The sequence below is a fragment of the Panthera uncia genome, chromosome C2 (assembly GCF_023721935.1).
Source record: "Panthera uncia isolate 11264 chromosome C2, Puncia_PCG_1.0, whole genome shotgun sequence".
In the NCBI taxonomy this organism is placed as follows: Eukaryota; Metazoa; Chordata; class Mammalia; order Carnivora; family Felidae; genus Panthera; species Panthera uncia.
Genome location: NC_064810.1, coordinates 143,426,966 through 143,559,391, shown reverse-complemented (window position 1 = coordinate 143,559,391; position 132,426 = coordinate 143,426,966). Strand labels below are relative to the sequence as shown.

At 43.8% G+C, this 132,426-nt stretch overlaps 2 protein-coding genes, 1 long non-coding RNA gene and 1 pseudogene across 4 annotated transcripts in view; 1 reads left to right on the top strand and 3 right to left on the bottom strand.

The window, feature by feature from the left end:
• The window catches only part of GADL1 (glutamate decarboxylase like 1), a 167,491-nt gene extending 162,699 nt beyond the window's left edge, over positions 1-4,792 (top strand). The window contains exon 15 of the mRNA XM_049629225.1: positions 1,939-4,792. Coding sequence (XP_049485182.1) covers positions 1,939-2,112 — 174 coding nt within the window. The 3' untranslated portion in view covers positions 2,113-4,792. The remainder of the gene's footprint in view (positions 1-1,938) is intronic.
• A 6,642-nt stretch (positions 4,793-11,434) lies between these two features.
• LOC125921387 (ferritin light chain-like) lies at positions 11,435-13,754 on the bottom strand (annotated as a pseudogene).
• A 21,369-nt stretch (positions 13,755-35,123) lies between these two features.
• Positions 35,124-126,455, bottom strand: TGFBR2 (transforming growth factor beta receptor 2). Of its 2 annotated transcripts, XM_049628933.1 has the most exons (8): positions 125,650-126,455; positions 88,506-88,674; positions 83,105-83,295; positions 67,849-67,959; positions 54,436-55,235; positions 52,600-52,741; positions 40,803-40,930; positions 35,124-37,795 (listed from the first exon to the last, which is right to left on the bottom strand). In XM_049628933.1, exons 1-8 carry the CDS (start codon positions 125,741-125,743, stop codon positions 37,616-37,618), a joined length of 1,815 nt encoding a protein of 604 aa, XP_049484890.1. In that variant the 5' UTR covers positions 125,744-126,455; the 3' UTR covers positions 35,124-37,615. The 2 variants fall into 2 exon arrangements, with proteins under 2 accessions (XP_049484890.1, XP_049484889.1); XM_049628932.1 differs by lacking the exon at positions 67,849-67,959 and having other exon boundaries at positions 125,650-126,449.
• On the bottom strand, positions 108,033-125,643 carry LOC125921389 (uncharacterized). The gene is made up of 2 exons (XR_007457404.1): positions 120,341-125,643; positions 108,033-114,260 (listed from the first exon to the last, which is right to left on the bottom strand). It is a non-coding gene; the product is annotated as an uncharacterized LOC125921389 (long non-coding RNA).
• Positions 126,456-132,426: the final 5,971 nt, after the last annotated feature.

The following is a 132,426-nucleotide window of genomic DNA, read 5'->3' as shown; positions in this document are numbered from 1 at the left end:
AACCCTGCTTTCCTAATCTCTAAAGAGCTCAGATAAAATTTGTGACATACTTCCAGCAATCTGTAGAACTTGATCGTTCATATTTTTTCACTAACTTGACCTCTGACTTCATCTTCTTTTTCTATATTTTTTTCTTTCATGCTCATAGATTTTCTTTTCGTGTCTCATTATACGGTGAGAGAACACCAATACTTTGCTAGAATGGCAATGTGGTTGTGCTTAATGGATGTTTGTTTTTGCTGTCGTAGGCTTAGAGTAGTCCACGTTATGCAAGATTTAGGTTCTAAAATTAGCACATACGGGGGAAAAGTACTTAGTTAAAATTATCCTTACACACCCCTGGAAGGCTCTGTGGGTGAGTCTAACACATCCTGCCAATAGAGGTCTAAAACCCCCAATTTTTCCATAAGCTTTGCAATAGCTCAAGATGACGTTGAATGTTAGATAAAGTAGTTTGGCTTGTTTTCAGGGGGATATCTGACAAAACATAGGTATGTTTAAAAAGACTAGAATGGTGTGGGATGGTCATACCCTGAAATAGGCTTGCGGGAACAGAGAATTTTGCCCCTAACCTAAGGAATTTCAAAGCACATCATGCTTGGTGTTATTTATGTATGCTTTCTTCCCTTCTGAATTAAGTAAGTCTCATCTTTCTGAGGAGATGAGAACATAAACTCATTATATTTTCATCATATGTTCATGTAGACGCACTCAAATTTTGAAACAGTTAAAAGGAAAACGGAAAACCTTTGCTTGCCTTTCCAAGCCAGGAAGAGTGCGCTCTTTTAAATTGTTTGACTTGGTATTTCAAAGAGCAGCTTTGCTCTTTTAAAAGTTTATAACCTAGTTCTTGGGTGGTCACACTACCAATATGAAAATGGGCTGATTTTTCCATTTGGTTCTTAAATTGGACTAATTTCTTCAAACATTAAACTTTTAGAAAAATTTGTACAGTTGGATTATCAGGTCCCATTTTCCCTGTGTTACCTGGAAATCTTTAAAATAGGGGCTTCCTGTTTTATTCCTGCCTTTACACCTCTTAATAAAAGAGTGTTTATGTTTCACGCATACTATTAATAAACTAATATTAGTCTTCAAAGCAGAACCGTGCATAATATCTGTATTCATGTTTTCCTTTGTAGACTATCAATGCAAGACTGTTATTGTGTGTGTGTGTGTGTGTGTGTGTGTGTGTGTGTGTGTGTTTTCCCATCCAAGGCTAATTTTCTTTATTTAAGATGCCTGAACTGGAGGGGCATTTGGGTGGCTCAGTCAGTTAAGCATCCCAAACTTGATTTCGGCTCAGGTCATGATCTCAGGGTTTGTGAGTTTGAACCCCTCATCAGGCTCCACACTGACTGTCTGTAGCCTGCTTGGGATTCTTTCTGTCTCCTCCTCCCCCCTCACTCTCTCTCTCTCTCTCTCTCTCAAACTTAAATAAAACTTAAAAAAATAAAAACGTGCCTGAACTGGAAGAGTTTTTAGTTCAGACAAAGTTGGGAATGTGACATTTGATACAGACATTTGAGTCTGTGCTCTCTGGGGACACTGGGTTGTTTTGAAAGAGACAGCAGTGCCTAATGATTTAGGGTTCAGAGTGTGGGCTTAGGTGAGGCTACCTTCTCTTTCACTGACTTTTTCTGAACATGGGACCTCAGACTGTCTGATCACCTTGTACCTCAATTTCCTCATCCAAAAATGGGGATATCTGTATCTCCCTCATGAAGTCACTGTGAAGGTTAAATGAATTAACTGATCTAAAGCCATTGGATCAGCCTTCATATGCTGTAAGTTCTCAGTAGATCATTATGAACGTTGACCTTGTTGTGCGCAAGGGAACGGGGTCCACAGTGGATGCCAGTGAGTATCAGATGCCTGGTTGGAATGCAGCAGGAATGCGCTCTGTCTTTCACCGCCTCCCTCCTCTCGCCCGTGCAGGTGGCCCCAACCATTAAGGAGCGGATGATGAAGAAGGGAAGCCTGATGCTGGGCTACCAGCCCCACCGGGGGAAGGTCAACTTCTTCCGCCAGGTGGTGATCAGCCCTCAAGTGAGCCGGGAGGACATGGACTTCCTCCTGGACGAGATAGACCTACTGGGGAGAGACATGTAGCTGTGGCTTTTGGTTCCCCAGAGGCACGGGTCCTGTCCTGGGGAGGCTTTCAGATCCAGGGCATCTGGGGACACGGAGACTGTGGCCCTTCTGGTGAGAAATAGGAAAGGTGGCCTGGTCTGGCCTGTCAAAGCAGAAATGCTAAGCAAATAGTGTTAAGGACTCTTTAGCTGCCTGGGCACTAGTGTTGCTAGAAAGGAGGAAGTGAAAAAATGGATTTGCTCAAAAGTTGTCTTTAGGACACAGCCTCGAAGAGAGTTTATTTAGTAAGTACCACACAGGGAAGGCCTGGGTTCTAAGCTTCGATTGCCCTTTTCAAGAACATGTAAATTAATAGTTGAAAGCAGTGGTTCTCGAATTGGTGGTCCCTCCACTGGCAGCATCAACATTGCCATGGAACTTGTTAGAAATACAGGTTCTCAGCCCCGCCCAGACCTACCGAATCAGACCCTTTATATTTCAAGTGCGACTCAACATTCTATATTTGAAGTAGCTTTCCAGGTGATTCTGAGGCAAGGCAAAATCTGAAACCAGTGGCTTAGCGCAACCTTGTGAAGACTGAATAATAACTCCGATGTTTTGCCAGCAAAGAGATAGCTAATATTTCAGCAACCCCTGAGTCAGTTTGAAAATACGGCCATGGCATCTGTAGCACAAGTGTTTAGGGGCATCAGAAGTATATATATTTTTGAACAGAGGAACTGTTTAAGATGTTTACAAAGATGTATCTTTTATGCAGCTGAATGTTTATTCTCAAAAGTTAAAATTAACCGTTATCTATTCTAAATTACTTAAATTAGAGATAAGGATAAGGACACTTTGTAGCATGGCCTTTTTAATGAAAGCAATGGTACTAATTCACTTCCCAAAGCGCTTGTGCCATTAGCTTGGAGTAGACATTAGATACAGATGTCTCCAGCTATGTATCTCTCTCGGCGTGAGGGGCCCATTTCTTATCTTATTCTCTGCATATAGGAAATAACCAGAATGAAGTCCAGGGTTATACAACATTCCCTTTATCAAGCTTTAAAACGTCAGTGTAGACTATTAAGTGGTTTATATTAGGCAGAGAATCTGGGAATTGGAGGCCTTTTCAGTGCAGACACCTCCTCTGTTCCTCTTGGGAGCGAGTGATTGTAATTCTGTCTCTGATCCTGGTCCTGGGTTTCTAGGAGAATTCTATTTGACTAAGAAATAAACAGAATTCAGAGGTGTGGGTGCGGAGTTCCACAGGTAAGGTTGTGAATCTGATTAGAACTCTGATTTGGGAGGCAAAAAAGATTGAAGAGTATTAGACTTCGCATATTCAATAAGCTTCCATTCGATATCGTCAACTGTGTTGATTACATTTTGAAGAGTAAAAAGCAGATGTGTACTATTGCTCTATTCCATGTTTTCGCTTCAGGGTGTGTGCTTTCTCAATATCTCCATCAGTCAAAGAATATTTTAATCTTTCTCTGAATCACTTTATTCTCTGGTGATAACTATTTGTGTGTGTGTGTGTGTGTGTGTGTGTGTGTGTGCGCGCGCGCGCGCGCATGTGTGTTTTACATATCTTGTTGCTTCTTTGTTTTAATGTCTACATAAAATGTTCCCGAAATTGATATTTGCAATAACTCAGGTCTCATGAAATAAAAAGCAACATTAGCGCCCACTGAATGTTACCGACTTTTCTATTCCTGTCATCTCCTCTTTACTGGGTTTTCTCAATGCATTTTAGAAGTGAATTGAGTTCCGCTGGGATTTTAGCTAAATGATTGAATGAGTCGGTTGGAAGCTGTCTGTTTTTTAGCCAACACCTTGAGTAAAATGGAAAAAGCAGTTATGGCAAAGTGGGGATTTGCCTCTTGTTTTGTCTTCTATCGGGAACCCGATAGCCATGGCTCAGCTCCCGTTGGACCTTTTCTTGAGAGATGATAGTTCCTTGATCAATGAAAAGAATAACTGTTACCAGATACTTTAAAAAGTCCATTCTTTGATCCTTCACATATTCAGATGCACCACCCCCAATCATGTATTTGACTGAATGGTCAAGAATAATTTTCTAACAAAAGGTTAATTGTAATTCATTCACTCCTTGAACATATAGATGGTGTGCCTAGTACATCCTGGGCAACTATCTAGGTGCCAGGGATATGCAGTGAATGAGACAAAGTGCCCGCTCCTCTGAGGCTTTCAGTCTAGTTGAGGCAGACAGCAAGTAAATATGTGACAAATCAGGTGGTAATAAGAATTTTGAAGAAAAATTAAGGAGAATAGAGGGGAAGAGTATGGAGAGGAGAGAAGCGTGTGCTATTGGAGAAAAGTTGGTTGGGGTAGGGCCTCTCTAATAAGGTGACATTTGAGGGGAGACTAAGGAAGTGAGGGAGGGGACCATCTGGGTGTCTGGGGGAAGGGTATTCTAGATTGAGGATATGGTCAGTGAAAGGCCTGAGGAGCAATATTCTTAGTATGTTCAAGGACCACTGTGGAGGTAAGCGAGGCTGAAGCAGAGGGAATCATGGAGTGAGTGGTAGATGATTGCATCACAGAAGTATCTGGGAGTCAGTACACTGGGCCCTGTGGGTGGGGACTTAGATTCAGGCAGAAATAACATTGGACAATCTGAACAGGGTATTGATGTGATTCAACTTCTATTTTAGAAGGGTCACTTTTTTTTTAATTTGAGAGAGAGAGAGATGGGGAGGGAAGGGCAGAGGGAGAGTGAGAGAGAGACAGAATCTTAAGCAGGCTCCACTGTCAGCAGGAAGCCTGATCCGGGTCTTGAGCCCATGACCCTGAGATCATGAACTGAGCTGAAATCAAGAGTCAGAGATTCAACCAACTGAGCCACCCTAGGTGCCCCTAGAAGGATCACTTTGATTACCGTTTGGAGAATAGGATGTCTGTGGTCAGGCGTGGATTCGGGGAGACCAAACAGGAGGCAACCGCAAGAGTTCAAACAAATGATGATCGTTTATACTAGTCGCAATGAGGGAAGTGACGAAAAGGGGTCTGACCCTGGAGGCATTTGCAGGTAGAATCGATAAGGTTGGCTGATGGAGTGGAGTATTCCAGGAGAAATGGGGGATTCAGGAGAGTTTCATACACTTTTAGTCTGGGCAACTATAAGAAAGGAATTGCCATCTGCTGAGAGAAGGACTCTGAGGAGAGTAGTTTAACCTGTTTGGGGTCATGTAAAATTTGAGGTGTCTATGCCAGACAAGCAGATCTGATGTAAGGAATTACTTTTGAGTCTCAATTTCAGGGGGGAAGTTGGGGCTAAAGCTACAAGTTTGAGAACCACCAGCATAGGGATGTTAATTCAAATTATGGGACTGGGTGAGATCATCTAAAGGTCTAGATCAGAGATATAAAAGGAGAGGCAGGGCAAGGACTGAGCCCTGGGACTTGAGCACAAGATGGAGAGGACCAGCGATGAAGACTGAAAAGGAGCAGCCAGTGAGGTAGAGGAAGAACCAAGAGAGTGGTCACCCCCAGGCCAAGTAAAGAAACATTTTGGGGGGAGGAGGGAATGCCCCACCATATCAAATGCTGGGGATGGGTCGAGTGAAAACAGATTTCCTTTAGAATTGGCAATCTATTCATTATTACCGGCCATTGTTAAAATGTCTCACTGAAATTTTATTTGCTAAAAATAAGCATTTAAAGTATAATTTTCAGTATTTCCTTTAGCAGTTAGTAGACTTGATTCAGTTGGTTGAAAACTGTTCAACTGGTTGGCATAGACACTTTAAAATTCCTGTTTGGGCTTTTGACATTTAACAATAGTTCTTTATTAAAAAAAGATCTGGTAACATAAAGGGATTTGAACTTCAAGAAGTATCTCGTTGCTCACTGGATCAAAGAGGATGAGATTTAGTAGCATGCACATGAAACCCCAATTAACTGTGGTTTCATTGGAGGGGTTTATTTTTCTCTATTCAAAGGAGGTTCCAACATAGATAACCTGGAGTTGGTATCTTACCTTGGGTTACCCAGTAAGAAGACACAGATAAGGATTTGAGAGCAAGAAGCCTGATCACTTGGTGAGCCCAGGAAGCACTGTTTGGGAGCCAGTAGAGTGAAGAAGGAAACCAGTATAGTGAATGTTAGTGAGCAAATTAATGCTGTGATGACTGTCCATGACCTCTGGGAAAGAGTGTAGAACGTACCTCAGAGGTGTTCCATCCGAAGGGCAAAGAAGATGGGGTATTTAATGCATTGGGGAATTAATTGAATGAGAGCTGATCCCAGGAGTATTAGCTCCCTGACCATCCTGATCATACTTCCATGGCCCTAAGAGGTTTTCAAGCAGAGAATACAGGTGCTTACCACCCAAGCCTTGAGCGGGACTGGTGAATGTTGGGGAGACTTGGGAGGGGTGCTGACGGCTGGATGGTACCTCCACCCTAGTGTCAGGGACCCCAGATCCTTCCATATTTTCACTCTGCCACCCTTAGAGATGGATTCATTCATCAAGTTTTACTCATGGGTGTAATTTGTGCACTGTGGTTCCAGCCATCTTCTCCAACTTTCAAGTTGGAGCAGCAAGAAGCAGAAAGAAACTTTCCCAGGAGCTGCCCACCCCCCGCCCCTCTTCATGTGACACACTTTCTCTTCGGGAAAGAATGGGAAATACAGTATTTTTCGTCTGCTTGTTTTTGTGGGTGTTTTAAAGCTCTACCTATGTTGATGCCCACAACCATATAAGTAGTTCTGTTAGTAGTGAAGAAAAATACGAGGACGGGTACTGACAGGCAACTTGTGGGTTTTGCCACTGTGACACATGCAGTGGCACCAGTTCTGAAAGCATTATTTTTCCAGAGAGCTCGGACATAAACCTAGGTTGATAAGGTTTGATTCCATTTTAACTGGAATCTGGTCTGGTTGGTCCAAGCTAAGCAGAGTCAGCCTTGCCCTGCTCACATTTACCTAATCCAACCGGAAATAGATTGATACAACTTGAAATGTCCTAATCCCCTTAACTCAATTAGAGCCAATTTTGAACTGGGAAAAAAAAATTTTTTTTTTTTAGATTCAATTTAACCTCTTCAGGACCAGTTTTATTTCTCTTAATCTAAACCGGTCTGAACTCACCTAATATAATCAGAGCTGGCCTGATTCCAGTTTGAAGCAATTTTATGTCTCTCTACCTTGATCACATTCCATTTGAGCTAGCTTGATCTTGTGGGAATTCATTCCAGCAAATTAGAAATGGTTTGATTTTGTTTTGATTTGTTTGAGATTTATTTTACATGGTTTAGTTCAAGAAAAATTGGATTACACTTGCTTAATCCAACGGGATGCATTAAAAAAGCCCCCTTTTCAGGAAGCCCCTGGCTTTAGGGAACCCATTCAAATAGCAGCATTACAGTAAGGGACACCTGACCAGCTCTTCAGAGAAAAATAATCTCACAGCACAAAGGACAACCCCAGGTTCAATTGGAATCACACATGGGGAAAAATGAGACCTCTCCATCTCTATTCTATTTTCCACTCCCTTCTTTCCTGGCATGAGACTGGTTACGTGAAGCACCCTGACCCTGAAAATGAAGGCCCATGTGGGGACAGGTGTAGGTAGAGTGCCGTAGCTAAACATTAGAAAAAATGTCTTCACTTTCTGTAGCTATATGGAGAGGAAAGAGTCATTGTGGACCAATCCTAGCAATCTGACTATGCCTGGCATCCCACAGTTACTTGGCGAACAAAAGCACCGAGAACCAGCTTGGTCTCAGAGGGCAATAATTATCTCATACTGTCATGGCACCTTTCTCAAATTAGATTAGGAATTTTTATTTTTTTTTTTTTTAGATTAGGAATTTTCCTGTCTCCTTTTTGCCTTTGAAGTTGGAAGGCAGCAGTAGAGAGGGTCTTTTGACTTGAAATATTAAGAAATGTTTAGGGGCTTCTGAGTGGCCCAGTTGGTCGAGTGTCCGACTTTGGCTCAGGTTGTGATCTCGTGGTTCGTGAGCTTGAGCCCCGCATCAGGCTCTGTGCTGATAGCTCGGAGCCTGGAGCCTGCTTCAGATTCTGTGTCTCCCTCTCTCTGTCCCTCTCCCACTCACGCTCTGTCTCTCAAAAATGAATAAATGTTAAAAAAAAATCAAAAATAAGAAATGTTTATAGGGACCAGAGTGGAGGTGAAAATAAATATTTTCTGAGTATTTGGTCATTGCTTTGTTTCTCGGACCTTTTTGAGTTCCTGGACCACTGTGCTAATGCTTACTCGACACCTCCACTAGGGTGTCTCACTCAAACTCAGCAAGCCCAAAACTGACTCATGATTTCCTACCCCAACCCTACATTCATCTTCAAACCTGTTTTTTCGTCTGTGTTTCCATTTCAGTGAATGACACAACTTCCTATCTAGTGTAGCAAACCAAAATGTACAATTCAGGCTTGATACCTTGGGGGTCTCTCTCTCCTCCGCTGTCCAATGACTTAGCAAGCCTTCTTGGGTTTCCCTCCAAGACATGTCCCCGATCCATCCGTTTATCCAAGATGTCCAAATTCCAGACATCTTTCACCTCTCCTCCGGACTATAGCAATAACCTCCTTGGTGTATCCGTGCATTGGTTCCGGGCTCTGTCTAATGTACTTAACCAAACTGCAACTAGATTAGAACACGAAACTGGTCCTATCTCTCACTTTCTGTCTGGTCTTAGGGTTGACAACTACCAACTCTGCCAGAGACCTTTAGAAAACCTGTTGATCAAGCAAAGCTAAGTTTATTGGCTCTGTCGAGTACAGGGAACACTGCCTTGCAAGAGTCTTAGTGGTATCTCAGAAGGGAGAAGTTGGAGGATGGTATTTATAAGCTTCAGGTCTGTGCTCCGATGGCTCTTCCAAGGCAGACTGATTGGGATACAGTTAATCATGGGATCATATAGGCTTGGTGGGCACAGCAAGGTGAGATACTTGATGTAAGTCTTGATAAATACACTGTTGTGTGATAAGCAAGCTGTTTCTGCAGGGAGCACTCTTTTGTCCTGATGGGAGAGATGGCTCAAATGTTTGTCTGGATAAATTAGTTGGCAGGGTTTCCTAAAGCAAACAGGGAAGTTATTCTCTGATTTACAACCTTAACTTTCTGAGCGAGAATCTCCTGAAACGAACATTTAAATCATGCTGACGATAGTCATCTTGGTTCTCGGTCCTGGTGGTTAAGCTACACGGAAGCAAGTGATTTCAGTTCTCGGGATAAAGATCAAGTTCTGGCAGCGGCTGCCAAGGCTGCTGTTCCTCCCTTCTCCTAACTGAATTTCTGCACACAGTTCAGATCTCAGCTTGATTCTCAGTTTCTTAGAATAACGTCTCTCCCTGCCCGAAAGGGGATCTGCATCAATATAAATAATTTTCTTTTTTTTAATTTTTAATGTTTATTTGAGAGAGAGAGAGAAAGAGGAAGATAGATCATGAGTTGGGGAGGAGCAGAGAGAGACAGAGAAACAGAATCCAAATCAGGCTCCAGGCTCTGAGCTGTCAGCACAGAGCCCGATGCAGGGCTCAAACTCATGAACTGAGAGATCATGACCTGAGCTGAAGTCAGACACCCAAACAACTGAGCCACCTAGGCTCCCCTTCTCTATAATTTTCTTAAACTGAATGTATCACTATTTGTAATCATGTATTTCTGTATACTTTAAAAATTAGACTATGATATACAGAAGGGGATTGGGACATAGTAATTGCTCAATAAATAATTGTGGCAGTAAGGAAGGTTGGCAGGTAAGTGCAATAATATGCTTTCAGAGATAACTTTTTTATTTAGGGGATGTTTGGATACCTAAGTGTAAAACAATTAACCTATGCCTTAGAGAAAACTCTTAAGTCACCCGTTAATCTTAAAACATATTGCTTTGAGGGACACCTGGGTGGCTCAGTTGAACGTCCTGCTTTGGCTCAGGTCATGATCTCGAGGTTTGTGAGTTTGGCCCCACATCGGGCTCCCTGCTGTCAGCACAGAGCCCGCTTTACATCCTCTGTCCTCCTCTCTCTTTTCCTCCTCCCCCGCTTGCGTGCACACTCTCTCTCAAAAATAAACATTTTAAAAGATTTAAAAATTAAACAAACCCACATGCTATGAATTGAAATGTCAGTGTGTTACTGACACACACAGCGTGTAACCGAAATGTGTTAGCGTATGTGCTCCTCCAGAAAAGGAGCCAAGTTTCCTCTTAAAAATAAACTTAGGCTTGACTTATCTCAGAAAAACTTTCGTATTGGAATAAGAATAGTTTTGATTTCTAGATATTTTCTCACAAGAGTGAGAGACTAAAGCCACATCTACCTTAAGGCATCACAAGTTATGGTTTGGTTAATATTTCCCTAACGCTGCCTAATACCAGCTCACGTTAGCAATATTCTGCAATTCTGCCCGATTGCCGAGAACAATGTAGGATACAAAGAGTTACCAACTGTCCCTCAAGTGAATGGTGAGTCCCGAACAATTTTTATTCTGTTATCTGGATGGAGGCTTTAAGGTTTCTTGGGCTACATCGTATTCTGCTGGAGACCAAAGGGCCAGAAGGATGTTACACCATTCTGGAAACACAGCTGTTCTCTCTGCAAGGGGGGGCGTCTCTTGCTGTGGGTAGGCTGAGTGAGGAAGAAGATGAGCGATGGGGGTTGAGCTTTGGGGGACACTTTATTACCTCCTCCTCTCCCTGCTTTGAGAATAGGACCCTATTATCACAGTGGGGAACCCATGCAAGTACAAAAATATACCTTTCATATCATACCTAAATCAACATGTGAGTTGGGGTTTTAGGTGAATGATTAGGTCAAGTGTTCAAAAACCCAAACATGTGTTTCCCTAAGGTCTCTCAGACTTGGGTCCACTAGAGAGGAATCTTCTTATCCTGAGACCTACAGCCACAACTGAGTGTTTACTGCCTGTTGCCCTGGAACCTGTGGACCAATTCTGGTATTTCTCATATCCTTAGGGAAGAAAGACACACCCAACCTGCAGGGCTTCCAGGGAGGTTGTGCACACATGTTATAGACACTTGCTGGTCTACCAGGCGAGAGCATTCAGGTTCCTCTTATTCTTGTGTGAAAATTGTAAAAATTCTTCAGTATCTGTAAGGTCTGGATGCCCATTATAGTTGTAGCCACATAGTAAAGTCTAGGTAGGGGCGCCTGGGGGGCTCAGTGGGTTAAGTGTCTGACTCCTGATTTTGGCTCCGGTCATGATCTCAAGAACCGTGAGATCAGGCTCTGCACTGATTGCACAAGAGCCTGCTTGGGATTCCTTCTCTCCCTCTCTCTCTGCCCCTCCCCTGTTCGTGCCTGCTTGCTTTCTCTCTCTCTCTCTCTCTCTCCCTCAAAAATGGATAAACTTAAAAAAAATAAAAATAAAGTCTAGGTGGGAATTTCTGCATCACATCTCCTAATGGGAGCAATCAAGGACGAAGAGCTAGATGATCCTGGAGACTACCCATAAGACCATGTGTGTGTGTGTGTGTGTGTGTGTGTGTGTGTGTGTGTGTGGTTATAGACCAGGGCTCAGTTTTAGGTTGAAGGCATGTGGTTATTTATAGGGCTCGGACTGGCTTGACCAGGATGCTGGTCAGCTGCTGTCAGCAGGTCTGGGTTGTCTAAATCCACAAAGGGAATAGGATATTTTTAACTGGAATGCAGTGATTTAGCAGAATCCCCATGCTCTACACCTTGGGGAAAGCATGGATTGAATCCCGGAGAGGTCAAGCCTAAATAACAAAATCCAGATACCAACGACGGGGAGTAAGGTAGACTTAACAGAGCCTGACAGAGCTGTGAAAGCCTGACTTCTAAATGAGATCAAATTGGTACCAACGTTCCTGACTGAATACTAGCTGATGTTTGAATTGCACCCTTCCAAGTCAGTGGTTCCGCATATGTGATGTGTGTGCAGATCACACTACCCTGAAGGGCCAAAGTCAGGGTGCACTATTATGAATGAAGGCATTTGTGGAAGATTAACGCAAGTCTTTGATTTTGAGTAGATGCTTAAATGGTTGTTGTTACCAGGGAAATTTGAAGAGGGGCTAGTTTGGCAGACAAGTGGGTGAATCTGATTTTTGATACGTAGCTTGCAATAACAGGGATGTATTACAATTCAGAAAATGGAAACAAGCTAACAATCATAAATTGCCATTATTTATGAAAACTGAAGAAAAACTGGGTTACCAGCCCCTGTGTCAACCCACCTTCTAAAAAGTGCCTGGTAATTAGAGACCAAGGACTGGCATTTGTGCTGCTGTGGCCGATCTCAAATTCCATGCTGAGTGTTGTGTAATGCTGCTTGCTGTAGTGATCATTGAATGGCTTCACATCTTGGGCCTCATCCTATCTAAATGGATTGCCTTTGGCTCTTATTTTCAAAAGAAGAAAAGATCCAATGAATATTCATCGAAGATTTTGCTGAATTGAGAACAGGAGCTGTGTGTTTGGATGACTTTGGACTCCATTGTGAGTTTGATTGAGTGCTAATGACTTTCCCTAATTTGAAGAGTAATTATCCCTGAAATCTCTTGTCTGTCTTTTCTGTCTAAAATAACCATTAAATCCCGAAGATAAAACAAATACTCAGCAACGGTTACTCTCAATGATAGGAGTCAAGTGTATTCTAGACTTAGTTAGATTCCATATCAATTTCCTTCTTGGTGAAAAGTCGACCCCGGTGAGTTTCGGTGCTGAAGTGCAGCATCAGGTTCACCTGGTTCAAGGAACCAGATGTACTCGTCCATAAGGAACAACCAAACAACTGAACAAAACACAACTGAACAAAACATGCGAGAGGGAGACAGAATCCAAGCAGGCTCTGCACTGTTAGTGCAGAGACCGATGTGGGGCTTGAGCTCATGAACCACAAGATCATGACCTGAGCCGAGATCAAGAGTCAGATGCTTAACTGACTGAGCCACCTAGGTGCCTGGAAAGTGAGCCTTTTGAAGAGATACTTGTCCAGCCCAGCCTGGGGGCCAGCCAACCTACAGCGGTTAATCACATGGTTGCCATCTTCTTGATGAGTTTCACCTCCTCATCTAAGAAGTGGTTCTCCAGGAAGTCCCAGAGATGCAGGTCTTTGTGGGCAGAACCCAGGGCAGGCAGATCCAAAAGGCAGGCAAAAGATCCAGTCCAGATTCTTCTCCAGGACCATGGTGACCTCCATGGCATCCAAAGTGTTATGCCACTTATTCTGGGACAGCTTCTGCATGTCCTGAAAGAGAGGGTACAGCAGCCGTGCTGGTTTTGCATCTTTAAGACCCCAGGCCCTCATGCTTCTTTTCTCCAAACTCAAGGAAGAGGCTAATACCCTCCTGATCCACATCATGGCAGATGAAATAGAAGGCCAGAGAGAGGTAGGTGTAGAAAGCTTTCAGATGGAGGCTGACCAAGCAGTTGATAGGGATGGTCTCCACCTCAGTGGATTAATTCTGAGCAATCTGGGAATTCACGGTTGATTGGCAATAAGGAGCTAAGCTCAAAAACTGGTGTTGGCTGGTCTGGAGGGTAGAGGATGGCTCAGAAGATGGTCCCCGGAGATTGTGACTAGAAAAGAGGCTAGAGAATGGTAGGACATTGCTAGAAGGGGTGTCCCTGGGTCTGTTCTGTCCAAACACCATGGAAACAAGAGGCAGATCCATGGGACCACTGGGCACACTGCCCATACAGAGATTTTTTTTTTTACAGTATGGTACTGTAAATGTATTTTCTCTTCCTTATGATTTTCTTTTTTTTTTTAACTTATTTTTAATGTGTATTTTTGAGATAGAGACAGAGATAGAGTGTGAATGGGGGAAGGGTAGAAAGAGAGGGAAACACAGAATCCGAAGCAGACTCCAAGCTCTGAGCTGTCGGCACAGAACCCAATGTGGGGCTCAAACTCAAAAACTGTGAGATCATGACCTGAGCCGAAGTTGGATGCTTACCCGACTGAGCCACCCAGGTGCCCCTTCCTTATGACTTTCTTAACATTTTCTTTTCTCCACCTCACTTTTTTGTAAGAATACAGTCTATAATGCATATACAAAGAGTGTATTAATTGTTATGGGTAAGGCTTCTGATCCGCAGTAGGCTCTTATTAGCTAGGTTTCAGGGGATTCAGACGTTATAGGGGGACTTTTGACTGCGGGGTTTGGCAGGTCTAATCCCTGTGTTGTTCAAGGGTCAAGCATATTGAATAGGCAAGAGCTGCAGAGATTCAAAATTCTGGAGATCCACAAAGGTTTTGTCTCCCTTGAATATTTTAACAGAGTACCGATCAGCATGTGTCTGTGAAGAAATGACCTGTGGCTGGAAGCAGGACCCTCTTAAGGGACTGGAGGAAACAGTAACCCGTGCTTTGACAGGGCCTGGAATAGTAATGCCTCCTCCCATCAGCCACACTGGAAAACCTTACGACTCACAGGACACTGAGTAAAATACTCAGAAGGGCCTTGCCTCAATGATGAAACAAAATTAGTCCTACATTCAGACATCCGGATTGTTTCCTGCTTTCTTTGTTGTCTTTTTAACATTTTTAACCTTTAACCTACCAGGCTTCTCCACTACGAAGTTACTCTTTTCTTCCTTTTCATATACTATTCTTTAAAAGGGAGTTACTTAATCCAAGGCACTCTCAAATGGATGAGAATTAACTCTGATTTCTGGAAAAAGGCGTGTCAAAGAATTTGTAGATACATGTTAAAGACACCCGCGGTAATTACTAAATATTTGGGGGGGGGGGGAAGATATGTTAAGGCTATGTAAATATCTTAAATATCTTTCTCCTTAAAGTTTTACCCACAGGTTTGATCATTCATTAGAGCATATTGCCTTATGGGAATTATTACTTTGGTGTTCTAACAGTGATCTTCTATTTCCCTCACGCCTTCTATATTTACTAAGTGGGATTATTTTGTAAGAAAGTCTTGTCTCTTTTCCTCCTTACATATTTATTTAGTCACTTACTTATGTCAGCATGGACTCACAGATACTCATTTTCTCTCAGTCATAATCTAGCACCATTGCTATTTGTTTTGGTGCTCGGATTGTTCCAGTTTAGACCATTGGGAGCTTTTACAGGTTGGTTCCTATGTCCTTTTGACATGTTCCCATCTCTTTTTCTTAAGCACTTTATTCCCTTCAGCACAACCAGATGCTCTAGGCTTATCTTTCATTGCTCATATCTAGAGATAGCCGTTTCTCCATGAAGTCCTGGCTCCTTTCTTTGGAAAATGGTAGAAGCCAATGTGTAGACGCCAAGGGTGCTGGTTGTAATTGGGCTGTCATTGCACCTAGGCCATCTCAGAAGACAGAGCTAGGAAATATATGCATGTACCCACCCTAACCCAAGTACACACACACGCACACACACACACACACACACACACACACAATTTATATATATTACCTATACACACATGCATAATGCATATGCATACGTGTGTGTGTGTGTGTGTGTGTGTGTGTGTGTGTATAAACATGAATTCACACTGTTATCACCAATTCTAATCCAACACTGCAGGGTTCTTTCTAGCATTCCCTGACGTGCTTATTTATAACCTATATCTCTAACAGTAAGACATCTGGCTCTCTTTATTTATAATATATTTACTTATTTGTTCAACTGTACGCTACACATAAATTAATCTCAAGATTGCTAACCTGCATTATTGTGCCCCTGAGAGAAACAAACGTACCAACTGGAGTATGGTATTTGTGGACTGTTTTCTTTTTTTCTTTAGCTTTACAGTATCCAGCCAAAAAATTATTCTTCAAAGTCACTTAAGTTAGCTCCTTTTTTTCTCCATCTCCTTCTGTGAGGTTATGTTGCATAGTTGCAAGACTGTTAGATTTATTTGTCATAGTCGACATTCCCTTCTCGTTGCTGCAAAAAAAAAAATCTCTCTTTGCCCAAACTTTCGATAGACACTCTGAGCCCCTCAAGTAGGCTTTGACTTTGGACTTAGGTTTACAGAGAATTCCCCAACTTGATAGCTGACCAAGTTCTTCATCCCCTACCTTTGATATCTAAGTCTTGATCTGCTGTTAGCAAGAATTTTGTTAGGTCAGGAGGCAAGAATCATGCTACCCTTGATGTCTGCACTTAGTAATTTTCTGTCCACTGACCCCCTCACTCTGCTCATTGGCTATAAATCCATAGCTACCTTTTAATTCAAAGTTGAACCTAATATTTCCCTTTTTGAAATATTCTTATTGCCATAGTCTTGAATAAAGTCTTCCTTACCATTTTAACAAGGATCAGAATAATTTTTTATTTATTGTTATCCTGACATCCTACTTGAGTTTAAAATTTGCATATTGTAAATTTCTCCCTTTGTAGTTTACTTTTCTATGGGTTTTGAAAAAATAAATATAGTCAAATATCTGAAACTATAATAGAATTCCACCACCCTAAAAATTTATTTGTGTAGTCCCCTTCTTATCAGTTCCTCTACCTGCAAATTTCAGCAACCAGTAATCTCATATTATTCCCTTTTCCATAATGTTGTATAAATGGAATTATATGAATGTTGCATTTAGAGTCTAGCAACTTTTATCTGGCAAAATGCACTGAAGATTCACTCATGTTGCTATGTTAACCAATAGTTCATGCATTTTTATTGCTGAGTAGTAGTCCTTGGTATGCATATACCATGGTTTGTTAACCCGTTTATCTGTTGAAAGATCTCTGGGTTATTTCCAGTTTGGGGAAATTATGAATAAAGCCTCTATAAATATTGTGTACAGGTTTTTGTGTGAACATAAATTTTCCATTTACTTGAGTAAATGCTTACAAGGGGATTGCTGGGTAATATGCTAAGTATATGTTTAACTTTACAAGAAACTCTTAAATTATTTTCCAAAGTGACTATGCCATTTCACATTCCACTAGCAATGTGTACAACTTTGTGTTCTCAATAGTCTTACTAGCACTTAGTGATATCAGTTTTGTATTTGTGTAAATGAGGAGAAAAATATTTCCCCTACCCTCTTATGTTCAGTACTGGAACCTGTGAATTAAACTGAAAAGAGATTAGCAGGAGAAAGGTTTATTTTGCATGCATGTGGAGGCTTCATAGAAAAGAAGTAGTTTGACCCAGAGGTCTATAGACAATTTTAACAAAGGGTGATAAAGTGTGGAGAAGAGATTAGACAAAGGAAAAGGAAGTTTGGACTTCCTGGGGAGGGAAGGGTAAATGGCTGGAAGGCGACTACAAAATGTACAGTAAATAAGGATTATTCAGTGAATTTTGTTACACAGACTCAAATCTTTTCAGTTGATATATTTCCTTTACAAAAGGGAAAATTATGCCCTTCTTCTGGCAGAAAGTAAAAGGTCGGAGAATTCCCCCTATGTTTATTTCTTAATTACCTTCAGCTCAAAATTACCCTTATGCCAAAGTGGCATATTTTGGGGTGGCATATTTTGATCCCTTCAGTTAGCTATTTCAATGCTTATATAGTGATGTCTCTTTGAGGTTTTAATTTACATTTCCCTAATGACTGATAATGTTGAGCTTTTTTATATGCTTATATATCATCCATCTATTCTATTTGGTGAATTTCCGATTCAGTTTTTTGCCCAGTTTTTAGAGTGTTTTGTAGTTGTTGTTGTTTTGTTTTCTTATTGTTGAGCGTTAAGTATTCTTTACATGTTCTGAATACAAGTTGTCTCTCATAAATATGATTTAAAATTATTTTCTCCATACTCTCAGTTTATCTTTTCATTTTCTTACCAATAACTTTCAGAAAACAAAAGTTTAAATTCTGACCAACTGCAATTTGTCCATTTTTCCTCTATGGGTCATGCCTTTGGCATCACGTCTAAAGAAATTCAGTGTCAAACTTAAAGTCACACAGATCTTTTCTCCTAGAACTTTTATAATTTTACTTTTACATTTATGATCCATTTTGAGTTAATTTTTCTATAACCTGTGTGGTATATATTGAAGTTTATTTATGTTGCATAACGACATCCAGTCTTTCTAATACCATTTGTTGAAAGGACTATCTTTTCTCCATTGAATTGCCTTGGTACGTTTGTTAGGGCAAACACGAATATAAATAAATAAATTCTCCCTCATACCAAAAGGGGAAGAGAACTTGTTGCTCTCCTTTCCCTTTAGCCTTTCCTTTAGAAAATATGAAATTATAAATGCTCTGTTTTCTTTGAAATGCATTTTAGTCCTTTTAAAAGCTAAATGAGCCTCTTGCCAGTTTTATGTTCCAGAGATTTCTTTCTTGAGAAGCATGGGCTATCTCTTTGAAATGCAAAGATCAAGAAGGATGACCTTGTCTCCCTGCCTCTGTGGGAGTTTCAGCTTCAGTGCTTGACTTCAAGTTGTACATTTCTGTTTGTCACAGAGATATGAGAAGTTTTATTTTTCCTTTTTGATAAAGACAATTAACATGTATGTAACGAATTGTATCTGCTTTGCTATATAAAGAGATGTGATTTCTTTCTGTCTTTATAATCTCTTTAGATGTGTCTTCCACTCTGAGTTAATGCTTATTCAATAATAAAACTGTTTTTTTTTTTTTCCCTCTTCTACCTTTGTGGATAGGTTTGTACGGGCTGGCAAGAGATTTTATTTATATTATTAGATTTCCCCGCCAATTATCAAGAATCAGTTGCCTATATTTGTGTAGTCTATTTCTGGGCTGTTTATTCTGATGACGATAGCTTTATAGTATGTCATCAAAATAGATAGTCTACCCTTCAACCTAGTTTGTTTTCACAATTGTTTGGGTTGTCCTGGTTCCTTTGCATTTCTATATAAATTTTAGAATCTTCTTGCTGATGTTTACTGAAAAGGGGAGGGGGGGCACTAGGATTTTGATTGGATTGTGTGGAATCTACAGATCAAATTGGGGAGTACTGATGTCTTAATGATACTGAGTCTGCCGATTCATGATCCCAGTATAGCGCTCCAATTATTTTTGTCTTGTAAGGAGCAAATGTTGGTATTTCAAGATATACCTCTTTGGCATATTGATCATTTTTAGCTGGTTATTTTTAAGCAACTGTAGACACAAGCGAAGCTCTGGGAACCAAATAGAAGTTACATTTTTTTATAAGAGACATTTACATGGATAAGGGAAATCTTCACTTGTAAGGGTGTCTCCCTCTGTACCAGGAAGAGGGGGATGACTCTAAATCTAGAAACCCTGATCTGTGGGAAAGGCAAGGACTTAATCTGCACAGTATCCTTACCTGTGTTTACTGTGCTTCTCTTGGTGACCTCTCATAACTGACTTCCCACCCCCAACATCGTCATCTTTTGTCTTTAGCTGGAGATGGTATTTAAGGTGATTGTCTCAGTCATTTTGAGGGGTTATTCAGTTTTCCTGGGTCTTTCCTGTGAATACAGGAGATATCAATGTTGTTAAACTTGTTTGATTTTCCCGTTAGTCTGTTTTGTGTCCATTTGATTCTTAGACCAGCTAGAGGAATGTTGAAGGACAGAGTAAAATGTTTTCCTCCTCACCAGTCTTTTGTATTCCTTTTATCAATTTATTATAGTTTTTAGCATACAGATCCTGCACGTATCTTGTTAGCATTTAAACTGGTAGACCTTTTCTCACCTTGGGGGAGGGGGTCATAATTACGCTAATTTCTCCTTAATCTATTTCTCACTAGTTATGCTCAGTCTGTATATTTTCTGATGAATTTCATACTTTAAATTATTTTACTTCTTTTAATTAATTTTGATATCATTTCTTTTCTAATAAAAATAGATCAATACTGTCTACTCAGCCTTTTGTAATTGGAAAAAAATTGGAACAAAAAAACCCCAAAACCCAGGGTATTTGAGCAAGGTAAATGAAAAGATTGCGGTATATTTATGTGTATTAAACGATAAACTGAAGCATATTAAAATTTTGAAGTTTATTTGAACAAGTATCATTTTGAACTGGGCGGCCCCAAATAAAAAGTAGTTAGGAGTGCTCTACCAACGAGGGCTAGAGGTAAGATTTTTATAGAGAAGACACAGAAGCAGAAAAGGGAATTATTTGATTGGCTACAGCTTAAGTGATTGCATTATTTAGGAAACACTGGTTTGCTGTTTATGATTGGTTGTTCTTTTTAACCTTGAGGCATTTATAGGAATTAACTCTGGGTTAAGTTTTGGTTTGCCTACTAGACTACAAAGGCATTTCAGCCACCTCAATCTGATGGCATCTTTGTTTGATTAATTTAACATGTGATAAACACTACACGATTGATATGTATCCACATAGATGGATTTCAAAAACATAATCTTAAGTAAAGAAAATAAGGAAGTAGAACAACACATATACAGTTCCACTTCTGGAAATTAAAAATTATACACAGAAGATAACACTCGATTACAGGTACATGCATAAATGGGAAAGATCCACATTTAAGCCGTAATAGAGGGGGACCTGGGAAGATCGGTAGGAACAGGGATTAGGAACTAAGGACAGCTACCAAGATTGTGGTGACGTTTATAGTATTTTGTTTCTTTTTCAAATGAAAGGCTAAATTCTGAATGAAATTCAGAACAAGTGCATTTATGAAGTCTGGATATATGGTACAGGCCTGGGTATATGCTGAATTATTAATATTTTCCTAATAAAAAAATGAATGAGAACAAAAACAGCATGAAGAAAACACCACCAACAACAAATAATAAGCCATAATGTTAACGAAAATTCTGGGAATTGAGAAGTATTAACACTAATTAGAAGTAACATTATCTATAGCAGCCTTGCACTGAAACTTGGATAATGGAGCAAAATAGTACAGAAGTAGTTTCTATTACAAGGACAAATATACTGGATCCTGATGGAAATAACACAAATCAATCATAAATGAGTTTCTTGCCCTCACCTCCACATTAAATGATCTTGGGGTATCTCTTGAGCAATTAGAAAAAATATAATCTTTCCGGAGCACCTGCGTGGCTAGCAGTTAAGCGTCTGACTCTTGGTTTCGGCTCAGGTCATGATCTCATAGTTTGTGAGTTTGAGCCCCACATCAGGCTCTTTGCTGACAGCCTGTTTGGGATTCTCTGTCTCCCTGTCTTTCTGTCCCTTCCCCCACTTGTGCTCTCTCTCTCTCTCTCTCTCTCTCTCTCTCTCTCTCTCTCAAATAAATAAACATTAAAAAAAATTCTAAGGGAAAATATAAATATTCTTCCCTCAAGCCCACACCATACACCTAAATACATTCTAAAGAAAGTAAATAATTACTAAAAGATAATGTCACAGAAAATCTTTAAGAAAATAGCGTTGGTTCTTTGTTGGCTTTTTGGAAAGATGGTTTGCTTTCTAAATATGAAGGCAGGAGAATTCATAAGGAAATAGAGTGAATGATTTAACTCTATACAAATTTTAAAATTTGTATATATTAAATACACATTAGCAAAATCAAGAGGGAAATAAAAGCTGGAAAAGGACGGCAAATACTATAATTTTTAAAATCATTTAGGTGTAATAGATAAATATGTAAAGGGCATGACAGATAATTTTCTCTTTTTTTTTTTTTTTTTTTGGATTTGTCCCTTAGTTTTTTTGTTTGTTTTGTTTTGTTTTTAATTTACATCCAAGTTAGTTAGCATATAGTGCAACAGAGATTTCAGGAGTAGATTCCTTAATGCCCCTTACCCATTTGGCCCATCCCCCCTCCCATAATACCTCCAGTAACCCTCTGTTTGTTCTCCACATTTAAGAGTCTCTCATGTTTTGTTTCCCTCCCCACGACAGATAATTGTCAATGATAAAAGTATAATCTCTAAACAGACATATGAAAAAAATTCAACCTTTTATCAATAAAAGAAATGCAAATATCAATGATGATGTATAATCACAGAATATTAAATTAACAAAAAATGATAATATGTAAAGCTGGTGAATGTGCTGTTAAACACATGTTCTTGAGTACTGTTGGTGGGAATATAGACAGACACAATTACTCTGGGAAATATTTTCGACAGAGATGACAAGACCCATGAAAATATTCATAACTTCTTGTAATCTATTTTATTTTTATTAAAATTTTTTTTAACATTTATTTATTTTTGAGAGAGACAGAGCATGAGCAGGGGAGGGGGAGAAAGAGAGAGAAATACAGAATCTGAAGCAGGCTCCAGGTTCTGAACTATTTGTTAGCACAGAGCCTGATGCGGGGCTTGAATTCACGAACCACAAGACCATGAACTGAGCAGAAGTCAGACGCTCAACCGACTGAGCTACCCAGGTGCCCCAGTTCTTATAAACTATTTTAAAGAAATGGAAAATATACGAATGCTAACTTATATAAAGATATTCATTGTACCAATATTCATAATGCTGAAAAATGGCAATGCAAGAATGGGAAATTCATGAGTACAGGTAGATGTGAAAGACACACAAAAAAATTTAAAACAGGGTAAAAGTATGTTTTCCATGATTCTTTTCCACTTCACATTAGGTCCTGCATAGCGGTCTACATAACATGATTCTCCTCTGACTGTAATGTACTCAATCACTTCTATAATATTGACTGTTAAATTTTGAATGTCCAATGTTTGAATTTAAACTGAGGATTAGCCTTTTAAGAAATCACATTTAGTATCAATTACTGAAGATTTATAACTTGTGAATGATTTAATGTCTTTACACAGTGCTAGAGTATGAATGATTTAGTTTCCTAACACAGTATCTTTATTGTTAATACATTACTTGTCTCCTAAAACAAAACCGCAAGGTATTGCCTGCATTAACAGCTTTTTCCTGTCCTGTGTGTGCCAACAGCAATGATATTCCTTCCAGTAATCATGACTCAGCATAGTCCACCGGGAAGCTAGAGTGAGGAGGCATTCTAACCAAACCAGTTGTGTTCCAGAAGTAGGGTCTTATCTAATATCCCAACCAGGAAAAGCGGAAGAAAGTATATTGCTTCCCGAGTTTGGAAGATTCTCAGCGGATTCCATTCAGTCCCAAACAAGTTCAGGTGTGGAGGCTGAGCAGCTGGGATTTCAGCTAACTACCACCACCATTATCTTTCTAGGCATCCAGTGCCTTCCACTCCAACCTGAAGGGCTCCTGAGTGCCCTGGGAGTTGTAGTCTGCACTTGACTTTAAAATACTTTAGTACGTACATTCGAGATACATATATTACGTAAAATAACTTGAACATATATTCCTAGGATGGATGGCTGCTCCAATCTCAATAAGTATTACAAGGATGATTAATTCATATGTAATTAAATGTCACACTTCACAGACTGACTACAAGCATTTCCCCTACCGTTATTTCACGAGAGCAGAGGTTTTGTTAGTTATCATAATGGATGTACAAATGAGTGTTCGTTGGTGAAATGGTGGTGTTCAAGATGTGTGAATAGACTAAAAATATTCTGAAGCTTTTCCCTGTCTTCCTGTAAACAAAAATCCAACTGGCTCAGAAGTCTAGCTCCTTCAGACTGTTATTTGAAGTAGGCTTCTAACAGTGTTCAGGTATTGATTTTGAAAATTCTGGTTGTTGGGTATCATTATAAAGGTGCTACACTCCCCCCCGCCCCAACACACACCTCTGGAATGTTGCCAAGTATGGCGACAGCACTAAGAAGAGAGATCTGGGACTTTTTTTTTGAGGCCATGGAGCAGTTTGTGACTCCTTTTGTGCTGAGACTTGCTTTCATTAAAATCTGCTGGTAAGATTGTTGGGGAAACCTGTAGCCTCAATAAGCTGTTAACCATCAGAAGCTACTGATAGCCAACAGAGTCTGGTAATTATGGCTGGCAAAATTACTCAGGTTAAGTCGCAACAAATGAGGCCTAGGAAAAGGCTCTTGGGGGCCCTGGGGCCACTCCTTGTTGACATTCAGAGGCCAATAGACTGCTATGAATAGGAGCTTCTCACCAGATTCTTAATGTGAAAGACTATTGATATAATTCCTTGGCACAGAAGGCATGAAGTACTCACTAGAGTAGACCCTAGAGGTTCTAGAATTTCTGACTCTGTATCCATGCTGTTCCATAGGCGGACAAAATGTCACACTAATGGGGACTGGGTGTCTTTAAATCATTCAGTCTCTCAACTTCAGTCTGTGTGGTTCCTCCAAGATCTCTAGCACACTGGTCCCAGGCCCGGACATCTATTCTCCTCATTGTTCTTTTGTCTCCCCTAGACTGGGGAATTTTGACTACACTTGGTGGTATAATGACAAGAAGTTTTGTTCTGCTGATACCTGTCTTCCTCTTTGCTTTGAGTCCACCGTAAGCTTTTGAAATTTGAAATTGCCTTTTCTTCTCTTCAGCTTTAATAATCATACCCTGAAATCATGCTTCACTATATCATGCCCCATGATCTAGCGTGAATGGGATGGGCATACAAAGAAATATCATGAATAAGAAACTTAATGGTATGTGTATGTATGTGTGTATATATGTATATATGGATAAGGTTTGGGAGATACCTCCCAACATATGTAAATATAGATAGATCTCCATATATATATATATATATTTTTTTTCTTCTCCCAAACTTTATCCAAAACCTCTGGAGTCAGATTGATTTAGAAATCTAGACTTTTGGGCAATTTTAGAAAGATAATAAGATGAATGTTATGTAACACCCTAAAGCATAGTACAGGTGACAGTCCCAAAATCAAACATTAATATTTCTGCCACACAACATAAATATTTACCCTAAATGGGATAAATAATGACTGTAAGTCAGGTTTAGAAACCAAATGAGTTAGGAAATTTACTCATATGTTTCAGAGGTTTCGGATTTGAAATGGCAAATAAGGGATTATGGACCTGTATGGTCTCATCCCAACAGTAAATACCAGATCCAACATTTTGTTTTCTTTTTGGTATTTCTTCTATGCTATCAGCCATGAAAGAGGCTGTTCTCCCTCAGACCCAGGAGGTTTAGGAAATGGTTGAACACAGACTCAAGAAAACTATCAGATGGAAGTTTGAGTCCCTTTATTATACTGGAGGATATACAATGCATATAAATAAGGCTGATATATTCTTCTGTGTCAAGATGTGAACATCCACTCTTCTTATGGAAAAATAATCAATTGGTTCTTCACTTTGTGTGTTTTTTTTTCTTTCTTCTTCTTTGCTTTCTCTGAAGCATCAGAAGAATGGAATGCAAATATTTTCTTCTCCAGGGAAAGTTTGAAGATTACATGAACTAGTTATTTGGTTGCTAATGATTCAGACTCCCAAGCTGATAGGCCATCCAAATCTAGTAACAAATGGGCAGGAGCGGAGCTTGGATACAGGAAACATGGAGGATAGAGAAGTCCTAGCTCCTGAAGGAATGACAGTTGTGTTAGTCTCTGGAGCTGAGGACCGGAACCTGAGGATATGGTAGGTTTTAAGGGAGTAGCCCAGGTGTGCCAGGAAGCAAATCTAGACCCATGGCACTCAAGCTCTCCCAAGAAAAATGCCAAGTCCCCAGCAAGGCAAGGGACCAGAGGAAAGACAGACCTGAACAAACCCAGCAAATAGGATAATGGGCATCTTAGAAGTAAGTCAGGCTTCACTGATAACTGGGAACCAGGACTATCCAACCCCTTGCTCCTTGTTCTTATTGCAGGAAGCCTGAAACAATGGTAAAACTCCAGGAGTTAGCAGGGAGAATAGCCCCCCCCCCCCCCCAATAAGGGCTGGATTTCCTGCCAGTCCAGCAGGATAGGGGCTCAGAATCAAAGTTAGGTTTCTTATTTATAGAAAAATAAGACACAGGACATGTCTGGCACACCCAAGTTTGTAATCTTGAGATTTATAGCCACTACAGTTGAATTAGGAGATTAACTTTTACTACTACATAGCATGTTTAGTTATAATGGGAACTGATGCCTCTTAAAAATAAGATTCCGGAATGTCCTTCTGGCTTATTTAATTCTGGGGAAAAGTTTCCCCACACATAACACATACACAGGCACATAAACACTACATGAAGAAAACAACTCTAAAAATATGGAGAAGACTAGGAAGTCTATTGGAATGGAAACTTTTCTCTCTTTTCCCCCTAATTTTATGTAATATGGTTCTTTTGTGATATAAAGGAAAGGAAATATTTTTGAATATACAAATATTAATGTGAGTCTATTAAGATAAATAAAGGAAAGTACTTCATAAACTCTGAGAATTTTAAGAGGAATCTTAGAGATAATGTAGTTCCACTTTACAGATGAGAGACTGAGACCCACATACAGTAAAGTACCTGTGGTAGTTTTCAGGCATTGCCTAAAATTGTCACTTCTCACATTGAGAGGTTTGAGACCCTCCCCTTGCTTTGATTTCGAGTTACTTGCAACTGCTTGGTTCAAGAGTATGGGAGAAGTGATGTTATAAGATTTCCAAGAAGATGCCATAAATGTCCATGCAGTTTCTGCCTGGTTCTCTTGGCCCATTCACCCTACAGGGAGCTGGCTGCCGTGTAAGAACACTAGTGCCCTGATACCCCCAGGTGGAAAGGCCACCTGGTGTAGGTGTGCTAGATGATGGTCCCAGCTGAGCTCCCAGCCAATAACCAGCTTTAACTGCCAAGTGAGGTATCTTAGCCATCCAGCTCAACTGAGCCATCAGATGATTCTAATGAGTCATGAGTCTAATGGGATCTAATGATCTAATGATCCCATGAGTCAACATGGGAGTTCAATGGCAGAAGAGACCCCAAGGGAGCTCTGTCCAGCCCCAGCTTTCCTCAAGTTTCTGATCCACAAAATTTAAGTAAAATGGTTGATTTAAGCCATTAGGTCTTACAGTCACTTGCTATGCTAGAATAATTACTAGAATACCCAAGGTCATGGAGGTAAGGGACTAAGAAATAGGCTAGAACCTGACTTGTCATTCTCATCCTTTCTGATTTCAAAGGAATGAGATGGGGCATTGGAACAAGGCAACTGAATATTTTCAATTGTCACAGTTTATTTCTAAGTTTGGCACTGGTGTGAAATTCCATAATATTGTTGGAGAACCATGAATCGCTCCCTACGTGGTAGCAGGGGCTGTTAAACACAGGCTGGCATCCAAGGGAGGTATAGTGGGTGGGGAAAGGGTTGCCAACTTCACCTCATTCTCATACTTCTGGAGGACAAAATTCCTAACTGCTAGAAAAATGATAGGTGTATAAAAAGGATATGAAGTCACTGAGATAAACAGTAATCCTTAAGTGATATTTTAATTACCGTACAGTATAAACATACCGTGTGTGTGTGTGTGTGTGTGTGTGTGTGTGCGCACACACGGCATATGTGTGTGTGTGTTAAGATAGAAAATGAAACAAATGAAATTTGTGAATCTGTCAGGGTCATCTTTAGGAATGCTTCAAGTGACCAAAGGGAGAGTGTTGGACTTGAGATCTTCTCATCTTGGCAAGAATTGATATCAGAGGAATTGGCTAATGCTCTGTATTGGGTTGAATGATGATCTCCCCCCACCCCGCCCCCTGCAAATGTATCCATGTCCTGATCCCCAGAACCTGTGAATGTGACCTTATTTGGAAAAAGGGTCTTTGCAGATGGAATTTAGTTAAGAGTCACGAGATGAGATCATCCTGGATTACCTAGGTGGGCTGTAACTCAAATGAAAACAATACTTACAAGACACACACAGAGAAGCAAATAAAAAGGTAATGTGAAGACTGAGGCCCACTTGAGTGTCGTGGCCAAAAGCCAAGAACTGCCATGAAATGCCTGGGGCCAATGGGATCTGGACACATCAAGCAGTAGTCCTAACTATTCCCTAGAGACTTCAGAGGGAACGAGGTCCTGCTGACACCTCGATTGTGGACTTCTAGACTCCAGAACTGTGGAAGAATACATTTCTGTTGGTTCAGATTGTGCTCATTTGTTACAGCAGCCCTAGGGAACTAACACAAGCTCCTTGAGAGAGAGTTCTAAGGGAATTGAAGGAGAAAGTCCACCCTGTCAGGGATAGCCATGGTGGCTGGAGCATTTCATACATGGCAGATAAGGGACAGCACTCAGGCTCTTGCTAAGCAGGTCTCTGCAAAATCTAGGCATTTTTGGCCTCAGGCTATTTCACTCCAACAGCCATTACCAATTAGGACCTCCTGAGCGTGTGCTGTTTATTTGAATGTCTGTGTCTTCTGTCGGATTGTGAACTTCCAAAGGCCAAGAGGCTTATTTTCTTCCTTCAGTGAAAATTATTGAACAACTGTTATGTGCTCCACTCTGTGCTAGATGCTGGTATAAAACGCTGAGTAGCAACAGATAGTTTTTGCTTTCAAGCTGCAAGCAGACCTTGGGTGGTACACTATTCTGCATTCAACTAACGTATGTTGAATGAAGGAAATAAATATGGACAAAACAGCTTGCCGGAGCGGATGGTTTGCACTTGGGAGAGACTGGGTGTAAACTGTAAACTTGCATAAGATACTTATTTCCATTTCCTTAACTGCAAAATGGAAAAAAATAATTCCCCCCTTCCAGGATTGCTGGCATGATGATCGTATACATATATAATGTTATTAACAAAAGAGAATCTAATGTTCCAGCAAAATCTCAGTGTATCTCTCCATGTCCAAAAAAGGCAATAAATTCCTTCTTGCATCAATACTATCCAGTACTTTTCCCATGCATTTTTACTTATCATGTCATTTGATTTGTCTCCAGCTTTCTAATGTGGGCAGGACAGGGAAGAGTCTCAGGTGAGTCTCAAGAGCAAGAGACCAAAGTCATGGAGAAACAGGGCGGTGGCTGGTGAAGCCAGACTGGACCCCAGGCTTTCTTGCCTCCCAGAGCCCTGTATTTACCACCACAGCCATGCCAGGCTGAGTGAAAATCTCTTCAACCATATGGGGTGGTCTGCTCATAGTTACAGATGTAAATAGGGCTCATCTTCCTCAAGAGTCCATTTTGCCCCCAAATTTGGGGCACAGCATGTCTGGGAAATATTATGACAGAGCTTCATTTTAAAGCAGAATGCAAAAAAAAAAAAAAAGATCATCATCCTAACAACCAGTTCTTATGTGCACCAGGCTCTGTTCTTTTTTTATTATGATTAAATATAATTTATTGTCAAATTGGTTTCCATACAACACCCAGTGCTCATCCCAACAGGTGCCCTCCTCAATGCCCATCACCCACTTTCCCCTCTCCCCCACCCCCCATCAGCCGTCGGCTTGTTCTCAGTATTTAAGAGTCTCTTGTGGTTTGTCTCCCTCCCTCTCTGTAACTCTTTTTTTCCCCCTTCCCCTACCCCCTGGTCTTCTGTTAAGTTTCTCAGGATCCACATATGAGTGAAAACATGGTATCTGTCTTTCTCTGCCTGACTTATTTCACTTAGCATAACACTCTCCAGTTCTATCCACGTTGCTGCAAATGGCCGGATTTCATTCTTTCTCATTGCCAAGTAGTATTCCATTGTATATATAAACCACATATTCTTTATCCATTTGTCAGTTGATGGACATTTAGGCTCTTTCCATAATTTGGCTATTGTTGAAAGTGCTGCTGTAAACATTGAGGTACAAGTGCCCCTATGCATCAGCATTCCTGTATCCCTTGGGTAGATTCCTAGCGGTGCTATTGCTGGGTCATAGGGCAGATCTATTTTCAATTTTTTTGAGGAACCTCCACACTGTTTTCCAGAGAGGCTGCACCAGTTTGCATTCCCACCAACAGTGCAAGAGGGTTCCCGTTTCTCCACATCCTCGCCAGCATCTATAGTCTCCTGATTTGTTCATTTTAGCCACTCTGACTGGTGTGAGGTGGTATCTCAGTGTGGTTTTGATTTGTATTTCCCTGATGAGGAGCGATGTTGAGCATGTTTTCATGTGCCTGTTGACCATCTGGATGTCTTCTTTAGAGAAGTGTTTATTCATGTCTTCTGCCCATTTCTTCACTGGATTATTTGTTTTTCAGGTGTGGAGTTTGGTGAGTTCTTTATAGATTTTGAATACTAGCCCTTTATCTGATATGTCATTTGCAAATATCTTTTCCCATTCCATCGGTTACCTTTTAGTTTTGTTGATTGTTTCCTTTGCAGTGCAGAAGCTTTCTATCTTGATGAGGTCCCAATAGTTTATTTTTGCTTTTAATTCCCTTGCTTTGGAGATGTGTCAAGTAAGAAACTGCTGAGGCTGAGGTCAGAGAGGTCTTTTCCTGCTTTCTCCTCTAGGGTTTTGATGGTTTCCTGTCTCACATTCAGGTCCTTCATCCATTTTGAGTTTATCTTTGTGAATCGTGTAAGAAAGTGGTCTAATTTCATCCTTCTGCATGTTGCTGTCCAGTTCTCCCAGCACCATTTGTTAAAGAGACTGTCTTTTTTCCATTGGATATTCTTTCCTGCTTCGTCAAGGATTAGTTGGCCATACATTTGTGGATCCACTTCTGGAGTCTCTCTTCTATTCCATTGGTCTATGTGTCTGTTTTTGTGCCAATACCATACTGTCTTGATGATTACAGCTTTGTAGTAGAGGCTAAAGTCTGGGATTGTGATGCCTCCCACTTTGGTTTCCTTCTTCAATATTACTTTGGCTATTGGGGGTCTTTTGTGGTTCCATACAAATTTTAGGATTGCTTGTTCTAGCTTTGAGAAGAATGCTGGTGCAATTTTGAGTGGGATTGCATTGAATGTGTAGATTGCTTTGGGTAGTATTGACATTTTAACAATATTTATTCTTCCAACCCATGAGCACAGAATGTTTTTCCACTTCTTTGTATCTTCTTCAATTTCCTTCATAAGCTTTCTATAGTTTTCAGCATACAGATATTTAACATCTTGGTTAGGTTTATTCCTACATATTTTATGATTCTTGGTGCAATTGTGAATGGGATCAGTTTCTTTATTTCTCTTTCTGTTGCTTCATTATTGGTGTATAAGAATGCAACCGATTTCTGTACATTAATTTTGTATCCTGCAACTTTGCTGCATTCATGTATCATTCTAGCAGACTTTTGTTGAAGTCTGTCAGGTTTTCCATGTAGAGTATCATGTCAGCTGCAAAAAGTGAAAGTTTGACTTCACCTTTGCTAATTTTGATGCCTTTGATTTCCTTTTGTTGTCTGATTGCTGATGCTAGGACTTCCAACACTATGTTAAACAACAGTGGTGAGAGAGGACATCCCTGTCGTGTTCCTGATCTCAGGGGGGAAAGCTCTCAGTTTTTCCTCATTGAGGATGATATTAGCTGTGGGCTTTTCATAAATGGCTTTTATGATGCTTAAGTATGTTCCTTCTATCCCGACTTTCTCGAGGGTTTTTATTAAGAAAGGATGCTGTATTTTGTCAAATGCTTTTTCTGCATCTATTGAAAGGATATGGTTCTTTTCTTTCATTCATGTGATGTATCACATTGATTGATTTGTGAATATTGAACCAGCCCTGCAACACCAGGCTCTGTTCTAACCACTTTTAAAACAGGAGCGCTACTCTCACGGCAACCCTTACTGCTCTCCCAGGAAGGTCCTATCGTCAACCCCATTTTACATGGAAAGAAGCCGAAGGAATACAGTGGTTAAGAGGCTGGCACCAAGTTGTGTAGGTGGTTGGTGGCAGAGTTAGGATTTGAACCAAGGGAGTCTGGCTCTCGAGGGCCCAATTTTAATGATTTTGTTATGAATACTTAGACAAAACATGAAAATTCAAAGGCATTTTATCTTTTTTTGATGACCCAATGGCATCAGGGCTATAGTCATTCTGTCATTTGCTATTGTGGGCATGGGTGGAGAGAAGGCTCTGAGGACATTTTCAGAAGCTGTGTACTTCACAGGCTGCATACAGAAGAGATTTTTAAGGACCATTTTGTGTGTGTGTGTGCGTGCGCACGTGCACTCATGTGCATAGAGTGAAAGAGAGCAAGCATTTCAGTGTGTACAATTTCAGCTTAATTAGAATAGGAAGACTCTTAAGGTATTTTTAAATGCAGCAAAGATCTGGAGGTGTGCTAGAATCAAATTGCACTGTGCGAGGCTGACTGGCAGGCCATGTATTATGGGAAAGTTCACAATCTTGTCTTTATCAGCATGGTTTGCAAAACAGGCCCGAAAAGCCACGGCCCCAAACCCATCATCTGGAGCTATAATTATTCAAGTTTAAAAAAAAAAAAAGGAATTGGAAATGTGATTAGCAATGATTAGAAGGCCTATTTCAGGAAGAAAATGAACAGAATGAGAGACACCAACGGCGGTGAGTTTGGTGAAAAAGGACGGACGCACTGGTTTAAATGAAGTTTCCTGTCACCTAGGGGAGGGATTTCCCTCAGGACCGTGCCGTTAGCGAGTGTCGTTTGCAAAGAGGGCTTACAACAAAGCCCCCACCCCAAAACAGAAGCTCGTGGGCTCTGAGAGTGCCTGCATCCAAAAGCTGGGGACTGGAACAAGAGACCATGGGTCTGCTGAGGGCGCTTGGGGACTTTTGGCCAACCAGGAAAGCGCCTGACCTTGCAGTAACAAGAACTGAAATAACCCCAGCAAAACGGAGCCTGCGAAGGGGGTCAGAAGACCTTGGCTCCTGTTTTGGCCGAAGCTCTTGGACTGGAGCCCAGAGTCCATGTGACTTTGAGGAATGGCTTTCTCTCCCTTGGCTCCCTTATGGCCAACCCCTTGCCCTCCAAACTGCACCTTACTCTTCCATAGTTTAGGCTAACAAATCAGACCTTGGAGCGTGCCAGAGGCTCCCCCTTTCTCTTTTACGCCACCTCTCTTTCGTGTTCGAGATGGGAGGATGGGCTCTGGAATCTCATTGCTTCAGTTCGAATCCTGGCCTAAGGATCGCTAACTGTGGAACTCTCCGGAATACTTCATTCTCTGCCTCAGTTTCTTCATCGCTAACATGGAGGTAAGGCTCCCTCGCAGGTTTGGGGCGAAGATTAAAGCAGATAAAGAAGGTAGAAGAGAGAACAGGGTTTGGTGCTTCTGAGTACTCAATACATGTTAGTGATTAATATGGATTGATATTTGTGAAACGCGAGGCTTAAAGTGTTAATTTTTTCCGCTGACTGTATGTTAAGAACAGTATAGGGGCTCCTGGGGGTCTTAGTTGGTGAAGCGTCTGACTCTTGCTTTCGGCTCAGGTCGTGATCTCACGGTTTGTCATCCGGCTACGCGCTGACAGCGCGGAGCCTGCTTGGGATTCTCTCTCTCCCCCTTTCTCTGCCCCTCCCTGCCTGCTCTTGTCTTTCAACATAAACTTAAAATTTTTTTTTTTAATTAAATAAGAACAGGCCCACTAAAACCACATTTTTAAGGGTTGTCACAATCTAGAATCATCTGAAGTACCAGTGTCCGTGCCACACATTAGGCAAGACTGTCCACACATATTCATTCATCTTCCAGTTCTCATCAAGGCTTTAGATGACATTTATCATGTGGGTGGAGAGTCAGTGGATTACATAGATGAAGCAGCATTTTCCTTATCGCCACTGAGCAATCAACTCCACGGGCAGGGGAGATGAGAACAGTGACCATGCTATGTACGTGGAGTAGAACATTTCATCATGGTATGGCCCTCTTGTTCCAACGTACAAGCCAGTTCCCTCAGGAGACAGTATGACGTGGAGAAAAGAACCAAGCATTATTCCAAATTCTTCCAAATTCTAAGACAACTTGGCCCGTCACCCAGGTTCTACCCCTGTGAAACCCTAGGCTTCTTTCTTAAGTTCTGTCAGGATGATTTCTCATCTGTAGAGGGGACATACTATCTACCTCAGGGCGCGGGTGGGGGATTCAATTTGATGAGATGGGAGGTACTCAGGGAATGGGAGCTCTCCTCAGATTATCGACATACAGGCCGTGGAGCACGTGCCCAGGTCTCTTCAGTGGTGTTAATGCTCTCTAGGGTCTACCCCAAAATCTACCTCATTGGGAAAGCAGCCGTTGGCGTACTAAACCAATTTAGTATTGGCCAGTATGCACTGCAGGCTTTCCAAGTTCAAGACACAACTCCAAAAGCTTTTGCGTGTATTCCTATCACAATGGTATATTGTATAGGATGAGGTCTGTAAAATCCTATTTTACATATGAAGCTGAAGCATGAAGCATATAATTACGCAGGTCACAAAGCTGATAAATGGAGGAGCAGGTAACCACTAAAATTGTCGAGCTACTAGTTAACATAGGACTATAACTCATGCCCACAGGACTATAGGACCACATCATCTAGTTCAGTGATTCCAAGAGTGATTTTGTTCCCTAGGGGACATTTGGCAATGTTTGGCAACATTTTTCATTGTCACAGCTGGGAGGTGGGGGCGAGGGATGCTGTCTACAATGTACAGGACAGGCCCACTCCCCAAAGAACTATCTGATCAAAACATCAGTAGTGCTGAGGTTTAGAAACCCAACGTAGGGGGCAGGCACCTGGGTGGCCCTGTCAGTTGAGCAACTGACTTCAACTCAGGTCATGGTCTCGCGGTTCATGGGTTCGAGCCCCACATTGGGCCGTGTGCTGACAGCTCAGAGCCTGGAGCCTGCTTTTGGTTCTGTGTCTCCCTCCCTCTCTGCCCCTCCCCTGCTCATGCTCTCTCTCTCTCTCTCAAAAATAAACATTAAAAAAATAAAGGAAGCCTAATATTTAGAACTGTAACTAGAACTCAGTTAATAACTTAGAAGAAGCCATTGAATCTCTGAGATTCCAAAACTGGAAGGCCAAAGGTTGGGCAGCAAATCACAGACATTGTTACCAGAAATCCTTCCAGCAAGGACCTGGAGCCAACTGCCTAAGGCATAGTCATCTGGTGATGAAGATAAACTGACTAAAAGCCCTAAGTGAGATGCTGTGGATGAGTAGAAAGGAAGAGGGAGGAAGCATAAGTGACAATAGTCAAAAAGATAGTCAAGGGCCTGCTATGCGAGGGAAGGAGCCTAGAAGACAAAGTCATGTGAATGGAGCCAGTTTCTGGGACAGGCAAGATGATAGCCAGGAGACGTAGAGACTTCATGTCCCGGCCACCAATGACATTTGGTGCATCTGTTGTGATGGAACTTTTGTGATTGCTTTTTTAAAAAAAGGACTTGAGACTGCCACTTGAAGACGACAATTGGAAAATTTGTGACTTTTCCCACAATAACCGAGTGTGGTTAAATGGCTTAATCACGATGAACAGGAGCAAAAGGTAGGAAGCTGACCTGAGTATTTTTGCTTTATTCCATCTAATAAACATTTTATTTATATAAAAGACAAACGATGCATAGAATGAAAATAAGTGCTTGAGACATTTGATATAAAGAGTATATAGCATTCACATTCCTATTTTAATACATGAGTACTGAAGTGTTCCATAAAAGAATAAAACTTTCCCTTTATGTATAGTAGTAAAAAAAAAAAAAATCAGTATTTTTAGGAACTACAGAATGTTATTCCTTGGTCTTTTTCTTGACAAGGAAAAAAAAAAAAAAGCCACAGTATCATCTGATACTACATTCCAGTTTATGCTGATGACCACCCAGAAGTGATAAAGCTCTTTTGAATCTTGGAAAATCCCATTAATGGACCAGTATTCTAGAAATTCACCACTAGAGGTCAATGAGCAACAGCTATTGGGACAGCATCTAAGCCCTAAGGTGCAAAGGAATTTCCGGGCACTTCCAAGGTGCTGCAGACAGACTGTCCCGAACTCTCTCAGCCCACCCCCACTGAGAAGGGTGCCTACAAGGTTCATCTAATCCCAAATCTCAGCCTATCTGCTAAAACTTCAATGAGAGGAGACCTTCCAAAATTCAAATGGAACTGATTTGCTCACTGCCAGTCCTAATATTCCTATTTGGCTGAAAATAGGTAGCTTCAACAACATTAAAAAAGAGATTATTTGCAGCATTAACATTTGTTTGTGGATTAACAAATTCCTATGGAGTATTAAAGCTCATTCTTTGTTCTTGCCCATTCGGACACAGACTTCCTAAATGCAAAAGGGACTGTGTCCCACATTCAAGTCCTTGCTAGCAAATCCTGCAAAGGGCGGGGAAGGCTGGTATGGTGGAAAGACTGATAACCCTGGCAAAAGCTTCTAGGTAAGAGCTCCCCTCCGTAATGCGCAGGGGAAAGCTCTTAACATATAGGCAAAATAGATTTGGCTTAACTGGGACCACTTGAGGGGGCCCCCTTCAGTCCAGAAAAACCCACCAACTTCAAATCTTAACACCAGACCAGGAAGAGAGAGGCAATCAAACTCCTATGATCTAGCCAGAGAATGGCTGACGTAACGCACATTTCTTACAAGGGGCCTTGGTTACGGGCAGGTTTAATTCCTAGCCTGGGATGGGGTGGGCAGTGGAAAATGCCAACATTTACAGCGAGAAGTGAAGCAGCTTTAAAGAAGTGTGTCCACACCTTTGTCTTGTGAATAATGTGGACTGGGGAGAACTGGAAACCATCTGCTATCTGTCTTCACTTGGGAGGATCCAGATTTTCTGTTTTGCAAAATCTCCAAATATTTAAAAAGTGGCTCAATTTTGTTCGACGCTGTGCTGGCCAAGCAAAACACATGTTCAGAGTGCCTGAGGAAACAGCTCTGACCATGGCGGTGTCGTGCAGCTCGAATCCTTCTGACTAGGCCAACATGTACTGGAGCATCCAGGAGCCCAGAGAGATGGAAACTCTCGGCGTTTGCACAGAAAGCTAGAGACTCAAACCGAGCCTGATGAGAAAACACAACGAACCCGCGACAGGAGACGTATTCCCTTTAAGGAAAGGGAATCTGGGTGGCAGGAGAGAAGAGTAACATAGATATGGCAGGGGGATTAACAAACAGAAAGAACGATCTGTCTTTAGTAGAATATGCGGCCACTTCCTAAGTGGGGAAATCTGTTCTGATTTTTGTGCCCGTGAAGCCTGGGAAGCTAAAAGCTCTTGGAGATGGGACAGGGTTTCTGAGCTGGTCGAGGAAGGTGACTCACAAACCGATCGTGGGCTTGAAGCTCAAGTGAGAAGTCCAGGAGACCCAGTCTCCCAGGATCTGGTCCCCAAACGGCGTGACTCTAATTAGCTCCATGGCCAGAAAAGGAGCTAATTCCACGTGCACGGAGTTATTGGTTTGCAAAAGCAAGTGCAGCGTGGCCATGGCTGGCTCGGAGCCTCGGAGCCCCTCTCCTGATGCAGAGCCCCCACCTTGTGTAGTCAGAGAACCAGCGCACGTGTGATTGTCAAATGCTAATGCTGTCACGGATCCCTTCCTTCTGTGCCTGGTTCCGCAGCGCTCCAAACAAACCAATTTCCTGGGATGTTTGATCTTTTTTCCTTGTCTCTTTCCAGAGTATGGCTGTATATATATATAGATATAGACATATATAGATATATATAAAACATAGCTATTCCATATTTATATACAGGCATTAATAAAGTGCACGTTATTGGCTATTGTAAAAATCAATCTCATTTCCTGAGGAAGTGCTAACACAGCTTATCCTATGACAATGTCAAAGGCGTAGAATGCTTCATGATACCCACTCCCTGCCGCTGGTGTTTCTGCTCACGCCCACAGCTCACGGGGAGGGGAGTGGCCCCCGGGGCCTCCAGGAAGCATTGGTTCAGGGTCAGGGGCAGCTTCCCGCCGCCTCTGTTCTTTGGTGACAGGGGCAGCCTCTTTAGATCAGCGCAGCCTGCCCCGAGAGAGCTATTTGGTAGTGTTCAACGAGCCATCTTCGGGAATCTTCTCCTCGGAGCAGCTCCTCCCCGAGAGCCTGTCCAGGTGCTGCAGGTCACTGAAGCGCTCCGCCACGCACTGGGCCGTGAGCCGGGCCTCCGGGTCATGGTCCCAGCACTCGGTCAGAGTCTCGCACACCATCTGGATGCCCTGCGGTGGGAGAGAAGTCACGGAAGTCACAGTCACGCGGAGCTGCTGGTCTGGGGGGCTCCTGCTGCCCTCGCCCCTGCGGTGCTGGCCGGTTGTGCCAGCCCCACATCCTGACTGAGCACCCACGAGGCGGGGCCGGCCACTCGCCTGTGGAACAAAGGGGCGTGCGCTGTCCTGGAAGCCTGCTCTACCCATCCGCTCCTGCGCCATGGGATCACGACAGGTCGTGAGATGGAGAGCCGGCACGTCTGATCGCGACAAGGACTCTCCAGGAGGCCTCTGAGGTGCAGTAGCATCCCGGGTACCGGAAAATTCCCATGAAGTGGCCCCTGATACCCTGTCACGCCTTCCTATTTCTTTAGAGCAGTTTTTGGCCTTATTGTTTAGGGTGGTCCTAGGTTCATAGCAAAACTAAGCGGAAAGCACAGAGGGTTTCCGAACACCTCCTCCCCTGACACGTATAGCGTCCCCCACTACGGACATCTCGCATCGTGTGGTCCATTTATTCCAGTCAAGGAACCAACACGGACACATCGCTACCAACCGAAGTCCGTGGTTTATACCGGGGGACGCGCTAGGGGTTCTGCCGGATGTACAACAGCATGGAGGCACATGGTTATAGCCCAGCGAGTAAGTTCCCTGCCCTAAAAGTCCTCTGTACCCCACCACCCCTCCTTCTTCTTTCCCTGAGCCCCTGGAGACCACTGATCTTCCTGCGTCTATGGTTTTGCCTTTTGAGAGCATCTTATAGTTGGAATCACAGACACCTTTCTATTTAAACAGGGTTAAATACCCCAGTCAGAGTGAAGTCCAAACCTTGGGCTGGTTTCCTCCTGTGAAGTCCCACGTTCTCTGGACAGCTTCAGGCAGCTGCCAAGGATGACCCCTCGTGCCCCGCTCCTCCCAGAGACATCAGGCTGCACCCTAGGAAGCAGCTGTCTTTGTAAGTCAGCCGTGCTAGACTCCAGGCTCTGTCAGAAGGTTTCGTCCAGCCCCATAAAGACGCCGTTCAAAAGGGCCATTCAGGGGTGCCTGGGTGGCTCAGCTGGCTAAGCGTCCGACTTGGGCTCAGATCATGATCTCACGGTCCGTGAGTTCAAGCCCCGCGTCGGGCTCTGTGCGGACAGCTCGGAGCCCGCTTCAGATTCGGTGTCTCCCTCTCTCTCTGTCCCTCCCCCACTCGCACTCTGTCTGTATCAAAAACTTAAAAAAAAAAATTTTAAAAAAAGGAGGGGGTGGCATTCAGGAAATGCTGCCCGGTACGGTGGCAAGGGTCTTCTCTCAGGGGTGTAATTTTTATTTTGCAGTGCAAACACGTTCATCATTTCAAGTCCTTTTTGGCAACCAAGTAGGCAGGGGTTAAACAGAGAGGCAGACGTAGAGCGTGTGTCCGGCAGTTAGAGGCTCCCCATGGTCACTGGTGATCTTTGATACAAGTGGCCCAGGAGGGACGGATATACCCCAGCACCTGCCCCGAGAACCGGCACGTTGCTGTTGAACATCCACCACAGGTAACTTTCCCAACACACCTAGGAGCCTCTCCCTCCCTTCCTGCCCTGTGAGTGAATTCATGATGTTGAATTAATTGTAAAATTCACCTAATTGACGGTATTGATTGATGGCCTGTTAAGAGTGGAGTGGTACTGTTGGTACACAAGTAACATTTATTTTATTCTGGCCCTGTAATTACAGGCAGTAAATTAAATTAAATATTAAGCATTAACGTGAAATCAATAGGGCAACAAATCTCATTAAGAGAAAAAATGTATTATGCAAATTCTTTCCAGAATTTTATCATCATGAATAATGGCTTCATTACAAGAACCATACAGCAGAGGAGGCAACGGGGTTTGAAAGAAATAACCCCAGTGCCCGCGGACTTCGGAAGGAACCCAAAACAGCCTTGCGTTTTCAGCCAAAGAGGGTCTGCCCGAAACCCCGGGGAAGCCCTGGGCTACCATGGCCTGGTTCAAGCTCTACGCCGACTTTATTAGGGACTGTCTGCTGAAGTGGCTCCGGGCCAGGATTGGCACCGACCAGGCTTCCGGCTCCATCTGTCTTCCTGATTGTGCGTGATCTGTTGTTTCTGTTGCTTATCTCAATTTGCCTTGCCCTTCGGAAAACCTATGACTTAGCCCAGCCTTCACTGGATAAGGGAATTCTTCCAAAGGAGGCCATCAGAGGGTCTACCCAGGAGAAAGATCAGCTCTGTCCGTGGGACAGGAGCACACGGCTCCCTCTCGTCCTTCCTTCACCCTCTCTCCCGAGTATGTCGCACAGCTCTCTTGCCCTGGCAACCTATCACTCACTTTCTTCTTCTTCTCTGATCACCGCTCTCGTCAAAATGCCCCCAAACAAAGAATTTGGGGAGTTCACCCCGAAAGTCCAGAACCGCTGCCCTTCCACAGATGCCCTTGCCTACCATCTCTTGGAAAAAGAAAAGAAACAGCAACAGCCCTGAGGATGCTTCCCACAGACAGACTTCCTATTTGTTCACTTGGACCTTCCTACTTCTCCCGGCTTTCTTTTATGGCAGAGCTGGTGTCCTTCCAGACCCAGTGTGCGCGGCCTGCACACGGCCATGAGCACACGGCACCCGCCCCCCAGTCCCACTGGGGGACAGACTCTGCTTACTTCTCACTCTTAGAGCGGAAGATTCCCAGGAGATGATTTGGAACCCAGAAGGGAACAAAACATAAACACGCTACGTAAAGGCTTGGGGGGTGAGGGGCAGAGGCTGCAAACAAAATATTTTAACGCCAGACCCAAGCGGGCTTGCGTAATGGGACGACGGCCCGCAAAGGATTACTGGAGCGCCCTCTTTGAATGGTGTGTCTGCCGTGTGAGTCCACTTCAGTGACATTTTCTCTAGAAACAAAACCTAACAGGATCGTGGAGCACCAAGCAGCCCGGCCTCCGACTGAAGCCCAATATCCTAAAATTCTCTCCTCTACTAGAGGCCACTTCAGACAAATCTGCTTCTCCCTTCAGAACAGCAACTCCTTACCTGGTGGTTGAGCCAGGAGCTGGGAATTTCTGGTCGTCCTCGGTCTCTCAGCACATTGTCCTTCATGCTCTCAACACAGGGGTGCTCCCGCACCTTGGAACCAAATGGAGGCTCGTACTCTTTTACCTCTGTTAAAGAGAGCAGGTGAGCAAGGCCGCTGAGAAGGGCGTGGGCAGCTTGGGGACAAGAACAAGGTGAGCAGCCTGGCCGAGTACCCTGAGCCACTGAGCATCGAAATGTATCTGTGATTCCTCTGAGAGCAATGCTTAAAGAAGAGTGGATCAAAATAAGAAAGAAGGAGTAGTTGTGGAAAGAGCCAGAGAAATGATGGATGATTGTCGAGCTCTTGCTACGTGCCAGGGACTGTGCTAATGGCTGCGGACGGTGAAGAATGGGACCAACAAGGTCACTCAGCGTACATTTTCATGCGGGCATTCTCAGGGGGATGATGTTGCCCCAAGAGGGCAACACTGGTTCTTGGGAGGTGGAGAAGTCTTACACATCACGATGGTTTGTAGCCCTACAAAGGTCCCTGGGACCCACACAGGTTTAATAGGTGGTGGCAAACTTCATGGGGATACCCAGCCTAAAAATGAATGAAATGCTCACACAAGTTACAAAGTGGATGAACCTCAAGCATGTTATGTTAAGTGAAAGAAGGCAATCACGAAAGGAGAAATATCATCTGATTCCATTTACATGAGGCACCTAAAATGGACTAATTCATAGAGACAGAAGGTAGACGGGTGGTTGCTGGGGACTGGGAGGGTGCGTGTGTGTGGGAGAGAGATGGAGGGTTATTGTTTAATGGGTACAGAGTTTCAGTTGGGGAAGATGAGAAAGTTCTGGAAATAGGTAATGGGGATGGTTAAACATCACTGTGAATGTACTTAACGCTAGTGAATTCTACACTTAAAAATGATTCAGACAGTGAATTTTAGATTATGTATGTTCTTCCAGGAAGGAGAATCACTGATGCAGAGTAAGGATTAAGAAAAAAAAAAACTGTTGGGGCGCCTGGCTGGCCCAGTCAGTAAAGCATGCGACTCTTGATATGAGGGTCATAGTTCAAACCCCACTTTAAGTGTGGAGCCTACTTAAAATTAAAACACGCACACACACACACGAGAAGAAAAGAAAAAAAAATGTCTATAAAGACTCCTAAGGCCAGCAATGATGACAAAAACATTGAGCAATGCTGTTTAGTGGGATCGCAGAGGAGAGAGATTGACAACACATCAACAAACAAAATTTAAAAAGGTAATTTTCCTTTAGTGGTACATGTGACAAAGACGATCAGAGAGGATGCTGTACTCCTTCCCTAGGGCTTCAGATTTCAACTAAAGTGAATCTCTTTATAGAAACTTCCTTGAATATCCTTCAAGACATTCCTGGCTAGATGTCCTGGGCAGAGCTCTATGTTAGCATGTATCATATTTTGCTATAGTCAAATTTATTGGTCTCATCTAACAAGATTGTGTGCATCTGAGAGTAGGTTCAGACTCCCTTTGGTCATCCTTGTATTCCCAGCACCCCTGGTAGGGCCTCCTCTACAAGAGGCTCTCAATTAATACTTTGTTGAGGGATGGATGGATGGATGGATCTTAGATCCCGTCCAAAGTGGCAATGCCTAAACTCTAAGTGAATACTAAAACAACGCAGTAAGTGGGTGGGGATCCCCTACATGTCAGTATGGCACAGGACAGCCTAAAAGACTGAAAACACTCCTGTACTAAAACATATCTGGGGGCACCTGGGTGGCTCAGTGGGTTACACATCTGACTTCAGCTCAGGTCATGATCTCGTGGCCTGTGAGTTCGAGCCCTGCATCGGGCTCTGTGCTGACAGCTCGGAGCCTGGAGGAGCCTGCTTTTGGTTCGGTGTCTCCCCCTCTCTCTGCCCCTCCCCCACTCGTACTCTCTCTCAAAAAAATGAATAAATGTCAAAAAATAAAAATAAGTAAAACATGTCTGTGCTGGAAATGGAGGATGGGCTGGATCCAACATTTTCCCTACAGAAACCAGGACCTTGGGCTTTTAGCAAAATAATCTTGTTTAATGAGTAAACCTTTCAATAAGTTGCCCTTCCAGGCTAAGAACTGAAGAAGCTTTTGAGGCAAATGACATTTTGAAAATGGATTGCCTGTTCTTATCTGTTTGTTTTCTCCCCTTTCCCAGAACCCCACTTGCAGATTCATCTTCTGTGGCACCCCCTCTAGCCCCCAAATAGAAGATCTTTTTTCAGGAAATTTGTGATGAAGGCTTCCCATCACATTGAGGTGAGCACAGACCATCCTTTGGTGTGTCCACTTTTGCCCCTCCAGTGCCACAGCACTTAACCCTTCCTGCTCTCGAGGTGAGATCTGAATTTTGACCTGCATAATACTTCTTTCTTCCATTCCCTCATCTTCTTCTACAGACTGTACATTCCTAAGGCCCAAGGCAGAGGCTGAGTCTAGTGTCCTCTGATTCTCTGCTCAGTGCTAAAAACTGTGCCATATACATAGCAGGCATGCGACAGATATGAGTTGGGTCGAATTCTAGAAGCCGAGGACTGGTAATCAGAGCTGGTTCTCAGTACAGTTTACTCTGATCTAAATATTGTCTTCTATAAAAGGAAGGGGCTGAAGTGGATGACCTCCCTGTCGCCCTCCGGATTATCTTGTAATCCAACCTAGTCAAATAATATGATGCCCTCTTACTTCCATGTCTTGAGGTATGCATATTCTAATACAATATAATGGGATAGGATTTGTATGTGATGTAAAGTATTCCTTAGATAATGTATCAGTCCACACACTCTCCATTTCCAACTGTTTTGGCTGCCATAGCTAGCATTGTTGGCTCCCTGGCTCTATACCTTAACCAAGCCAAGAGCACCGGCCCCCAGCTACCACAGGTGTTGAGTCCTAAGAGGCCACAACTTCACCCTCCTCTGGAGGACTGCCCTTCACTGATGAGAGCTGCCTGGCCTAGGATTTCCAGAAAGCCTCACCCTGAGAGACAGCCGGCAGCCAATGATAAATTAACGTGGGAGTATTAATAGTCTAACCCTCTTGCCTCTGCAGGGAGATAACCATGGTACAATTCATACTCTAGAGTTCCCCATGAGATGAGGCTGAGGCTAGACCTCTCCTGAAACTACAGGCTTACTGCGGTTCTCCCCTTCCCTTACTCCCTTCTCCTGAGACCTCATCTGCAGTAAACCACTGCACAAAACTCTTTGTTTTAGATTAGTTCTAGGAAAGCCAGCCTAAGACAGCAGTCAAAGAAGTGTTTTCTCTTCAGGTCGATCTCTCAGCTAAACTGCACCACCGGACCCTGGTTGCAAAGTCACCCTGAGGAAGCCTTGACAGGGCTTCTTCCTGAGAAAGTGAATGTACTAACCCATCAACAATTCCCACAGCACAGGGCTCACAAAGGGGCCGGGGATGACTGCAGTCAGGGAAGGAAAATGGGCGGGATCAGAATCAATCCCAGGTGTTGAGCTCATGGCTAAGATTCCTAGAGAACAAAGAAAAAAAATCTCCAGAGTTGAGGTTGTCATAACCCAGGGCCAATTTATTTAATTTCCAGTTCTAATCTTCAAAGTTCCACAAACCACACTGTCTAATTTTGTAAGTTCTGTGGGGACTAACGCAGGTTTCCATGGGGAATGGGGGCGAGCTGACGATGGCAGAGGGCATTAGGCACGGGCTTGTTTTCTGCTTAAAGAAAAAGTAATGAATGCCCCTTTGGAAAAGAAGACAAAGGCAACAGTCCTTTCCCAGAGTGAAGAGAATTTTAACTGGATTACTTCCTACTTTTCCTCAAGCCTTGGGAAGCTGTGAGATTTGTCAGACTCCCTGGTATCCCTGAGGGGTAGGAGTCTGTGACTTGTGGGAGATAACGTAGGCAGGTGAGGTCAAGGGCAGTCTGAAGGTGGCTGGCAAAGGAATGGATTCTCTGAGCTGAACTGGGAGAGTGTGACTCTATGAATCTCCTTTTAAGTTTAAATTAGACAAGTCTGGGGGCGCCTGGGTGGCTCAGTCGGTTGAGCGTCCGACTTCAGCTCAGGTCATGATCTCGCGGTCCGTGAGTTCGAGCCCCGCATCGGACTCTGTGCTGACAGCTCAGAGCCTGGAGCCTGTTTCTGATTCTGTGTCTCCCTCCCTCTCCCTCCCTCTCTCTCTCTCTCTGCCCCTCCCCTGCTCATGCTCTGTCTCTCTCTGTCTCAAAAATAAATAAAAACATTTTAGATAAATAAATAAATAAATAAATAAGACAAGTCTGGGGCACCTGGGTGGCTTAGTTAAGCGTCTGACTTAGCTCTGGTCATGATCTCACAGTTTGTGAGTTCGAGCCCCGCACTAGGCTCGCTGCTGTCAGCGCAGAGCCGGCTTCGTGTCCTCTGTCCCCCTCTCTCTCTGCCCCTCCCCCACTTGCACGTTCTCTCTCAAAGATAAACACTAAAAAAAAAAAATAGACAAGTCTGGGTGACCATGCTGTGACCCACACTGGCACACCCCCATCCCTTAATAACGAGGTAGTCTTTCCAGTGAGGAAACGGGATGGAGACTTAAAGTATATGCATGTTAAAAAAAAATAAAACTAAAGTGTATGCATATTTTCAGCTGACTTTTCTTCAACTCCCGGTGACTGTCATATTTACATAACATACATTTTTCAAAACAGCTAAGCGGGCTTTTTGTCTTGAGGATTTTTGCAATTCCTCTTTCTTTGCTTTTTGCCCTCAGTTTAAACGTACACACTCCCACCCGTTTTTTAAATCATGCCCTATAACAGGTAAAGATGACCTGTGCTTGGCAGCATGTGTCCCTCTGCTTCTCAGTCACCGGCTTGAATCTCTGATCGTGGAGACCACTGTCTGCCAACATTCTTTTCCTTTTTTTCCCTTCTGTGGCTGTGAAGGCAATGCCTTCTCAGGTCTCTACTCAGGTTGTGGAGGATGACCGCCGACAGACATTGTAAGAGAGGCTGTTTCTTTCTTCCTGGAGGCCAGGTGCTAACTGCTCCTCGGGTCTGCTCAGAGGCCCTCAGGATACCGTGCATATTTTCTTTGCTTCAGCAGGAGAAGGCGGCCACAGAGACCGAGGTGGAGGCCTAAGCCCTGGGGCAGGTGGTTGAGGGCAGAAAGCCTCTGTCAGCCAGTTGGGCACCGATGGTCCTTCCTGGGATGAAACCTCAAGCACTGAAACCCAGACGGTCCGGGGACTCGAGCAGACGTGGTGACTGGCCAAACCAGAGGTTGGTTTTCAGCTCCAACTTTCTCCCATGGTTTCAGGCAACTAGGGGCTGAGCTGCTTCATCCACTCTGGCAAAATTGCTCGGTCCAGGTTACATGCCTTTTATCCCCGTCTGTTTATCTTTTGTCCTTATCTGTTGTTCGTGTTGGTGCTTAAAATGCTTTTATTTTAGAAAATGCATGTGTTTAAAACTCCAAAATTACTAAGTAGACGGATATAGGCAAAAGCAAATCTTTGTCCCACTCCTCATCCTTAGTCTCACAAAAGTGGCTTAGGTGCAATGCTGGGATTAAAAGTGATAAAGGGCATCTGGGTGGCTCCGTCGGTTAAGCATGTGACTCTCGATCTCAGCTCAGGTCATGACCTCACTGTGGGTGAGTTCAGGCCCCGAGTCTGGCTCCATGCTGACAGCACAGAACCTGCTTGGGATTCTCTCTCTCCCTCCATCTCTGCCCCTCCCTGCTCACGCAAATGCTCTCTCTCTCAAAAACAAACTTCCCAAAAAAGTGATTTAAATTTGCCCCTTACTGTTTACGATGAGTGCTTCTCAATCTATCTCTTTTTGATAAAAGACTAGATAGATGTTTTGCCCCCCTCCCCCCAATTCACTGGGGACTGAAGCTTAGGTAAAACACTGTAGAAAATTACAGGAAGAAGAATTGCCATTTGGGGGTCCTGGGCAACCCCAGACCGCTATCAGAGTCACTGCACCCCCGCTCTGTCCTCATCATGTCGCAAATCTGGAACAACCCGTCCAAGGGCCAGCACCCTCTGCAGCCCATGCTCTCAGCAGGACTGTTGTACGTGTTTTGCAAGGAATAGGAGTTGCGTCTTGACAGAGGAGCTGAATGCAAGTTATTAAACATACTTTCAACATTTCAAATGAGTCAGACAGAGAACGCTGAAGAAGAGTCTTGAGAGATGGGATCCAACAGTTCATTTTCCAGTTGCGAAAACCGAGGCCAGAGAGCACGCTGGATTCCGGGAAGAACGCTCAGATCGCGGGCTCTATTACTGTTCCTCTGATGAACTGGCTTTGCCTTTTTAGGAAGCCTGCATGCTTTCTCCTCTCTACTAAGTGTTTCGGTGAGTTCTTTCTCCCCCCGCTGGCCAGAACAAGCCCAGCTGGGGCAGCCCCAGGTGGAAACACAAATGTGACAAATGTGTCCCTCCCTGCCTTGGCCGGCCCCTCCGCACCGCATGGCTCCGAGAAGGGGAACCTTATGGAAATCTGTCGGACGGTTACAGTGTGTAATTTCTAAACGAGTTACACAAAAGAACAAAAGAGCCAACGAGAAAACCCCTCACTGATGGCAACGAGCAGCCTTCTCCCTAACTGCTTTTATTGACCAGCATGAAACCCAAATGCTGGTCCATTCTGGGTTTTGGCGAAACAGGTGGGCTGGCGGGGGAAGAGGAGCCTGTCACAACCTGTGCCGCGAGCACCAGATCAGGGCGGTGTTGGCCGCGGCGTTAATGCGTGATTTTCTGGAGGTGCCGTCTGTGCATCTGATCAAATGATGCCACGGCTCAGGCCTCCCTTCTGCAAGGAACTGTCATCACGCCAGTCAAGGGGGGAGCGGGCTCCCCGTACCGTTACTCCATATACTGCCAGAAGGCCGCTGGCCACGCGGCTGTCCACGCCCACTGGCCCAACACAGGTGGAACCTGCTGGGCAGGTTGTGTTCGCCCTTCCGACTGGCCCCGGGAGCGACCTTGAACCCACGATGGATGGGGTTTGGGAGGAAAACAGCCAGCTTGCCCGTGGGTCGGATGGTGTGCTCCCAGGGCGTGCGTGCGTGCGTGCGTGCGTGTGTGTGTTCGTGTGTGTGTCTGCTCCCGGAGTCCCCGGCAGGACTGTGTTCCAGCTGCCTGCAGCGATGGCCTGCTTGATGACCCGCCCTTTCCCGGCTTCCTCCCCTTTCCTGACTCTCTTCTGCCTTCGCTTACTGGCATTTCCTGGGATCTCTTCCCAAATAAACCACTCAGGCTCCATTCCTGTTCCAGGCTCTGAGGCAACCAACCCCAGGCAGACGTCCCCATGACAGAACTATTCACTCGGACCCAGTCTCTGTCCCACCCTCAGGCTGCTTCCCAGGCCGGGCGCCCCAGGGCCCGACACGACACCTCCACCTCGGGATCTCCCCGGCTGCCTCAAACAACATCTTGTCTGCCGAACTTCTTCATCGCGTACGGCTTGCTCTCCTTTCCGGCTCCCCTCTCCCAGGCTTTCCCCAGAGTCTTTCCACTGATGGAAGCCATCCCTCCCAGATCCTGGCAGCTTCCTCTCATGTCTCTCAGGAGGCTCTTAAGAGAAACACCACCCTTGCCGCTCCCCCCACCCCCCCGGATTTTGCACACGCAGAGGGCAAGTCTCTGGGACACGATGCTCTTCCTCCGAAAGTCGGCATCTGGCAGCTCCAACTTCATAGAGCAGGCTGACACTGGTCCTCGAGGCAGCACCCCTGAGTTTTGCATCTGCTTCTAAATGATGCTCCCCTGAAACCCAGGAAAACTTCGAGCGCCTCTTATCCTCTCTTCAGCCCTCCTCCCCCACCCCTCTTCGTCGTCGTTGTTGTTTTTCTCTTTTGCCTTTCTTTTTCTGCCTTCCAGGCCTGTGGCGGGCAGACAGGATGCTTAAGAGCTGCGTCTCTCCCCTCGTTAAACGCCTGCTCCGAGGGCTGCCGTGTGTCAGTTTCTATTCAAAGACCTCAGTGGCCAGGGATTTATTTGGAAGTCGGTTTTCTGGTGGGTCCGTTTTGGCTGGGGGTGATGTGAATATTGTGTCTGCTGTGCTCGCCAGAGGGGGGGCCCCGAAAGGGTCCCCGCCGTCCTCCGCCTCCCACGCACCGCAAACGCTTGCATGAACACCAAATAAACCAAAAGCCGGACAGAGATTTCTTTGTAAAGCAGGGCCCGTCTCCGGGTCTGTCCTTGCTGAAGGACGATTTCACGACTTTCCTCCTTTCTAAGACAGTCACAGACCAATCACCTCCTGCGATCTGGCTCCTTCTTCAAACAACTCTGAAAGACCTGTTTTCCTGACTGCTGTGTTCTTTCAGGTGATCCGAGTGTCCGAGATGATGCGCTCTGCCATGATCTGTCCCTGACTCTTTATTTTGCTTTCTAAATTCATATCTGCCTACTCCCACCCCGGTGCTGTAATCACTTATCTGTTTGCTCATTACCCCTCTTTCTACAATATTAGTTCTTCACAGACTCCTTGTCTCTGGAGGACAGAGAGGGCATTTTTTCTGTTTGTTTTTTTTGCCCCCCACTGCTGTGTCCTTAGCATTTGAATAATGCCTGCCTTGCAACTGGTACTCAATAAATATTTGTTAAGAGAAGGAATGAACGAATAAACAGATCTTCAGAGAAATAAGGATAAAGAAGTTATCTCAGACTTTAAGGCACTGAGTCTGTAACATGCTCAGAAATTAAGAGCTTTAGGAATCTGTTAATAGAGGTGCACCCAGAGGAGGCAGGAAAGTCCATCCCTGGAGACTTTCACGAGTGAGGCCATCACTGAACGTTCCTCAAGTGTGACAGTCTTGCTGGCTACTTCCAGAAAGACACTGAATTAGAGGCCAGGATGCACAAGGTAGCACTGGCTGCCCAATCCGTGATGTCCTTTCTTTACGATGTCCTCCACTGGTCAGGCCAGCAGTGTCGTGGCCACACGGCTTTCCCACTTCCCGAAGCCTCAGTTTTCCCATCTGTAAAATGCAGCATTTAATACCAGCGCCCGAGAGTGCTCGGTAGGCTGGATGAGCTGACCCACGAAGCAAGTGGCCAGGGAACGGTGGCTACTACTGCTTCGTGGCTTTCTTCATGATCACAGCTGCTTCCACCAGGATGCCTTTCCACTTGGACCACCCTCTTCCATGATTGCAGCCCACCTCTCGAGCTCCTCCGTGTGAAGGGGGCTGTACCAGTTGGCTTCGGAAGAGTGCTATGATCAACTGTTGCCATTCTGTCATCTGATAAGAAAGACTTGACTGGTCCAGTGGGGTGGTAGTGCTCTTTCTCTGTTCCCCTCGAGCCGCCTCGCAGAGAGAGGCTGATAAAGAAGCAACTCAAGAGGACAGTCCTAAGTCTTACGCATCCTTCCAGAGCCCTCCCTGCCCGACCCTACTGTCTCGCTCCCCTCAGCTGACGTGGGCTTTTGGGGCCCCGTGTCCTTGCCTCACCTTCGTGCAGCACTGGTCACAACTGACCTGCACTTGCGTGTTTAGAAGTCTACTTCGGCCCCAGTCAATAGCACGAGACAAAGCCTAGGGTTGAGACCTAAAAGGCATTCATAGAAGACGTGCCGTGTGGAATGACAGTGCTATGGGGAGATGAGGCTAGAAAGGCGAGCGAGGGCCAGGCTTAGCATTCACGTAAGAGTCTGGGCTCAACCGTAAGAACAGAATGGCGTCCCTTAACGGCAGGACAGCTGGGGTTTCACATTCCCTACAAGACTGTCCCCTAATGGTTAGCATCCTCCCGCATGCAGTTAGATGCCTGCTACTCAGAATAAAACTGGATGGAATGGAATATTAGTTGACCTATGTGGCAAAATACAATCTCAATCTCTAATTCGCCATACCAAGTTAAGCTTCAGATTCCACATTTCCTTTTTTGAAATCAGATGGTCAATAGAAGATAGTAATTACACACATTGCATTTCAAGTGAGAGAAAAGAAGGTTTAAGCTTAAGGAAAGCTTTCTCTACATCCCACCCTCTTTCTTAGACCTTCAAAATTAAAGCCTAACATCAACTGGGGGGAATTATAATTGATTTCATTTCTAAGGCAACAAACTGATGAATTTGTAAATTTTTTTGAAAGTAAAGAAGAAAAAAAAAAAAAGTCTGTCTCATCAGTCAAGCTTCCTGAGGGCAAGACCTGTCCTTCTACCTGTGTCTCTACAACAGCTGGGAGGGAATGTGTCTATCTGCCGACTCTATGTTCTTTCCATGGGACTCCTGAAATACAGAAGAAAAGTCTGTGAGAAGCACCTGGGTGGCTCAGTCAGTTGAGCATCCGACTTTGGCTCAGGTCATCATGATCTCATGGTTTGTGAGTTCAAGCCCCGCATTGGACTCTGTGCTGACATCACAGATCCCGCTTAAAATTCTCTCTCCCTCTCTCTGTGCCCCTCCCCTGCTCGTGCTCTCATGTTCTCTCTTTCTCTCTCTCAAAAATAAGAAAACTTGAAAAATATTTAAAAAAAGGAAAGGTCTCTGAAATTAAGATGAAGCGAAGAATCTGTCTTTAATGTTTTTAAGATACATTCCACCCCCTTCGAAAAAAACAAAAAACGAAAAACCTCTAAACCAAAAAAACCCCAAAAAAATCCACAATGCTTTCCAAAAGAAGGTAAAGAAAAGGGCTTAATACGTGAGTTCACACACTAAATCAAGTGAAGGGCTTTTAGCTGGATCCAAGTGAGGAGAGATAAATAACTTGAGTTTCTGCAGCCTGAGCGGAGATGAGAGACGCAGGACTGTGGGCTTAAGATCAAACAAAATGAGAACCGGGATGGCCTCTTTCCGGTTCCCCAAAACCCATCCGTTCTTATCCTAAAGGTTATGAAAGGTTTTCTGAGACTAGCTGAGCAAATGAGATCCTGTTCCTTCCTTGGGAAAACTTGTTTATACTGTATCCATTTTTAGACCTCGTAAAAGTTGGTGAACTCAGTTCTTCCCCATTAGCCCGAATTCTTCCACACTCAGCAAATATCAACAGGAAAGGGCTTCAGTCATTGATAACAATGGAAGCAGAGAGTTCACATAGGGCCTTAATAAGCCGGCTGCGCTGACAGAGGGAAAGACAGAGACACAATCTCCAGCTCATGTTTATAGAATAACGGGTTTGAAAGGATAGAAAAGATACCGAAATCTAGGTAAATTTATTCTGACGGTGACAACAGCACCACCGTCTCTTACACAACTCATACTGGTCGAAGGATTCGTTTTGGAACTGTCAAAGCTTTCAAGCAGAAAATTATTCTCAGGGGCTGAAACTTGGTTAAACAAATTTCACTGCGCAAGGAAAAACCAAGTTAGTTTTGGATGTGCCACGGGGGGAAGGCAGGCAGCAGAAAATAACGGGGTCGGCCAGACAGGAAGTGCCGTCCCCACACAGGGACCCAGGCAAATAGGTGATGGGTTTCAAAACCTTCAAATATAAAAACAAACAAAAATCCGATATTTTTCCTAACGACATGATCTATTTGATAAACAGGAGTAATTCTTATAAATATTACTAGTGTTCATCTCTTGCCAGATATTTAAATATCCGTGGAGAGGTGTCAAGAGAAAAGTAATTATACTGTAGAGAAGGGGATAGAAAGCCTTCTGCTCCAAACATGGTTTTCAGCTGAAAAATCTAGGCTTCTTAGCACAATTCTCAGTCATTCTGGAATGGCTGTGTACTAACCGATCTCAGCTAGCTCTCACCGTGGGGTTAACTCTGTCGTACCCCCGGAATCACGCTTGAAGCGAACAACGTGACATCATTTTGAAGACACGTCTACCCCCACGGTATGGGGGTGGTCCATACATACCTCCCACCGCATTACAGCGAGATGTCATTTCCCAGAGGACCAGAGCCATGGAGTAGACATCCGTCTGCTTAAAGGATTCAACATTCTCCAAATTCATCCTGGACTCTAGGACTTCTGGAGCCATGTATCTTGCAGTTCCCACCTAAAGCAAAAACAGACATTGAGGCCCATCGTGAAATCCAGCTGCATTTTTATTCTAAAAATATAGCTGATGTTTGTTCTCTACACATGCAGATGATCTTTGAAAAGCACACCGCTCTTTTAAATAATGAGACTGGTACAGAAAGGGACAGCCTCTGAAATTATTTTTAAAAATAGTTTTTCTCTCCCTGAAAACACTTTTAAAAATATAAACAAAGCACGCCAAAATAAGGAAATGTCAAACCCCAGGGCTGCTTTCTCTCCCTTCATGATACATGTCATTGTATTATACAATAACATCCTCACAGATGACTGGGGAGACGACATCTGTGATATGTTAGAACTTTATTTTTGCTTTTGCAAATAACTATTTTCTCATTCCTGAAACACCAAGATTTATGGTGAAAGTAAGAATAATTGCCATTAGTTTCTGTCACTTAAGGACGGCCTCAATATTCTTTGTTTACCCCGTGGTACGTTCTAGTGTGCCAAGAATGTAGTGTACCTTCATAAAATCTCTACTGAACTAAGCTGCGTGAAAGTATTTCTATAGTAGAAGGCCAAATCTAGATCATTTTATAATTTTGATGAGCATGCTATGCAGTTTTCTTTGGACAATGGCTGATAATGCAAAAACAGTGGTATACACAGGAAAAAAGGAGAAAGATATTTCTAGGGAAGCAATCACTTAAATGTCTGATTTTGCAGTATCTATAGCTCAACTAAATAACAATGAAGTCCTTACCTTTTCAAGAATCTAGGGCAGGTCACGTGAATTGAAATGACTATCCCAAGGAATGTTTCTTAATCGTATGTATCAGAGGGAATTCTTCTTTTCAATAGGTCATTGCATGCCTCACTACCCTGCCATATTAATCTGTCCATGTTGCATTCCATATGTTTACCCCAACAATGCCTGTGCAGCCACGGACCCAAGAGGCCAGACCAAAGAGCAACTGAATGCTTCAGAAGCACATACCCCCACTTTCTCGGAGGAAACAACGGTGCTTTCCAGACTCTACTGTAATCCACATCGAGCTTCCAGTGTGTGAAAACATGGAGCGCCGTCATTCGTGAAGGATGGCTTGGTAATTTCTAGTGACTTTCCAATACCTCCTTACCCAAAAAGGTTTCTATTTTCACCTATGAGATGCTTCAAAAAAACCGTAGAATTGTATATTCACTCAGTCTGTCAACTCACTCAGTAAGTATCTATTGGTCACTTTCACCGTTCAAGGCTTTGTGCTAGATATGACCAAATGGATGTGCTTTTGGGCTTCAAGGAGGTTGCCTTCTAGAATGGTAAAAAGAAAACAACGTGGCCACCAATAGTACCGAGTAGGAAGTGCTCAGCAGAAGAGTAAGAGAGGGGAAAAAATAGAGGCAAAGCACTAAGGGCGTTAGAAGCAATGAAATGTACTCTGCAAACAGGAGGAAAATGAAGACCGACTCAAGGAGAAGAATGTCTGTCTTGAACTGGAAGAGGTCTGCAGAAACAGGAGGAGAAATGCTGTCCAGTAGTAACGACACCCTGGCAGAAGACAGTGGGGCATTTCCAGGGCCAACTCCCGACCTCGGCTACATTCCCTTGAGAGGTGTGCAGAGCACAGGGCCACTGGAGACAAAAGACACGGGAGATGGATGGAGAGGTAGGGCGGGGCCCCCTACAAGCAAGGGGATCCAGGTCTAACTTACCTGCCCGCTGTTGGCCAGGTCATCCACAGACAGGGTCGGGTCCAGACGCAGGGAAAGCCCAAAGTCACACAGGCAGCAGGTCAGATCGTTCTTGACGAGGATATTGGAGCTCTTGAGGTCCCTGTGCACGATGGGCATCTTGGGCCTCCCGCACAGGGTGTGGTCGCTGTGCAGGTGGGCAATGCCCCGGGCGAGGGAGCTGCCCAGCGTGCGCAGGTCCTCCCAGCTGATGACGTGCCGCGTCAGGTACTCCTGCAGGTTGCCCTTGGCGTGGAAGGCCGTGATCAGCCAGTACTGCTTCCCCAGCTCCGTCTTGCGCTCCTCGGCTGTCAGGAACTGCAGTATGTTCTCGTGCTTCAGGTTGATGTCTGAGAAAATGTCCTTCTCCGTCTTCCAGGAGGCGTACTCCTCGTAAGGGAAGATCTTGACCGCCACGGTCTCGAACTGTTCAGAAGTGTTCTGCTTCAGCTTGGCCTTGTAGACCTCGGCGAAGCGGCCTTTCCCCACCAGGGTGTCCAGCTCAATGGGCAGCAGCTCTGTGTTGTGGTTGATGTTGTTGGCGCAGGTAGAGCTGATGTCAGAGCGGTCGTCTTCCAGGATGATGGCGAGGTGCTCGCTGAACTCCATGAGCTTTCGCGGCTTGCTGGTCTCCCAGGATGGGCTCAGCTTCTGCTGCCGGTGAACACGGTAGCAGTAGAAGATGATGATGACGGCTATGGCGATCCCCAGCGGGGGCAGGAGGCTGACGCCTGTCACTTGGAATATGACCAACAACAGGTCAGGGTTGTTGGTGGCGTATTCTGATGTGGAAACAAAACAAGGGAGAGAAGAAGTTGGGTTCAGCGGGTGTACACGGTCAGGGAGCGGGCCCACGCCTTAGGCATCTAGAGGGTTTGACACCCGCGTTATTTTTGTGGATACTATATCGTGACTTTTTGTTCCAGGGATGGGTGCACCTGCGCAGTCTTCCCCGCCTCTGGCCACCTATTCAATGTCTCCCATTCATCCCTCAAACTTCAGCTTCGATGTCACCCTCTAAAGGAAATCTAGGAAAATGTGGGAAAACGTTTTGTTTTATATATTCTCACGACGCTCTACATTTTTCCTATGCGACAACTTAGCACAATTTGAATTAAATAGCTATGATTTTGGTTACTGGTTTCACATCTGCCTTTCTCTACTTCCCCCACCCTCAGCGGACTGAGAACTCCATGCCGGCAGGGGCCGTGTCTTTCTCCGGTACTACTGTAAACAGTGCCTAGCACACATCAGGTCCTCGGCAAGTGCTCACTAAACGGACAAAGCATTTACTGGGTGTTAACTAAGCCCAAGGCTGAGCAGGAGGCTTCGGTCATATAGGAAGAATGACCGCTCCTGCCTCCAAAGAGTTTGTGTATGTGGTATCTGGTGAAAACGAAGAGACCGCTACACCTCCACCAGAGTCTTTGTTCTTTTCTAAACTCTAGCTTGTCCTGTTCTGACCGACACCCAGGCCACCCTTAAACATAGGTGGTGGGGAGAGAAATCGATGCAAAGGGTCTTTCTGGAAGGCAGGTACCTTATACCCACCCAACATCCCTCTTTTGAGCGTGCATTTTCCTAGAATAGGAATTCTTACTAGCAACAGTGGAAATAGTCTTTTTTTTTAAAAAAATTAATGTTTATTTTGAGAGAGAAAGAGAGAGCAGGGAAAGGGCAGAGAGGGAGGGAGAGAGAAGATCCCAAGCAGACCGGTGCTGTCATTGCAGAGCCCGATGCGGGGCTCAAACTCACGAACTGTGAGATCACGACCTGAGCCAAAATCGAGAGTTGGACCCAGGCGCCCCACAACAGTGGAAATATTACTACAAAGGTGAGAAGAGTAAAAAGAAAGGCAGGCATTTTTCTAGCTTGGACCACTGAAGCATGCCTGGGGATTGCTGGAGGGGAGTCCTTAGCACCAGCTATCTGACCACATACAATGTCTTGTATGTCAAGCTTTGGGTCATGTGCTAGCCTGGCCTGGCTCTGGGAAGAAGAGCATAGAAACAGTCAGTGGCAGAAGACAGAGAAAGGCAGTCATGGTTCAGCGAGAGCTTTGTGTTAGCTTGTCTCCACTGGACGAGAATGCCAGAATTCTACTGGTTTTATACGTCGTTCATTTCCCCTCAAAGGTACCTGTGAAGAAGCAGTCCTCACGATCAGAGACTAGATTCACTCATTGAACACAGCACTGTTGGATGCCACTGTGGGTATGGCATTGCCCTCAAAGAGGTTATAACCCAGGAGAGGATTAGGGCACGTGTACAAATGCATAGAGATAATACAGCGAGCAGGGACGGGGCTAAATGTGTGCTACAGTCTATGTGTTGGCAGAATATAGAAAAGCTTGGAGAAACAGGGAACCACAGTGGCAAGGACTACCTTTGAACTGGTCAACGAAAAATGGGAAAAAGTGAGTGGTGACCAGAAGAAATGTTCTGTTAAAAAATAAGAATATATGATTTGAGGAAGAGTAGTTTTCCCAAACCAATAGCTCCACGCAAGGACACAGAAAGAAAAAAGGTTGGGTAGGTGACACGGAACCGGAGAGCATGTCAGAGAGAGTATGCATAGTTGTTCAAATGGCAGTTTTCACCTACTGTATGCGTTTGATGAGAATACAGTGATAAGAATACAGTCCAGGTACGAGGGAGAGAACCATTACCTTTCAAAGAGAATCCGTCACCTAAATCATGTCTGGTATCGTCAGTCAACAAAGCTCAGTGAGAAAGGAAGCTTGTAGCAAGCCAGTTGGGAGTGGTTAGGTTTCACATGATGTACCGCTGAGTCTTGAGGTCAGTTCTGAGTGGGAACACCAACTTCAACTGCCTGTATGTTCTAGATGAAAACTTCAGATCTTAAGGAGATGCCACAAAACGCTGGAAGAGCAACCCCCACACATCTGAATTTCAGCAACCAAGAGGGGGAAAAAAAAGTCACTCTTTTGGGGAAAGGTCTCTTGGTGCATTAAAAAAAAAAATTTCTTTTAACATTTATTTATTTTTGAGACAATGCGACAGAGTGCAAGCAGAGGAGGGGCAGACAGAGGGAGACAGAGAATCCGAAGCGGGCTCCAGGCTCTGAGCTATCAGCCCAGAGTCCGACGCGGGGCTCGAACTCATGGACTGTGAGATCATGACCTGAGCTGAAGTTGGACGCTTAACCGAGCGAGCCACTCAGGCGCCCCTAGTGCATTTTTAAAAAAAGAATAGGAAAAGGGAAACAATATGGCAATTGACTCTTGCAAACCCAAATTCTTGCTCACACTGGAAGGCATGAATAGGACAAAGGACAGGTGAGACACCGTAAGTGACAATGGCACAAGGCAGTGGCAGAGAGGGCTGGAACTGCAAACGAAGACAGTTCCTGTGGAGTAAGTACAGACTGTCCCCATCTTTCAACAAAGTATGAGCCTGGAGAGCAAGGTTAAGGAGGGGGGGCAGATGAAGGAATAGAGCAGAAAACAACATTCCCTCCTGGTAACTCTGCCTCTATTATCTGAAGTATCCCATGAATGTGTCTGCTTCAAGCACCCACTTGTCTGTAACTACACGATGCCTTATGATCATAGATCGGTTTGATCCCTGCATTGCTGGTCTCCCCCAAGAGAAAGTAAGCTCTTTATGGGTAAACCTGTGTATCGATCGCCATCCTTATACCCAGTGCCAGGCTGAGGAAGGGGCACTTACACTACTCAGCAAGTGTTCGCTATAGAAGGTGGATGGATGGTGACTTCACAGGACAACAGCCCTCACACGTTTTCCGTGCTGCAGCAGGGGCTGGCAAACCACAGCCCAAGGCTTATTTTTGTACAGCCCTGTGGGCTACAAACATTTGTTGCTTTATTTGTTTGTGAAAGAGTTGCTTAGAAAAAGAAAGAGACTAACAAGTGCGTGCAGCGGAGATGATATCTGGCCCAGAAAGCCTGAAATACTCCCTACCTTGCTCTATATAGACTAAGTCTGCAGGCCCCTCTTGTGTGGGTGTTTTTTTTTTAAACAACCTGTAACACATTGGCAGAATTTGGGGAGAGTTCACTTTGGTCCAAGGTGAATATATTCTGTTTCTATTGGGGCAGCAATACAATTATAAAATATATAAATATAAATTAATATATAAATTATAAAATATATAATTATATATCTAAATATATTAAAATATGAAATATAAATATAAAATTTTTAGAATATTTTAGAAAATATTTTAAAATATTCTATTTTATTAAATATTTTACTAAAATATTTTGAAATATTTTAGAAAATATAAAATATTACAAAAACAATTTTTTAAATGTTTATTGTATGAGAGAGATAGAGAGCAAGTGGGCACGAGGAGGGGAGGAGCAGAGAGAGAGGGAGACAAAGAATCCGAAGCAGGTTCCAGGCTCTGAACTGTCAGCACACAGCCCAATGCAGGGCTCATGAACCGAGAGATCATGACCTGAGCTGAAGTTGGCACTTAACTGACTGAGCCACCCAGGTGCCCCTAAGATACTTTTTATAAAATATAAAAATATAAATACTGCATATTTACTTGGCTGTGTCTTCAATTCATTAAAGCATGCAAAACATTCAAATGAACTGTTTATTTATTGCTGATGATTTTTTATAATTCCTGGCCATAGATGAAAAGGATCTTCCTTGCTAATTTCTATTCTTTTCCAGGCTAAGGGAAACACAAAAACAGAAATCCCCTGAAATTTATGTGTGAAGAAGATTCTAGAAATCCCCAACCGCGCCCCCACCGCCCCCCCCAGTTCAGTGTCAGAAACCAAAAGTTTTACTTTCCCCTCAAATTTCCTGTGATTTCTTTTTGAAAACCTACATGTAAAAATTTGATGGGGCGGGAATGACTGAATAACATCTGTCAATCTTGAAACTTCAAAGAGGTGGTGGAAAACCCTAACAATAGCAAACAGGGTTAAAAGGGAGCTCTGGGATGTGGTTTTATCTAAATAGGAGCCACCCACACCCTCTCGGTATTAACCCTTGGGCTGCTACAAAAGCAGATTCAGGTATAGGCACAAGCTGGCATTTCCTTTACTCAGAGAGTACCAGGAGATGGTATTTCTTTTCACCAACCCTCAATTACGCAAGAACTAAGATACTGAATACTTAGTATGAGCCTGGCTATGTGCTAACTTATATATATATACACACACACACATATATATACATATATATATACATATATGTGTATATATGTATATATATGTATATATAATATAAAATATATATATTATATATATATTATATAATTTTTTTTAATGTTTATTTTTTGAGAGACAGAGCGTGAATGGGGGAGGCGGAGAAAGAGAGACACAGAATCTCAAGCAGGCTCCAGGCTCTGAGCTGTCAGCACAGAGCCCGACGCGGGGCTCGAACCCATGAACCATGAGACCACGACCTGAGCCCAAGTTGGAAGCTCAACCAACTGAGCTACCCAGGCACCCCAATTTTATATCATATTTTTTTTAATCTACAGAAAAACCCTAGGAGGTAGATATGACTATTATTATAAGCCCCATTATACAGATAGGGAAGCTAAGGGTTATATGGATTAAATGATTTCCCAAGATCATAAATTGAGGCAGCAGCAAAGCTACTATGTGAAACGAACGGTCTGATGGGAGCCCCACCATGTTGTCTCTACACTTCACATTGGTGAAAGCCAATGAAGAATGAATTTATAAAACCCCTTAGCTTGATAAACTGGTTGCCTTCAATGGGCACTAGGCGATTTTATAAACATCTATTAAGTGATATTAGCAGTTCTTAGATAACACATCCCAAACGGCATGTTCTAGGTGTGCAGGTGATTCTCTTTGGTTTTTAACTAAGAACCACAGTTGAGTAGTGTCCCCATGAATAGGTGTCTCTTCCCTGCCTGGGAAGAAAAGTCTTACATGAGGGAGAACCTAAAATCTCTTTTGTCAGAGTCTACCCCAGGGCCTTTGACAACATAGGACGCTCAAGATGTAACTGCCGAACCACTGGAATTTCTACATAATAAGCTGTTGCCTGGATGTCAGGTAACTAGTGCCCTGACAATCACATTACGCTCCCTTGTCACGTGCCATCCAGTTAGACACAGGTGTTCTCTACTTCTTAAACGTTCCTGTTAAGTCACTGGCTTTTTACACAAGATCTACACTAGTAACTGTTTATGCTAACTGAAAGAAATCCAGAGAGTATTCTGACTTCTATGAAAGAAGGCAAAAAGAAAATGGCATCCAGTGTTTGTTTTGCAGTGAGCTGTTGTAGAGGAGGCACCCCCCACCCCCGACCCCCACCCCAGCAGCGAGACCAGCCCTGCCAAGCCCCTTCCCTGGGAACCACACTCAGCAGCTCAGCATCAGGCCGCCATAGCTTCGAACTCTGTGAACATCTGCGCTTTATCTCAATTTATTTTGTGCATCTGTTAGCAAGATGTGTCCCACAGTATCAGAAAAGCCTAAAAAGTGATTATTTGCGGGAATGTGGGAATGCTCAAAAATGTTTCCAAATAAATGAATGGTAATTGCTTCTTTGCTTTACGTCATTTTGGCTTACGAAAGGTTTCATTGGAATGCTCTGCTTTTGGGTGGTGGAGGAAACCATATACTTCTGGGAGGGGAGGAGTACAAATATGAGAATTTCTTTAAGATTCATAAAAAATAAGTCTCTACACTCTAATAGAAAAGTTATTAGCCTGGGCTCCATGGATAGAATTCAGTAGATCTGTGAATTTAAATGGGAAGAAATCACATCTTTTTATTTTCTCCAACTATTGGCTAAAGTAACATTTCCTACGAGTAGCTGCAGCTATGACTTTGTTACCAGTAGAAACCACAGGTATTTTCATGCCATGTTACATTTATCACAAGATGTCTTTGTCTATCATTTATACTCATCACTTAATATACTTCAGTGTCTTAGATCTGATGCTAGATCTTGTTAAAGCATTATTACATAAGCACATATTGCTGTATCACAAATGTAGTTTTTAAAACATTTGACAATTATATTTCAATATCATTAATTTTCCTTGGAATCCTGCATATTATATTTTATGCATTTAAAAACATCCTTTTGAGAAGGGGTCCACTGGGTTCACCAGACTTCCAAGAAGTCTATGGACTTTTGTCCGTGGCACATGCACAAAAAAAGCGAGGAGCCCATGGCAGAGGGAAGTCACTGGAGCGCCAGTATCTGCCAGGATGTCCTAGAGCAGTGATTCTGAGATTCGGCTGTTTCTCCAGGAAGTTACTAAGGGAGGAAGCTGGTGCCAGTGACAGATCCTAACTCTGAATTCCATCAGAGCTGCTGTCTCCCTTGCCCCGCATGAAGGGAGGTCTGCAATGGATAATGGTGGGAAGCCCTCCATTGAAATCCCAACAATAATAAAGAAAATGATCATAAAATGTGCTTTATTGAACTAGGCACTGAGCAATTCACTTTATAAGCACCATTTCACTTTATTTCTCCAACAACCAAGTCAGGTTCCCTAATAGCCCTGTTTTACAGACGAGGTTATTGAGCCTCGGTTGGTTCTACAACATTCTTTTAGCTTACCTAGAAAACTAAGTAAAAGTTGTCCCTAGTATCAAGTTTCCTGCCAATTTTCTCTGGCACAGCCAAAGCGGAAGTATAGTTATTTAAAGAGACACGTTTTTTGCTCACCATCATAATGCTCACAGCTAGACACAAAGATAAGGAGACAAGTCAAGTTTGTTGAGTGAATGAATGAATGTATCTGATGAATCAACCTGATGAGGAATATTTCTGCAAAGCTGACTGCCTCTTCTCCAGAGGCCAAATTCCGTGAGTGAGCCAGACCTGACTCTGCTCACATACAGTCTCCCTGTAATTTGTGCATGGCATGTGGGGACTGTTAGCTTGAGTACCTGGAATGTGGTGTGAAAGAACGAGCACTAGATTAGAGATCAGGAGACTGAGATTATATTCCTGTATCTGTCATGAATCACCCATGAAATCCAAGGCAAGTCATTTCACCTCACAAGGACTCAGTTTCCTATGAAAGCTATGGTTCTTGGTTCCCACTTGAGGAAAAAAGAAATGCCTCAACAATAGAAGGCTTCCAACAGAAGACATCTCGGCTTCTTGGCAAAATGGCCAATTCTAGGTCTGGGACTGGAAATAATAAGTTTGGAATATTTTGTTATACCACATAACAAGGAGGTGATCAAAGACTACTAAGGTCATGACCAAAGGACCCAGAAGCCATCATGAAGAGACTCTCTGACCAAGACAGGATAACGAAGATTTTTAAAAAGCAACACACTGGGACTCAATTAAGTACGTTTCAACTTATAAGAATGATTGACAAATAAATTTATCAACTTCTGAGGGCAACAGGATGTCAACTCATTACACTGAAAACTAGAACATGAAGAGAAACATCAAGCATGCATCTTGCCGCTTCCATCAGACCATAGCACTGGATAAGCAAAGAGTTGAATAAAGCATCTCCTTGTTAAATTATTCTAGCGAATAAGTGCAAATGAGTTGGAAGAAACAGATTATCCTTTTTTTAACCCTTCATGAATTAAATGGATCTAGGCAACAAGCATCCACGCCAACCAATGTAACAAAATCAGAGATGGTCGGACATCATCACCCCTGATGGAGGAGAATAACTGTACCTATAGACTTGCCAAAGAGATCTAAGTGGGGTCTGATGAAACCTCCAGATCCAGCTGCCAATTTTCAAACAATACAGCGAATCGAGAAATGCCGTGGATTGCACCATGAATGCCACCAGCAAAATCCGGACTGTAAAATAGTACAGGTCAACGTGGTTCTTCAATAGATACGATGTAGGGGAAAAAGGAACTGGGGAGAGCAGATTAAAAAAAAAAGAACCTGTAGGTATATCAAATTACCAAAATAATAATAATAATAATAATAAGAAGAAGAAGAAGAAGAAGAAGAAGAAGAAGAATAGGTAGGACTATGCTAGTGTTTGCCAGATGCAAACGTGGATGATAAAGCTATTTAAGAAAACACAAGTAAGTGATAATTATAAAAGAAAAATAGCGGTTACTTTGGAGGGAAGGAGGGATCTATGATTGAGGTGAAGAACACATAGAACCTGTAGGATATCTGGAAAAATTATTTATTTTTGGCCTGGGCAGGGGTTATAAGAATGTTAGCCCCATTTGCTAAGCAGGACATTTGTTTTATGTGCTTTTCTGTGTTTGTATTTTATTTTATTTTGCAAGATTCTTTCTCTTTTCAAAAGAGAGAAATCAGAAGAATAACTCTGGATGCCACACCTTGCTCCTGGGCTAAGTAAATTATTTTGGATGCTATTAGGGGAAAAGAAAAGGAAAGATAAAACTTTTTTTTTTTTGAGCACTTACTATGTGCCAAAATTTTCAGATACGTAATCTCATTTGATATTCAGAACACCCCTTCAAGTATTCACCCCATCTTAGGGGTGAAGAAATTAAATTCCTTGTCCAAATATACCATAATATATTTATCCATTCTACCACTATTGGTCCTTTTGAGCTATGACTGATGTTGCCAGAAACATTCTTGTAATGTGGAGGGAGAGAGGGAAAGGAGGAAGGAAGGGAACTTGAGAGTTATGATGAATCACTCAAGGGCAAATAGGGGAGCCTGTTTCTCTCAACTTTGAGTGACCCTAAAGCCTTTGTTCTTTGCATGCCACCAAACTGTCTCCCTAGAAATGAACCCGGAGGTCTCTTTAATAATTCTGAAAATTTCCAACCAAATGCACCCCACATACAGAGCCCAGACTTAGTTGCAAATAAGGAACCATTTGCAAATGTCAGAGCCTTGATGATAAATATTTTTTAAAGACAAATGTCAAAGATAAATGTTAGTATGCCATAAAAAAATACAAACTGGCAGAAAACCTCAAGGGGAAATTTCATGGTATACATTCCTTTGGAGTGATTTAAAAGTAAACAAGTTGCCTAGTAACACACACACACACACACACACACACACACACACTAATGAAAACAGGTTGTCCCAGCCTCTTTCAAGTCCTTTGTTATGCCCCAATCGAACACTGGTTACTAAAAGGAACTTAAAAGTAAACTTCTGTAATTCACAGTTTCAAAAGAAAAATCAAACTGTAACAGAGACAATAAATAAGACCAATATAGTAAAAAAGCCACAGGTGGGTCAGTTAATGTGTCTGGAGAAAAGCCAAATCACCATAGATGAATTTGAGAGATGGGCTCCTATTTTAATATTTGAAGTAGTTTTGGCAATTCCTCCACTTAATGAGGGAGTTTCAGGCACAACTTTACCAAGAAACTAATTTATCCAAGCAATACAAAGGGATAAGGATGATTGTTCCACACACTCCTTGCTGCATGGGCTCACTAATGAACACCACAGGACAACCCTGAGATTCTTGAAGCTGGTGGTAACAGTCTAACCGCTAAGCTTTCACACGCCAATACCGTCTAAAGCAACAGGATATACATGCAACTGGCCCAGATCCAAAGAAGGAAACTGCTGAAGAGAGAGAGGCCTGTGGGGGGAGGGAGAACTTCCTGTCTTAAGTCATTCTGTTCACTATAATGGTGACAAGCCCAGTACGCGTTTACTAAGCTTCTACTTAATGCCAAACACTATGTTTTATACCACAAATTATGTTGAATCCTGCAGCCACACTGCTAGTTATGTAGTATTTATTTCCATCTAGCAGAAGTGGGAACTGGGAAAATGTACAGGAAGTGAGCTGGGATCAAAGCAGAGGAGCTCTGATGGCAGGTAGTGGTGGGCTTCCCGAAGAGGGATGCTCCTGGCAGCTCTGGGGACCTTCAGCCAACACAGGGTTCAACACAGAGAAGAGGGCACGAGCCCTAGGAAGAGCCTAGAAAGAGGATGATGTTAGAGAACCGAAGGAAAGAATAGTGAACATAACGATTGAAATCGTGAAGCAGGAATAAAGACACAAGGGGCAGGGATCAACAACACCCTAAATTGGTTGTGGATACTGACTAATACAGTATGCAAGCCTCTGTGCAGCTGTTAAGGCAATAAGGCAAAGGCACAGAGGGGGTGTAATTACAAGCACAGCAAAGATTCAAAGGAGCATGAGACCTTTTTGCTAATAAATTTAAACACTTAGACAACAATGGTCATAAGTCCTGAAAATAATATATGTGTAATTTACCGAGACCGACCCAAGAAAAACTATGAGACTTGGATAATCTCGTAAATATTAAAGAAACTGAATGAGTAATTCAAAATTTTCCTAATTTCTTAATTTTTTCTCTCTCTTCTTTTGTAGGCTTTCACTATCAAATTAGCTTCCCTGGTATTAACATGTCTGAATACACATCTCAGAATTTGATTTTTCCAGAACTAGCAACCCCCTCCCTACCCCAAAATTTCCTACAATAAAAACACCAGTAGAATCCTTACAGAAATGTTTGGTTTGAATCTAATCCATCTCAAGGAAATGAAACACTATCTCTAAGAGACAGATGCACCCCAGTGTTTATTGCAACATTATGTACATTATTTAATGTTCCAAGACGTGGAAACAACCGAAGTGTCCATCAGTGGATGAATTTATAAAGAAAACACGATATATCTATATAAATATATAAATACACACTCAGTAGGATACTATTAAGCCATAAAAAGAAGGACATCTTGCCATTTATGGCAACATGGATGGCCCCTAAGTGCATTGTGCTCGGTGAAAGAAGTCTGACAGAGAACAATCAGTACTTTATCGTTTCAGTTACATGTGGAATTAAAGAAACAAAACAAAACTGAACCCATAGATGCAGAGAACACACTGGTGGTTGCCAGAAGTGGGAGGTATGAGGTAGGATAAATGAGCGAAGGTGGTCAAGAGGTACAAAGTTGCAGTTATAAAATATGTCTGGAGGATATAATGTACACCCTAGTGACTCTAGTTACAAATACTGCACTGCATATTTGAAAGTTGCTAAGAGAGTAAATCTTAAAGTTCTCATCACAAGAAAAATATGCTTGTTACCATGTGCCGTGAGGAATGTTAACTAGACTTACTGTCATGATCACTTTGCAATATATACATACAATGAATCATTATGTTGTACACCTGAAACTAATATAATGTCAAGTGTCAATTATATCTCCATCAGCAAAAAGAATCTCATCAAGCAGGAACCATCAGACAAATCCAGAATAAAATAAACAGGTCGGCCTGTTCCAAGTCAATGTCATGAAAAACAAGAAACAGGTGTCTGAGGTAAAACAACTACATGCAATGTGCGGTCCTTGCCTGGATCCTGAATTTAAGCAACAGCAGCAACACCACAGCTTTGGGGAAACTTGAATATTGACTACGATAGACCCATACGCACGCACGCGCACACACACACAGGCACACAGAAACGAGGAAGTAGTAAAATGTTAACACAGGGTAAATACTGAGGAAGGGACAGAGTATACGAGTGTACATTATGGCATCCTTTCAACTTTTCTACTAGTTTAAATTTTGTTTAAATAAGAGGTGGGGGAAGGGTGCCTGGGTGACCCTGTCAGTTAAGCGTCTGACTTTGGCTCAGGTCATGATCTCACGGTTGGTGAGTTCGAAGCCCGCATCGGGCTGTCTGGTGTCAGCACAGAGCCCGTTTCAGATCCTCTGTCTCCCTCTCTGTCTGCCTCTCTCTCTCTCTCAAAAATAAATAAAACATTTTTTAAAAAAAAGGAAAAATATGAAGTAGAGGAAAAAAGTAACCGAAAATATTTGAGCAACAGTGTTCCCCCCCCACAAAGCCCTAAACCCATACCAGTCCTAGCTGAACCAAACTTGTGAGGAACAGACCCATTCAATATCACACAAACGCTTGCAGAGAACAGAAAAGACTGTACCATGGTTCAATTCATTCCATGAAAACAGAACAACGAAAAGCAAACAAGGAGAGTATGAGAAAAGAGAATTACAGAACAATCTCACTCACGTACTGTGATTTAAGCAAATAATTCCAACTAAACAGCAAGCCAAATCCATTAAAGGATATAAAAAGATAAGAGGGGCACCTGGGTGGCTAAGACAACTGAGCATCTGATTCTTGGTGTTGGTTCAGGTCATGATCCCAAGGTCATGGGGTTGAGTCCCATGTTGGGCTTCGTAAGCTGCTTAAGATTCTCCCTCTCTCTCCCTCTGCCCCTCTCCCCTGCTTGGGCTTGCTCTCTCTCTCTCTAAACTGAAATAAAAATAAATAGAAAGATAAGACAGCAGGACCAGGTTACCAGGAGAGCATGTTTTAGCACGAGAAACAAACAAAACCACCTACTGTCATTTACCACATTAATAAATTACAGCAGAAAAACTACATCATCAATTCAGTGGACACAGAGGAAGTATATGATGACGCTGAACACCTTGATAAGGAAAACATACCAATGGTCTTCAGCAAACTTGATTCTAACGGGGAAATGGTAGATGCATTTCTTTTAAAAACAGGAACAGGATGCCAACCACAGCTCTCTCTACTGAGCATGAACTGGAGATCTGAACCAGCACAGTGAAACAAAATGGAGGAATCTGTGTTACAAGATAAAGAATTTTTATAAATCTACAGGCTCATCTAGCTCAGTCCTTTACACCTGGGCTCAGTGACTCTTGGTGTCCAGGTGTCCCCATGCTAGTTCAATCTGCTCTACAACCAGATGCACGGACATGTGGCTTCTTTTCTCATGAAATAACATACACGCAAACAATGCTGTAGGTATCGGGAAGGACAAGCGGTTCATGGTATGAAAAGGACTCTTTCTTCCAGTCAAGAAACTATTATTTCCAAACAGACCCACACAAAGTACATTTTGTTGAAATAGCTTATTTGGGGATTTTTATCCCAAGTCTCCCAATGTAACCCAGAATCACCTTTGCCACGCCCTTTGCTGCCTGGGATTTAAGGTCCCTTTTCTTCCCTTAAACTATTTAGCAGTATCTCCTACAGCAGCCGCCACATGTAAAATCCTGAAGTCCCTGCTGCTTTGGGAAGGGGAGTTCTTGGAGTGTTCCAGGATGAAGCGATGGACGAGTAGCTTTCATGCTACTTTACCTTCTAGACACCACACTGACCTGGGATCCAGTGCCATGACTTTTACGATGCACACTGAAAAGCTGACTTTGTTTGCAATCTGCAGGGGGTGTGGGGGGTGGGGCGGAAACTAGCTCTAGATTCAAACTGATAACATTTCACCAGGCAACAGAAAGCTCCCAAAACAAAGTAGATCCCGAGCCTGAAAAATTTACATGAAAAGCAGCATAACTGGGTTTTTAAAAACTCTGGAACCTGATTTTATTTTATTTTTTTTTAATTTTTTTTTAACGTTTATTTATTTATTTATTTATTTTTTTTTTCAACGTTTTTTATTTATTTTTTTTGGGACAGAGAGAGGCAGAGCATGAACGGGGGAGGGGCAGAGAGAGAGGGAGACACAGAATCGGAAACAGGCTCCAGGCTCTGAGCCATCAGCCCAGAGCCTGACGCGGGGCTCGAACTCATGGACCGCGAGATCATGACCTGAGCCGAAGTCGGCCGCTCAACCGACTGAGCCACCCAGGCGCCCCTGGAACCTGATTTTAGAGCCAGCTTTGTTTCTTTCTGCCTCCTCACCTGCAGAATGAAGACAACCCAGAAATAACCCCACTAGGTTCTTTATAAGACTCACAAGAGATTTCTGTCAATCTCATAAGTATCTGTCAAGCTCTTTAAGTTAGGTAAAAAAAAAAAAACATTCGATAAATATGTTTGTATTATTTTGTGATAAACTCTAGCAAAAAAATAATAGTTCTCATTAGTAACATATTTCATAGGTTTCCAACCAGAAAAAAAAATTCCCCATCTGGTAAAGAAGCATTAAAATTTCATTAGGTTTGTGGTTTGACTGCAGTTTTGCCTGGCTTCTCTTTGTATCATGTCCTATGATAATGCTGCTTCTAGAGAACCCATTTCCCCCATGACTATCTGAGCTGTAAGATTCTCTTTCTTGAGAAAGTGAAGCAATATACCCTTGTCAGAAATGAGTTTAAGAGAGCGTATGCTGACGAGTTTGAAGTGCAATAGCAAAAAGAAGGTGGAAGGCTTATTTAGGGAAGTCAGAAGATAGTCTGGCTGTACTGGGAAAATGGAGGCATGCGCATTTTGGTTTGGATGTTGTCCTCCCAGGGACATAACTCGGTTGAACCATATGTCTAAGGAAGTTGGACCCGGTTACAATAAAGAAAAGGATGGAAGTGAACCAAAAATACGGATGTCTCCTCTTCATTCACTGAATACGTTTCGTGCATGTTCATTCAATATGCAAAGGAAGCATTACTGAACCACAGCACTCTCCAGGCACAGACACGCCAGGGTCCCCAGAGAACAAGATAAGGGACTGCATAAGAAGCAAAACAGATTGCATCTCTTTATTTGTTACATTGCATATCCGTAGAGCTTTCCTCTGTTTTGCCCCATCACACACACCAAGCCACCATATTTTACACACACACACACACACACACACACACACACACACACACTTCCTAACTGAGGAGTTCTAATATCTTACCAGCATTTTCTGTATCAAAAAAAAAAAAAAAAATCTGGTGGCATGATACAGAAAGACTCTCTTGGCTCTCTGCGGCTCAAAGCGTGTTCCCAGTTGTACCCCTGAAACTAACATAACACTGTATGTCAACCATACTCAAATAAAACAACGACAACAACAAAGTGTGTCCCCCAGACTAGCAGCCAGGGCAGGCGTCACCTGGGGACTTATCTGAAATGCAGAATCTCAGGCCTGTCCTAAATTCCTGAATCAGAACCTGCATCTTACAAAGTTCCCTCCTGCTTCATTTACACAGTAGACTTTGAGAAGTGGGGCTTCAGCAAACATGGAATAAGTCTTGGTCCTCTGCCACAGAGAGGTTTCCCTCTCCCATAGCAAATTCGTAAAGGACCTGTTTGCAAAGCCCTCGTAGAACTGTATTCAGTGCTAGCCAGTGAGAAAAGGGTCTCCGAGAATTTACTAGTGAAATCAGCTGCTGCAGGAGATAGGATTCTTCATTCATTGTCTCAGTAAAAAGCAAACAACTAGATTCAGGCAAACAAAAAGAAATCATTCTAATTAAACAAAAGAAGGACAGTGAGCTCACTGGGCACAGACGATTGAATTTAACTTCTAGAATATTGACAGGACTGTTTGACATTCTGGACAGACTCTGAGGATAATTCTTCCTAAAATAATGGAAGATGTCTTCCCTCCAGGCCACGTGGTTGTTTTATTCCAATGACACATATTTCAAAACTAAGCCATTCCCTAGCCCTTGCACCCCTTCTGTGGTCTCCCTTACATTGTTTCCTTCCACCTCTCTCCCCAACAAAAGGGCCTTATTGGTAGTCTAGTTGGGTATGACCACCTCTTCTGGAATATTCTCGAGAGGTAGAGATAAAACCTCTAGTCAAAATGTTACAACAGAGAGACCCCACTCCTCTGTAAATCATTCCATAATCTAATGCCAATAGATCCAGCTGTAGATCTATTAGGATAAAGTCTGATCACTGGGATAGTTTATTGTTTATTCTTTATATTAAGTTTATTCTTTATATTAAATCAAATGTGGCCATTTTTTACCGGTTTTCACGCTGTTCTCTAGAGTAAAAGACGACAAAATGGCTTCTTCTTCTATGGGACAGATGACAGCTCTTAAACTCTTGGTAAGTATGTCACCCACTTCCCTAAATCATTTCTTTTTCAGGTTGAACATCTACGTTTCCTTCAACTGCTCTTCAAAAGATCTATGTGTCAGTATCCTATGTGTCACTATCCTCTAAAGTCGGCCTGCCCAACATATGGCAGGCACCCAATAAATGCCAGGTCCGTTTTCTAAGTGTGAAGTGATGTATTCTCTGAAATCATTCTTGTTATTCATGATTCTCCATGTTTCTCTAGACCCAGCCACAATACTTGGAATGTTAACTGTGTCGCAAAGTTTAACTGGGACTCTCATGCCCCTTCCTACAAGCACAGTTGAAGACTCGTTGGTTAGTTGGTTCTATGGTTTTGTTTTGATGCTCTCGGTCAGATCAGCCTGAATTTAATGTGACCTTAACTCACCTGTAAAGCCTGGGGTCTTTATCACATGAACAGATGCCAAGCCAGCTTTTGGTAAGCTACTTTTCTGCAATCAATCGCCTGGACCTATATGCCTGATTTTACATGGATCTGTTAAGTTTCATTATTACTGGCCATCCATCCCAGGCAACTAAAACCCTGATTCTGTTTCTGCTACGGTAGACAGGCACTCCTTCCACCATGCTCATCGTCCTTCCCGTTCCTCCTTGGGATACAGATTCCTGCTACTTCTGTTGCTGTGGCTTTAGGAGGGCAACCAACATTAACAGAGAGCCTAAGTCATGCCAGGCTTTGCCCAAGAAATGATCACCTATCGTATGAATGCCTATTTCTCCCCGGGCAGAGCCTCAACCTGACAGATGTTCTATGGGGCCACATTTTTCTTTGTGTTAGTCTTCCGACCACTTTGGAAAAGCATGTTAATTATTCACACTATCAATCCCCCTTCGGTCACTTGAAACACAACTTGCCCCTTTGTCTGGCTTTTTCCACGTGAACCACAGCTTGTTGCAGTTCCTCCCACCTGAGGGTCTCCACCTCCTCCAAATGTGCACACCTCCCCACCTCCCGCCCCACCTTGTCTCTGCTGGGGCAGTGGTACCCCAGTTTTCCATCCTACCTTCCAGTCACACTTCGAGGTTTCAAATGATACCGTACAAGTTCACCAGTTCTAACACCTCGGATGCCTCCACCCAGGAACGTGCTTGGCCTTGTTCGGGAGTAGCTGCTTGTAAGTTACAGAGAGCACGGTATTACCCTGTGTTAGAGAACCCTCCTGTTCCTCAGGGATGTGGTAATACAGGTATTTTGTTTGGTTGTTTTTCTCCTCCTCTAACCTAAAAGGCTGCATTTTAGCTACTTCCTGTGGTGGTTGCCATTCTCTAATTGTTACCATTCTTTTCCAGGTTATATGAGGTACATGATGAAAAATAGAAAAATATTTGGCAGAACAAACGGTCTTGAGTTCAGTGGTTCCCAACACTGGCTGCATATTAGAATATCTTAGGGAGTGTGTTGTTTTTTGGTTTTTTTTTTAATCCTGATACCAGGACGCAGACCAATTAAGTCTGAAACTACAGGGCTAAGACCCAGTTAATGAGTGGTTTTTAAAGCCTCTCAGGTGTTTCCAAAGTGCAGCCAAAGCAGAGAACGACTTCAGCTGGATGGGAGAAATGGGTATTCTGAATAGGATGGGACCTGGAAAAAGAAGGAATGGAAGGAGTTAATGCCTACATTTAGGATCAATTGGATTTTTTTAAACTGTATTTTTTAAATTTATGTTGAGAGAGACAGAGAACAAGCAGGGGAGGGGCAGAGAGAGAGAGGGAGAGAAAGAATCCCAAGCAGGCTCAGTGCTGTCAGCGTGGAGCCTGATGTGGGGCTTGAATTCACAAACCGTGAGATCATCACGTGAGCCAAAGTCAAGAGTTGAACCCTTAACCAACCGAGCCACCCAAGTGCTCCGGATCAATCGTTCTTGACAATGGAACATGCTATATCCTAATGAGGCAATGCGAGGTACATTTTTTTTTTAAGTAAAAACATGAGTTATGTCCTTAAAATGATGAAATGTTACAATGGATGGACCCCACTCCTCTGTAAATCATAACACAATCTAATCCCAATAGATCTAGCTTAGATCTAGGATAAGGTCTAAACACTGGGATATTTAAAAATTTATTCCTTACATGAAGTCAAAGTGGACTTCCTGTACATCCACGTATTGGTTTTCATACTGTTCTCTAAAGCAAAAGATAAAAAAAAAAAAAGGTTCGTTCTTAATGAATGTATAATGATTGCTGGTAAATTTGATATTTACATAATTAGCACCATGCAGGAGTGATTTCAGGATCAGAAAAGATTTTACAAAGTCTTGTCAGCCAGATGTCCAACTGGTGGTAAATACAGCCTCTGGAGTTTAGTATGAGCGGAAATGAAAGTCAATTTCATGGTGGTTAGCTAGCTTCCTGGTGTTTTTCCACTGGTGGGGTGCTGAGACACTTGTAAAATAGCCAAAGGGTCTCTGTGGACCCTTTTCACAGTCACCCATCCATGTGTTGTTTGTACAGCACAAGGAGGTGGTCATGGGGGTGATGAGAGACTACAGATGTCCCACCTCATTGGACCAAATGTTTAACTGGTCACTCACATCCAAGTGGATGGGATTCGAGATTCCACTCTGCCATGATTCACAGTGGAATGAGGTTCCAGTGTAGACAGATTCACAACCAGCAACCACATCTAACCTCAGAGCATCTTTGTTTACTTTGCTGCTTAGGGAAAAAAAAAAAAAAAAAAAATCTACAAAGACGAGTTGCTTTGCCCGGAGATACCACAAATGCATTCTAAGCTGCACTTGACTGAGTCACAATGCCCTCTGGCATGTACGATCTTTATTATTTCCTTGGCCAGACATAGGCCGTATTCACAGATTCAGAGGATGCTTTCTAACCTAGCTCATTCATAACCAAAGGCTCCTTCAGCACTGAATCATCACCTCAAATAACTGACTTCTCTTCCCAGGAATGAAACCAGTGAGTTTAATCCATAATTTTCTTCCTCTTCTAACAACTCTTCACAACCATATTTCCACACTTAACTTTTTTCTCCTACATTGAGACCAGAAAGTAAATCTGGTTTGCTTCTCCTGCAACAAAAACGCACAGCTGGCGAGCCAGCTATTTTGAGTAGCGACTGCACAGTTCAAAGGCAGCACACCCAGAACTCACGGAGCTGCCAAAGCCCCTTTATTCTTCTCATTTCTTCCACGTGAGAACGAAGAGTTTCCCCAAGAAGCCAGCCCCGTGATGCTGGGACGAACAAACACAAAGTGGGATTTAAGGGAAAGGGGGCGGTGCTCCCAGGTCCTCTCCGACTCAGAAACCGATACGAGTCAATAAAGTGCACGAGGCATGGGATCGATACACGGAGTGCGTGTGCTGGATGGCGCGAGGCCATGTTATTAAGGTCACAATAGGTCCGGGGGGAACCAGCTGGCTGAGATGTTCTGCTAGCAAGTTAAACACAGACAGGAAACCGCGTGTCTGATACTGTAAAAAAATCATTTGTCTTCCTGCCAGAGTTAGGCTTGCAAACCGAAGAGGCTGTTTTCATTTAAAAGAAATTCTACAATGAGAGAGGAAGGAATGGAACTCTGTGGCTACCGGGAGCCCTGGTCTCTCTTCTCTCAGCCTCTCAGGTTCAAGGGCATGCTAACTGCAAAAGTCTGCACGTAGCTGGCACGTCAGCAATGAGACAACACATTGGGTGGCAGCCTGTATCGGACGGTCTGTTTCTCTGTTTAACCACATCGGTTGAACTCTGAGTCAGAAGTGGTTTCTAGAGTCCTCGTTTCTAAGTTGATGACAAATAATTGATGTGTTTACTGATAGTCCCATCCTGTTTAACAACAACAACAACAACAAAAATCTCATGTCACCTACAGATAGAGACAGTAGGGAAAGAAGACAACAAAAGTAAAAGGCGGGTTGTGGAATGAAGGTAAACAGAAGATAAATGTGGAATACAGGCAGGCAGGGGTGGTGTCAGTAGCCACATTACTTGCTAGACGCTCAACTCAGTTGGTACTGAAGGGGGGTGTACGAAAAACACGCTCTCCATCGGGGGTTGAAGCCTGTTTCTGTAAATGAAGTGTTACTGGAACACAGCTGCATCCACTTGTTTACAGGCTGTCTCTAGCTGCTTCCACGGCAGGGCTGAGCAGCCGCAGGAGGCAGACTCTGTGGCCCAGAAAGCCAAAAACTATTTCCCAACTGGTCCTTTAGCAAAAAAGTTTGCTGACCTCTGTTCTATATGCTTCAAAGTGTCCATAAGATCAGACACAAACGGGGGCCCAGAGGGGAACGATCTTTCTAAGGCAGAGAGCTGAGAGAAATTTCTCCCAGCTTCCTCCTGAAGACTCCACCACAATGCAGGGAACAGTTTCCCCAACAGCATTCCTTACCGTGAACATATCACCCTGATTTCAGTGCACAAAGCTCCTTGATCATCTGGCTGAATCCAACGATAAGTAATAGTCAATATTTACAGACAACGTTTACTGAAGACTTGCTCTGATCCAGGTACTATTCTAAGTCCCCTAAGTGAATGAAGTCATTTATCCTCACACTTATCCTGGGCATAGGAAACACTATTTCTATCCCTATTTTTCAGAGGGGAACGCCGAGGCGAAGTAGTCCACTCAAGGGACAGTTTATAAGTCGCTTAGTTGGGATGTAAACTCGGATCATCTTACTGGGGGGAACCATGAGCTTCTCAAGAGATGGGCATCCTGCTGGCCATTCTTTACGTGATAAACGTTTCTCACAAACCCATGAACAGTGGAAGCCTGAGGTTGTACTTCTTGCCAAGGACTTGCTGAATGGTGACTGTGTATTGCGGTTCAGTGACCAGTCATGTGCCCACAGAACAGGCAGCCCCTTATGTGAAGGGTGCAAACTTCCACGGGTGTGAGCCTGATTTAAAAAGCATACACGACCCACCCCACCCCCAACCAGACCTGACTGTGGAAGGGTGAGGGCACTCCCTGAAGAAGAGACGAGATTCTCTGATTCTCTGTGGGTAAAAGCTGGAGAACCAACGGTGGGATCTTGGGAAATGCATGCTACTCTCTGGAGACCCATTTCTTTGGGAGTAAAATGAAAAGTGTAGATAAGCTTCTTTCATGGGACTCATTTCAGCCTAAAAAAAATGTGACTCAAAAAAAATAGGAGAGGACAAGCACTGGCAAAGAAGGAGAGAAAAGGAAAATGTTGGGACTGCTGGTGGGAAGGTAGCAGCCACTATGGAAAAACAGTACGGTGGTTCCTCAAAAAATTAAAAATAGAAATACCATACTATCCAGCAACCTGACTTTGGGGTAAATAACCCAAGGAAATAAAAACAGGCTCTCAAAGACATATCTATACTCCCATATTCACTGCAGGATAAATCCATAATGGCTGAGATATAGAAATAACCTGAGTGTTCATTAATGGGTGACTCAATAAAGAAGATGTGGAATATATCCATATACAGCCATATGAAGAGAATTCTGCCATTCACAACAACATGGATGGACCTTGAAGGCATTAAGCTAAGTAAAAAAAAAAAAAGAAAAAAAAGCCAGGCAGAGAAAGACAAATACCGCATGTCATCACTTCTTATGTGGACTCTTAAGAAAAAAAAGTCAAGGGGCGCCTGGGTGGCTTGGTCGGTTAAGCGTTCGACTTCGGCTCAGGTCATGATCTCACGGTCCGTGAGTTCGAGCCCCGCGTCGGGCTCTGTGCTGACAGCTCGGAGCCTGGAGCCTGTTTCGGATTCTGTGTCTCCCTCTCTCTCTGCCCCTCCCCTGTTCATGATCTGTCTCTCTCTGTCTCAAAAATAAATAAACGTTAAAAAAAAAAAAAATTAAAAAAAAAAAAAAAGTCAAACTCATAAACAGTAGAAAAGTGGTTGCCAGGGCCTGGAGGGTCAGAGAAATGGAGAGAGGTTGATAAAAGGGTACACATTTTCAGCTACAAAGTGAGTAAGGTCAGAGGATCTAATGTAAAACACAGTGAGTAGAGTTGAAAATGCTGTTTTGAATAATCGGAACTTGCAAGTAGCGTTTAAATGTTCTCACATACACACAAATAGGTGGGGTGATGGATGTGTTTAACTAGATGAGAGGAATCCTTTCATAATGTATGTGTCTATTCTAAATGTCTTACAGTTGTATTTGTCTATAATGCCTCAGTAAAGCTGAAAAAAAAAATGATGGCAGAAAAAAAAAATAGGACTCTGGGAAACAAGACAACATCCCTGCAAGTGGACAAGTTAGCCCACGTGGCCAACCGACAGTAGACTCTCAACCTGAGGCAGTGATCACGGCTGCTATTGTTCTAACTGTTCTATGAATTACCACGGCCTGGGCCTCGGACAAGGCTTCAGCTTTCTGGCTCTTCAGTTAAGGAAGGCGTTGGGTCTCTGGCCTTAAAACCAAACTTTTCAAAGTTCACGACTTGAGTTTAATGCTAATTCCCTTTCCTGCAGAGCCCATTTCTAGAATGAGCAGCTCAGCTCCAAGTCAGGAGGAAAGGTGGGATGGCCAGGAGCCCAGTCACCTGGGAGCAGGAAGTTCCTATAAGTCACTTTCTTGTTTTTCAGGTACCCAACTCTGGCAGATGACCATAACAAACAACTGAAGAACAAACTGATTCAGGCAAACTCTTTGTAACGTTACTCTATTACTTGTCCAGGGCTCCCCGGGGCTATTAAACATCTCCTCTGTAGACCCAATTGAGAACAACGTCTTAAAAAAGCATTCCTAAATGTCTTCTTGCTTTGGGAAGTATTAGGGGACAAATCCCGCAGACAAATTAGCATAAACATTATCATGCAAACGAAAGAAATGTTACCTAAAAGGAGCCTGATATCTACATGCAGACGCTAGCACAAAGTCTGTACACTTGATGTACAAGACATCAGGTGTGTAAGAAGGTGTATCAAGAAATGAACTCTGGGGAGCCTGGATGGCTCAGTCGGTTGAGCATCCGACTTCAGATCAGGTCACGATCTCGCGGTCCGTGAGTTCGAGCCCCGCATCAGTCTCTGGGCTGATGGCCCAGAGCCTGGAGCCTGCTTCCGGTTCTGTGTCTCCCTCTCTCTCTGCCCCTCCCCTGTTCATGCTCTGTCTCTCTCTGTCTCAAAAATAAATAAATGTTAAAAAAAAAAATTAAAAAAAAAAAAAGAAATGAACTTTACCATCACTGTTGAAAAACACTCACATTTCCCTGGGGAGTTCCGTTACGCGATTCATGAATGGACCGAGTACAGTATATTTAGCTCATTTCCAAAGAACCAGGTTTAAGACCAAATGCACTCCTCTTGGGTTGATTAGCTCAGCAAGTTGCCAGCATGAACTTAACGAGACCAATCTCTGGTGCCGTGCCTAGCTGGATGAGTTCACACCAGTGCTTTTCACACTTCAGCGTGCAAACAAATCACCAAGGACACGGTTCCAGGGCAGATGCTGATGCAATAGGTCCCGCAGGCTGCGTACATCTAGCAAGCTCCCTGGTAATGCTGGTGTGCCAACACTCCGTGTATGAAAGGTTTCCACCATGCAGGAGAGCTGTGCTCCTTGGCACGGGGTTCTCCTTTCCCAGGGAGGAAGGAGTAAAACAGAAGGTACCTACTGTGCGCTGGCTACTGAGCTGGGCCCTCCCGGCACCACCTGTAACTCCCAGCCACCCCAGGCCACAGGCCCCCCCACTATCAGCACTAGGCGGTCAACAGTGGCGGGCCATTCAGTGAGACGGGCACGTGGCCCCAAGCAAGCGTTCAGCTGGAAAAAAGAAGAGGGGGTGAATCCCTGTAGCAAGGACAGAGTGTGATTACCCTCATCACTAATCTGAAAGGCACTTGTGAGTCTTCCTAGTTTTATTTAGCTGCCTCCTGCTGTGATTCTGAGTCAAAACAGGAACAACGTGCCTAATTTGTAATATTATCCTGCGATGTCAGGGCTGTGGTTAGCTTTGAGATTAGAAATCCTAGACCCAATACGCTCCCCTTCCTCTGTGAAGGCATGCGGATGATGAGGCTCAGAGTCCAGCAAAGCAAGCCCCTCCGTGTATGCGAGAGGGTTCTCAATGCTCTGCTGGCATGCCATGGTCAAAACCCAACCGCACGACCTCAGTGCCGGAGGAGACCTAGGCACCGCACAGTCCTGGCCCATGTCTTAACCAAAGTGCCAAATCCTGTACAAAAAGCCCAACGAACTCCAGCAGCGAGAAGTGACTCCCCACGCTGTACTGGGCACTGACGTAAGGGCTCCGCATGCACGCATCTATTCAATTCTGACAACATCACAACACCGCCCCAGCCCCCAACCCTGCCCTTTAATTTCCATTTCATACCCAAGAGGACTGAAGCAGGGAGACATCAGGTAACTGGCCCAAGGTGGCAAAGCTCATAAGTAGCAGAACAGGCCATCGATGCAGGGAACCCACCCCGGGCTCCCACTCTTAACCAATTACACTACACTGTTTCTCTTTCCTAAAACAGCAAAAAAATCATCTCCTTGCTCTGAGCGCTGCAAATTGAGTGTCTTCACTGCACTTGGAAACCGTTTATGGAATGAATAAAGCCGAGTGGTTGCGTTTGATTCTTAAAGGTTCAGTGGGAGATGGATCACCGCATAATGTCTCTGCAAAGTGGATGTGTCCTCTGCAAGTGAACAGGACAGCTGTTTGCTCAGGGTTCCCTCCTCCCACATTCTATGCTCGGTCCTGGAGCCTCACGGGTCTCCTCTGACTAGCAGCTGTCACGAGGCCATCAAGAAGGACTAACACAACCACCCGCTCTTCTAGCTGGAATCTTCGGTCTGGGGGAGTCCAGGGGCGGACTGGGACTTCTCGGAATTCTACACAACACCTTTTAGCAAGAGAGAATCTTTCAGAGACAGGATTCATTCTCGCTGAATGTCAGCTATCATGGCTAATAGCCCTGGAAATAAGATCTACATTTCAAAGGAAAACCATGTGGCTTACCTTTTGCCCTTAAATATTTAAGAACAATGGAAGATGTGAGTAATTATCACTCACAGCGTTTGCAGATCAGAAATCTGGCAACAAGAACAGAGCACCGTACGAATAAAAATACAGCATAAAACACTTTATAGTGTTTGTGTTTGACATCTTATTTGACGTGGAATGGAGAAATAAAAATTGCTTCAAGACATTTCATTCCTCAGCATAAGAAAGAGATGGTGGCAGTAAGAAGGGATGTGGATCCCCAAATGTTGCTAATTATGTGGCGTTTTACATGGAGGAATTATCCCACTGCAGAGAAGGGAGATGCCTAAAAGGCAAACACTCCCTGGAGCATTTTAAGAGACTTTGAAGTCATCCAGACAATCCAGTCATCAGCTGTGCTGGATTTCCTGAGTTGTAAATGAGAAACTGCCTTTATGCTGATTATCTTACCTCATAAGGAAAGAAATAGTCTGATAACGAATAAGAGGGAAAGTACAGACATGGGCCCATCATGATCACCTGAGTTGAAATATACTGCAAACTGAAGTCATTAATATCTTCTTCTTTTTTTTTTTTTTTTAAGAAGAATTTTGGCCCCTCTTTTTTTTTAATGGTTATTTATTTTTGAGAGAGAGAGAGACAGAGAGAGAGAATGAGAACACAGGCTGGGGTGGGGCAGAGACAGAGAGGGAGACAGAGGATCCAAAGCAGCCTCTGGGCTGTCAGTGCAGAGTCGGATGTGGGGCTCCAACCCATGAACTGTGAGATCATGACCTGGGCCAAAGTTAGATACCTAACTGACTGAGCCACCTAGGCGCCCCTGAAGTCATTAATATCTTAAAAGCTTATAGTAATACAACTATATATTCGACTTTGAGGCCATTTACTAACTTTTGTCCCTTCTGGACAGAATAAACTCTTCCACTGTGGATAAACCAGTTTGCAAAAGGAGAGAAAAGTTTCATCGATGGCAGTAAACTTGTTTGGATATTCTACTATTAGAGATTAATCCCTTAACCTTAGACTGGGAGTTCTTTGAAAAGGTGAACTACTTGGGGAAGGTTAATGTGTTAAGTCAGTATATCAGGTGTTACCACGCTTTAGTGTGATTTAACACAGTTATATCTTCCCACCTAACTCAAATTACACAAGAAAAATGAGACAAACGGATTATAGGATGAGAAAATAGGAGGGAGGGGTGATTTTCAAAAGTGTTGTGCTGACAAGATGAACGTGTCTGACTCTGTACAGAGAATCTGGAATAGGTAAGGGGTTAGACAAGAAGAGGGCAACGGGAGGAGGCGAAAGACACAGAGAGAGAAAAAGGCGGGTCAGCAGTGCTCATGAGCACCATACACAAAGCATGAGACCTCGTTTTCCATCGCTGGGGTATACATAGCAGCAGGGATGCTGCGTAAACCCACAACTTGTGTTCTAAAAGGATTTTTTGGGGCGCCTGGGTGGCGCAGTCAGTTGGGCGTCCGACTTCAGCCAGGTCACGATCTCGCGGTCCGTGAGTTCGAGCCCCGCGTCAGGCTCTGGGCTGATGGCTCGGAGCCTGGAGCCTGTTTCCGATTCTGTGTCTCCCTCTCTCTCTGCCCCTCCCCCGTTCATGCTCTGTCTTTCTCTGTCCCAAAAATAAATAAATGTTGAAAAAAAAATTAAAAAAAAAATAAATAAAATAAAAAATAAAAAAATAAAAGGATTTTTTATTGAATCAGACCTCCTTGGGGCTGAAATCTATCTTACAGAAATATTAGCACAAATGTACAAGACGTTTTTGCAACGATATTCAATGTAGGATTAAGTGGAAAAACGGAGACAGCTAAATAATCTACCAACAGGGAATGGTTAAATCAGTCATAGAAGATAATCCACATTATGGAACTTCTAGACAATAATTAAAAGGCATGCAGTATATCCATATGTATTGTCTTATTTAAAAGGAGAAGTAAGGGGGCTGGGTGAAAAAATACTGTCAAATAATATTTATAGTATGATCAACTATTTGCACTGAAAGGTGAATGAGGGTATGGGATGGATAGATAGATAGATGGATGGATGGATGGATGGATGGACGGACGGACAGACAGATGCATGGATTGAAGGAAGGAAGGAAGAGAGAGGGGGAGGAAATAGGGAAACAGAGGAGATAAGGAAGGATAATATGAATGGATGACAGAGACAAGTATGCATCCAACAAACTATTCATATTGATTATCTACTGGGTTGGGAGTGAGGAGAGGAAACTTACGGACTTCCATTTGAAATTTTTACAGGCTGTGGATTGTCTGAATTTTTGATAAGGAACATATACTATTTTTGTGGTTAAAAATCACTGAATAGTGGTTTAAACTGAAGGAATAGTGTGTGCTCTCTTTTTAAGCTGAGTGAATGTTGAACTTCAAAGATGGAGGCAAGACTCTAATCTCATCTTTCCCTATAAACCCTGGGTCGTTATTTTCTGTCTGCATTTCAGCTCTCCTCAGAGACGGGGCATTAGTAAGCACCCTTCAGACAAATCCTGAGAACAGGTACACAAAACTTCTTGTCTTAATTCAAAGTAAGTCTTCAAAGTAAGACCGCCTCCTCCAATCTCTAGGCCAGTAGTTCTCATATTTCAGCGGCATCAGAATCACCTGGGGGGCTTATTCAAACACAGATCGCGGGGCCTGCACCCAGCGTTTCTACTTCCATAGTCTGGGGTGGGGACCCGGAATCTGCGTCGCTGACAGGTTTTCAGGCGATGCCGCCGCGGCTGCTCCAGGGACCGCACGGAGAGCCACTGCTGTCGGGGAAGAAACTGGTTGCAGGCCAAGAAGAATGTGGGCCCTATGAGCCAGACTGGCTCTGGGCCAGGACCAGCCCTGTTACTCCTTAAGCACCTCGTCCCGCCAGGTGCCTGGTTCCTAATCCACAGAGCGTAAGCTCCCTGTCTCGTCCCAGAAGGATGGAGCCTGAGACTCTGGACACAGAGGAAGCGGGGCTCCAGACACTCAGGGGAAGAAGACCCACCTTCTGAGAAGATGATGTAGTCATTGCATTCATCGGTGCTGCAGGAACACATAAAGAAAGTCTCGCCCAACACCTTTTTTTCCTTCATAATACACTTGGGAGAAGCAGAGTCTTCAAGAGCAATTCCATGGTAGGTAACCTTGGGGTCATGGCAAAGCGTCTCTAGGGTTATGTTCTCATCGTTCTTTCTCCTAGGGTGCAAAGGAGAGAAAAAAGAGGACGGATAAATACGGTCTTCTGGGCAGAAAAGCAATCTGGCCTGTGTTGCCTTCACAAAGTTGTTCTAACAATGGCAGCTGGTTCCTGTTCTCCAGCATTAACAGGCTGTCCTCCAGTCCCCTGTGCTTTTTCTACTCATTTTGGTTTTTCCATTGCGTAGTCTCAAAACCCATTTATGTCCTTAAACACGAAGGCTTTCCTTGGAGGCTGTCCTGCTGGAGAATTGTACACATTATGTCTTAATTAAATCAGTAGAAAGGAAGGCACGGTAAACGGAAGATTGCTAGGGACTCAGGATTAAACCTTCCATCCTGAATGCACCACCGGGCTCATGCCATATCCCCAGTTTATCTGGCAGGATGAGGGTCATGTCTAGCTTCTACAATGTTCTCACTGGGCCCCAGAGCACTATGAGCGAGGGCGTGTTCCATGTCAGCTGATTGCTGGGCTGAGCAAACGGAACAAACTTCCTAGAGGAAGGACTGGCAGTTTCCCGACTCACAGAAAGGGACAGAAGAGGGGGGAAAAAAAAAAAAAGAAAACACACAGGAAAGAATTGCAAGGTGTTCTTCATGTACAGTTCGGTGAAAGAGTTTATGCTGTCTTAAACAAATTACTTCTACATTTAGTATCCCTTCACATCACATATTTGAAGCCTAACTCAGCGAAGGGCTCAGAGAATCTCCCACGTGGCATTTTACTTAGGCCCTAGAAAATGCTCAGCTGGCTGTATGTGTACATTACATTTAAAAGTGACATGATTAGGGGCGCCTGGGTGGCTTGGTCGGTTGGGCGTCCGACTTCAGCTCAGGTCATGATCTCACGGTCCGTGAGTTCGAGCCCCGCGTCGGGCTCTGTGCTGACAGCTCAGAGCCTGGAGCCTGCTTCCGATTCTGTGTCTCCCTCTCTCTCTGCTCCTCCCCAGTTCATGCTCTGTCTCTCTCTGTCTCAAAAATAAATAAACGTTAAAAAAAATTTAAAAAAAATTAAAAAAAATAAAAGTGACATGATTAATGTCCACTGTTATAATTGCAAAAGCCAAAATAAAACTCTGGCATCCTTGAAAATGTGCATCATTCTCTGCCTGTTTCAATCTGCTCCTCATAAAGTTGCCATCTTGGAGGACTCTGTCCAACACCAAGGTTGGTTTGACCTCTTTCCTCCCATCTCTGACCTCTTCAGATGCAAAATACGTGTGGTCTTGAAAGGTAGTCTCTATATCTGGAGCGGGGGTTGTCTAGGGAAGGGTCTAGGGAAGGCCTCAATGACCATCAATTTGCAAATATAATCTCTCGTGGGAAGGATTCTGAATGCGTGCGACTGAGTGCACACGCGTGCCCACATGCCCACACACACTCACCAGCTGCTCCCCTCCCGGCAACAAGCTCACTGCTTGCAGCAAGGCAAACGGGAGGCAGGTTGGAAGCAAGAAGCAGCTGAGGTACAGCCCTCACCTGGAAAACAGGTAGGCCATGTCCACAGGGGAAGAGCAACTTTAACAGTACCACCGCTAGGGTGTTAAATTCCAGGACACTAATGGGCAATATGTCAACAAGGATAAGAAGAGCAGAAGTAAGGGTACAGATAGAACGGTCCAACCAGGAATACAGACAGCTTGTCTGGCATCCACGCAACCTAGGGTTGGCTCCCGCAAAGGCAAACGGGCCCTTGGCGAGAGAGCTCAAGGGTTCTGGAACTAACACTCCAGCAGGCACAAGAGAAGCACGCCCTTGCTGAGCAGGTCCCTCCTGGTAAAGGAAATGCCACAGTCGGAATCCTTACTCTAGGGTGGCTAGCAGGGAACAAAGTGAAACCCAACTTGGCATGATCACACAACGAACCATGCATATTTAAAAAACCCACTTATCCTTCACCCCAAAGCTACTGAAGGTCTTGGCAAAAATGGCAGGCATGAAGCAAGAGCACCTCCCTCCCTGCCCCCACCGCGAGGGGGTGTGTGTGTTGTGTGCGTGCCCAGAGATGGTTGCTTTTTGGTTCGGGTAACAACCTGAAGGCTGAGTCTGCTGTGCCCCCCAAGTAAACATATGGTGTCTCTTCCTTGTGAAGCTTCTAGAGCCCAAGGAATGGAATGAGGAAGGAACTGTGGGCCGTGAAGGGAAGCTGCTGTATAATCCCTGGGCAGCTCTCTGAGCCTCTTGCCTGCCATCTCCTCGCTGCTTAGAGAACTAAAATTGCAGAGAGGAAATTCAATTAGAATACTTGAGTCTGGGGAAAGTCCTTAACTGCTTTCTCCACTCACTCCTGTAACAGTGCTCCCTGGCAGGCAAAGCCAACTCTGAAAAACATCTTTAGATACAGTTGAGCATAGGAAGGGAGAATACGATGGAATAAATACAGACTTCTTTGTGCTGAAACATTTGCTCTGAGCCATTAAAGGGGTTTGTCAACATCCACTCAAAAACAGAAACACAATAATGAAATTAACTTTGGGTCCAAATTATTTTTATCCTTGGCAAGAACGTACGCGTCTGACACGGTATGGGGGCGCAGCTGACATCAGTTAAATGAACAAATGAGTCAATGAATGAATGAAAAGAACACCACGACGAAAAAGGCACCGGCATGCACGAGCAGGGGTAGAGCCTTTCCATTTCCACATCTGGCTGTTAGCTGGGCTTCCCTGGAAATGGACCTTAAGGCGAGATTTCTGCGGAGTTTCTGGAGAGGCACCTGTAAGGGATGAAGGAAGGAGCACTTCCCACAGCAGGAGCTGAGCCACAATGCAGGTCCCAGCAAATGACTCCCTGATCCCTCGGAAGATGTAAAGCTAAGATGGCCAGTCAGGGCGGTCCCAAAGGAGGCAACGTGGCCAGGCATTTTGGACCCTGGCGTCAATCGGTCACGGGAGGCTGGCTGCCTATGGGGCGGGGCAAACTTGAGCAGAGGCCAAGTGAGGGCAGAAGCTCCAGTCAGTGGAGGGAGGGAAATTAGCTGGAGGGACTCGGGTGATCCCTCAGCGGCTACCGGTGCCAGCAGCTGAGGGGGTGAGGGCTTCAGTGCGGAGGAGGGTGGGCAAGATGTGCGACAGCACCTCTCACTTCCCTTTCCCTTTACCGACACTCCACCCCCACGGGAGTATGTGTCTACCTACTGAGACAGGTAGAAAAACAACACTCGCTGTATTAACTCTTCATGGTGGGGACACTGAGGAAACAGGGAGGTCTCCTCCCCGCTACATGCTCACATCCTCTGAGACAGCGAGTAACGCCTCGTTCCAGAGACTGGAATTTCACAGCGACTCGATTCACGTGCCATCAGTGGGGCTTGGGCCACAGGTCAAAATATCTATCAGATGAGCCTGTCTGGGGTCGCAGAAGTAAACTCTCACGTCACGGTGGAGATTTAAGTAAAGGTGATCAGCAGAGACCAGATGCCAAGGAGGAAGCTTTGAGGCCATAACAATCTGGTGCCTCAATCTTTCCTGCATTAGACTCGATGGGTGGTCCCCCAGCCTCCCCTGCACTTTGACTCCTCAGACGAGGAAGCCTGTTTTGCTGGTAGGAAACCACAAGTGTGAAAATGTTCACACTTACACTGCAGGCCGATCCCTTGTTCATTTGACGGATCCTCCTTCTGCCCTTCAGAATTATGGAGAACGAGTTTATTATAGTTTCCCCTTGAGCGGCCATCCAACGTCTCTCAACAGAACCCATGTCTTCTCTTTACTGGACTCACCACGTCTGATTGTGAGGAACAGCTGACACATCACAAGCTTCCTAAGCCCGCAAGCGTACCGGCCCCTCTTCCTCTGAACACGATCTTTGTCAAAACCCCTTTCGCAAAGACGGTGCTCAGAACTGGACCTGATGAGGTTGGCAGGTAGAGCAAGCCTTCACGACAGCTACTGGCTGTTAACATTCTTGGAGTTCTTAAGAAACTCGTTCATCCCCTGGTATGTATCGAAATTTGCAAGCTTTTCAGATCTATCATCAAGGCTAACCGTATGTGGTCTGGAGAAAGTCTCAAAAGACTTTTTCTCCAAGAGGCGGTGGGGTGGGTGGTGGGGGGCGGTACAGGGAGACATTTGGGTTTATCTTCTCATTCGCCGGGATGCCGGGGTGGCTCAGTCGGTTAAGCGGCCAGCTTCGGCTCAGGTCATGATCTCAACACGGTCTGTGAGTGCGAGCCCCGCGTCGGGCTCTGTGCTGACGGCTCAGAGCCTGGAGCCTGCTTTGGATTCTGTGTCCCCCACTGCTCTCTGCCCCTCCCCCACTCGTGCTCGGTTTCGCTCTCTCAAAAATAAATAAATGTTAAAAAAAACTAAGAAAATAGATAGATAGATAGATACAGATATTCTCATTTGCCAACTGGCCAGGAAACACATAGGTTACTTAAGAAAAAATTGGCTGACAAATTTAAAACATCAGAGTAAGTCTGCAAATGCTATATTTCATTAATGAATTTATACATTTTATAAAAGAGGACTCTTTTAATCTCTATTTTCCTTTTAGCTCTTGCTCTTACTCCCAATCCCAAACTATGAATGAATCAAAGGATTTATGAGCACCGTGTGTGTGTGTGTGTGTGTGTATGTGTGTGTGTGTGCGCGTTGAAGGGGGAATGAGAATGAGAGAGAGAGAGAGAGAGAGAGAGAGAGAGAGAGAGAGAATATGAAGGGAATGGGATCTAAGAAACAAGCAGTTCTGATCCCAGAGCAAGATGGATTATGTAGCCCAGTGGTGCTGTGAGTAACATGGCCAGGACTCCTGACTAACGAATGGGCTGTTTTTCTGGTTCTCCTAAGAACTTCCCTGTTTTTGACAAGGTCTTGCCTCTTTACACAGCCACCTTGCATCCCCTCTCCTCCCATAAAACAAGACTGACATTGCCTCACAGAAACAAAGCTCCTGGTATCACTCTGGGGTACCGAGCGGGAGGTTGTCAGTTAAAACGACAAGTGGCAGATGTCTCTCCTTCATACAAGGAAGGGGTCCCAGACTTATTGTAAATATTTAAGGCCATCTCATACACTGTCACACCCACACGTAAACAGATCCACAGCGGTGTGTATGTATCTGAAAACATACAGAACATCTCTGGAAGGGAGGCTGCCTGAGGGAAAGGGACAAGTCAGGGGGCCAGGGGACACCCTGACTTTACGCACGGCAGCGCGCATCACTTAGGAAAGAGAGAAAAGGCAGATGTTTAGAGGCCACCTTACCAGACGGCCAGACAGACTTCGTGTGGCCTCTCGCAGATAGACGTGATGCTGCAGTTGCTCAGGCAGGATTTCTGGCTGTCGCAGGTGGAAGATCTCACATCACAAAATTTGCACAATTGCGGAAACTTGATGATACCATTGTTGTCGGTGACCATCATGCCATTGTTAACTGGGGAGGGAAAAGCAAGACACGTTAAATGAGTATCTAACTGCTAGGCAGCCTGCCAGTGAACCCCTGATGATGTGTTGCAATTTCGAATGAAATAAAATAATGCCTTTATGTCAGATCAGACTTTCCTTCACACAGGCGATTCGTAATGAAAGCCATTTCGGGGTGGTGGTGGCCGGGGTGGGGAGACGTCTGAGTAACTTCTTGATTTTGTCAGTGGTTGCCTAAGGCACTCGATCTACAAACAATCATTCCATCCAGAAACAGCGAACTGATCTGTCTACTGCATAGTTCTGGGTGCTGGAAGCACAGAGAACACTACCTTAAGGAAACCATCATTTAGCTGAGTAGATAGACAAGGAAACAAATGAGGGTAGGGTAACCCAAAATAGAAACACAGAAGATACAGGATCCTAATGAGGGCCACCACTTAGATGGGTCGAGAGAGATCACAATGGAGCAGAGTTGTGCGGTACAAAAGCGTGTTGGCCAACTCAGAGGGCAGGACACTGCCGTCGTTCTCCTCACCTGCATGGGAAGAGCTACAAGGGCGTTCTTTGCAAGAGACTGGTTCTAACTTCTCCCCATTGCCTTGAAGGAAATCAGTTAATCGACCAACACTGACTGTCTCTGAGATAGAATCCCCAAAATTGGCAAGGCTCCAGGCGCCGGAGTCCTGCAGGTGAGTGAAAGGTGAGTTCTACCTCAAGAATCCACCACCCGCTACCTCTCTGACTTTAGCCACCGCCACACCCCACCAGCCCCTTTACTCCTTACTCGTTACCTTTTAAGACACACAGGCCTTCCCCAGAAGAAGCCAAGTTCCTTCCTCCCCAGAGCCTTTCACTTGCTATTCCCTTTGTCTGGCTTTTTGTCACCTTCCTGGTCTCCAGTTAATGTGACCTCTTCATCCTAAAGCGACCCACAAGTAACTACCACAGAATTCTGTTGTTATCTCCTGCACAACTATCTCAGTCACTTACTTGCTTACAATCTATCCACCAAGATGCAAGCTGCGTGAGCTTTCATCTGCCCTGTTTACACACTGTATCTCTAGTGCCAAGAAGACGACCTGCTACATAGAAGGTATCCAGAGTATTTGTCAGATGACTACGTGAAGAATGAATACACAAAGGACTAACTATAAGAAGGTCACGTTTGGCTCTGTGTATCAAGTGGGAAAGGATACATAACTTCTTCCTTCAGACTGGGGGGTGGTGGGTGTGATTATACATGCGATATTCATTCACAGTCATCAATAACATATTGAAGACAGACTGTTCTTTGCAAGACACATGCTGCATGTTAACAGACCATTAAAAAGGGGATAACACTACCTTCCCCTTATTTTTCCTGCATGAGATCCATTTCTCCTGGCAAAAGTGGAAGTTCAATAGATGAGTTTGAGAGTCAAGAGAAGTAAAACAAGGCTACTGCAGGTTGGGGGAGGAGGGCGCCTGGGTGGCTCAGTCAGTTAAGCGTCTGACTTCAGCTCAGGTCATGATCTCACAGTTCGTGAGTTCGAGCCCCACATCCGGCTCTGTGCTGAGAGCCTGGAGCTTGGAGCCTGCTTCAGATTCTGTGTCTCCCTCTCTCTCTGCCCCTTCCCCATTTGTTCTCCCTCCCTCTTTCTCTCTGTCTCTCAAAAATAAATAACATTAAAAAAAAAATAAAAAATAAAGACAAGGCTACTAGGCATTTGGTCAACAAACATGAACTCAGAGACACTCATCAACCGGACTAAGAAAGATTAGGTGCCTAGACCACCTGTAGCACCATAACAGTCACTGGCCGTTAGGAAGCTGGGAGGTACGTTTCTCCCAGGGATCGCCCTTGGAAAGGCCTGAGGAGAGCCTCCCCATCTCCTCCCCGTGTCAAGCATGCTCCTGCCTAAAGCCAGAGGAACGACTTCATCACCCACCCCCTGTCTCTCCCTGTCCCATGAATTTCAGATTTCTGTCATCCACACTTTGCCACGAAACCCTCTTCATCACTTGGGCATAGCACCTGTTTCCTGGGTCTCTAAAAATATAAACATATATAAATTTAAGATTTGCTTTCTTGTGGTAACATTAAATATAGAAGAAGAAGAAGAAAAAAAAAAAAAAAAAACCAAACCCATTCATCCCTCTCAGGCCTCAAGTTCATTTCAGGAAGTATATTTTTAGGCAACAAACTATTTTGAAATTTGTCTCCCAGACCCAGAGCTCTATGCTAAGCTAAAAATACAGGCTAAAATGCTTTCTGAACCTTGTGTTCAATTTGGGACTAACACGACAATGAATATATATATTTGCAATAGTTAGATTTGGATCTATTTATGAAATAACTAACTTAACCCTTTAGATTTCCCTATAAGACATTTGTAAAACAACAAAAAGCTGGGGCATGTTGTATTTATGTGATTTTTTTTTTTTTTTTGGTATAGAGTATGTTTCAGACAGACAAACATGCATTTGCCAGAAGCTTTGTTCTTTTTAAATATAAAATGAAGCCTCCATGAAATGGAATTAAGCCTTCTAGCCTTTTAGGATTTTAGCCTGTATTAGCGGTTACCGACTTTGAGGGCATGTTAGAATCGATCACCTACGGAGCTTTTAAAAGATAATGAGGCCCAGGTCCCACCTCCAGATACACTGATTTAATTATGCTGGAAGGCAGCCTGAGCATCAGGATTTTAAGAAGCTGCCTGGATGATTCTAACGTGCACCCAAGGCAGAGAATCCTGACCTAGAATTAACTGAAAACAACATGACCGGCGCAAAACAAAACAAACAACCCTCCCACCACACACGCACACACACACACACACTTGTGCACACACATACACACGCGCGCGCGCGCACACACACACACACACACACACACAACTTCTGTGACCGTAACGGAGCAGCCCCTCCATAAAGCCGGGAGTACCAGCCCCTAAAAGGAGTCCTTCTCAGGGATGGCTAGTGCTTTTCTAACACAAGCTAAGAAGTGTGAGAAAAGTCAGGAGAGGAGTGCAAACAGTGAGTCCACTGTTGGAAGCCACCAGGGCAGCCGCAGACCTGTTGACAAGTAGAAGGGCTTTAAGATCTGATGCCTACAAAGCACAATCAACAGTGAAGACACCAAAGAGGGCCATCAAAGAAGAGAAAGGCTAGAGAAGGGCCGCCAAGCCACACAGCTCTGGGGGGTGGCATTCCGACCGCAGTCTGTGCAAACGGGGCCCCTGGAGACAAGCAGGTCTACAAAGCCGGCTGCCTACGGCAAGACCCAGAAAGGGAAGGCCTTTGCAATGAACCCTGGGAAAAAGGCAAACAGCCAGCTTCACTCCCTACTTGGAGGTACAGGTGTGTGTGTGTGTGTGTGTGTGTGTGTGTGTGTGTGTGTGTGTCGGGGGGGAAGGGACAGTTTACAGTGGGGATTCATACACATCAAACACCTACTGTGCACCAAAGGATGTAAGTTATCACATATCGCGTCGTAAGTACCCAGTGAAGAGGCCTCATCTTTCTCTTTATTATTGTAAAAGCGACCACTGCTAAGGTGAACAGACTTTTTAAGCTTGAGCAGCTGTTTTTTATGTTTTTGTTTTTCTGAAAAATTTGAAAGCCTTTACCCGGGGCATATTCACTATAATTTCTTGCCCTCCCTTCTCCAGCCAGCCACTCCCTATTCACTGACCTCAGGAGGCTCCCTACCTTGACAACTCCAGCCAGCCAGTAAGCATCAGCCTCTGCTTTAAGCCAGTGTTCTCCCTTGTGAACATGTGTGTTGGTGGCATAGAGCGAAATGTAAGGGGCAAAGCTTCTCTTAAGCTTTGTTGGAGGTCATCTTGTTCTGCTAAAAACTTTATGAAGTCACTCTGAAGAGATGGGGGAGACATACTTAGGAAGTTTTGGTTATCATTTCAGAGGGCTGACTTACAGACTCCCTGAAGACCCACAAGCCCCCCACCGCCGAAGATTCCAAGGACTAGCCCAGAGTCCTCAAGAATCACCGATAGCACCCTAAATAGCACTCCGCTAATCAGAGTTGGGGGGGGGGGCTCCTGGGGGGGGTGCAGGAAGGGCCCTAGTGGCTATTCACCGCGTGCATGATTCCACCTGTGCATTCCAATCAACAGAAGAAGTTACCATTTGCAACCTCAGGTATCAAACATCTTATGTTTGTGAATACGTGTTTGTGAAGCCAAAGTAATGAAAGGTGAGTGGATCTATGTGAATCGCCAGGGACAAAGATATTACCCTAAACACCACAACAAAAGCCACCTAATTAACCCCACAGTAGACCCTAACCAACTTCCAAATTACTTCCAATTCGGGTTAAATTACCCTCCTGCATCTTTAGTTAATATGTTCTCATATTAGTGAACATTTTTAGTGTCTCTATGCCCTCTGTGCACAGCTGACCATCTTCAGGGAATTTTCTACCCATACTAGGCAAATCAGCTATTCATAATGTCCCCCAGAAAGAGGTTCCAATAAGAACATCTCTCACCTAGAAAGTCATTCGCTAAAGGAAGTGAGCCTGGGTAGCCTCCTTCAGCATATGATGGGGTCACATGGCACGCCGCATTTCACTTCTCTTCAAACAAACCCATGAGTAATACCAAGACCTTCAGTCTAGGTCATACTGCCTTCCTCATTTTAGGGCACATTTTCCCCAAACTCATTGCCTGGAGACACAAGTTCCAGGTCTTGAGAATATGAATTGAGTAAAAGCTTAGCTGTGTCTATTTCTGGAACAACACTGTTGTCTTTGAAGGTTAGTGATGAGCAGCCTAATAAGGCTTAGACTTATTCCAGATAAATATTAGATATGACTATCGGACAGGAATTCTTAGTCCGTTATCTTTGGAATGATGTCAACTATTAACTGAAGTACTAGGTGAAATCTCAAGATTCTACACAGAATCTTAAACACTTTGCCAGAAATGCACTCCCGTATGTTTGAATTCGTGCATCTATCTCTTGTTGCCTAGTGATGTGTTTTGGGGGGCACCTAAGAATGAATTCGTTCTACAAACACCTGTGAAGGTCTTGTTTAGTGCTATTTATTTCAGAGCAGGACCACTAAAATTGATACAATTACCTGCAGCATCTCAAAGAATAATCCATGGCAACTGGTGAACAGAACTCCACATGCTTCTGAGAAGTGCTTCTCAGATGTTACGGTGGATACAAAGATTTGGGGAATATGTTTAAACCCCCAGGTGTGGGATACTGTATTGGCTCATGCAATTGTGGGGCTTGCAAGTCCAAAATTTAGAGGGCAGGCCAGGGCTTGGAAACCCAGGCAAGAATGAATGCTACAGCACTGAGACAGAACTTCTTCTCGGGGAAACCTCTTCTGCTCCCAAGGCCTTCCAACTGGTTGGATGAGGCCCAATCACATTACCCAGGGTAATGTGACTGGACTTAAGAGTCAACTGATTACAGTTGTTAATCACATCTGCAAAGTACCTCCACAGCAACACCCGGGTTAATGTTTGATTGAAGAGCTGGGCCCTGTAACCTAGCCAAGTACTCATTAAACTGAGCATTACAGGTAGAAACTGAGACCGTTCCCAGATTCTGCTGATGCCACTGGTTCACGTGTTGAGGAGGAAGACTAGGGGGAACCCAGTTTTTGCCTGGCCATTATTTCCCCTTCTCCACTCATACTGGATCCAGCAAAATTAAATACCGTTCCTCACCTTTTTTACAGGCGTGTCTCATCTTACAGTTCTTTCCATCTGCTTTTCTCTTGAGTCTGGCCTCTTAAACGATCACAGGCCCAGAGGCTCTGATCACCATATGGGCCCAGAATTGAAAGACTTGTTCTCTGAAAGAAGGTTTTTAATTGCAGTTGGCATTTCGGAGTCAGACACTGAGGCGACCATCTGGCAGACAGCCGCCATGGTCTGTGATGCTGGCAACAAATGCCCCACGGCCCCCGAGACCAGGTGGGACAAGTGTATTGGCCCGTCACACACGTCCTCCCTCCAGAACAAAGCAGCAAGTCAAGCAGCCTCAGAGCAGGCCCTTCATAACTCTTCACGGAAGAAAGACATTTCCAAGGGAAGAAAATACTTTGGCCTATGACTAGAAACAAACAAATAACACCTCGTGATTAAGTCGAAGATATTTTAGGAATATTTTTCTTCTCTACAGCATAGCTGGAAATCGTAACACAACACAATACCTTCTATTTTAGTTTAAAAAAAATTTTTTTAACGTTTATTTATTTTTGAGACAGAGAGAGACAGAGCATGAACGGGGGAGGGGCAGAGAGAGAGGGAGACACAGAATCGGAAGCAGGCTCCAGGCTCTGAGCCATCAGCCCAGAGCCCGACGCGGGGCTCGAACTCACGGACCGCGAGATCGTGACCTGAGCCGAAGTCGGACACTTAACCGACTGAGCCACCCAGGCGCCCCCTATTTTAGTTTTAAAAGTATTTTAACCGCCAATCCCTAAGTAATGGTAAATATCTGGAGAGCAGGGGAGGTGGGCTCTTCTTCAAGTGATAGTCCCGCACGGTCTCTGAAGGACCAGGATGAGTCCTAGAGAAATCATCACTTAGTTAACTTGGAGACCAGAGTATGGGCAGGAAAGAAACAGACAAGTGGCCTGAATACATCAATTCTTTTCGTGCAAATGTTCTATGATAATACTTTTAAAAAACCTTCCAAGGATGACCGAAACAATACTCGAAAATCTCTCTGAAATGGCGGAAAAATCATTCTAGTCAAAAACGTAATAAGAAAAGATGTATCCTTTCACATTGAAATTGCCTACCACATGGCCAACCTTTAAGGATCTGTCAAGCGTCTGTGATATTCTCCACATCCCAAGAGATTTAAAACAAACATCTGCCCTCCTGGGGCTTACCTTCTAGTTGGAGAAGCAAAATTATCAAATGTAACTGACTTGTCTTTAAATGCAGGCATGAGGTCAAAAAAAGGAGAGAGACTGGCACAAGAATACCCAGTTTTATGGGGGATGGGGGGTGGGGGGTGGGGATCAGTCCTTGAAGAATGGGTGGCTTTGGCAAGGGAAGGACAAAAAGGCACTCTGCGGGGCGCCTGGGTGGCTCAGTCGGTTAAGCGTCTGACTTCGCCTCAGATCATGATCTCATGGTCCTTGAGGTCGAGCCCTGTGTTGGGCTCTGTGCTGACAGCTCGGAGCCTGGAGCCTGCTTCGGATTCAGTGTCTCCCTCTCTCTCTGTCCCTCCCCCGCTTGCACTCTGTTTCTCCCCCTCTCTCTCTTTCTCAAAAATAAATAAATATTAAAAAAAAATTTAGGGGCGCCTGGGTGGCTCAGTCGGTTAAGTGGCCGACTTCGGCTCAGTCCATGATCTCACTGTTCGTGGGTTTGAGCCCCGCATCGGGCTCTGTGCTCACAGCTCAGAGCCTGGAGCCTGTTTCAGATTCTGTGTCTCCCTCTTTCTCTTTCCTCCCCCACTCATGCTCTGTCTCTCTGTTCTCAAAAATAAATAAACGTTAAAAAAATTTTTTTTTAATTTAAATAAAGGCACTCTGGGCTGAGCAGAGATGAGATCTCTGAAGACAGAATCATTCATCAAATAGGCATCCTGCATTTGAGTGGCACATGCATGTTCTGGTGTGTATGCTATTCACAGGACTGGCTCGATCAAGTGAGATTTACAAAAGGCAAGGAGAGTTGGGAAGGCAGAGCAAAAGCCCCGGGACCAGAAGCACAGGAGGCAAGAACTGAATCTCAGACGTAGTCTGCCTCCTCTCATAATAGAAATATTCTAATCTAGGAATGAACTGAAGAAACTCCAGGCCTGGTTTAATGAATCTGGACAGTTGTCAAGCATCCTAATAAAACTCCAGCCTAAATTCACTAAAAAGTAGGTAACTGTGAATAAATCGGAGAGGAGGTGTGTGTGTGTGTGTGTGCGCGTGCCTGTGTGTGTGCATGTGTGTTCCCTCCCTTTTTGACTTGTTCAGTGGAGGAAGTTAGCTTTGAAGGTTTGGGTTTCTTTATTTTTTTTTTCTTTAGCCTTTTTGGCTAAAATGAGTCGAATTGTTCACTATGGATTGTTTCAAGGAAACTGCATAAACCAATGTAGGAACTTGTATTCACCAAACAAATAAATGAAGGGATTAAGCTATGTTTCAAAGGGATTAATCCAATAGGGCATTTTACATTGAAAACTTGACTGTACCTCTAAAGGAGGATTTTAAAATTCTGATTTACAGGGAGCTTTTCAAAAGCCACATATAGACTAAAACAAGTTGCCGCTGAATGGAAAAGTGATTGGCATTGTCTAGTGACAAACATAAAATAACTGAGCTGGAGTTTGATTGCCAACTTCTCAACTGAACACTCCCCAACCCCTATAGTTCCAAATAGCTCCCAATATGCACACTCTGTTTTCTTGCTTAGCCCTGAATTTCTTGGATCACTGAGGATGAAGTGCAGCTTGAGTTCTCCGAAAACACTTGCTGCATTTGCTTTTTTTGGGGGGTGGTGGTGGCGGGTATATGTCCCAGAATCAGGCCACATATCAGGTGACAAAACCCACACATTTTAAATGACTCTTGCAGATGGAAATATCTATATTACTGCCAAAGGCAGTATTTCCGAATACTAGAATTTTTGCCACAAAGAGCTGAAAAACTCTTAGCTCTCTCAATCATCTTCTTTAATGTTTAACAGGGATCTAGTAGAAAAACAGCCCCCAGAAAGCTGGGTAGGGGTGAGCAGTTGGCAACAAATGCCACTGTCCACACATGGCAATTTTAGTTTACCATTGAGAAAGCTGATTTTCACAGTGTGTTTATCTGGCAAAATCTTAACTCTAGAGACTTTGAAATGAGCCAACACCAGGAGAATGCAGGGGCTGGGGTTGAGGAAAAGAGGAAAGCAGTTGAATAAATTAAGCCACAACAATGCAAATGGGATACTATACCAAGTGAAGGAGTACAATTTGACACCATTTCACATACTGTCAAAATAACTATTCTGCTAGGAAATGCTTTAAAGTTAGTTGGTGCTTTATGTAAAGTAATAGTAACTGAGAAAACAATTCTCCCTCAGTTGATGTGACTTGGATGGTATACCGTGACAACAAGCAAAAGCACCCAGAGATTATTGCAAATAAATATGATTAACTCTCTTGGTGACAGTCAAAACATCATTGGTAAATAGCCTGGCAGAGGCACCATAATGAGCACAGGATTTATGGAGTGCTATAGCATTCCAACTCAACTCAAATAATTACCAGAAAAATTAGCCAACATAAGCAAACATGCATTACCTATCTGCTTTGTGAGCGGATATAAAAGCCTTACGGGGGCGCCTGGGTGGCTCAGTCGGTTAAGCGTCCGACTTCGGCTCAGGTCATGATCTCACAGTTTGTGAGTTCGAGCCCCCTGTCGGGCTCGGTGCTGACAGCTCAGAGCCTGGAGCCTGCTTCGAATTCTGGGTCTCCCTCTCTGTCTCTTTGCCCCTCCCCCACTCATTCTCTGTCTCTCTCTCCTTCAAAAATAAATAAACATTAAAAAATTTTTAAAAAAAGAACTCTTATGGAAACGGTGGACATTATGAGACATAACCCTTTCTTTTCAAGATGCTTACAGTCCTGTAGGGAACCAAAAAAAAAAAAAAAAGTACTTGTATGATTTTTATCAAAAAAACTTTGGAAATGGAAAGGCTCTTCAGTTTTGTGAAGTATGTGAAAATACTGGTCAAAGCAGATGATTCAGAGGCTCATGTTCTGGAAAAGGGCTGGAAATACGATAGCACTCAGGTGAAGCACTTCTTTAAGGGGTGAGGTTCGAGATGCTTGGTTTCTGACACCCAAATAAGCTGGGAGTAGACCAGACTGACAGACATTAAAGCAGGGATTGCATGAGCCACATAGAGTCCACAGATGTGTTCCGTTTGGCCTAAACTCTTTTCTTTTTAAAATGTGAACCAAGTGAGGCTCTTAGGTAGCTCAGTAGGTTAAGTGTCCGACTCTTGATTTCAGCTCAGGTTATGATCTCATGGTTCACGGGTTCAAGTCCATGCTGTGCTTGACAGTGTGGAGCCTGCCTGGGATTCTCTCTCTCCCTCTTTCTCTGTCCTTCCTCACTCTCTGTCTCTCTCAAAAGAAACAAATAAACGTAAAAGAAATGTGAACCAAGTTTTCTTTTAAAAAAAAAATTTTTTAACATTTATTTATTTTTGAGACAGAGAGAGACAGAGCATGAATGGGGAAGGGTCAGAGAGAGGGAGACACAGAATCTGAAACAGACTCCAGGCTCTGAGCTGTCAGCACAGAGCCCGACATGGGGCTCGAACTCACGGACCGCGAGATCATGACCTGAGCCGAAGTCAGACGCTTAACTGACTGAGCCACCCAGGCGCCCCCCAGGTTTTCAAATTAGGATATTTCACAGGAAAAGCTGGATTTCCAACTCTAAGACAATTAAAAGATGGCGTGCCTGGGTGGCTCAGCTGGTTGAACATCCTACTCTTGCTTTCAGCTCAGGTCATGATCCCAGGGTCATGGGATCGAGCCCCCACATCCAGCTCAACGCTGAGCATGGAGGCTGCTTAAGATTCTCTCTCTTGCTCTCCACCTCTGCTCCTCTCCCTCACTTGTTCTCTCTCAAATAAATAAAATGAAAAACAAAAAAGAAAATTAAAAAGATGTGGCAACAGTGGACCTACAGAGTTGCCATGACAACAGTCAGACGTTAGCTAGTGAGGGGTGGTAGGCCCTTGAAGTGGTTCGAGTACCCACTGGCTGGCTTGCCACTCACTGCTGCTCCCTCACGACTCCTACCCCCTGCCCGGCCCCTGCGGCCACCTGAAGTTTTACCATTAATGATTTTTTTTTAACATATCTGTTCAACTCTCTATTCTAACATTAGAGGTTTAAATGGAAGGCCAAAAACTCACGTATAATTCTCTAATATGGTCATTTTCCAATGTGTATTTGATTCACTAACGTGGACACTCACGTTTCAAGAAAAGGAAAATTTTCTACTTTAGAAATCGGAACTGTATGGGAGAATAATAATAATACTAGTTATTTCTACACCATTTATTGAACGCAGATCAAATGCCTAGTCCAGTACCAAGAGTGAGGATTATTTCGTTTGCTCATCACAACCACCATGGCATTTTGTCATCACCATTTCACAGATGGGGAAATTAAGGGTCAAAGAGGTGAAATGACTATTCAAGGTCAATGAGACACAGCTAACGAGAAACAAAGCCACAAGTCACATGAAAACCCTCAGCCTCCCCGACACTAGCAGTGTGACAGATGTACCCATTGTAAAGGTTCCCGAGAAGCACTTAACAGTCCCTCCAGCAGAAGGCAAAGATACTGAGTGTGGCCAGAAGTAGCAGAGGGGGTCATGTAGGGCCAGGGGAGCAGCACGTTTCTTAGAAAAGAGCTTTGGTTCTTTGTAATTCCTTTGCTTATTTTAGGAGACATATAGAATCACAGTCAGCTTGTAAAGTCCAAGGGTTTTAAGGTCAAAGACTTCAGAGTTCAGGATCTGCCACTATTAAGGCTGTAGGACCAAGGCAAGCCACTTCTTGAAACCCCCTTCTCTTGGTCAATGAAATGGTACTCTCTAGGGTCAGGATGAAGTGAAAACATGCTTGAAGTACATGAGAAAATCATCTGGACAATAAAAAGTGCCACACAAGCACTCTGGTTAGAAAAGTAGCACAGCATGCAAACACTCTCTCACAAACGAAAATTACAGGAAAGGCACAAGATAATTAAAAGTCTGGTAAATTTATGCCTCCTCATCACCAGAATGCAGCAGTCTGATGACCTCTACAAAATATTTCAGGAAATTTGAGCGAATAGACAAATTGAAATACGGTAACGTTTTGTTACCAGCGACCTGGAGCCAAAGCTTTCAAAGAGATCTAACGGAATCAATCACTGTTTGATAACAAAGCTCCCAAGAGTGCTTTGGATCTTTAAACACCCTTCTAGAACCAAACCATCTGGTTTTAAAATACTGTTCAGAACCAGCTTAGGTCTGGCAACTAGGTAGTAACTGGAGGATCGAGTTCGATTTTCAAATCCTCTGCTGACCCTTGCGCCACATTCAACATGAAGAGCTGATCTGCCTTGGCTTTGAGGCACTTCGTGTGTCATTTGGCAACATGCTAATAAAATTAGTGAATTTGACGGGCAGCCGTGGGGAGGCAACGAGGCGCCTTAAGATTATGGAATTCTGAAATGTTGAAATGAAGTTATGTTTGGCCTTCTTTCTCAAGGAAAAACCCAGCACAATGTGATTCACAGCTGATGAGGAACATGGAGAGGAATATAAGCAACAATTTTCTTAGATTTGTAAGTATCTATCTAGTTAAGAAGCTTTCTGTGCCATTCAGATACACGGAAAGCAATATTCCTTAATCTCTTTTCCTCGAAGCCGTTTCCTCATGTACAAATTAATTATGTGACATTGCTATACAGTTTCCCCTCGAGGAGAATTCACGCTGGGAGTAGACGCGGGTTGCAGCAGAGAAGACACTGAACTAACTGTGCGCCTGGCTTTGCGTTCTTGGGCAACTACCCAACCACACTGTGCCTATCCTCTGACCGGTCAAATAGGTGGGCCGAACACGACGATCTTTAAGTCCCTTTCGTTTTGGAAAACACTCACAGTTCAACCCCCAAGAGTCAAGAAACCTGAATAATTCAGACGTGCCTCAGCACTGACCTGGCAGTCCTGGTTAAGCAGAATGACATGCTATGTTTCAGCTTATAAGAAAAAACGGCTTCAGGACTATCAAGCAGTGTGATTTCAGTTTTGCCGTCTCTGCTCCTTGAGAAACCACACTCTCTGCAACTTTGGGAGGTCCACATCCCCCATTAATACTCAGGCTTAACCCCGATCACTGAAGCTGATCCATCTTGCAGGAACAAACATTTGTGCATCCCGAGGTTAGAAGGAAGGAAAATTATGTCAGATGACAAAGGATCACTTTCCATTCAGCCCGTGTAGGCATTTCCTCTAATTTTATGGGGGATGTGGAGGAAATTCTGGCTTACAGCACAGACATTCACTCTAACCATTTTAAAAAAACAACCTTCAGCATTAGAAACATCTCTGTTTACTCTGAATCCATTTCTGGGCTCAGCTTGAATGATAAGTAATAATAACATGTATAATTGTACAAAAACATCCCATTACTTGATCTATGCCTTGACTGTGTCTGGCAAGTGGCTATGAGAGATTAGATTATTGCTTCCATTTTACAGAAGAGGGAACTGTTTAAGTAGCTTGCTGAGGCTGGCAGGCAGCAGGATATCAGCATCATGAGGTCAGGGACTATCATCTGTCTTGTTCCAAGACGGACAGCCTCGGCCCAGGGTCTGTCACAGAACAGGGCTCAATAAATGTGGAATTAAAAGCCAAAATTCAAAACCAAGCTCCTTCTACTAGGCCATCTATTTGAGGCTGAATTTTCCCTCAAATGAAAATTAAGGCAAAGAAACATGGTCGATTTTAAGAAAATGAAAGTAACAACCAGTTCTGGTATAGTTTCAGCATTATGTTTAAAACTGTGACCCCCTTGTAAAAGATTCTGGGGAGGCTCTTCATTGACTAGCAGCTGCCAAACTGCCTTCGACTAGTTGGCACGAGAAAACTAAAGGGTGCGTTCGGATTCACTTTGGTTTCTAAGATAACAACAAACACTTTGAAGCCTCCCTTCATATTTTTCAAGGAGAGGAAGTGAAATAAAAAAAAAAAAAAAAGAAAGAAATACGTTTTAAGCACTGGGAAGCCTTCAAGGAGGGACATCACAGGGTAGGAAATTTGAAATGAATTCTGAGAATCTGCTCTTGAACCGAGCAACTCTGTTGCTTTCTCGCAATACAGTTGGATGAGAAGGTGTGGGGAGGGTTTATGCCTTTCCTGGGTATTCCTCACCCTTGTCATTCATGCCATTCACAGTAAACAGCACACAGGGCTCTCGTAAGGTAAGTAGCTGTGATCTGTATGATGCTGTCCTCCGATAGGTAAAAAGCCAACTGCCCTCCACGCTGTAACAAGCCCACTGCAGTTGGTGAGAAGAGAGAACAGCCATTTACCAGAGGATATTGTTTTCACTGTTGTCAACAGGCTGTGGCAGAGTCAAGATAGATCCCAGCAGTCATTTCAGTACAGAAAATGAGAACCACACCCACAGTCCTTGAGGGCTCTTCCCACTGAGTACTGGAATACAGCGGGCTCCTTCCATCTATGGGGACGGCCATATTTGCATACGGCAATAACATTTACTGCTAGGGCTAAGTGTGGAATAAGTAACTTCAACTTTGAAATGTTCTGAATTGTCTTTGACTGGGAGATCAAATTACACCTTTTAGTTCTTTAGAAGACTTTTTGTGCCAACTCCCATAGGCAGCTAACTTCTGCACCTTGGATTTGCCCTCGCCCGCCCCTCAACTCAAATAATCTTATTCATTAAACCTAACTAGTGCTGGAAACTACCTAATGGAGTGAGCGGCAAGATGTGTAAAATGCCGCATGGCCCCAGTGGTGACCGAGAAAGCACATTTTGACTACATTTCACCGACTCTCAACCATTTCAGTCTAATCTTTTTACCAACACCAATGGGATTGTGGACTGGCTTCATTTCTTGAGGAGTCCAATGTAAAAATGTGTGTCTATAAGTGTAAAAAAAAAAAAAAAAAAAAGAGAGAGAGAGAGAGAGAGAGAAAGAGAGACCAAAGATGAGAGACCACGGGGAAACCGAGAGGGTGTGAAGAGATAACAAGCACGCTCTGGTTTTAGGGCATTTGGACATACTATTCCCTCCACCTAGAACATTCTGAAGATAGATGCCTTTTTCAGATAGGAATATGGTAGCCCTTTTCTAAAATTACACTCAGCCATCAGCCTCTGCTCCTTACTCTGCACTTATTATCCCAACATATTAGTAAAATCCTGTTTCTAGGGGGAGCATAATGGTCTTTGTTTAGTTCACTGCTGTCCTCTAGAATCTTCAACGCTGCCTGGCACGTAGTAGCTGGCATGCAATAAACACTTGTTTCCACTTTTCCATTTCCCTGCATCCTGCAACACCAAGTTTCACATCCCTTCCTTAGGTTCCCGGAGAAAAGTTCTACTGTTTCTGACAAATTCCTCTTATTTGTTAAAAAGTAAATGAATGCGTATTTGTAGCTGTGGGACAAGGAATAAAGATACACTCACAGAGGAAAGAAGACAATAGAAAAAAAAAATTGGCATGTTGAACCCAGAACCCAGGTGCGGAGAGTGTGAATCGTCTGTGCAGTGTCTAAAACAATAAAAAATAAAAAGCTCAAGATTTCAATAATCAAAGTTAGCAGTATAAAGAAGTTAGTTCAGAGGTCAAGAGAGTTTCCTTCCTGGGAAGAGCTCGTTCATGAAGGTAGAGGACCACGGGGCACCCAAGACAAGATGCTCTTGTCAAGGCACGTTGTTCTGAAGTCGAGGGCTCGGTCTGGAGCTGCGCTGTGTAATATGGTAGCCAGAAGTCCACGCGGCTTTCTAAATTTAAATTACTAAACTAACACACGTAAATAACTGAAGTTAAATAAAGTCATATATTCACTTTCAAGTAGCACTAGCCATTTTCAAGTGCTTCGTAGCCACATATTGCCAGGATAGATCCAGAACATTTTCATCACAGCATAAAGTTCTATTGGACAAACACTGATCTGAAGAAATCCTAACAGACCTGGGCTCCTCAGCTTCCAGGGAGCTCTGAAATCAGAAGCTACAAGGGACATGGGAGAAGTAGGGCAGAGCCAGAAAAGAAGTCCCATGGAGAAGAGACTGGCTTGGACGTCGTTTGTAATTAATGGTCCACCCTGACTTCCTTTTTTTTTTTTTTTTTAAGCTTATTTTATTTATTTTGAGAGAGAGAGAGAGAGAACACACGGGAGAGGGAGAGAGAGAATCCCAAGCAGGCTCTGCTTTATCAGTGCAGAACCCAATGTGGGGCTCGAACTCACTAACTGTGAGATCATGACCTGAGTGGAAATAGGAGTCGGATGCTTAACCAATGGAGCTACCCAGGTGCCCCAACATTCTATCCCGACTTCTTAAGGGACGTGTTATATATGAAATGATTGGCTATCTGTAGTATTACTGCTGAGGTAGGGACAGGAGACAATTAGGGACAGGGACTAGATCTCCTCAGTAAACCCATAAGCCATGAGTGGCAGCAACAGAAGGTCCCAGAAGTGAGAAAAATGGACCAAACTAGGTTTGCAACAAGCTGAAACCTGTAGAGGCTCAAGTCAGCTGGCACGACCTCTCAAAATGCAAATCCCTGTGCCTAAGATAAAAGACTGTTTAAAAAAAAAAAAAAGTGAGGCTCATCTGACTCCTAAGGTATCAAGTAATTCTTATTAAGCCCCATTTCAATGACTGAAACATAATGCAGAGCCGAGGCGCACAGATTGAGTTTCCAGTCAAAGCCTACATAAGCCTAAAGCAAGGAAATTAACATTTTAGAAAAAATACTGGCTTCTTTTCCAAGGTTTTTTGGAGGGTTTAAGTCACGGCATGCCAAGTAAGGCTGAGTTTCTAGAAGAATGTAGCAGAGAGGTGACCGATGGCGGAGAGAATTTATTCACAGGGGAAAATCCCAATGCCCTCAGGGAAAGCCACCTTGCTAGACTCTTCTGATGGAAGCTAAATCTAATTAAAAGCATTCCTCCAGGGCAAGTTTTCTCCTTGGAGATTTCTACCTGCCTCTTTAACTTCTCTTTATCCAGTATTTCCAGGAGGAGTTTGAATGTTTCATAATCCCTACCGCTCCACAGGCATTGACGTTAAGCATATTTTTTTCTCCCACAAAATAATACTATTTTTATAGCCCTTTTAAGATTAAAACTAAAAACACAGATGATAAAAGAGGCCCCGGCTGGATCCTCCTAGAACAAAGTATTATAATTAAAGCGTACTACACTAAAGAGTATTTTCGTAAACATTAGAATATCATATATCCAAGACAGAAACAGCCTACAATTCCAAAGTACAGGACTGGAAAGGTATAAATAATGTAATCTGCCTATGATTATAGGTGCTAAGAAATTATCTGATTGTGCTTCATCAGAGGACTTGAAGGGAATGAGGATTTTAAGGATATTCTATAACTGTTCTGTCCATGATGGAAGCCAATAGCCACAGGCGGTCATTTACATTTAAGTGTAACTGAGATAAAATAATATTTAAAACCCAGTTCCTTAGCTGCACCGGCCACACTTGAAGGCACAGGTGGCTAATGGTTAGCACAGTGGCGAGCACAGACATTAGACATTGTCACCACCGCAGAAAGTTCCAGCAAACAAGTGCTTGCTCTCTAAGAGGGCTATACAATTTGTCCCAATGTTGTCATGGTGATTATGAAGTAAAAAGCTCCCTAAATACCACATTTCTGAGCTATTGGCATCGTTCTCCACTCTAGTAAATTCCTTGCAGTGGTTTATATACGTTGTCCAATCAATCCAACCTCCCTAGTCTCAAGCCCATTAAAATGGCATTAGATATAATAAAAGTATTCCATTGAGGCTCTACCCAACTGAAACTCTAAATTCTTCAGATTTCTAAAAGTATGAGGCATATGTTTGAGATACTTGGGGTGTGAACACGTCAGGAAAGCATCTATAAGTGAGGTCTGGCAAAAGAAAGTGCCCCCTTGCAATTAATGAATTTGTGCCCCTGTTTGGTTTGTTCATACCTCATTCCAGAAGAGTCGGCAGACTACTTTGTATGGAGCGAGATCAGCACAGAACCTAAAGATAAGGTGGAGACAGTCGAGGTTCTGCGATGCTTAAGAGCTTCCACCTATATCGTCTGAGGTCCAACGAAAGAACTGTTCTTTTTTTTTTTAAAAAAAACCATTAAGTGCCGGTGATGACACCCTAACCCTGATGTGGGATCAGAATCCAGAAGGGTGCAGGTGCTGACCAGGTGCACAGGCAGGTTGGGATGGGTTCCGTTGCCCTCTGCTAGCTGCAGAGGCATCAGAGGAAAAGAGAAGAAAGGCATTCACAGCCTTCCCATCACAAACGTCTGGCCTGGGGATGGTTCGATTACGTCCCTGCTTACAATCTGCCAGTGACTCGGAGAATTAAGCCCAACTACATGGCCTGGCATTTAAGGCCCCGATGATCTGAGTATCCTTCTGCTGAACGACGTCTTATCAGAACCCCTATGATATGTTCACCCTTTCTTCCTTCTCCACCCCCAGCGTGTCCACCTCCGCATAAGATCTACCATCCCCAACGTGGTCTGCCCAGGCCTCAGAGAGAGGGCAGCGCCTCTCCCAGCAGCTGGAAAGGAACTCAGAGAATGGCCTCTCCAAGGACACCTGGCATCTGACACCTTCCCCAAGGAGAGGCCCAACTCAGTGAGTGTGCCAACTGTCCGCTCTGGAGAGTGGAGTCGCTTGGGAGAACCGGAAGAGTCCTGGGTGTGGTTGCTGGGTATATACTGCAAGCAGGCATGCCCCCAGCTTCCCTTGGTTCCCTTGAGGCAGGTGCACGAATACAACCACTGAGGAGGGCCCAGCGCTCCGATTCCTTCGGCCTTGGTTTTTAACCACCTGTACGGTGAGACAGGCTTTTGGATGGGTGTGTGTTTAACCCCACTCTGCCGATGAGTTTCCAGAAGTAAAGGGATTTTGATTCTCCCCTCATTCTCCAACAAAGCCTTGCCCTTATTTGTTAATACTGGATTTAGAGTCAGGAGTCATAAATGGTACTACTTTGTGGCGGGACATTAAGTGAACGCCTCGACTTCTCTGTGCAAATTCTCCATTTGTAGAAATCAGTCTGTCTCAACCTGGGTTCCACAACAGAATCATTGGGGGATCTTTTAAAACAATTATCGATGCTCGGGCCCTCCACCAGGGCGAATGCATCAGAACTTCAGGCGTTTGGCTCAGGCACTGGGATTATTTTAAAAGCTCCCCATATGATTCTAATGTGCAGCCGGAAGTAAAAAAAGTAAATACAGCTCAGGAAAGGATTTATTGTGTATGGAGTGAAGAGCTAAACAGGAACAAGCTCAGGGGTTAGAGATAGGGAGCAAGGCAGTCCGCGAGAGAGGAGGGCCTGCCTGCAAACCATGCCTCTCAACTTGGCCTGGCTGCGGGGAAAGTCGCAAACTGCATTATTAACAGAACATTTTTATCAACGCACACGGGTTGGGTCAAACCCAACCCAAGTGATTTTCTTATGTGACTCAAACTCCAGTAATGTTTTGGGATAGGGCAGGGATCATAAACATAATCGGTCCCAAGGCATTTGGTTGCTGTTGTACAAATTCTCGCTTGGAAGGTCATTTTTATTTATTTTTTGTTTTTCTTTTTTTAATGTTTATTTATTTGTTTTGAGAGAGAGAGAGAGAGAGAGCACGAGCAGGGGAGGGGGGAGAGAGGGAATTGTAAGCAGGCTCCACACTGTCAGCACAGAGCCCCACACTGGGCTTAAACTCACAAACCGTGAGATTGTGATCTGAGCCAAAATCAAGAGTCAGACCCTCAATCAACTGAGTCATCCGAGCCAACTGAGCCAGGCACCCCTGGAAGGTCATTTTAGGTTAATTTTTTAGTAGGGATTTTACATATTCCTATGTTTTTAAAGGGTGGAAATCCTTGGTCAATCACCAAGAGCATGAGTTTGAAGGGAGATCTGTTTGAAGACCTAAGGGGCAGGTTTCCTGAGAAAGCTGAATTTCTAAAGGGCTTTGACTCCACAAGGCAAAATGAATAATGACTTCAAAAAGTCCAACATAAGAAAGTGTTATCTCCTTTCAGATGCACTACCAAAGGAGTTAATAAGATAAATAGCTCCTAGATCAGAGTTCGTGGTTGTGGACAAGTTTTTCCTTCAGATAATCACAAAGCTAAACAGATAGAACACACAAAAAAATAAGTTTTAAGTCAATATAGTCCTACAGCTTAACTTCTCTTCCTTGTCTCTGTGGTATATTTTCTTTCTTATTCCATTTAACAGATATATACTGAGTACTATCTCACCAGATCTGAAGAAGGATCGCCTCTGAAATGTTCAAAATTTGAATATTCTTCTAAATACAGTTACATCTGCCTTAACAGGAATCGGTATGCACAAATTACCATTTTTAAAAGGATTATATAATAGGTAGTATTCTAGAAGATTTACTATGAAATCCCTTTTAAACAAGAAGTACATGAAAAGTAACACTGAAATCCATTCTAATTTGAAGAAGATCTGATTCTAATATAAATTCATGAACCCAGTCATTACTTAAGGAAGATCATCTTTTCTAGGAAATTTTCCCAGAGATGGAAAGATCAGAATAATCCTTAGTCTCAAGTCCACTGGAAAAAATAAAAAGAAAAAAAGAAGAATGGTAGAAAAGAAGAGAAAGAAGTCCATACTATAGTGTGGGAGCTGATTTGATTTGTTTCCTTAACCAAAATTAAGTAAAACGACATCATGACTCAACTTCTCTTTTTATGTTGTGGGGGAAATGACATTTCTAGAACAAATTGCAGGCAAGCAGGAGTGTCCGTTAGCTTTGTGTAGCTTGCAAGCTGAGTGCAGTTTCTGCCAATCAAGGTCATTCTTTACCATATCCTTTGAAAATGTCAGTCAAATAAGTCGGCTTTGCTACTCCTCAAGATAGAAGCTACTGTATACAAAAGTAATTTATTTTTTTCCTTTTATATATGTATTTATTTATTTAAATAGTTTATTGTCAAGTTGGCTCACATACAGTGTATACAGTGAGCTCTTGGTTTTAGGGTACAAAAGTAATTTAGGGTATCCAGAATACTGGATGCCTGTGTTTCTTGTGTTCTGCCAGTCAAAACAATCTTGTTCTTCTCCGTATCTTTACTCAGACATTCATCTCTAAGAAGTTCTGGGAAAGGAAGCCAAGGACAATACTTGACCTCTATGCCTATATGGTGAAGACACACCCTTCCTGTGTGATTATGGGAAGCATCCCGAAACTCTGAAGACGAGCACAACTACAAGACTGTGACAAAGCCATAGTCTTTTATAAATGGCGACATGTGCCTACTGGCAATGGTGATATAACCCTCGGGAAGGCAGACCGCATGGTGTTTAAGAGAAAAACTGCCCTACAAGAAAAGGAGAACAAGAAAAATAACTCATTATATAGCTTCAGCTCTAGGAAGACCGGTGACAAAACCCTCAAAGAAGTGTATCTTGAAGGAGGGTATTCGCCGGTCCCAAATATGGTTTCCAATTTTTGAGGCAAAGAACAAGGCTTCTGATGTCAATCCTACGATCCCGTCTTCCTCAATGTGGCTACTGAAAGATAAAAATATGATAGGACCATAGCGTTTGTCTCACATTTTCTTAGAAATTAAGCAGCCAGGGGTACGATGACTAAAAGATGGTAAAATGACAAAAACACACACTTGTGATGCTTTACAAGGCCTTAGATGGTTTCATCTTTCTGGGCTTCCATTTCCATATTATTGGTAAAACAGGGTAATTATACCCACTCAGAGGGTCGTTTCCAAAATGAAATATGATATCCAGGTGAAACTCTTTTACAGATAATAAAGCACTCTATTAACATAAGGGATTATTTGAAAATCATTATAACCAGACATGGTCAATATGTCTTCTTCAAAGTTATCAGACTAGACTCTTTTCCCCACTGGTAGGTACTCTTTCCCCCGTAAGTCTCAGAACTCATAAAGTTATTCAAATCACTGCTCTTTTCTGTTTTCCTGACACTAGGTTTTTTATCTGCCTGGACAAGCTGGCAAATGACTATTTTTACGATGTTTGTTGTGCTTTTCATCTTCATTTAACAGCTATTTGAACAACAAAAGACATTTTCCGTGTTCCCAAGAGATATGCACCAGGGAGGGCTGTGGGCAGAAATGTTCACCACAAGCAGGACGTTCTACCGCAGCCCTGGTCACTGCTGATAAAGGTCACACGAGTGGCTTTCAACCAGCACAATCATCAGCTGCTCACTCTGATCCCTTCATTTTCCCCTAACTTCAAAGACACTTCAATTCAGAGAGCACGAGTGCCAAGGTGGCCTCTATGGTCACTTTGTGTAACAAGGGAAGTAGATTTAAGATCAGGGACACAGGATCAATCAGACATTCAGGGGCTCCCTCTAAATACTCCTTTATTATTATTATTATTATTATTATTAACTGACATATACTCAACATACAATATTGTATTAGTTTCAGGTGTACAACACAGTGATTTGACAATTATATACATTATCAAATGCTCACCGTAACTCACTTTCACATACGTTTTATTAAAGTACTGATTGTAATCAAAACAGTACTTTGTATCAGAGCTCACGGTGAAGATTCCCTTCCCAGAACTTAAAGATGAATTACAGAACTCTCTATGAAAAGAGAGAGAGAAGAAGAAAGCTGTTTTGATTAGCAGAAGATGACTAACAGAGGCATCTAACATTTAGTCAATTGCTTTTAAGAGGAGTTATACCTTGAGGAGTAACAAAGCCAGTGAGCTCCGAACAGAGTTAACTGTAGCTGCAACAGTTATCCAACAAGTAAATATGAAACTAGTAGGAAACTAGATTCCTTCCTTGGCCCTGAAGATAAGTATTTCATTAATAAACTGGTAACAGGAGACGCTCTGAGTTTGACAAAATGCTTTGCACAGTGCTGCATAACCGATTATATAATTGCCACAAACATCCTCACCAACTTCATCGTCAAAATCTTGAAAGATAAAAGGTTTTCAGCAGTTTTGAAAGCTAACCAACATCCATCAAATTAAAACCATTTCCTGTAAGTGCGACGGAATATTAAGACATAAAATTCTTATTTCATCTCCCTTTCTCCCTAGATAGAACAGAAAGGGCATTGCTAGCCATGCCTAATGTTACGAACTCATGGGTAGCTCCAAAATTTCCCTGGAGGAGGGGGGTCTAAGGGTGACAATCCAGCTGGAAGAGAGCTAGGGGCCATGTCTACAGCCTTTCCAGAAGGTACAGCCAGGAGTCATCTTTGCAATATGGGATGTCCTCCCTTGGGCAGGTGGAAGGGTGTTTTCGGACACTCTCCACTGCACTAAGACTCCTTCATTCAACTGTCCCTTCCCCAACTATCCCAATGGCAGGAGATAACCCACCATTCATAAAAATGAAAGGCAGGAGTGGCAAAAATAAATAAATAAATAAAAACCTGTCCTGAGTCTGATGGTATTATGATTTCCTTTATGACTTTTTCTGGCTTCTATAGTCACAACACGTTGGGCCCTCTACAAAAGATTCACACACAAGAGGATAAATGAACCAAAGGCGGTCGGTGACGGACGGAAAAACAACAGGCTATGACACCCACAGACTACAGCTCCCCCAAGTTCACAGAAACTAAAGACCGAAGACAGGGGATCCTCCACTGCAAAGAGCAACTTACACGCATCAGATGATTTAAAATTTCCCACAAGCCCAAGGTTCCCTCAAGGTGGCAATAAATGACAAGACCACTGATGACACGCTTGGTGGTGAAAGGGTCAACAGTCTAGAAAAAAATATTTAAATTTATATAAAAAATATCTATAGTTAATATTATAGATATAGATCTATCTCCATCCCATCTTGGATTTATAAGCAGTTTCCCTGGTCTTTAAAAGTAATAAATTCTAAACAGCAACTACCTTTCTCAGTGAGAATACACACTGAGTGCCAGGAAAAATCAGACAGAAGGTTCTCCCTCAAAGAATTTTCATTCTAATAAGGGGCACATAATACAGCCAAGAGTAGCTTGGCCACCAAAGCCACCTGAGTGTGGAAGCCAGGCCTGTTAGAGAGGCTGCAAAGAGGAGAAAGAAAGGAGATCTGACGGGATAATAAACTGAAAACCCAACAGAGGGAGTGGCATTTGGTCAGGCATTATTTCAGCATGGTGGAGGTGTTGTAGGACATGGGTAGAGAATGGGAAAACGTGGGGGAGCAGAAGAGTCAAACATAGAAAATCTAAAAGCAAAAGGATGTGTGAGGAGACCCAGTCTGAATGGAACCAGGGTCCATAGCATGCTTGAGAGAAGAAGGGGAAATGGGGGGAGAGGACTGGCCTCATTCACACATGCAATCATCAAACCCATCCTGTGAGTCTTAGGAACCATCAGTGAGTCTTAGGAACCAAGGATACTGATGCAGCGCCTGACCTCAAACAGAAAGCAAGGGCCGTGTAATCAATCCCCGAGATCAACAGAGAAGATCCATGGAAGGCTTTCTAGCAGGGGTCACCTGTTCAAAATGAAGTCTGTTTATTAAAGAGAAAAGGGACAGAGGGTGTCCATGGGCAGAAACCACTGAGCTTCTTACAGACGGCAGAAGGTAAGAGTTCAGATTTTCATTATGGTAGCATGATTTAAGAGCAAATATGAAAGCAAATGGTTATGCATTTCATGTAATTAGGTTCCTGTTGTAAATAAACATCTGCTTAAGAGATTCGAGGTATTAAGATTTACAGTTATTCTGCTGAATAAGTTGACATTTGATATAAAAGGCAACAACATGAGATACAAGTTTCAGTGGAAAGTTTTTTCAGTTTTTTGTTTATTTTGGTTTTTGCCAAATACAGTTCAATTGTCAAGAAGAAGAAAAAAGTCAGAAGATAAAGTTATTTGAAAAAAATAAGATCAGGAAGAGGTATGAGAATTGGTTGTTGTTGTAACTGCTAGTGACCCAAAATTCTTAAAGATGAAAGCAACCAAGGTGCAAAAAAACCTGCCTTATGGTAAATAAAATACAGACACCAATCACAGAAAAAGCCCACGGTGGTGCTTAGAACATCTAAAATAAATGTTGATGGATTCAAGAAAAATTTAGTGAGTTCTCACTCAGCATCAACCAAATAAGTTTCTCAAGGCAAAAGATTTTTTTTTTTTTTTAATGTTGAAGAGGAGAACCATGTCCCAAAAAACCGGGCATTTATTCATTACTTTACTGGGGACATACTTTATATACAGCACAGTGCTACCCACTTTCAGAAATGCCAAGGTATGATAGCTCTTAATTAAGGCCTACAAATGTCAAGGTAGTCTGTGATTAAAAGCCTAATGAGTAAACGTGATAAATGCCATGAGTTCAGCAGAGAAATGGATCCCTAGGATCTTGGTTGCTGGTCAAGGGTAGAGCCATGGAAGATGCTTTGGGTAAACAGGGCGAAACTGACTCAGTAATTGACCTGAAGCACTGTCAGAGCATTCGCCTCTGCTAGCCTCCGAGCATTAGTTAGTTACATACGGTTTAAAGGGGGTCTTGTAGCTAGGGAGGACTCAAAACACCCTCTGAAAACCAGGAGCTACTACTCCCCTGGAATCCTTCTCCTCCTCAGTGGCAGAAGCAAGTCTGATCTGATCTCCCAAAATCACTGTAGATCCTTTGACTCCTCTGTGCAAAATGCTTTAATGCTACTGGAGCAGGACTTCTCAAGTATGTACATGAATCACCCCGGGATCTTGTTAAAATGCAGATTCTGGACCACGCGTTGAGTAGCCAGGTATCAGAACATCTTCAGTTGCTGTTATCAGGGGATGATGTAAAAGCAACGTTTTGGTGTCAGAATGCTTGAGCTCAAGATCTGAACCTCAACCTGTATTATAACACATGAAAAGTAGATGTTAAATGAGGTTCGTGAAGGGGTGAGCAACTAGGACAAGCAGGGCTTGCTGGAGGTGATGGAAAACAGAAAACAGCAAAAAAGGAAAAGACTGGTTGGCCTGTGGCTCCTTGCAGTAAATAAACAGGTGATAAGAGGCAATAAAAATTATATGGTTAATTATAATAGAAATGATAAGAATAAGAGAGTGCTCAGGATGGGCTGAGACTGTTAGAAAGTATTTTACAACAATAGGATTTAAGGGATTCCACAATGTGACCGTGGGTTTTTTTTTTTTTTCCTTTTCACATATTTGAGGTCAAATTTTATCAACATTTTCCCCCAATCCTATGGGTTTTGGGGAACAACATATAAAAGTGAGATGTAGTAATAAGATAGTCATTCAAAGGAATAGTTAGAAGATTCCTCTTTTGTGCTAACTGGTGTCTGCAGACACTACAGAAATGCAATTACGGGGCTCATAGCTACTCTTCTGCCTAAAAAAAGCAGTCTGCAATCTGCCAATCTGTAGCAAATTCTGTCTTTTCTGAGACTATGTTAAGAAAAGTGGTAGAGAAATCTTTGAAAGGCAGGAGAAGACTAAATATATTCAGACGAGTTTCCTTTCTCTTCCCAAAAAACCCATAGAAGCTCCTTTAGGACGTTCTTTTCCTAGACACGGCAAAGCATTTCATAATTCTCTTCCTCAGGAAAAGCCTTCCCAGACACTGTAACCAATTCAGGGGAAAGGGGGAATGAGAACGCCATAATTAACCAAAGAGAAATGGTATTACCACCAAAACCAAGTCAGTCTTTTCTTCAGCAAGGAAGAAGTGCTAGGTTCAAGTAAACATGCTATTTAGTCAGGGTGTATGCTCAGGCACCTGTACCAAGAAATTTTCAAAATAACTATGGTTTCTTTTTCTTTTATCAAGAGTAGTCCTCTCCAACAAACTCCAAGTGGATGTTTATCTGTCAGTTCTGACCTGTCATGACTTTTGAGTTTTCTGCTTAGATTAGTTAAGGATTATGTTTTCTGAGTCAGTTTCAATGATTTCCTCCACTAAGCTACAAAATGAAACATTTCAAAACAGAAAAAAAACTGGAAATATCATCTAGTCCAATTCTTGTCACTGTATGTAGAAAAAAATTAGACCTAGTGGGGCAGAGGGACTTAGGCAAGTCACCCAGACACCTTGGTTGTCATAACACACTTTAGTCTTCCTCAGCTGTCTCCCAGGCAGAATCTTCACTCAAACTAACGGTCAGATCTGGGTTTCATTCAAGATCAAGGTTCTGTGATAATTACATATTTACAATTTCTTTTCTACTTGGCATGGGGCCTCCAAACTAGGGAAATGATGAAGGGTTTAGCTAAGCCTGGGGGGTGGGGGGGAAGTTTGGGTTTGGTGATGTAACAATGCAGACTTCAGTCTCTGTTTGTATGGGGGTGGGGAAGGAGGCACTTCTATTTACTTTTTAGGCCAAAAAGCAAATCCTACCATTAAGCATAGAGTTGGATCTTGTGAAGCTTTTAAATTTCAGGGCATTTTTTAAGGAAAAGAATACAAAAATTAAAAAAAGAAATTTAGGTATGAAAGCAAATATTTAGGATTTAAAATGGCATCTTACATGTTACAAATTTTAAAAAGCTACAAATACCACAAACATGAAATTTAAAAAAAAAAACAGTTTTTATTAACTGTCTGACATACCTTTGAAATATTTTTGCTACCTTTTTTGATTGCATACTCTTTGATCACCTCTTCCAAAGATATTTTACAATATTCTCTATAGAGATAATAGAAAAATATTTCAGGGGTGCCTGGCTGGCTCAGTTGGTTAAGCATGACCTTTGGCTCAGGTCATGATCTCCCGGTTCAGGAGTTTGAGCCCCGCCTCGGGCTCTGTGCTGACAGCTTAGAGCCTGGAGACTGCTTAGGGTTCTGTGTCTCCCACTGTCTCTGCTCCTTCCTTGCTCATGTTTTGTCTCTTTCTCTCTCACACAAATAAACATTAAAAAGAAAGAAAGAAAGAACTCAATCTTTGCTCTAGAACTGTTGATCAGAATTTGTAATTTTTTAAAAAATATTTAAGCTTATTTATTTATTTTGAGAGAGAGAGAGAGAGAAAGCAAAAGCAGGGGAGGGACAGAGAGAGAGAGAAAGAGAGAGAGAATTCCAAGCAGGCTCTGCACTGTCAGCGTGGAGGCTGACACAGGGCTTGAACTCATGAACAAGATCATGACCTGAGCCGAAACCAAGAGTTGGACACTTAACAGACTGAGCCACCCAGGTGCCCCTGTAATTTATTGTTTAATAGCTTGGAAAAAATTTATTTCAGCTTTGTAAGTCATTTAAAGTGATATCCTATAAATATTTGAATTGCCTCTAAATTTGGGAAAACCTCCATCAAGTTTCTTTTATACGTGAGCTGTGATATTTAGGGCACCGCAAGATTTCTTTTTTTTTTTTTTTAATTTTTTTTTAACGGTTTTTTAATTTATTTTTGAGACAGAGAGAGACAGAGCATGAACGGGGCAGGGGCAGAGAGAGAGGCAGACACAGAATCCGAAGCAGGCTCCAGGCTCTGAGCCATCAGCCCAGAGCCCGACACGGGGCTCGAACTCACGGACCGGGAGATCGTGACCTGAGCTGAAGTCGGACGCTTAACCAACTGAGCCACCCAGGCGCCCCAAATTTCTTAAATATTCTTCAACTTGATGACACTCGCTAACCACATTGCCAGTCCCCCTTCCAGAGCCAGGAGATGGGCCTATACCAAGGATAAGCCTTGCAAGTTACATCCCACCTTGGCATACCATATATATTCCCTACATACTTATACATCCTTGAATTCCCCCCAGTCCTTCCAAATAAAGGGCCGGTTTTCCTCCTTGAGGACATAAATGTTCCACAATGCATCAATGGATGTATATATTTCATTTTCCTACTGAGGTCACAAGACAGGCATGATGTCTGATTACTTGGCGTATGAATCAAACACTATTTTATTTAGCTAAAGAGATTAAATAGGATAATAAATGAAAAACACTAAAGCATCAGAAAAATGTTGGATATAATCATTATTTTTCTCAGCCTCTATGTCCCCCGCCCCCCACCCCTGCTACAATAGAGAAACTACTATGTCAATTTAGGCAGCCTCGCCTTTGTATAGTATGTAATGTAACAACTGGGAAGCCAGGTGTCTAAACCAAACCATCCTGGTTCCAATCCCAGCATAATCATTTGCTACCCAGGTAGACTTTGCTAAGTTTCCTAAACTCCGGAGGACTTACAATGAGCATTATAAAATCTACCTCATAGAGTTGTTTTGAAGGTTAACTAATAGAGGGGCACCTGGGTGGCTCAGTCAGTTGAGCGTCCCACTTTGGCTCAGGTCAGGACCTCACAGTTTGTGGGTTTGAGCCCCGCATCGGGCTCTGTGCTGACAGCTCAGAGTCTGGAGCTTGCTTTCTTCATATTCTGTATCTCCTCTCTCTCTCTGCTCTTCCCCAACTCGTGCTCTGTCTCTCTCTTCCGCTCTCAAAAATAAACAAACATTAAATTTTTTTTTGAAGGTTAACTCATAAAGATGTGATGCTCAGCATGATCCAGGAAGTAGCAAGATCTCAAGAAGCGAGCTACACACATTATTGGGAAACCTGTTCATGAAGGCTCCTGAATAAAGCTTCCTGGAGAGAGAGAACTTCCTCACTCACAGGGAGCATGAGGCCAATTCGATATCCCTGTGTAGAAAAGTTGCACAGAGTTTTCAGATGGCCAGTCATATCCACAAAGCAGCCGGCTGAGTTTCCTCCCAAGTCAGTGAATTCTCTGTAATGATTTACAGCTTTCTCAGATAAGACCTGCTGTGGCCTACGCTCTAAGTATGTACCAGACTTCATATTCTCCTTCGAAACGTTCATGTTTGTTCTGCCAACTCCCCGGCTCCCCAACATGCATAGTTTGGGCAATCTATACCTTTGATAGGGTCAGAAGGGCTTCTTCCTTCTTAGCACTGTTCTACTGTTCTTGTTTTCCTTACAGAGGTTTGAGAGGGCCACGGATACTCATGTAAAAATATTTACAGTAGTGGAAGAAAACATCTAGATAAGTCTCACCCTGCCCTAGTGTTCCCAACACATGGAGGAAATGCAACTAGGCATTGGGAAATCTTTAAAAGAAAAAAAATGTATACGTGAAATAGCACACAGAACAAGTCAAATGAATAGAACTAAAGTTTCCTTCAAGAAAATACTATGAGAAACTGAACTGCACAAAAAAAAAAAAAATACATTATAATTACAAACAGAGTCTTAGCTTTTTCATGAATGACCAGTCTCTCCAGGGAAAATATAATACAATCCACAAAATCTAAGTTTGTACCCCACACCTCTGCAAAGGAATGTTCTTGAGGCCAGATGCATCCCCAGCACTGGAAGAGCCAGGGCCAGGACAAATAGAGGCCCACACACCACAGGGCAAAATACTGGAAGTTCTAAATTAAGCTGAGAAACTATTCAGTAAAATAGGTTTTGTCCTACTTCCACTGACAAAATATATCTTCATAACACTTTGCAGGACCAAGTATCATTTTAAAACTCTTGAACTACTCAAATCCCTCCCTAGAACTGGGTGTTTCGGGTAAACATTGTCCGGGGCCTGGCCAACAACATAGCTTCCTCTTTCCACTGCCCCTTCCATCCTACATCAAGAGGGACCTTGTAAGATATGTACAGACACACAAAGCTGTAACACTCCCCTGAACACACCCCATACACACACAGCTGCCCCTTAGCCATCGCTCAGGTGCACAGACTAGTGGCTATATGGGCCCTCACCAAAATGGACCAAAAGGTCCATATAGTCTGTCAAAGCTAACAGGGCCATCTAGACAGCGAATTGTGGTTCCCAGGTACCTTAAACGTGACCTAAAAGAGGGAGGAGTTTGGATTCAGAGGCCCAGAGTCTCCTCACCCCATGGACAAGGGGTCTGACTTGAGAAGAATAAAGGTAGTGCCCTCTACAACCAAGGGCAGAGGACCCTTTTGCCCATACACTAGGCCTATATTTTAACTGAGCTGAAATAAACTGGGAGGGGGAGGAGATCTCATCAGAAAGAAAGAAAGAAAGAAAGAAAGAAAGAAAGAAAGAAAGAAAGGGAAAGAAAAGGAGGTGAGTAGGCAAGGAGGGAAAGAGGTGGGGGGAGGAGGGGAGGAAGGAGGGTGGGAAGGAGGGAGGGAGGGAAGGAGGGAGGGAAGGAGGGAGGGAGGGGGTGAGTGAGCTGCATATTTTCAGAGCAGTCTTTCCCACTCACAGCCTCACTAGTCATAGGCACTTAGTCTGCAGCTAAAGCCATCCTAAAGAGCTGTGCTTCAGCCCCATAAACAAAACAAAGATGCTAGGGAACCCATAAGAGCCTAAGCAAGCCATGCTGAGTTGACTACATGTAAGGAGGCAGTTGCTTCCTGCTGAGTGCCAAGACCTAAAAAGCTGATCATAGCAAGTAAAAGGCCGGAACTTATCATGAGGAGAAGAATCTTAACCACCTGCAAGCCTTCAGATTGGGTGGACCTCAACAGTCAAATCTCCCCCCTTTGGTATGCCTGATAAAGTCTGTTCCTTCTGCTCTCACCAACAGTCATTTGCGGCCTGTATGCAGAGGCTGACCCTACGTGCCTGGAATTTCGGCAGAGGCCCCTTTTGCCCACACGCTAGGCCTGGATGGTGCTTGTCCAATCGCCGCCAACAGTCAAACCATGGGTCACATGAAGGCCTCTGTGATCAGACTAGAAGAGTAGAGTTTCCTCGCAAAGAGACTGCCCTATCTTGATTTTCTGTAGTACAAAGAGAGTCAGGAAGGAGGCAGATCACGTAAGCAGAGCAAATCATGAAATCAGAGGCACTGAACTGATCCTATCAGAGGGTCACTTTCCCCTTGCTGAAACACGGGGACTCTTCACGCCCTCCCGAACTTCCATCTCAACTTCTGTACTCACAGATACACCACGTAAAAGAGCCAAGCAGAGTGCAAGCCGGGCAAACTTTGAATACACACACACACACACAAACCTCGAGTGACCTTGAGCAGACTCCATCTTCCCCATTTATAAATAAAGATAGCAGGCTTCTTCTGAAGATTAAATTAGATCAGCCATGTCAAGCAGCCGGCTGCGAGCAGATTTTCAAATGCTGGTTTCCCTTCTCCCCACTTCTCCCTGAGATGAGCTAATGTGCCCGCTCGGCCTTCTAAACCCTCCTGACATGCCAGGCAAGGAAGGAGAATGATCAAGGTGCCCAGGTCAGAAGCAACAGTATGGCGGCGGGGGGGTGGGGGGGGGGAATGGGACACAAGATGACACGGAAAACAGGTAGCACAAAACACGTGGTGAGTGTTCTTACTGCTAATGCTTCTCTGCTAAGTCACTTCCCCTGAGAATCATGCCTTAAATCGGCCAAAGCTGTAAGTGAGGACCCAGAGAGCGGAAGGTAACAAGGTAGCGGAGTTATGCTTTTATGTGGAAATTGGCTAAATAATGCCATGCTCTAGCCAGGAAGTAGGTTTCCTCTGCACCCTATTTTAAACTGTTTTGGTGGTTTGCATCAGACCTAAATAACATCCACACAGCTCTGCAGCACAGAGACTGCTCGAGGGCCACTCTGCCCTTAGACCAACTCTGCGTCACTGCTTATAAACCAAAACATAAAACCCTGATGAAAAAAGAAACTTAAAAGCTATATTTAGATTTCAGCACTTCATTTTTAATGAAAGTCTCCTTTCGACAACCTTCTAGAACAAAAAAAAAAAGGACAGAGAATTCAGGATTTACTGGAGAATTTCTTCGGTGGAAACCCTAACGTTTTGGAAGGGCTTAGAATGCCTAATGCTAATTCAAAATGCATAGCTGAAGGGACTGGATGAGAACTTTCCTTCATGCCTTGTCAGAAGTTGAAGCCTCTTATTCCATATCTCACCAGAATAAGAAAACAAGGGCATAGGATAAAAACAGCCACACTGCCCACTTAGATCAGAGCCAAAACGATTCCTTTCCTTTTTAAATGTTTATTTATTTTTGAGAGAGAGAGCGAGCAAGCAGGGGAGGGGCAGAGAGAGGGGGGTACAGAGGATCTAAAGTGGGTTCTGTGCTGACGGCAGACAGCCCGATGTGGGGCTTGAACTCATGAACCAAACTCACAAACTCTGACCTGAGCCGACGTCAGAAGCTCAACCAACTGAGCCACTTAGGCACCCCGGAGCCAAAACTATTCTAACGAAAAGTAAGATTTTACCATTCAGACAAACTCCCGATACATAGTGATTGCCTGGTTGTTAAAATGCTTGGCCTGGATTGTACCAGCAGCTCAGGTCAACATTTCCTGGGTGCTAAGGTCTTAGCTCAACCTGGGGTTGAGGTTTCTTTAGGCAGATGACACTTGAGCAAAGTGTTGTTGTTGTTGTTTTTAAGTTTATTTATTTTTGAGACAGAGAGAGAGCATGAACAGGGTAGGGTCAGAGAAACAGGGAGACACAGAATCTGAAACAGGCTCCAGGCTCTGAGCTGTCAGCCCAGAGCCCGACGCGGGGCTCGAACCCACAGACCGTGAGATCGTGACCTGAGCCGAAGTCGGACGCTCAACCGACTGAGCCACCCAGGCGCCCCTTGAGTGCAGTCTTAAAGACAAGGGAAAGTTATTCAGGGAGCCGGAGGTGTGAGCAGAGAGCAGCTTGAACAAAGACACTAACTAAAAGGGCTAAACTATTCAGGGCGTGTGTATACAGGATGACAGGGGTACATTGGGAAAATGTGACACTTGGTGGGATGCAAAGTCTCAGAATCAAAGGACAACCAGATCATGGAGCATCTTGTGAGGCCTGATTGAGGACTTAATAATAATGAAAGCTGCTATTTATTGAGGATTTATTATGCTGTGGGCACTGTGTTAAGCACTTCAAAGCTTTATTTCATTTAATCTTTACCATGGCTCCATAATCCCCATAGCCAGTAAGCAGGAGGTGGTTCTGGAACCCAGGAGGCCTCGATTCCAAAGCTTGTATCTCTAAGCCTATCCTCGAAAGACTGGATGGGCACATTGGGTCTACCACAATGGCTACAGAGTGGGGAACCAGGGTGGCCCAAGTGGGGACCTACAACATGGCAGGTATAGAAAAGGACAGATCAATGGAAAGAAAAGATGTTCAGAGGGACGGAGAAAAACAAACAAACATTCAACAGGCACTCCTATAAGAGCATTCAACAAGCAAATGGGCTTTTGAAAGAGGGGTCTAGGAAATAAACCACCAGGGTTCATTAACGCCTCCAAGTGCACAGGGTTAAACTATGTGCCCTTGTTCATGGAGGCCTTTCAAAGTCCTTGCACGAGGCCTTTCACACCCTCCCAAACGTTAAACTCAATGAGAGCAAAGACCAAGTCTCATCTTATTCATTCAGGACAGTGTCTTCAGGTCTGAGCCTGGCACAAGAACATACTCCATAAATACTGAGAAGACAGAATGAGTACTGGCCACTTTTTACAATGGCACCAATGAGGTAGCTTTCTTAATTGGAAACTTCGGGTTAAAAAAAATAAAGAAAAAATTTTAAAGTAGCATTGATAACAAAGGGTTGGTAAATTAAAATGGAAACCATGTGCGGCACCTGGGTGGCTCAGTCAGTTAAGCGTCTGACTTTCAGCTCAGGTCATGATTTTGTGGTTCCTGGGTTCAAGCCCCACGTCCGGCTCTGTGCTGACAGCTCGGATCCTGGAGCCTGCTTCAGATTCTGTGTCTCCCTCTCTCTCTCTCTGTCTCTCACTCTCTCTCTCAAGAATAAAGAAACATTTAAAAAAATAAAATGGCAACCTTGTAGCAGTTATGATAGCTACACAGACTGTAATGAGGACTCATCACCATGGGGTGCTACCTTGATAAAAGGCAATAAATCCAAACTATGATGAGTTTTTTGTATAAACCATAACTGGTGAAAAGTAAGCTGTTATTAAAGGAAGTGGCCTAGGGGTATAAATGTGTCTTCTGAAAAGCAATAGGACCAAAGATCAAATTCCGGGCCTAGCAATCTCTAGTCTCTGACCTTGACAAAGTAAGTACATAGCATGATTTTAGGAAAGAAGTTTATCTGTGTGACACTTTTACCAACACTGAGACCGCCACAGAAATCTCTTGTTAGGGATTTGAAAAGTACAAGCGGCATTTTTCAGATCTGAAGAGTTTTTTGACATTTAAGATTTTCCCCTAAAGAGTAATTACTTAATTTGGGGCATTCGGGAAGAGTGGGTCTACGAAACAAACAAAACAGGATTTAAGAACATTTCTTCGAGAAGTTTGTTCTTATCCTGAAATCCTCTGCCCACTTATCAGTCTGCCAAACAGAAGATGGGACTTACTTAGGTGACCTAACAAGACACGGTAAACAATCTCATTTCCTCCCATCTTATCACACATTAAGATGCTCTGAAAAAGCCTGGACAGTTTACCAGTTACTTTAGAAAAATCCTGAAACCGTTTACTCACATGGAAAATTAAAATGCAAGTGGAAGGTAGGTTTCTTGTTTTCATTATGGCTACCTTCAACCTTCAACTATCCTTGAAAATTTAATTTCAAATGAGTCCACATTCAAAGTGATTCCTTAGTTCAAATTCGGAAACTTTAATTCCATCAAAATAGGAAACCTGTGGGTTTTGCAAAACTGTTCAAAAGCCCGAATGAAAAGCCACTAGGCTCTTAAGCTAATTGTTTAAAAATGTGTATACAGATGAAATGAAATGGACTCATGAACCACTGGGTCTGGAATTTGAAAATTCATAAATCTTATCCTCGTAAACAAAACCTAACCAAATCAGGGCCTGCTGATTTCCTTCTTTCGTAATCGGAAACGAAGAGTTTTAATGACTTTTCACGCACTCGGAAAATGAAGGGTGCCGTTTCAAAGCTTTACTAGCAAAATATAGTTCAGTTTTTAAGTATCTGGAATATAATCAGAGACACTTGAACATTGTGGCGCTGCAACGTCGGAAAACATCCAAGAATGAAATACTAGGATCTTATGAAACTCAAATGCGCGTTAGGACGTTATGTTTACAACAGTTCTTCTGCCTTATTCCACTGAAAACTCCCATCTCCATGCCACGTTCCGTATGAGGCATCATTTTAAAAAGTTCTCAACCCACTTCAAATCCTCTGAAAGGTACCATGTAGAACCCGGTGCTTCTCTCTTCTGGACAAACATAAAGGTCAAGTCTGCCTGTGGCCCTTTGGGAAAAACAAGCAAGTACCTGGAGGTGATGTGGCCTGTCAGATCCTCTACACTTCGTCCCAAATCTACCTACACAAGGCATCTCCAAATCATCGAAGGGGAAAGGCAGCGACAAGCGCTACCAATGAAAGGGATGTAAAACTATCCCAATGTAACCATTTTACAGATGAAGGAACTGAGGCCTCGAAAGGTCCAAATACTCAGTTCACCTTGACCCCAGCTGCAGACACTCAGTTGTCGGAATCACAGCTGCAAAAACTTTAACTTTTAAGGTCCCGGGGGTTCCGCACTTTCCGCAGCAAGTCAGTAAGAACTCAATTCCTGCAATTTTCACCTTCAGAAACCTCTAGGAAGCGTACGGACGGTCAGGAATCGAACCTTTCCAGAACCCATCAACTCAGGGAAGGCAGGGCTGTCTTGCTCCAGGCCCCATCTCCAGCACCCAGCACCTAGTAGGCACTGAGTTCGTAATTCCCCGCCTTCCACCTGACCATCCCTGCTCCCCTCCCCGTCCACGCCCAGCCATCAGCGGGGCCAGAGAGCTTTCCTCGGGAAATTGTTTCTTTCCTTGAAACTTGCAGACAGCGACTGCGGGCCGAGAAGCCGGCCTGGGGCGACGTGCGGCGCCTCCCCCGAGCGAAGGCTGGACTCGCTGGCCACTGAAGGGGGGTGGCTCGGCCAGACCCGGGTGGGCGCGCGGCTTCGGCCCGGGCCGCGGCGACCCCAGGTGCGCCAGCTGCTCTGGCTGCTCGGCGGCCTCGGCTCCGGGCCGCGCGGCTCCCCTGCCTCCTTCGGATGCCCAAGCAACTTCTCAAACTTCCCTTTCCGGGGGTGGGGGCGCGCCTCGGACGCGGCCGGCGCAACGCCTTTCCTGGCCGCACAAAGGGGGCCCGACGTGCCCCGCGCCCCCTTCCCCTCGAACTTTCCTCCTCTTCCGAAAGAGAAACGCACACCCCGGCGCCCCTCGGGGACCCGGGCTGCGTGGGTGCCGCCGAGGGAACTTTGCCGTTTCCGCCCGAGCGCCGGGCGCCCGGGGCCGCCTGTCAAGCGCAGCGGGGACCCCCGGCGCCCCGCCGAGCCCGCCTGGGGCGGGGGGAGGGGGCACTCACCGGACTTCAGAACGTGCGGCGGGATCGTGCTGGCGATGCGCGTCCACAGGACGATGTGCAGCGGCCACAGGCCCCGGAGCAGCCCCCGACCCATGGCAGCCCCCGCCGCTCGTCATAGACCGAGCCCGGAGCGCAGCGGACGGCGCCTCCCGGAGCCCCGGCTGCGCCCCCGCGCCGCGCCCTCTCGGGACCCTGCGCTGGCCGGCCGGGCAGATGCGCGGGCCAGATGCGGCGCCGCTCGCCAGCCGGGAGGGGGACTGGAGGCCGGCGGGGCGCGGGGAGGCCCCCGGCGGCCGAGGGGAGCTGCGCAGGAGGCCGGCTCCTGCCCCCGGCGAGTGCGCGCGCGGGGGTGTCGTCGGTCGGTGCGCGCGAGTGACTCACTCAACTTCGCCCGGGCGCCGCGGGGGAAACAGGAAACTCCTCGCCAACAGCTGGGCAGGACCTCTCGCCGCCCGAGAGCCTTCTCCCTCCACTCGGCTTTCAGCCCTCGCTCTCTCTCCTGCCTGCCAATCACGTCCCTGAGACCGGCCCCTCCGAGGGCTTTGGCAAACTTTCAGCTGCCCCCGCCGCCCTCAGGAGTCGCTGGCTCCGAGCGTTTGCCCCCCCGCGTGACTAAGGGCACGCGTCTCAGAAAGTAGCCGAACACCGCGAGTCTGCACGCTTTGCACGAGCTCCCGCCCCAAGCATCCTCCCCCTCCGCACACCCCCCTTTGCATTGTTCCCGGGTGCTCCGGGATCGTGTGTTCAGCCCCCCAAGTGCAGCCCCCGCGAGCGGATGCCGAAATCTGAGGCGTGAGCGCAGTTTTGTTTCAAATTAAATAGCAAGTAGCGCCTCGAGAAACTTTTGTTTCGTTGTGAAATGTTTTCCTTACTGTAGGTCCAAGTCCGGAAGTTTTGTTTTTTTTTTTCCTTTTTCCCCCCCCTTTTTTTTCCTCAAGCTTTAATGTGCGTGTTAACCAAATGAGTATCTTGCTAAAATGTAAAATTTCTGATCCAGGCCCCCCAAGCTGCAGCGTTTCTGAGGAGCTCTGGGGTGCTGCCTCCCGTTTTGAACTGCCCCTTCCTGGGGGGTGGGGGTGGGGGCGCTTCAGTGAGTGTAAAGGAGCAGCCACCACAGAGGGATAGTGGTGGGACATTTCATGTGCAGAATGGATGGAGTATGGCAATAAATGTTAATATCAGAGTGGCCCAGGAGTGAGAGAAGTGCCAGGGTTTGCACTCCAATACTGCCTGTGAAGAGAGAAGCCTTAGCGCCTCTGCAACAGGGAAAGCTGGGGCAACCTTGAACCCTCCCTTCTTGCTAGGCTGACCAGGTTTGCCCGAAGAGATCCATGCGCACACCTGTTTTGAAGTTCGATCATTCAAGGAGCCCCTTTTCCTTTCCCAAGCGTCTTGGTTGGGTAGGGAATTAATTACATGCTCATCCCAGTTCCAACCGTGTACGGTTCTCTGGTCAGGAGATCTTCCAGCAGGTTACACAATGAACTTATTTCCTTTATCTGAGAGAAACATTTGCAGAGGCAGGTGGCCAGGTTCATTGGGAATGAAAGCAAATAGCTCTCCCGGGAAACCCAACTCCGGAAAACCTCCCTGTCAATCTAAGAGTTCATTTGCTCGATCCTGAAGCCATCAGCCTTGTCACCATTGTTCCACCCAACCTGGAAGCTGCCTCTGAATGTCTCTTAGGAAAAGGCCACTTCCCAGCCCTCTTGTGTTCCGGATGCTGGAAGTGCAGGGAAACCAGGAGGGGCCGGGCATCTTCTTGCTCAACCACAGCCTCGCCAAAGCTGGTGCCACTTGAGCCACCAAGGAAAGTGGAGTTCAAAATCTGCTTCTTGCCATTTTCTCCACTGCCAACCCTTGGGCGGGAGTCTCCCAACCACCCATCCCCAGTCCTGGCCATTCTGGGCACCCAATTTCTCAAATCAGAGCTAACGTCCATTTTTCAAAGTGCAAACCTAATTATCCCAGTCCTCTGATTAAATGCATTCAGTGGCTTCCCACTGCTCTTGAGAGAGGGTAGAAATTCGATCCTTCAATTCCCTTCCTCTCCTGCTGAGAGCCTTCTCCAAATTCCCTAGAGCATGTCCACTACTCCTCTTGTACAGAGCCACCCCTAGGGCCCCCTTCCTTCTCTCTGTTCTTCCTTTCTTCACCCAGCCAATTCCTCGTCTTCTTGGTAAATCCCAACTTCCTTGATGGACACGATTTCCCTAACCTCTCTGAATAGACTTTTTATTGTGTTCTCTTGGCACCCTTATGCTTCTCATTTTTAACACTTACTACAGGTATCGTTGTGTCATTATCGGTGTCACTCTTTCACTTCTATTCCTCTCCCCAGCTCAAGTCCAAATTGAGGACAGGGATTAAATTTTTCCCTCTGCTCACCATTGTGAGCTTAGTTCCTAGCATGTAACAGGTGTTTAATAAATAGCTCTTGGATAAATGAAAGAATGAGTTAATAAAGATTTAGAAGAAAATTGGACTTCAGTGCCCTACTTATTCCACAGCTCTGGAGAAGGCATTCTATTACCTAATAAATTGAGATGTAAACAGGCTAGTTTTTAGCTACAGGTGATGTCACTATTACTTCCTTTTCTTTAAAAAGGAGAAGTGTGTGGGTATTTTCTCTCTTCTTTTTTTTTTCTAAATTTGCCCAAGTTCCTCTGGACAGCTTACATATACTTCCTTACTCCTCCAGACATACTGAGAAGCAAATAAATGCCCAGGTGATCCCAAAGACTTTTTTTCCCCTATATTTAATGCAAAAACAGATGTTTTACATTGTCAGAGGCCAGGTTTAAGATACTCAGTTCCGTGGCAGAGAATTTAACTGGAGGGCCTTTGCCATCATGTGTTAGTAATGTTGACTTTAATGTTGTTTGCCTTTAACATTTCTGATTTAATCCCCAATCTCCTGTGAAATTGAGAGTCTGAATTCAGCATTGCCAAATGCAAACTCATCCTTTAGAAACCATCAGCCCGATGAAATCAGAGGCCTGTAAACTCACACATACTGCAATTTGGCAATCTTAAACATTTGTCAGTATGACCTTCCTTTTGGGATTCTCGCCGTAAAAGAAGTCTAATACTCTCAGTTAAAACATTGCTTTCACACAGAGTTTTATATTTGACTCAATATAATTTTCAGTTAATAGACATATGCAAAACTTGGGGCCATTTGCAGATAGAAGCAAAAATTAAAACCCCAACTCCTCCGGACTTAAAAAACAAAGAGTAATTTTTAGGCCCTTACCAATTTGAAAAACAATAAAAACCAAGTTGAACCAAAGTTAAATGGCTTGAGTGTCTTCACATTTCCAGTTTTACAACCTCTGAGCGCACGCGCGCGCGCACACACACACACACAATTGCACTGAATCAAAATGGTTAATTTAAGCCCTGCATTTTCCAGTTGTGATAAGCTAGAACTTTCCACTCCCCTCAACTTTTTGACACACAGCTGCTGAGGTTACTGGCAACCAAAGCAGTTGACAGAAGACTGCTCTTCATAGAAATCAATCCTATTCTGCATTCTCAGCTCTTATCTCTTGACCAATTCTCCTTCTATTGTGAAACAGACCAATGAACACTGAGACAATACTGAATGTGTGAGAACCACCCACCCCTTTCAGAATCTTAGGTGATGTTAGCTCCTCCAGGAAATATTTTGTGATTCCTCCAGCTTCAAATGATCTCTCCTCTCCCAGAGGGAACCCAAGGAGCATTTCGTTTATTTGACCTATTTTGTAATGTTTATCCCATTCTGACACGGAGTGCGTTATAATTATTATTTTTTTTGGAATCCTACCCCCACACACACATACTTGTAAAACCCTTGGAAACATAGATTATTCATTTTTCAAATTTGAACCACACTTTGCGCCCTACAGTACTCCATGTATGTTTCCTGTCTTCGATAAAGGGAAAAAATGAGAATATCTGTTTTTCTCATCCATCCCCTTATTTGCAGTTCTCTACAGATATTAATAAAACCTGCTATTATACCACATGTTTAGAGAAAGCAGGAATTGTTTCTTTTGGAGAAAACATAGTTGTGTTTTAAATTGCAAAAATAATGTATATTCACTTTAGGTGGAAAAAAACCTAAAATAGAGATAAGCCAAAGGCAGAAATCAATAAAAAGATCCTTCACTCTATCACCCAAATATAATCACTTGTTAACATTTGGGAGCACGTCCTTGCAGTAGTGATCTGAGTTTCACTTCACGGGTGAAGAAACTGAGGATTATAGAGATTAGAGAGTTGGCAAAGTTCACGTAGCTAGTAAGGGACAGAGCCCAGGTTTATGCTGACGCCTGTCTAGCTCCAGAGTCTACACTCTAGAATAAGTTGATCAAGTGGTCGATCCTAACCACCCGACCAGCCTGATCATCACACTGTTTTGGGTGACTATGGGCTGGTGAGAGCCCACCCTCTGCTATCACTACTTCCTCCCTTACTCATTGGTCAGCCCATGGCAGTCACCTCTCCATTGGAAAGTATTTTTGCTTAGCAAACATCTTGTCTTTAACTTGTGCCATGGGTGGGCATATTCCAGTCAGGGGCTTACCTGCCTTCTTGCTCTATTACCTTGGATAGTAGGAGCCTGCTCACCTCTCTCCCTTGGCATTCTCTCTCCTTTGACTTCAGTGTTGCTCTTCCATTCCTATGTTATGGACTAAATAATATCCTCCCCAATTCATACATTGAAACCCTAACCTACAATATGACTAAATTTGATGATAGGAGCTTTGAAGAGATAATTAACATTGAAAGAGCTCATGAGGTTAGGGTCCTAACCCCATGCGATTGGTATCGTCATAAAAAGAGTTGCCAGGGAGGCAGAAGTGCACACACAGAGAAAACGCCACGTGAAGACACCGTGGAAGGCAGTCAGTCACCTGCAAGCCAAGAACAGAGGTCTCAGGAGAAACCGAACCACCAACGCCTTGACCTTGGACTTCCAGCCCCTGGAAGTGTGAGAAGTAGATTTCTGCTGCTTAAGCCGCCCAGTCTATGGTATTTTGTTATGGGAGCGCTAGCAGATTAGTGCGCCCAATTTCCTGCTGTTCCTTCTCAATATCTTGACAGGTTTGTTTTCCTCCACTCATTGGTCTCATGCTAGTGCTTACCAACTCTGTTCTCTGCCCCTCTCTCACTCCTCCTGGGAACACATGCATTTGTATGGCTTCACTAATACATGATGATTTCTAAATCTAATCATCAAGCTCTAATTTCACCTAAGCTAACATTATTCCATTTGCCTACTCGACTCTTCATGGATATTCCACTGGCATCGCATACACTCATAATTTTAAAATTGGACTCCAAAGTGCATGTCCCCTTGGTACATTCCCCATATGGAGAAAAGGCTCTATCTTTAAAAAAAAAAAATTTATAAATGTTAAAAAGGGTGCCTGGGTGGCTCAGTTGGCTGAGCATCCAACTCTTGATTTTGGCTTAGGTCAAGATCTCAGGGTCAGGGGACTGAGCCTCCATGATCAGTGCAGAGCCTGCTTGGGATTCTCCCCCTCTCTCTCTGACCCTTCCCTCCTCCTTTACCTCTTTCTAAAGTTAAAATTGAGAGAAAATTGTATAAAGGCTCCAACTCCAATGGATAGCCCAAGCTAGAAACATTAAAAATCAGCTAAGAGTTAACTTCTATTTTACCTTCTTGAACTAAGTGGGCATTAGGGTCTATCTATAGCCCTGATAATATAATTGTCACAACGGTGATAAGCTCAGGCTACGACAGAAGCGGGCACTAGGGGCCAAGAACCAGCCTGAGACTGAGAGAAGACCGCAGGGAAGGAGTGCCTTTTGAGCTGAATCCTGAAGCATGGTCAGGCCATGAAGGCCTGAGGAAGCATGTTGCAGATACATAGATCAGCCATGAGAAGACAAGGGGAAGTATGAGCGTAGACTGGGCCGGGAAATACAAGGAGTTTAAAATGCCCAGAGTACAGATTTGAAGGGATTTTAGGTTGTATTTTTTGGCCCCAGTTCTGCCCCCCTCCCTGAATTCATGTTCTTTGCCTTTTGAGTGTGGAGTTCCTCCCACTAGAGGCAAAGGGTTCTCACAGGCAAAAACCATCATGGGGTCCATCATGGGGCTGGAGGTGAGGAGGGCAAGGCAGCTTTAATTTAGATTCTTGGCGTCATCTACACATTTGATTATTTAGGAAGTTATAGGATACAGCCAACACCATGGCTGGCTTGCGCAAAATTTATTCTTCCCCTTCCTGCTTTGTTATCAGAGTCTAATTTTGTTTAGGATATGGATTTAACTGTGTCTTAGGCAAAGAGCCTGTCCTGGTTTGTCTGGGCAAAGAAATATAAAAAGGAATACTACTGGGGCTTGTGAGAAAGTTTTCTTTCCAAGGAAAGCCACTCTTCCCGCTCCTGTTTCTTACCTTTAAACATAATTAGGGGAGGCTGAAGCAGTTACAGGGATACAGTCACCTTTCAACAATGACAGAAGGCCAAAAGTATCCCAAAGTAGAACTACTGAACCAATATAAGTAACCACCTCAACTTAGACATTATCTGAGTATGGTAGGTAGTCTTCACAGATGGCTATGACCCTTTCCTTTCCTCACTGGCTTACGGTTGCTCCTCAAGAGGTGGGATGGATCCTCTTTTCTCTTTTCTCTCTCCTTGAATCCAGGCTAGCTTTCTAACTTACTTCCGCCTATAGAACATGGTAGAAATGATACAGTGCCCGTTCTAGGGCTGGCCTCAAAGAGAGACTTCTCTCAGAAACCAGTTAGCAGG

Bases quoted from the DNA above. Each gene is read 5' to 3' on its own strand.
- TGFBR2 (XM_049628933.1), bottom strand. From the start codon at position 125,743: ATGGGTCGGGGGCTGCTCCGGGGCCTGTGGCCGCTGCACATCGTCCTG. The intron at 83,296-88,505 runs GTAAGGTGGCCT...TTTGCACCCTAG, and splicing joins GAAGTCTGTCTGGCCGTCTG to GAGAAAGAACGATGAGAACA. The intron at 52,742-54,435 runs GTAAGTTAGACC...TTTTTGCTTTAG, and splicing joins ACCTGGCCAACAGCGGGCAG to GTGGGAACTGCAAGATACAT.